Genomic DNA, 144,179 nt, shown 5'->3' with positions numbered 1-144,179 from the left:
CCCCAAGATCGGCGCCCTTGAGCACTATATCATACTATACTCAATCCTGAAACTCGAAATCCAACTATGCGATGGAAAAAAGACGACATAATTAAATCGAAGTTCCAATTCCGTATTACGTTGAACTTCCCAAAAGTGTACTATTGAATATCGGCAGGCCTCATTTCAAAGAGCAGGAACGTCTTCCAGGAATACTGAAAACAAAACCATCAAACTTTTGTGACTCCCTGTGGCACATTGTGAATTGAACCTTATAGAGTTGATATGGTCGTATATAAAGAATGAGGTTGCAAAGAAAAATAAACGTTTCGGTTCGAATATATGTGTGTGTACTTTGCAAAGATACATTTAAAAGTGTTCTCGTCACGCACGAAAAATAAAAGATCACTAATTACAGTACGCAAGAATATTTGAATGTTGTCTTGGAACCCTTCGTAATCAACATACAAGATTCGGATGAAGCTTCAAGCAGTAGCAGTGACGGTGAAATCCTGGGTTCAGATTCGGACAATAAACAAGTAAGTATTTAAAAATGTGTGCAATTCTCTTATTTACCAAAAAAAAAAAAAAAAAAGTTACATATTTTTTCTCCAGTGAAATCACCCTCGCCTTCTCTCAAGAGGCAGAATGTCCGGCAACAGAGGGACTGCAGCGTTGCCACAGCGAAGTCGGAGAGAGTTCCTCTCACATACTGATGATGCATTAACCTTCTGCGTAGGCGAATACTGTAACAACGTCGCACAAAGGGAATCAGCTGGTAGTGAGATTTTTTTTTTTTTTTCTGTGAAAGAGCTCGGAACTTTCTGATTAAATATATAATTTATTATTTGCGATATTGCAACCTTACACTAACTTCTGTTTTATAAATATAACATATTTTATCTATATCGTTTTAATATACCTGTAGCTTTATTAGGTTCGGAAATCGCATGGTATCACAATATCGGTATTTGCATGAAGATGAAAGGAGTAAAGGTGACTAAACTTGCTCATTGCAATCAGTAACAGTTATATATTGAACTGTGCGAATGGCGTTTTTAAGAGGCCCGTCGTTTCTGATATATATCATGTGAAACTGGTTAGTTTAAGAAAATAGCTAAAAATACACAGTTTTGAGTACATTTTTACTCATAACTTCTTCCTAGTTGCACGTAAAGCTCTTAAATATACACCAATTGTAGCAAATGCTTCGACGATTAAAATGAGGTATAATGTATAGAATAGTTGATAGCCATTTTAGCATAACAAAGCCTTAAACACAGGTTCTGTAACGCTGAAATCTAGAGTATGTTAATGATATAATCCCAACTTTTGTCTAGAGACCCTTAATCTAGATTTAATTCAGTCTCTCTCGTTCTAAGAGATTCATACGTCGAAGAGATTCATACGAAAGTAAGATTCATACGTCGAATCGATTCCATCTCAACAAGACGAGAGCCCCAGTAAAGCTTCCTTCACCTAAATGTAGGGAAAAAAACAAAATCAAACTACGTTTGCGCAAGGAATATGAGAAAAGCAACATGAAAATTTTAACGAATCTGGGGTAGGTTGAGAACTAGCCAGGATTCCTGGATAGTCATTTTACCATTACTCGCGCCTAACCTCACTATACGCAATAGGGATCAGTCTACTACTTACCCAATAGGGACTAGCGCTAACTCGATTTCGCTCTCATTGTCTCACTGGGACTCGCTGTCTACTTCTAGGCTTCCTGCTTATTTATTAAGCTTGAAACATTAGAGCCGGATCGTGAGCAACACATCTCTAGCTCAGCAGGAATACTAGTATAGAAAAATTGACGTGTGTAATTGTGACTTAGTTACACAGATATTCAGTTACATATACCAACTAATATTAATCCTATGTAAGGACAGAGATTATGTCATTTGTGTTCTAATGTAAACTACATCCTTGTCGTAGAGAGGCTACAATGGCTGAGTAGGCCTAGTAGAGCACTGAACTGTGGTAGCGTTTGGGCCCTGGTTCTTTCCCATCTCATGTAAGTTCGGGGAGGACATCATCATCCTGTGAATATTCTTGGGCTTCTCTCGTTTCCTTCTACACTCATTCCATTAATTCATTCACAAGGACCTTGAAAATCACAGAGGGTCAGGGAAATTGAAAAGAGGAGGATTTCGATTTCTGGGCTTTCGGCATTTATGGCCAGTTAGCCCATCACGTATAAAGAATGTCGTCCGTCGGTGAGCACACTATTCGGCGTAAAGGAAGGAAAAAAGAATTGGGGAAGGAAGGAAGCGGCCTGTGACCTATAACTTAGGTATCACCTCGGCATTTGCCTGGTGTGAATGAGGGAAACACAAGAAATCCTCATTCAGGATGACTGGCCTGAAAAAGCTTTTTTACACTTTTTCGACCGAGTGTCCCCATCGGGAATCGAGCTCGGGACCTCTCGCACCGAAGGCAAGAGCGTTAGCGACTGCGCTACGCAGGGCAACGAATTTCAAAAAAGTAAGGGAAGTTCGGAAAATGCTTTGAGAGTCAAAGAAATTTGCTATATTTCACAGAAGAGTTGGAAGATTTTTTTAGAATTTATTTATGCAATAATCAATATTTACAATGAAAATTGAATATGCAAAGTAAACTGGCTTGTACATTTAATATTACTATTAATATATTTTGTAGTTGTAATTTCATTTTATATTCATACTTTTAACACTAATGAGTGATTCACAAATAGCTCATTATTTCCACCTGTTTTAGTAAGATTGAACACACGTCTTCTATAGATCTGAATGGTGTATTTTTGTAAATGTAATTGTAGAAAATTTACATGAACATAGTCTACGTAGAGGGCAGTGGAAAATGCAATCACATTTCACGAAAGTATTCGAAAAAATACTATTATTCACAATAATTACAGTTGCCAATATAAGATACGAAGAACACTTCAAAGAATCAAGGAAGATTCAAAATGAAAATACGAAAAAGGATGAAAAAAAGTCTTTAGAAATAACGTAGCTTGAATGCTCAAAGGTGTTAAAACTTCCAACTTTGGAAGAACAACAAGATAATTACAAAATTAGATGCTGCAGAAGAAGAAAATAAGTTAATTTTGTTGGTTGTAGGTAGTCAAAGAAATACACCAAGCTATCGTGTAAATGTTTACTTGCTTATGATTGTATTCAGAATGCCGAGATATTCAAGATATCATTCGTATATAATTATTGCTTGACACCACTGTTTTCTTGTATTCTAGATACAGGAAATTTGATTTATAGTAAAGACTTAAAACTTATGTTGTATTTAAAAGTAAAAAGAAGAGCGTTGGATGGCTCGATTTGTTTGGTAAATCTAACGCGGACCAGTGAAAATTTACTTCAGTCAGGGATTCAGGGAAATCGATATCAGAATTTAAGTGTAATCATTCACTTTTATTCTTCATCTGTTTCCCTTAGCGGAAAGAGCATAATCATAGGAAGTGTAATTAAAGATTTCACCTTGTTAACATGAATTAAGGGAAAAACTGCACGAGTTCAGAAATAAATTAGAAGAGGTTTTTGTTAAATGGAAGTAATCACTGCAGAAGCTACAGATCATCATTGGCTCCTATTGTATGCTAAATGTACTGCATTCAACACCTTATCGGTATTAAATTTGTTTGCAACAGAACATCAAGAAATAAAAGAAAACATTTTTTTTTTATTCCCCAGCTTTGTGGGGTGGCTGAAAGAATAGATAGATAGGGGGAAAGCAGGCAGAGAAGAAGGCTGGTTTCGGGGCGGGTATAAGGGCACAAAGGGCATCAGGTCGGGATCAACATTTAGGATTCAGGTGTCTGGACAGATATCAAGAACCCCAGCGTCAGGTCAGACAGAAGCACAGACGCCCAGCCAAACAGACAGATAATATGTCGTGGTAAGGCTTCTTCTTTCTTCTTCGTTGAAAGAACTGAAAAAGAAATATTAACTGTTTTCGGATACGTTCGTGAGAGAAGTCACATCGGTAAAAAATTAATTTTTTTTCGCTTGAAAGTAAAAGAAAAAAACTTTCTTAATGTACTAATGTTGTATACAATAATTAATACATTAGATAACGCTTATTCTTTCAGTTTCAGCCAATAAAACTTTAATTTTTACCAGTGTGACTTTTCTTACGAGCCATCTCTGTGTATGTAATGTTTTCACATGCGATCTGCAGACATGAAAGGTAAGCACACTGAAAGAATTAAGGACTTAGTTTTCAAGATTCTGTGTCTCGTCATCAGAGTGTATTCCAGACCGAAGAAAAGTGAGAATACTAGAGAAAAGTCCAGTCGAGCGTCACTATTACCATATTGAATCTTGTGCTGGAATGTTGGTATGGAAGGACGTGTGGCGAGGTCAAAAGGCTTGAGTACAATAAGAGATGAAAAAAACATTAAAGATGAAGGCATAACACTTAAAATATCACTAGAGATTCAGGTAGATACGACAACTGTAATATGAAATACTGCAGAAAGAGAAAAGACTTGGGTGGTGGAGACAGTGTGGTCGATGATTAGGGTTATAATGATGATGATGGTCGGGGAGGAGTTATGATTAATTAGTTAAATTATTTATTTATTTATTTAACTGTTTGTTTATCTACTATAACTACTATAACTTATCTATTTAAGTAATTTATTTATTTATTTATATTTTTTTGTTAATTTGGTTCACTACACTGTCTCTACCCTTTTACCACCTCTTCATCCTAGTTTTCTTTCTCCTTTTCACTATTTTAAATTACAGCTATTGTATCTATTATTTCTTTCTAGTAATTTTGTGTATGGTACGTGGCCCCCTATTCAAGTTTTTCTCATCTCTGGATACTACTCAGACTTTGAATTGATAGCACGTTCTCCCATCACAACATTCTAGTACAATATGGAATGTGGCCAACAGTGACACTTTTTTCTTCATTTCTTCACTCTTTTCTACATTCTGATGGAGAAGTGTCCTAATGGAAGCTGAGCTGTGAAAAGGAAAGAAATAATATTGAAGAATTGAGAAGCGAGTAATTGTTATCATAATGTCTAAAAGTGTCTATCATAGTGTCTAATATTGGAACAAATGTAGATTGAAGAACCAATTATTGCCATCATAGAGAGATTATGAAGAAATAGAAACTGTAGGATACAGAGAAAAGAGAACGAAGACACATTCAATACATATTGAAGAAAGTAGAAGAACTATTGGAAGATCAGTCATTTGTGTAAAAGTCTGTAAATGCTACAATACTTACCGATCCGGATCGCAGCGCGTGGTCCCTCGCTGCATCAGTGTGTGTGGTGATGAGGAATGTAGGCGTTTGGATGTGCGTACGTGTACATGTTGTGTCTATCCGACCAAACACCCACACTCCCATCCTCCCCCCTTCCAAGGCCCCTCAATCCATCCATCTGCCCGTCTCCCCCTTTCCGGACCGTCTGCTCAGCGGCCCAAACACTCGTCCTGTCCGCCAGTCTACTCCCCTGCCTGCCCATCCAGTCACCACCAATCTTCCTAGGGATCATAGGAAGATTGGTGGTAGACATACCCCATTCATCTATTGATCCAGCCACCCCACTTAATCAAAGCTTCCCCAATTGTTTTTATTCATTTATCTTTTCTTTTTTCTTTTTTTTCTTTTTATATATATAACAAATATACATTGTTAGAGTACGTGATGGCACCATTTTTTCTTTCCCAGTCCAGAGGTGGAGACAGCCAGCCGTGCGGTTTCTGATGATTTGGTGAAAAGCAAACACGTTGTACTCTGCATGTGTGGCATTATCTCAGGTACCAAAAGTAATTTGATGCTTATCACAAGGAAGGCCCATGTTTGAATGCTTAATATGTGGTTGTGTACTTGTTTGCATGTTTTCTCTGCGAAGTTAAGTCTTATTTTGAGATATCTTCATCTGAATGACAATACAAAATCATTCCAAATGCAAATCCATAACATCTTAATGAGGAATATATTATAAAGAAGTCTTTATTTATCAACAATCACCATTGCAGCCACTCGTACTGTGTATATCCATATTCCTGTTGTTGTTGATCTTTAGCATCACGTATAGTCAGTCGCTTTGATTCCATATATTTACTATCCAAATGCAAAACACTTCACTGAACTTTGGTGATTTGTTGGAACCAAACACAAGAAATGCAAATGGGTAGATTGTAATAGTTAAACAAACAATAAGTTTTTATTTCATTGTGTGCTTCAGTCCTTATTAAAGAGCTACCAGAAGCGATTTGTTGCTTTAAAATAGGGAATTACTTTTACAGGCATGTAGTTTTAACTTTGTCAAATTCCTCAAAACTATAACTCTTGCTCTATAAGTTACAATCTGCATGGCAACACATAATCACTTGCACAATGTTAAGTGTGAATAGAAATCGTTCTGAAAGAATACATTTAACTGTCTTTGTTGAATATCATTCGTAAACACTGATCTATATTTCATGTCGTATTTAAATTTGACACTATATCGTGGGATTAGATCGGTTGTTATAGTCCACATCTGATTATTTTAGCACTTGGTTGACGTGACTGAATAAAAGATACAGTTAATGCATTTTGATTTGATGATATTGAAAGCATCTCTTAAGATTATTCCATAATATAACATTTCATCTTCAAGTAAAAAAGCTTCTTCAGTCAAAATTAAGCTAGTTCAGTAGAAGTGTTGACTGATGGTTGAAACTGATTTTCAATTAAGCCCAAACACTTACCTCGAGGAAACACCTTTGTCCAATAAATGATGACTCTAGCTTCCTGTTCAGAAAGAAAGACTTTAAAAAATTTTTAAAGTAATAATAATAATAATAATAATAATAATAATAATAATAATAATAATAATAATAATAATAATAATAATAATAATAATAATAATAATAATAACGAAAAAAGAAACTGCAGAAAGTAATTTTTTTTCAAAATATTCAATACTACAAAATTCTGTTTAAACTTTCTCCAAAAAAAAAAAAAAAAAAAAAGTCAACAACGATTGGGATGAAGGAAGGTAATTATATTTAGGTCATTACCGGGACATCATTGTAATTTTTTTCCCGAAAATCTCATAAAAATACTACGCAATGAAATTGAATGAAAGAGAGATGATTACGGGTAACAAATTAAATCAATCTCCGGCTACAGGTTATGAAGGGTTATGCTTGGCTAGATGGCGTATCATACATCAATTGGGTAATGTGCATCGATTCCGAACATCAATATTCGTGGCTTTTTAGACAGGTGTTTGCAATCTCGCAAATAAGGGGCTTTCTATTTGCATCTTCAAACTTGTTCAGCATCTAAATTATAAATTCAAACGATTAAAAAAGAAATGATTTTGAAATTCTACAGAATTCAATTTTCCAGATATTCGAGTAGGTTATAGTCTAGTATGCATAAACATATCAATAGGCATAAGCATATCAAAGTCCGACTTTCTCGTGATTTGTGGATCGTCAGCTCTTTATGGTGTGTCAGTGTTAGATTCGAACCCCTTAATTAAAATATATAGTAGGCCTACTAATCTCGGAAGAAACTACATTAATTCTTGATGTCAAACCAACCTAAGGAGAAATTTTCTTGAAATGGACTAAGGAGCTTTCATTAACATTTCATAAGTTAATGTTTCATTAATAGCTGTACAATGTGGCATAGGATGTTTCTCAAGGATAACCAGTTCCATCATTTGCTTCAGGGTTCCCAGCGACCTGGGAAAGTCAGGGAATTTTACGTACGGATTTTTAAATCTCAGAACACATTTCCTCCCCCTTTCCGTGCTATTTGGTAGGGGATATTTTATAAAAATAAATTACTTTGTTTTGCAAAATTTCTCTACCTACACAACAATGTATGCATGTACATATCAAACATCTATGGTGGGGATTTTTTTTTGTTAAACATTATATATGTAGTCCTGGAAAACCAGGAAAGGTCAGGACATTTGTGTTTGCCAAATAAGTGGGAACCCTGTGAAACTAACTAGGGATGTACTTGAACCTGAACCCACAAAGTGGGGGTGATTTATATATTTTCTAAAAGCCTGGGTCAAGGTAAGATCAAAACCGCTTACCAAAATTGGGGAGGTCTCATGCATTTTGCTTGAGGGCAGCACTTTACTCATTTTCATTAAGATCTTTAAGCCTCTCTATAAAGTCCATTGCAACCCCGAAATATCTGAAACGGTGAGTCAGATATGAAAACAGAAAAACATATCTCTCATTATTTTAAAAGTACAACGTATCAAAGTGGAATAAATCGTCCCAGGGTCCCCTGCAGGGTTCCAGAAGGGGTCCAACTCAAAATTTTTAAATGGAAAGGGGGTCAACTTGCATATCGTATGAAAGTTGGTGTTAAATGAAAGAAGATAAATCAAGTCTCGACTCTTTACGATAAGCCTGTGCAAAATAGCGGTGGGTTAAAATATCAATACAATCTTCATTGCAAAGTCTATGGCCACTCGTATGAATCTGAAACGGTAGAATAGGTGTAAAAACAAAACATGGATATGTTATTATTTCAAAAATATAATTATTCAAAGTAAAAAATAAAAATAAAATGTTTCAGGTTCCCTCGCAGGGTCCTAGACGGGGTCCAACTTAAAATGTTGAAATGGGAAAGGGTTCAAGTTGAGTATCGTATGAAAGCTGATGTTAAGAGAAAGATGAAACATGTCTCGACTCTTGATGATAAGCACGTGCAAAATGGCGGTGGATCGAAATGTCAACATAGGCGTCATTGAAAAGTCTGCCCACTACTATTAATCTAAAACTGAGAGACAGGTAAAAAAAAAAAAAAAAAAAAAAAAAAAAAAAAAAAAAAAAAAAAAAAAACCTACAATACGCTTCTGTTGACATTTTGATCCACCGCAATTTTTCATAGGACGAGACTTGATTTATCTTCTTTCATTTAACATCAACTTTCATACGATATGCAAGTTGACCCCCCTTTCCATTTAAAAATTTTGAGTTGGACTCCGTCTGGGACCCTGCGGGGAACTCTGGGAAAATTTATTTTACTTTGATACGTTGTACTTTTGAAATGATGAAAGACATGTTTTTCTGTTTTCATATCTGACTCACCGTTTCAGATTTTTCGGGGTTGCAACGGACTTTATAAACAGGTTTAAAGACCTTAATAATAATGAGTACAGTGCTGCCCCCAAGCAAAATTGAGACCTCCCCAATTTTGGTAACCGGATTTGATCTTACCTTGACCCAAGCTTTCAGGAAATATATAAATCACTTCCACTTTGTGGGTTCAGGGTCACATACATCCCGGGTAAGTTCAGTAACTGTTAACAAATCCTGTATTTCGTATTTCGCCTGGAAGGAAATTCTCCCTGCAATATTCCCAAATTTTTACCAAGACCCCGTAATTCCCTAATTTCTTTCTATTAAAATTCCATTCCCTGGATTTCCTTAGCTTAACACACTGCGCCTTTTGTACATTTCTGTTACAAATGGAGGCAGTTGAAAATATTTCTTTGAAGAAAAGTTTGTGCCATTTTCAGTAGCGGTAGGTAATGCATATATTTGAAACCAAAATTACGTATTTAATGCTACATGTGTCAGGAAATCTAGCCAACATATGTATGAGAACTATTATAGAATGACTGTGTTCTTTCGTCCGTCTGTGTATTGACAGGTATTAAAGCGGAGTCTATATGATATAGCGAAAAGCGGTTTTCTAAAAACCCATTCAGCATCCCAAGAATAGATTCTGTCTCCACCCATATCTTTCTTCTAACACCGGAAGTGGTAGAAATTCAAGACTACTTACGATATTCATCCTCAGAGCAAAACAGATAAGAGATGGTAAGAAATGGCCTTTTCATGTGGGTTCAGCGTCACAGGAATAAGTTTAATTTCGATGTTTATGCCTCTTTTCCAATCGGAAGTAAGACATAAAGATTATATTGAATTTCTTATTTTGATTGACATATTTTTATTTCCATACTTATTTTCAAATGCAACAAATAAAGGATTGTTTCAAAAACAGTTAGAATAAAAAAAGAATGGAATTGGTGACAAAATTCAGATTGAAATACAAGGTGCAATGTAAAATGAAGGCTAGTGTGAAACCTGATCCTGGCGTGATGTCACTAGCTCAACAGTGTCCGTTTGCAGCAACTATAATAAGTGAAACACTTGAGTATTTTCTAAGCGCTGCCGAGAAAATTACAAAGGTTAAGCATAATTTACTATAGTTGTGCTGCGTTTGTTTATAAGTCAATACTGGGGAAATAATTTTACTAATTAAGAGAGATTAGTTTCGTTTGGGATCCTTTGTTATTCTTTGCAGAGTTGTATATGTGTCTAAGGCTTCCACACAACAATTCTGAAAAACCTCATTACAAACCTGGAATTACAAGGTAACCAGAAAAGGTTTTTTCATTTCGTAATCGCCAGAAATAGATATACAGAGCATGATACTCAGCTTTAGGTCTCAAAGTAATCTCCACCTCTATCCAGCATCCTTTGCCAACGTTTGTGCAGGTTCGTAATGCCCTGGCGATAAATCTCGGAGGTATTTTGACACAAATAAGTTCATGAGTTTGTGCCTCAGATCTCCGCCATTGAATGATTTTACACGGAGTAATCAAGGAAATGAAACAGGTGATAATCGAATAGCGCTAGGTCCGGCGAATACGGTGAATAGCACACTGTCTCCAGCCAAGTCGCTGAACTGTATCCCTGGTCGCCCTCGTCACGTTTGATTTTTCATTGCAGACATCTGTGTGACATTGGCTCCTTCTGCTGCAATACATGCTGCAAATGCTGCGAGTACGGGTCTACGGTGATGGTTTGGCCTTGTTGTAGGAGCCCGTAACTTGCTAGTCCCATCAGACACAAAGCATGATTTTGCGTGAGTGCAGAGGTGGTCATGAGGAGTAAGGCACAGGGTCACATGGTTACAACCAATGTCTTACATGCTGAGGAATATCATACTGGACCCCCTTCGTCACTCGCAAACACTCGACTAAATATGGATCTTTTGCGGTGCCGAAACAGGAGCGACAAATAGGCTGTCACCCGATGTTTCTTGTTGGCTGTTGACAATGTGTGGGGTACTCACTTACTCAACTTATCCACTTTCCTCTGCGGTGCAGGTAAAGTATAACTGTTTACCTTGTAAACTTGGAAACGTTCGACAAATTCACTGCACGTTTAGCTGCTTTCGTTGTCTATGGCTGCTTTCAGGGCCTTATCCAATACTTGTGGTCGCCCACTTGTGGTGGAGTTCATCAGAAAGACTCCGATCTCCCGATTTGAACTTCTAGAACCAATGCTTGGCGGTACGTTCGTTCACGGGATCCTCCCAAAATACCTGACGTATTCGACGACCCGATGCAGCTGCTGATAAGATCACCCCAAAATCTTACAGCAAACAACTGTAAATAAGCTGCTTCGATACCTCCATTTCTCTGTAATATTGGACGAGTGTAATTGCTGTGTGCGTACAACGCTTAATATTTGAGGCAGGTCAATGATCACACTAATCCTCCATCGCTTTTCCGGCTCGTAAGTCACTTCGTTTCCTCTCTGTTAAGGCCTTCATCAAACCGGACGTTAGAAATGGAAATAATTTTTCTGGTTACGTTGTACTTATGGGAGTCTCTGGCAAGGGGATGTAGTGAAAGGGACTGTCGTGATAAGAAACAGATTGAGAAAACTTTCTCCATTACAATCGGAAGTAGTAGAAATTACTACCACATCCGATTTAAATATTGATCACTATAGACCGAAAACAGTAAGAGATAATAATCATGTGCTTTTTGATATGGGTTCAGCGTTAAGTTAAATGTCAGTTGTTATTTTTCTTCCAAACCCGGAAAGTAGTAAACCTTAGCACGAGTTATGAGTTTAGTATTGGTTTCTAAATATACTTATGTGTACGTACAACTTAAGAATACTATGAATTACGTAAAAACTATTGTTCAAAAGAGTAGTAAATTAATTGAGCTTATCCCAAGATAAGTTATTGACTGTTTCCCACACATGATTTGATGATTTGATCTCCTGGGGCGCTGAATGCATCTATTCACGTTGAGAATGTGGCGAGCGCTGTTTCAGCACGCCAGCAGTTGTGTTCAAGAAGTCACATACAGCCATACTGTTGAACTTATTGCTAATGCACGTATGGGAAAATGTCGCAAAGAAACCAAATTGATAACATCATTAGTGGAAGAATTGTGGCACGACTGAAGATCAGACCAAGTTTTAAGTGTTGCGTGTACTCGGTGTATGTCATGTCAAGGGTCTAGCGACGACTCCAACAAGATGAAATCGTCTCGCAGAGGTTTAACGGAGGTCTCCCAAGGAATACCATTATTCAAGATGAGCGTTTACTATGTCTAACAACCAGGGGAAACAGACAAAGTACCGGCTCAGATCTCGGTAGGAATCTTGCAACTGGTACGGCTGTTACCATTTTAAAGTTTACAGTATACAGACTGGCTGGCTGTGGTTCGCCTGTATGCCACATAACCAGCAAGGTGTGTTCCTTTGGCCTTATTTTAAAGAAGGATCTGTTTGTATTGGTGCAGAGAACATCATGCATAAATCCAGCAATAGTGGAGTCACACCCTGTTCACAAATGAATCTCGGTTTAGTGTCTTCAATGATTCTCGATATGAATTTATCTGGAGAGAGTCTGGAACCAGGGACGTAGTGTCCATTAAAGCTATAAGGCTTAGCCTATCCATTTATTTATACATCAGCCTGAAATGTTGCTTTTGGATATTGATACAATTAATTTTATTAAAATGATTTATTTTATAATACGTTGTTTAAACATCAAGCGAGTTGAAGCGAAGCTTCTGCAAGAACGCATTGAAGGCTATCGGTGGCTAGCCTTCCGCTTCTCTCATGGAATTAGGAGAATGGGGCGGCGGCAATCAGCCACCCTCTAGCTACGAATCTAATTTCAGCCTACCCATTTCAAAACTTCACGCTACGTTACTGTCTGGAACACGGTTCCCTCCACCTAACATTACTGAACTGTATTATTACAGGCGTGGAGAAATCATAGAAGCGAGGGTTGGGATCATCCTAGAGTCTTGCACGCCCCTGCATATCTTGCCATGTGATATCACAGATGTTGGAATGACACCCTAGATTAGTATGTTCGTCTACTTCGGGATGCAATATACCCTGATTTCGTTCTAATAGATAATAATGTACGTCCCCATCGAGCTGGAGTAGTGAGTATCTTGAGACTCACGACATTAGATGATTCGATTGACCTACTCGATCACCAGACCCGATTCCATTAATACCTGCGAAGGACACGCTTGGTGGGCGAATTTCACGTCTCTCCAAGATCCATTCCCGTTCCCAGGAAGGCACTAACCCAAGAATGGCAAGTCTTTCCGAGCCACATATTGATAACCTCGTCCTCTGCATGCAGTCACGTTGTGCTGCATGTTTTGCAATGCGGAAAGATCATACAACACTCTTTATGTATCTTTTTCGTTTTAGCACATGGGTATATTTTCTGATTTTCATTCCCCTGTACATTTTCATTCCTGTTGTTCATTATGTGCCTTTTCTCACACTGTTACCATTAGGAATTCTACCTTCCACCAATATATGACTGGCTCTCCGTTTTCTTTGTGTGATACATCGTACAACCATCTTCTTAACCTGTGCACATGAGTGTAGTAATAAATCCGAACAGATTCCATCTCTGACCTTATCCTTCTATTGCAACCGGAAGTTAAAGATGCATTACTTCCGGTTTCAGTATTGAATGTACGTAGTTTGGAAGTTAGCTTAGTTTTACAGCGTGGAACGAACAAACTTGTTTTCTTTAGTATGATCATACACAGGAACTGTTCTACAATGTATTTGCAAAAGTAAAACCAATTTATAAAAAAGGCGACAAATCAGAGCTTGAAAATTATAGGCCTATTTCACTTCTCTCAACTTTTTCAAAAATTTTAGAAACCATAATGAGTATCCGGCTATCATCCTTTTTACTTAAACATGATCTAATAACACACGAGCAACATGGCTTCCTAAAAGGAAAATCAACGGAAACAGCAATATATAATTTTGTAGAAATTGTACATAAAAGTTTAGATAGTAAGGAGAAATGTATAGGTGTTTTCCTTGATCTTTCCAACGCATTTGACTTAGTGTCACATAGAAATCTTCTTTCAAAGCTCCAAGATTATGGAATAAGAGGCATTGCGTCCAAATGGTTTAAATCGTATCTGGAAAATCGGCAGCAAGTAGTAGAAATTACATACAGTGACAAAGATACAAACCAAACTACATACTACACATCAGGAAAACAAGAAATATCATGTGGAGTGCCACAGGGATCCGTATTAGGTCCATTATTATTTTTGATATACATTAACGATCTACCATGTAATATTGCTCCAGCAGAACTATCCCTTTATGCAGACGATGCTAATATCATAGTAAAAGAGAACACAAATGAGGATGTTGAAGGTAATGCAAATGAAATCCTTCATAAATTATCTCGATGGATTAAAGAAAATAAGCTTAAATTAAACATTGAAAAGACACAAGCAATCAATTTTCATCATATCCGCAACAAACATACGCAGCCTGTTAATATTTCAATTGAAAATAACGGAATAGACTATGTGAACTCCACTAAGTTCTTAGGAATCTGGATAGATAAAAATCTCTCCTGGAATGTACAAATAACTAAACTTGGTAAAAAATTAAATCAAATTTATTTCGCAATTAAAGTACTCAAAAATGTTTTAAAAGAGTCTACTTTAAAAACGATTTACTTTGGATTATTCCAGTCAAATTTAACATATGGCATTCTATTTTGGGGAAATACACACAAAGCCAAGGTAATTTTTACAATACAGAAACGAATAATAAGAATGATGGCGGCTGCTAAACCAAAAGATCACTGCAAACCAATATTTAAAAAATTTCGTATACTCCCAGTACCTTGTTTGTACATTTTAAATCTACTGATATTTGTAAAGAGACATTTAGAAGGTGTTCTTACGCGGATAGAAGAAAAACATGATCATGATACAAGAAACAAACAAAACTTTTCCATTGTAGAACACAGAACCGTATTATATGAAAAAGGGTGTAAATACGCGGGTATCATGCTATACAATAAACTTCCCAAAGATATAAAGACTCAAAAATCTGTTGCTAAATTTTAAAAAGAACTACAGAAATATTTACTAAAACACTGCTTTTACTCGATAGAGGAATACATGAATTGCTAACAAAAAAAGAAAAAAGAAACCTACATTATCTACAGTAACCAGTGTCGTTGCTTGTTTTTAGCATTTGATATATGTTCAAGGATTTCTACATACACTGCAGTAATAATTACTCTTACTTTATTTTTAATAATATCATGCAAAATGTAATGGATAAGATGTGAGGTGTAATGTTTAACCTAGTGTGTGTAATTTTTATTATTATTGTTCTTTTTACTTTTGTGTTTATATATATAAATGACGTGTCCACTTCATATGCATTGCAATACAGTGCTAAATGTATGAAAAAAGGACGAAATAAATACAATACAAACTCTGCTAACTTTAAAATGAAACATTTGTGTTATTTTCTTTTGAGGCGGGGTGCACGATCTTGGACGGACTCTTTCTATAACGGACAGAATTTAAAGGAAAATGCCGAACAGCCAATCCATGGCTTATACAAGTTTGTCATATGTGTTCTGCAGCAAATTTTAAAAGAAATCTTTAGTCTACATTTTCTTGTGTTGCGGCAGGCATTTTGAATCAATGCCATCAAAAGTTGCTGGACAAACAAAAACAAACAAAAAATAAAAATAAAAGAAAGTTATGGGTAGGGGTGGACGGTTCCTGGAAATGTAAGCCGCGGTTTCGGTTTGTTACTTAAACCAGTTTGGAACGGTTAACCGAAACCGAACAGAACCTTCTCTGAATCGAACCGAACCCTTCCCAAACCGGAACCGAACCGTTTCCAAACCGAACCGAACCGAACCGTTTCCAAACCGAACCGAACCGTTCAGACTGAACCGAAACCGAACCGAACTGTAATACAAATTGTTAAATTTCTGGTAGTTTTAGTACTCATAAAATAGTATAACTGTAATATTTCCATTGTGCGACTCTTCACACTAGAACATAATTTAGTACTATTAAATTAAAGTAGTTCCCAATTTCCAAGTAATTGTCCCCTCTTCCAGGGTATCTATCCTAAATCTGCATATGCTGTAAAGTTGTCTTCCAACTGATATTAAGAGTTTTATTTCAATTTCCAAAGCATCATTAAAAGTACCCACACAGTATAAATCCTCAATTGTTTCAGTAATATCGAAATAATTTTACATCTGAATAAAGTTATACCGAAAACATAACATTACACACTTATTGTAATCTCAAGTTGGACGGTTCCTAATAACGCAAACTGCATTTCCATCGATTTCGAATATTGAACTGAAACTGAACAAAATAGTCCACAAACAGGGTCCAACAGTTCTTAAACCGAACCGAACCATTCTACAAACCGAACCGAACTGTTCCCAAACCGAACCGAACCGAACCGAACCGTTCCCAAACCGAACCGAAACGGTTTGAAGTCCAAACCGACTGATTCGGTTTAAGCTACAAACCGAACCGAAACCGGTTATCCGGTTTTTGGAACACGCCTAGTTATGGGAGCATCTCTTTTAGTCTTTCCCGACCGTGGAGCTTGAAAATTGCGCTGAAATGCGTGGGGTATGAGTGAAATAAGAAATGATTAGTTCAGTTCTAAGAGTCAGGTACTTGAGAGCTTTTGGCAACGTAGGAAAGTAGAAAAAGAAACTAAACCTTTATTTTAACGTCCCACGATTTTGTACTTTAGGCTAAAGGAGACGGATAAATAATAGAAGTGAATATTATGAAAATTGGTGGAATAAGAATGTGGGACAACTTGAGAAAACTCACGATGTTGTCCACCAGAAACTCAAACTGAATCGCTCTAAGGAGTTCTCCAACTATAGCTGAGTGCTCTGCCACTGAGCTCCCTCTTTGTAGGGAGGTAGAGTCATTGGTAATGGATTCTGGTGGCTGTGTCACATTTTTCTTTAAGTTTTTATTATTATTATTATTTATGATTTTAATTGACAAGAAGTAACTCACCAAAAGTGCTGCCGTGACATCGCACAGGACCCCGAGGGTCCCAACCAGGTTGTGGCAGACATAAGAGGAATGCATAAGATTATTCTTTATTTCTCAGACTACATCATGCTTCAGAGGATCTGCAACGAAGGGCAGAGGAATAGGTGTTGAAACATAATAATAATAATAATAATAATAATAATAATAATAATAATAATAATAATAATAATAATAATAATAATAATAATAATAATAATAATAATAATAAAGCATTTGAAGTTACATGATTAAATCGTTAGTAATATGTATGTTAAATATTGTTACGAAAGATAACCGAGTATATTAGATTCATAACAAACTGAAACAAGAAGTTTGCTTTATAGCAGCACTTTCTCCGAATTTAATTTATTAATTTATTTTGGGAAGTATTTACTTTTCTACTTGACGCGAATACGAATGTTAAAGAGCTCTTCTCGCTCCCACCTTTTGCAGATGCTTCAAAATCGAAGAGTACTTCGTAATTTCACTGAATAATTTTACTCATGCTTATAAAATGCTATAAGTGATAATAGACTGGTTTCCATGTGTTGGATATAAGTTGCAGTTTGTAGGCATGAAGATGTAACCGTTTACGGAGGGCTTTATGAATGGTTGATTTCGGTACATGCAATTCCCATAACGCATGACGGACCGATTTCTGCGATCTGCATTGAAATACAACTTGCACGTTGTCCACAGTTCTTGCTCCATACCTGGCTTCATGGCATATCCATTACTTTACCTATCTCTAAAAAAAAGAAAAAAAAAAAAAAAAAATGAGCTCCACGTAATTATGGATGCTTTTAATGGGAGATATCTTCCATACTGCCGGCAGAAGTTTTGTTGAACAGTTACTGGTGATCAGACAGCATAAGAAAACTTTGAGATATGTGTAGAACACGTTGCAAAAAATAAATAAATAAAATAAATATAATAAAATAAAATAAATAAATAAATAAATAAATAAATAAATAATACGTGTACAATATCGTTTACACGCTATGGGTCATTGTATAACGGCAGCAGGACTTTGTGGACACGGTGTATATCACTCACTGGAGCGGTTGTCACGAGGTCGCTTAAGAGCTGACATTATAACTTTTTAAAAGTAAGCATATTTTGGAAATATACTTTCATTGATGTTCAGAATTCGGTTAAAAGAAAGTCCGAATTCAACAACAACCAACAACAACCAAATAAAATTAAGATCATTGAAGTTTCCTACTTGTTAACCACTGATATTCTTCCTTCTTTTGGACAAACGCTTTTGACACTATTCCTTTGAGCATCCCTCATTTCCACTCCTGCTTTGATTTCAGGCTCTTTGGCCGTGGGGCCGTTTTTACCCAGGCCCTTTCGAACGGGTCTATTTTGATACGTAACCCTTTCGGCTCTGGTCCGTTGGACCTGGACCGTTTTGACCCGAGGCTTTCTGTCCTCGTCCTTTTGTCCGGGCCCTTCTGACATGGAATTGACTACAGCATGTGGCAAGTGACTCAACCTATACTCGAACCCCTGTAAATAAATGAGCGAATCACGGTATAGCAAGATTGCCAAATTAAGAACTGGCAGGTACACTAAGACGGTGCTGCTCTGCTATTTTGAACACTAAACTTTTTCTTTAAATGCATTGTGGCTCAATTGTTATATATCACAATATCTAGGACCGCAAAATTTAAAATTTACATCTAAAATCATCTAGAAGATAGAAAAATTTAGATATTGAATGCACACTTACCATACGTCGTCCTTTTTGTTGAACAATTCAGGCATTTATAATTGACATGGAAATTTATAAATTGAAAGTATTGTTGCCTTAATTTATTGTGGTGTGTAATTGTTGGCGTTTTTAAAGAAATTCGAGATCTTTGTTAAATTAAAAGTCTAAGCCATTCTTGCATTTTTAAATCAGAAAATTGCTTTTAGGCACTCAATGTTGAAACTTTAGGATACATACTTTAAAAATAAAGAATAAAATTATGCTTTGAAACTTTTATCACCAATTTTGCACTAATAAGATTTTCCCCCATCATTGTAGACTTTTCGTAGCTAGAATAATTCTACTTGTTGTCTGTTCATCGAATGTGTTTTTTAAATCATCTTTTATAAGGCCCTTCGCAGACTACGCGACTTCGTGTGTCGAAGACGCACAACAGGCTGTGTTATTGCGTCGCGGGAGGTGACACTTTTATTTTTAGCCATAACAAGGGGACAATGCAGTAGCCTGGAGTTGGCGGTCCCCCTTGAGTCGCGGACTAAATCCGGGGCGTAGTCAGTATATTGCTAAATCCGCCACTGATTCCATGAGGTATTACCTTCATGACTCGCGGCCTCTCCTTATAAATTTTATTATGGACTGCTAAGAGGCATCAGCGTTATGCCAAAGTGCTTATAAAACATTATTTTTCAGATTTCCGTACAGTATCCATATTAAATAGACAGAACATATATATATATATATATATATATATATATATATATATATATATATATATATATATATATATATATATATATATATATATATATATATATATATATATATATATATATAAACGAAATGTTATAAAATTACATATTGGCCTGGGGGATCGCAGTCTGTGAACGTGTAAAATATATTTGGGAATATCTGGTCATTTGTGCTACTTTTTAGAGTTTAATTTGAAATAGTAAAATGAACAATGTGATAAACAATGTAGTTTTATTTTGAAATTTCCACCAAACAGTTCATTGGCTTGGTACCGAATTTTGGAAAATGTAAGAAAGAACAAAATGGCAACATCCAGCATACTACCGATACGAATCTTCTCTTTCGATGGCGTATCCATGAATCCACTATGGAATGCACAGCACACTTTTTTTCATGCTTTCGTCTTTTCAATTCTGTTGTTACAAGAATCACTGCTGGAGTTCCGTATACTAGGTTGTGTCTGAATTTCTGCAATGAAAGCGTCTGTATCGAAAGCTTCTATTCAGCTCATCTTTCAGAAAGAGTATCTGGTTGCTGAAAAGATAAATTGTCGCGCAACTTCGACACACGAAGTCGCGTAGTATTTGAAGGTCTTAACTTGTCGCACGTGGCAGGTTTCCACGACAAGCCTGCGAAAGTGTCACACATGTTGCGTAGTGTGCGAAGGTCCCGTGCCACATACATTGTAACAAATGGAAATTCATTACCCCGTGACGAGCCTGCGACAGAAAAAAAATTGTCGCGCGTCTTCGACACACGAAGTCGCGTAGTCTGCGAAGGCCTTAAGAGTAATTTGAAGTAGATTAATAATTTGTTATTTTTTCCCATTCGGTTTTAAAAATAGTACGAGTTAAACCCTAATTTGAAAAGACGAAAATAAAAATTAATTCCAATATTTTCCTTCAAAATAATTAAACTAAAAGGAACATTCAAAAACAGTTAGTAATTATGGACTCATGTTCAGGACCTTACAAAACAAGGAAAATCTGAAATCAAATATAGTAATGTGAAAGCTATCATGCATGAATAACACTACTAACGAAAACTATAATTTTTGCTTAAATTCATCACCAGATTTCCATTTGTGCACCATTCATGTCCAAACGGTTAGCAGGCTTTTTCTTAAACAAAATTGTGTGCTGACAATGCACTTCCGTGATGTTCAGAATCATATCGCTTATTTTGTTCTTCAGTCATCCAGATTAGGTGGTTCCTGTGCATACAACTCTGTCTTTACATGTCCCCACAGTCATCACAAGATGTCAAGACTAGTGATCTTTTAAGGTAAGATGTGGGTCCTTTTCAGTCAACCTATCTCTTCCGAAATTATTCGTTAAGAAACTCCCGAATCTCGAAGACAAAACGTGGCTTTGTCCAATCTTCTTTCATGTAGACCTCATTGATAATGCCTAACCTCTCAAGTTCTGACATAAGGAATATCTGTAGCATTTTCAGATAACTGTTGCCATTTACCGTATCTTTCTTGAAGAAAGATGGGCCAATGATGTGGTTCACTGAAATCGCGCATCACCGATTGATTTTGGAACTAGTCCACATATGTTTCTTATAACGTTAACTCTGATCTCAGTTCGTCGACTGGATTTTTTGTAGCAGTTAATACATTATGTATCTTTAAAACGTTTCTTTTAGATGTTATGCACTATTTACTACATAAATGAACTAGTGATGGGCACAAAACCGGTTCGGTTTTTCACCGGATCCGGTTTCGGTTTTCCTCAAAACCGGTTCCGTTTTTTCCAAAATTTGTTCTATTTCTGACCAGAATAGTGTTTCGTTGTTCTCCGGAAACCGAATCTGTTTCCACAGAAATAGTTTTGTTTTTCAAAGGTTTTTGGATAAAACCGAAACCGGTTTCGTTGTTCTCCGGAAACCGAATCTGTTTCCACAGAAATAGTTTTGTTTTTCAAATGTTTTTGGAGAAAACTGAAACCGGTTTCGTTGTTCTCCGGAAACCGAATCCGTTTCCACAGAAATAGTTTTGTTTTTCAAAGGTTTTTGGAGAAAACCGAAATGTCGGTTTTTAGGGTTTCGGTTTTTCTAGAAACCGGTTTCCGGTTTTATAAAAACCGGTTTTGCCCATTCATAAAATGAACACACACTAAATAGAGTTGATTTAAAACTCAAGGTATATTATATATTTGCCATTTACATAGCAACTAAATAACATACGTCTTTATAGTTGGATGTTTCGATTAATTATTTTAATTATAAAGAATAAACAAATACATAGCAACTGTACCATTTCCCTAGTAATCAAAATCAATATTGAACCCTTGTTATAGCGACAAGTAAAATAACAGATGTCAACATGAAGATTAGATATAAACAACAAGCAAATCAATATTAATCAGAGCATTTTAAGTTACATTTCTTTTTCTTTCTTTTCTGGCTTATGCAACATTTGTAAGTATCTTTTTTTCCTAAAAAAATAGAATGTTATGGTTGCATAATGGCTCCCGAACTATGAGACTTGTTAAGTTGGAAAGCCCTGTACAAGTTAACAAAGAACTCAGGACCCTAGTATAATAACAATGTCATTTTACACAACGTTCGCTTACTTATTGGATGGCCCTCAAAAAATAATACATTCACATTTTGTTTTCTTCATTTTATATTACAATTATTTATTTTATATTCTTATTACCTTCATATTTAAATTACATTTCAATAATTTATTTACATGAAGGTACATCACTAAAGTATTTATAAGTTATATCTGATAATTAGGCCACAATTGTATTCTCAGTTATTCAAGAATTACAATGATTCTAAGGATTCAAACCAAACTAATATGCAACTCAAAAAAAAAGTATAATATTTATGGTAGTTCAAATTCTTGTTCGGACGCAAAGAATATATAAAAGTTGGAAAGTTTTCTTCTTTCAGTATTAGTTGGGCTTAACACAGGGATGCAAATAAGCAACACAATTTTACTCGCCCAAGAAAAAAGGTACTAGCCCACATCCCACAATAAAAATGATTTACTTACCTTCGGAATGCCCGCACCGATGAACCACTAGCCCTGGGCAAGTGCTTATTTGCATCCCTGGCTTAACACATCCGACATTTATCATGAAGTCATACAGTTCACAGATGACGAGAAGAACCCTAGCAGAAATAGTGTGACGTAGGTATGGGCTCTCCCACTTTTCACACGGGGGTTTCAAATGACACCACGGAATAGCACACATATAACTATCCGGAGTAGCAGACGACATCTAAGTATAGACCACACCTCAAAAACCGAAAATGGACTTGACCGTGTCGTTGACCTTTCCCCGCTTCCTCTGTTTTAGGGTTGTTCTCGTTATCTGTGAGCTGTACATTAATAACTATATATAATTATACTCTCTCGGATTTAATTCGTTACCGCATAAGTAAATACAAGTTTCCTGTTTTGTTAACAGTGGAATTAATTAGTTGTCACTGTACCGGAAACTCACGCGTAAAGATGTGTAAAGTGTCAGGCCCGCAACCAGAGGGGGTTGGGGGCAAGTCTCCCTAAATTTTTCGTAGCCCCTCCAGACCTCAATACAAAATGCTATTATCAAAGCAAAAATCATAATTTAGATATTTGTAAGAAAATTTTTAATGACTTGCCCCCTCTAATATATTAATGGCCCCCTCAAAACTCTGTGGCTGGTTTCGGGCCAGTAAAGTGTTTAACCTTTCCTTACTCTTGAAAATTATTTGACAAGAAAATTTTCGTAATCGGAAATGACCAGATTAGACTTAGGTAATACATTCTGAGGCACTATGTTTTTAACAATTGATAGCAATTTTGATTTGGTATGCTGGGTAGGACACCATTTCTTTAGCTTATCAAAATTGCATAGACCCAGAAGTTTTCCAGTTTTAACATCGTATAATTCAAACACTTTTGGGTTGATCGTCTTAGTACATCCAGGTCCACCATAAAGGTCACAGACTTGGAAATTCTTTGTAAAGAAGCTTCATTTTTTGAGTGCAATCTAACAAAAACAAAATCATTGATCTGTATTTGAGATTTATCAATTTATTGTTCTTTTTTTGGTTACGCAGATGGTATTTCTTAGTTCGACGAACATACACCATACTAATAAGGTGAGAATAATCAGTCATCTTTTTCATCTAGTGGCTGGAGCAACATCTAAAGTATCTAACTTTAGGTGTTTGATTTTGCAATTGAAAATTCAGCAAATATACTGTGTATCAGTGAACATGGGCAGCACAAAATGAATTTTATTACTTGGACGGGTATATTATAGCTAATTGCTATAGTAGGAAACTACTTAAAAGAAGTGGAGTAGCCATCTTTCGGCGGAATGATATAGAATAGAGGAAACAAGGTTTGAATTTCTTATGCGTAAAAATAGATTTTGAGGCTACTCCAGAGAATTATAATTGTATCACTGTACAGATAGCCAGTTGGAAATCCAGATATATATTTTTAGAAAAATTGGAAAGGTTACTTATATACCCAAATTATAAGATAAATACAAAACAATAATAGAGAGTGATATAAATTGAGATTTTGATGTAAATGTAAGTAAAAAAGTGTATAAATACAAACCAATAAGATTAATTGCATGCTTAGATAATATTTTCACTAATTTAAGTAGAAATAATATACGTAGCGAGGTAATAGCTTTTCACTATTCCGACCATCTTTCAGTTTGGATTATATTAGACAATTATGTACATAATAACTATCTCGAAAAGACTCCAAAAATTGTAATGATTAAATCCCGACCGATGACAATTGAAAAAATAAATTTAACACCATAATGTTATAGCTAAAAGAAAAAGGGAAGGGACTAAATAGATATGTGAATATAAATGAGATTGATACTTTTAACTATTTTTTCATGAATTTCATAAATGAATTTCAAGTATCATTTCCATGAATAAAAGAACCGATAAATTACACAAAGAGTGTAAATGAAGAAGAAAATAATGATTTATTATAATGTATATAAAAAGGAGAGAACAGAGTGCAATAAAAATAATTATACTACGATACGTAAAAATATAAAAAGGCTGTAATAGAAGAGAAAAAGAAATATAACCAAATGAGCGTTGAAAATTCACACACTGTTAAATGACTTGGAACAGGCACGTAGCCAAGGGGTGGGTCCGGGGGGTCCGGACCCCCCCCCCTTCGAGACCAGAAATGAAAAAAATAGGGAAGGATGAAACAAAATGAAATGAGAAAAAGAAGGATCAGTGTTAAAAATAAACTACAGGAAGCTTTTGGTTACTCTTTCTTATGAGGAAATTTGTATTACTTGCAATACATGATTGCGAGGTGAGCGAGATAACCTGGAAGAGTCAGGGAATTTGGAATTTCTAGAAAAGTTCTCAGAATTTCTGCTACTAGTCAGGGAGATTTCAAGCTTCCGAAAACATAGTGCCGTTGTGTAACATCGTGGACATTTTTTGTCATAATTTTTCGTCATCGCATCCTTGCAGTATCAAACATGATATTTCAAAACCAATTTTCTACTGCTCCTTTAACCTGTGATTTGGAACAGACAGTAGTTGACAAAATAATGAAAACAAAAATTTATGCTGATAAAAGTTGCTAACAGTTGATTGAACAGAGAAAGGAACGCGGATATTGTAAAATATTTTACAAGACATTGTTGAGTATGTACTTTTTATAATAGTTAAGGTCATAATGAAAAGAAGATTGTTATATTTGAATAAACAGAAGAAGGATGTAAATTTCTTCATAGTTTATTAAAATACTTACCAAGATATCCTCACAAACCAATATATGTTGATAGTAAAGTAGTTTAGATTGATCGAGCTCCTGGGCCTTCAGAATTTCATGTCAACCCCCCCCCCCCGTTACGAAATCCTTGCTAAACGAACCAATATATGTTCCAGTAAAATAGTTTAGAATGATCGAGCCCCTGGTGTGATGACCAATGTAACGGACCCCCCCCTTCACGAAATCCTGGCTACGTGCCTGCTTGGAAATTAATAAATAAAACAACGAAAGGTTATAAGACAAATAAAGTGAACATTGCACCTAATGAATTACATAAATATTTTATAAATTCCATTAATGTAGTGAAAAATAATACTGACAAATAGGAACTAATTGTTATGAAAATAATGATAAACTTACTAAATATCCGTACACATTTAATTTTAAACCAGTAACGCAGGATGATATACGCATAGTAAATGATTTTAAATAATCAAATAGTAAAGATATATATGATATATAAAACAAGTTTATAAAAAAGTGTAATTAACTACATTGTCAAGCTGCTTACCTTTTGTATTAACAAATGTTTGAATGAAGGGTTTTTCCCGGATGCTTTAAGAGTAAGTAATGTAGTCAAACTTTAAAAAGCGAGGCAGATTGAGTCCAGCTAATTATCGTCCAATATCGATGATTCCCATTTTTTTAAACAGTCTTAAAGGAACAGGTATATTATGTCTTAATGAACACAAAATGCTTAATCATTCAGAGTTCAGCTTTAGAGCAGGTAGCTCAACGTTAGTTGCGTTGATAATCTTGTGAAATATACGTATATACACGAAGTATTTGAAAATAATTGTTTTGCATTGGCCACGTTTTGCGAGTTAAGCGAATTTTTTGACTGTGTAGGACGTAGTATATTCTTAAGAAAATTGAGGGTATTATGGTTTACAAGGCAAGAGTCTGGACTTGATTAAAACATACCTAGAAGGTCATACTCAGATTACTAATGTCAATGGAATGACATCGGATAGTATACCAATAGAAGATGGGGTTCCTCAAAGTTCAGTACTGGGGCCGTTATTATCCATATTCATTGTGAATGATTTACCACTGATATCTCAACTAAATCCTTTCTTTATGCTGATGATACAACTTTGCTAAATATCAGTAATAATGATTGTACAGAATTAATAAAATTGAATTGGGAAAACCTTTATAGAAACTAAGAAATGGTTTAAGACCAGGCCATTGCTGACCCCCTCCGAAACATCACAGTATAAATAAAGGTACTAGTTTTCAGTAATAAATTCTAACAGTTTTATTGGTAAAGAACCCGTGAAAGGTGCAATGCGTCCTTTACATTAGACGCCCTTGTGAAACCCCATCAAAGATGAACGATTTTATTCATTCTTCCGTATACCACAGTCCTGTACAATAACTACATATAGTTACTGTTGGTAAAGAACCCGTGAAAGGTACAGTGCGCCCTATACACAAGGCACCCTACGAAACATCACATTATAGATACGAGGTTTTAGTTATCCTGTGTATTAGATTTGTATAATAAATTCAAATAGTGACTGTTAATAAAGAACCTGTGAAGGATACAAGGCGTCCTTTACATAAGATGCCTTGCGAGATATCACATTATATACTTTTTTAAAATTTTATTCTTCTGTATTTCAGTTTTGTATTATAAATTCATACAGTTGCTATTGACAGAGAACAGGTAAAGAGTATAATCACTTACAAAAATATTATAAAGTTATGTAGCTGTAAAACGAAACAATGTGATACATCAAGAATGGTTCGGATAGTCAAACGTACGATGCATTCATGAAATACTACATTGACACTAGTTTCTAATTTACGATTTTTACGCATCGAAACTTTCACAGTCTTATTACGTATCCATATATCCAAGCACATTAATTGTTCCTTTGTGTTTTAAAGCAGTATTCGGATAATCACTATCTATTGTATTTCTAAAATATAGCTATATTTATTTTTGTGAAATGTGGTCTTCCTGTCACCACGACATGGCGCGTCTTCAGGTTGTGGATCGAGGAGAAGGCCTCTAGATATAGAGGTTAGCTGCGACTATACTGAATAAGCAGTCGCGAACAGACAACAAGGGGTGATCCTCCAGCTTGGGGATGTGATGTGGGAAAAGAAACGCGATTTTTGAACGCTAAAATTAATTAACTTAAAGATAATAGTAAAAACAAAAACACTCTGGACATGTATAAATGCATCAACGAACTTAAGAAAGGATATCAATCTCGTGCTTATATATTAAAGAAAGCCAACGGAACAGTTCTCACTGATCAGAATAGCATCTGAAATAGATGGAAAGATTTCTTTGACTATTTGCTTAACACATAGCCAGAAACTAATGCTCGTGGAGAAAGTGAAATGCACACAACATAACCGTATATTCCAGAACCTAACCAGATGGAAATAGAAATCGCTATTAAAAAATTAAAGAAACACACATCTCCGGGTGTAGACGAAATTCTGTCTGACTTAATCTTAGCTGGAAGGAAAAATTGTAGAGCAAGATACACAAACTCATTCTTCTTATCTGGAACAAGAAGGAATTACCACAAAAGTGAAAAAAATCAATCATTGTTACATTTCAGAAGAAAAGCAACAAAACTGATCGTAATAATTATTGAGACATTTCTCTTCTGTCAATATGAAATAAATCATCTTAAACATTCTATTAGCAAGATTGACTCCATACGCAGATGAACTTATTGGAGATTATCAAAGCGAATTTAGGTAAAATCGATCAACTATCGACCAGATATTTACCATTCGACTAATACTTGAAAAGAAGTGGGAATTCGATATCCTGGCACATCAGTCATTGATTTAGACTCGGATAGGAGGGAAACATTTACAACATGTTTACAGAATTTGGAATACCGAAAAAGGTAAATTAATTAAGATATGTTTAAATGAATCCCGAAGTAAGATTCGAGTTTTGAAATTCTTGTTCACGATCTTCCACGTGGAGAATGGCCTGAAACAAGGAGATGTGTTGTCGCCATTATTATTTAACTTTTTTCTGGAGAACACTGTATGGAAAATTAAAGACAGCAATCAGGTCCTAAAGCTGAATTGTATTTACCAGGTTACGGCGTATGCTGATTATGTAAATTTAATAGGAGATGAGAACAATAGAGAGGAATGCAGAAATCTTAATTAACGCTTGCAGAGATATGGGCTTATAAGTAAATGCAGAGAAAACTAAATGCATGGAAATTTGTCGGGATCGTAATACTCCCTTAAATGGATGCGTTAAAATACCAAATAATATTTACTTTCGACAAAGTGGATACTTTCAAATATCTAGGATCATTATTAACAGACCAAAACCATAATGACTTCGAAATTTGATGTCAACTGAAAGCAGAGATTTCGTATTATTATTCAGTTAAAAATCTTTTGTTGTCGTGAATTCTGTTCAGGAATTTGCAGCTTAAAATATAAAACGATAATCATACCTGTTGTACTGTATGGTTATAAAATATGGTCACTGCCTCTGAGGGAAAATCGCAGACTGAAAGTACTTAAAAACAAGATTCTTGGACGAATATTCGGACTCCAAGAGGAACGAGAATGGGGAATGGCGGAAACTTCATAACGAGGAAGTGTATAATTTATGCGTTCACCAAACATTGTTAAGGTCATCAAGTCTAAGAGGCTTAGGTGGGTAGGTCATATAGCTAGAATGGAAGAAATTAGAAACGCTTTCAAAGTTCTAACTGGAAATCCAAATAGGAAAAGGACCATTAGGAAGACCGGGCTCAGATGTGAGAACAATATTAAAATGGTTCTCGAAGAGAGATTGGAATATAAAGTAGAAATTGGGTCCGGTTGGCTAAGGACAGAAATCAATGGAGAGCTTTTGTAAACGCGGTACTGAACCTCCTGTGTCCATAGACCATAGAGCTATATTAAGTTGTTGATATATTTAGCTTCTTTTTATTTGACAGAAATGTTATTAAGGAACTAAAAAGTTTGTCTCTAGTAAGGAGGATTTCGATTCGAGGTTTCCACAAATTAGGTATTTACGTTAACACTAAAACAAATTTGGTGGTAATTTTGATATGAAATGGCACTCATACTTTCTTTCAAAATATACATATATATAAAAGGGAAAACTACTAGACAAATATTTTCTTTGAATGAATGTCCGGTTCTCAGCATTATTCTAGATAGGCAATTAACATGGAAAACACATGTAATCGTTATTTTACGTTGTGGTTCGAATTAATTTCTCAGTCTCATACTTCGCCCTTTTCTCCTCTTATTTTCCAGCTACTTTACGACGACTATGATCACTACCCATGCCTACAATTGCGTTATGCGGTAGCTGGAAACGCAATAAACGAAAATGTAGACAACGTAAATAAATTTGTTAGGCTACAAATATAATAGGATTAAATATTAACTGTACAAATGATAAAATTACTTTTCGATAAAAGAAATATAATGTTACTATAAGAGCACAAATATTACATGCCTTTATATCTGCAATATATTCACCATTAACAATTTAACACTATCGATACGCTAGTGGCTTGACTTTAATGATAGACGACGTGGTGGCATAAAATGTTAATCAACTCACGTGTTTCTTCGGCTAGCCTGTCGATGTCGCTCCTCCGCTGTCCTGTATTCGAATATGTGCGTAGTTTTGAAGTTGAAGTCCTAAGGTTGACTCTTGACCGCTGCTTCCTCGGTGAGAGTTCCAAACAGATGTGATAATTGTGAGTCCTATTTCCTAAGGTAGTTATCGACCATCAGACAATTTCACTCATGTAAAATGTTATATCAGACAACTTCACTCATATAACTATTGCGTCGGACAATCTCACTCATGCGAGTATTACAGTAGGGGAGATATGTATGTTTTGCCCCACTTTGCCCCTCCACCCCCTAACTGCCCCAAAAATTTATGAAGTCACCCCTGACCATTGTACTTTAACACAGAGGGATACCCCAAAGTGAGATTGAATATGCTTTTATGACATTTAAAATCATAAAAACTTACAATGCTACACAAAATATATTTATCGCATCTTAATCTCCAGTTTATAAGCTTTCATTTGACACTTTAATCATGAAAATCCGTTAATAATTAGCTTTAAAAACTCAATGAGAAGGAATACATACAACTTCGGAACAGGTGATCTGTCACTGATCCATTTGAACGATTCCAGTTACAGCACAGGACTGTCTAATCCGATTCTCTTTCCTTGTTCTCATATCAACATACATATATACACATTAGCCACTCTTCCTTCAACAGTACTTCTTGCTAGCACTGGACAGAGGGCGCTCTTGTGACGTCATTCAATCCGTGACGTAGTCTCCTTCGGGGAGAATACATCATACATGACGTCATTGAATCCGTGACGCAGTCTCCTTCGGGGAGAAAACGTAATACATGATGAAATATCTCTCTCATTCCTCTCTTTCCTTCCCATCAGCTCTGAACGACAGAGAGATTTATGCAATAGAAACAGAGAGAATGATATACATATAGCCCAACATGATTTCCTCTCAACATCATTTCCTCAAATAAAAGAAAGAAATTCACAACTCACTAGACCTCTTTTAGAATCAGCGTTGCCAACTCAATATATTTTTTCGGAACGTTCCAGGATTTTAATTTTTCATGATATTGCTTTAAAACATATCAGGATGAATTCACCCCATTACTAATAAATATGATAATTGTTAAAAGTGAGTTGGCAACACTGACAGTCCTACCCCCAATACCCCCAAATAACGTTAAAATTCAATAACTCGGCCCCTAATTAACCGATTTTCAAAATTCAAACGACATTCGACAGAGAAATAAATTTGCCATCTTGTGAATGTATTGTGGGTTGCATACCTCTAAGGATACTATTCCGAATTTGTTATATCTCCGTTGTTTATTAACCGATTTTCAAAATTCAAACGACATTCGACAGAGAAGTAAATTTGCCATCTTCTGAATGTATTGTGGGTTGCATACCTCTAAGGATACTATTCCAAATTTGTTATATCTCCGCTGTTTATTAACCGATTTTCAAAATTCAAACGGCAATCAATAGACAAATAAATTTCCTATCTATCGAATGTCTTATAAATTGCATAACTTTAAGGATATAATTACAAAAACTCAAATAAATCTCGTATTTATGCATGTATCTTTAAAATTCGAATGACATTCAAAAGTACTGCTTCTTCTTATGCATTGTGTATGTTTAAAGATCTCAGTTTTATGGCTTTATCACCATAAAACACTTAGAACATACTTAAAATTACAAGTTCGGATACTGATAATGGAATCTTCTGTTAACCTCGTTCTCTATAGGAAACAATGACTTCTTAAACTCTGTCCACTGATCGTAATTCAAGCTGAATAGACAGCCGTTAATATCAAAAACCACTTGAACTTCAGTTTGCACATTTTTCACAATTACATTGAAATTATTAGTAAGAATGAACTTTTTCTGAGGATCCATTTCTAAACACTCCATTTTTTACTTGTGACGACATATTTTAGTTCATTTTCGTTCATTTTTGGATTTACATACAGAACTCAACAGTTGGATAGTTTTCTTTTAGACCAGTGTATTTGATTTTTATTCCATCTTTAACGATCTCATCAAACATTTTATCTGTTAAGTGTTTTGTAAATCTAGGCGGAAGAAAAATCTTGAACTCCTCACACTCGACCAAAATGCTCTTTCCAAACTTAGTTTTAATCTTTTCCATTTTCACAATCTTATATTCTGTATTCAATTCTAGTTCTCTTAATCCAATAACTTCTTTTTGCTCAAGACTTCCAAGCTTGTTTAAAAGTTCAATGTGACTCGCCATCGTATTTATTATATAGAAAATCAAAAATATTTTATTCATTTTTTGTCAATTTCGTTTATGGAAAACCTCCATAAACAACACAAACATACATTTTGGACCTCCGAATACAGAGGGGCTAAAACTCTTCTACTACTTTCTCATTCTTAGGATCATATGTAAAGTTCTTTTGTCCAATTAAAATCGCATAACATATAGTATTGGCAGCCACACCCTCTGCAAAGTCTATCACAATCTTTATGTTTGTTCTCTCATTTACCGATACCTTCTTCCTCTTACTACAATTAATCACATACATTGGCCTGTTATCTATAAACTCTTTAGGGTCATAGTACATTTCGGTGTTACCACATGTTATTCTCTTAAATGCAGTATAGTCTTCGTACATCTTAAAATAATCCTTGTTAGCAATATCTAAGTTTCTTGATTCTTTTGGAAATACCTCATTCCGCCCATTCTTAAGATAGATATTCTTTACCTTACAATGATCAAACTTACTTGCATCTGCTGTTTGTTTGCCACTTCTATCAGTTTGGAACATTACAACTACGAAATCAGGCATATCAAATTGTCTAGAATTAAATTGAGTAGTAACATCAAACTCCAAGAAAGAACCTACAACAGTCTTCTGAACACATTGATAAGTATGGAATGAAAGCATGATTTTGGGTTCTTTAAGAATATTCAACTTTAACTTGTTTTCATAATTAGATTCGTATTCAACAATAGGCATTCTTATCTCCATGCTTTTTATTGTTATTTTCCCATCATGAGGAGCTGCTCCTGATCCAGTCCATTTGTACAAGACATCGTTATTGTTGTTAGCTTTTGTAAATGTTATTCTCAATCCACCTTTCCACATAACCTCTTTATAATCACTTAAAAAGCCTGGAATTAATCTTAATGGGTACAAAACACTAAAGTCCTTTCTCAGACCAAGTTTATCATCTGTTTCAAATCCTGCTTGTTTTAGATATTCAACTTCTGGCTTGGAAATCTTTAATGTTCCGACAGCCGTAGATGTTATTCCTGGTAGTTCAATCTTATCTATAACAACACCATGCTTTCTAACCTCAATTTGAGAAAAGAAGAATGGGAAGAAGTTATCTACAAGTTTTATAGTATCATTTGCACCAAATGTTCCTCCAACTGATGCACCAACAACTTCAAAAGTCATATGACAATCTGCTTTGTGTGGATGTATGAACCCATCACCCACGTTGAAATCAAACTCAATATCTTTGTTAGCTTCATTCAAATTATTAAATGTTCTTATGTTAGCTTTAAAACTCTGTAGCTCGTAACTCTCAACCTTATCCATTTATTATAAAGAAAATCTTGAAACAACGCTTTGATGGGATATACCCATAAAAGAATCAAACATAATAACAATTAAATACTTAACATATAGGGAGCTCCGATCGGTGCTACCAAAAATATACATGTTGAAGTCTTGGACTTTCTCTCGACCTTCTTATAATCCCCATCCCAACTTAACCTTAGCATTCATAACAGTACCAACCCCAAAAGCAGCTAATCGTTCACCAATTGGCGCATCACTACTAAATGCTCTTTTCCATGCTTTAGTTTCTAGTTCCTTATCTGCAATATGTCTTGACTCTGTATCTTTATTGTCTCTGTAGTATATATCGTGTTCTTTACAAGCCTCATCTAATGGATTAACACCTTCATCACCTCTTTCTAACCTTTCTTGAAGCTTCGTAAAAGGCCCGCAAAATCTGAAGCCTGGAATATGTAACTCTGGTATCCCCTTCATGTTTAAAATCTTATTCATTAGTCCTTTTCCAAGCTTCTCGTCATTCCAGAATCGTGGTGGTAATGTATTTAAGATCTTAATCAAATAACCTATACCTTTTGGATCATTAGGAATAAACTGTGAAAGCTTATTATTAATCATACTCACTATACCTACTTTCTCATTGTAAAAGTTATGATTTCCAGCCTTTTCTTCTCCATCTATGACGATTAGCCTATCTATAAGCTTTCTCACGTCATCCATCCATACATATTCTTTAGGTATCTCTGTATATTGTTTAATTCCTTCACCAGTCCTTTTAGGTGTCGTGTTCTTTTTAGGAGTTGGGGGTAAAGTTGGTTTAATATAATTATCCCAAATAGGCTTGATAATATTAATGTACTTTGAACCTCTACTAGATGCTACCTTTTTATCTCGATTATATTTTTGGAAGGCAGCATCTGAGTCTATTATTATTTCCTTGTACTGTTCAAAATCATCATCATCATAATCTTCAATGGATTTATTAGTATTCGTCGTTAACAATTCCCATAGACCTTCTGTTCCTTTATAAGTTTTACCATTAATTATCAAATCATCGCCATTCACTTTAACTTCCAAATTTCCTATCTTGTTTATTATTTTTCCATCTTCTTCTACGGTTCTTATTCCAAACACAGTATCATTTCTTTTACTATAATATTTCGTCGCAATCTTACCAAATGATTGTGCTGTTGTTAAAGGTTCTACTCCTTCCACTTTGTCTTTAATTTGTTTTCTCATTTGTTTTATTTCTCCCGTTATAGGCGTATCACTACTACTTGGAGAACTATCATAAGTTATCTTTTTAGGTGTTTCTAGTAGACTGGGATCAATTGAAGCCGCTTATGTGCAACTGGAACAAGTTCAGTTATTAGATTTTTATTTTGTTCTGCTACTTCTTTGATCTCACTTCCCAAGTTTTGAATAGCATCAATTACAGGTTGCTCTTGTGTTTTAAATTTATCGTATTTACCTGCTCTTTCTTTCTTCCAGGATTTGAAGCCCTTTATCAAGAACTCCTTCAACTTAATATTCTTATCAATTTCTTTCTCATCCATTTATTGTATAGCAAATGAACAAACGTCAATGAACGTCAATGAACGTCAATAAACGTCAAAGAACGTCAAACGCTAAAACGTAAAACGTCAATAAACATCAAACGTTTAAGAAGTGTTTTATCTTGTTTCTATACTTACCATTGTTTACCTTCCTTGTCATATCAATTACTATAAAACCATAATCTTCTTGCCAACATTTTGAACATATCTCTTTAAACTTATCATAAGACATATCTCCTCCAACAAACTCATTATACACATGTTTGAGATTAGTATCATCTTGTCTGAATATGCATAGGAAGTTGACGTTATCTCTTATAAGCTGTTTAGGTACTTTTGAATATGTTTGTGCAAGATAGAAACAGTCTAAATGTCTATGCCTACCTCTTGTAAAGTAATTTCTAACAGTATCTTGATTCTCCAAAATGTAATCGTCAAACACAACAACAGAGTATTTTTCACATTCATCAATAGGTACAATAGAGTCATTACTGCTTAAGAACGTTGCTATTTGCTTCTTAAACTTTAGTTCTGCCTTTTCAAATCGATCTTTTAACTGCTCATACTTTGGCTGATTCATGCTTTTAGAATATGTGTAGAAGTAATTATTGTTTAACCAACCTGGCTGTAATAAGAAGTTAAATAGCAAAAAAGTTTTACCACACGCCGACGGACCCACGATAAGACAACGAACATCATCAGGTATAAGTTCCCCATTTCTTTTCTTAGCTGTTGTTTCTTTTATCATCTCTTTTACATCCCAAGTAATAGTTTTCTTACTCATTTATTATAGAGAAAATCTTTTACAGACGTCGGGAAAATCGACGGCCGTTGTGATGGTAAAGCAATTCACCTTTTATGATCTTATTTGCCTTAGAGTATTCACAACCTAGAAACGCCATCCAAGATCATGTAGACGAAGAAGATAAGAGCGGCAATTCACCGCCCCACGTTGGGGTCCACCAGCACTGGACCCCTTTCAAACAATTTGAGGATGAACTGTAGGGTGAGCGTTTTGCTCACCTTGCGTTTTGGATACTTGTAGTTTCCAGGTCTTCAAATCTACTCTGTTACTAAGCAGTGTTTGTTATATGATCTCCACCCTTGACCTCATACATAAAGCGATGACCCAAATCCGGGTCACCGTTTTTTCTCTTGTAATAACCTGCTAATTTGACTTCATATGATGCTTGTTTGAAACCCTCGGAATTCCGATGATTAATTTTCTGCTCTGCTGGATTTGTACTTAACATTTTGGACCTCCGAATACAGCGGGGCAAATTTTATGATCTTATATCTTTAAGTTGTTCTCTAATCTTAAGCAACGTATCTTTTATATATTCGCTATCCATTTCACCATTTAATGTTATTATCATCTCTAACTGTTCTTTAAATGAGTTAATACAAGTGACAATGGTTTTATACTCGTCTTTTCTTTTGCTTATGTTTAACTTCGAAGACAAACCTGTTATTATAGCACTTCCAGTTGCAAGAGACGTTGTTAATATCGAGTAAATTGTTACAGGTATAAAAATATTAATAAACCCAGTTGTTGTAGAAAGTATAACTGATAACGTGATCAAAGTGTAGTATGCATATTTAACAATTCGTAGTTTTCTCTTTTTCTTCTTTAAGCTGAATTCTAACTTTTGAATGACATCTTCTATTAACTTGATTACTTTCTCTCTTGGAATATCTCTAGGTAAATCGAACTCATTCATTTATTATATAATAAATGGCTAAGGTATTCAAGTTAACGAGTAATACTTCCATTTTAAAGAAGAAACTCCATTACGAATTAGACAACAGTAACAACTATTTAAGTATAGGACTAGTTGGGTTTTACAGTACATATCTAACTCCAAACCTTACACATAATGCGTCGTTTTACTATGGAGATGAAATTGTTATTATACCAAATGGACAATACAGCTTAAACAGTCTTAATGATTATTTAAAATCTCGCTCCATAAACATAACGTTAAAAGAGGATCATGTAACAAATAGAGTAAAAATAGAAACAGGTGATATTGATATCACAATCGGAAATTTAAGTACTGTTCTTGGATTTAGGTATTTTGAAGTTTTAGAAAAGAACAAAACACATATTGGAAGTAAGTTGCCAAAGTTTCATCCGTTTGATACTATAAATGTTCACTGTAATATAGCAGATGGCATGTTTGTTAAAGATACAGAATACACACATAGAGAAACAGGGATTATAGCGTCATTCAAAACAGATGCTGAGTTCAAACATAGTATTATTTACGAGCCTACTTATCCATTATTTTTCCCTATATCCAAAGACAAGGTTGATAATTTTGAGATAAGGATAACAGATGAGAATGATTCCTTAATTGATTTTGGTGGAGCTACAACAACTGTACTTTTACAAACCAAGATTTTCTCTTAGATAAATAGGAAGATGTGTTCCATTAAAGGTTGTATGTTTAGTGTTCCTTATAACGAACTAAAGGATCTAAATATTGATCATGTATTAACAAAGAAACAACTTAACGATAAATCTAAGAAAATTAAAGAAGGTAAAGGAATGGATTTAACTTTAACTACTGCACAAATGAAAAAGATTAAGAAAGAGCATATTGGCGGTTTTATCTTTACAATTCCAGCCATTCTAGCAGCTTTAGGAGCAGTTGGCTCATTAGCAGGTGGTGCAGCAGCGATTACTAAAACTGTACTTGATGCTAAGAAGAATAAACAAGAACTTGAAGAACAAAAAAGACACAATATGGCTATGGAAGAAAAGCAGGGCGCAGGTAAACCAAAGAAGTCAAAAAACTAAAACCATTGACCAACTTCGATATAGAGAGGTTGGCTAAAGAATTAAAGATAAAACGATTTAGAGGTGTATTTATGAGTGATGAACTTCCACAAAAACCCCATGTACATGAGTGTGGTGTAGTTAACCTCGATAAATCAGAAAACATTGGTACTCATTGGATATGCTATTGGAAAGATAACAACATAAAGTACGTGTTCGATTCTTATGGTGGTGTTCCTCCTAAACAACTGGTACAATATCTTGGTACCGAAAACTTACTTTACAATGACGAACGAATACAAGACTTTAACTCAGTTATATGTGGTCATCTTTGTGTTAAGGTTTTAAATCTTCTAAATCAAGGGTATTCTTTTAGCGACGTTATGTATATGATTAAAAATGATTAAGCGCTTTTATGGTTTGTATCCATAAAAGTTTTGTTTAAGATAAATATGGAAGCCATACACAATAGATTTTTAGATTATTTTGAGAAGCATGAGGATGAACTAGATCCACTAGTTAGTTATAATTTTTATCAGTATTTTCAGGATGTTAGCGAGATAGACTTACAAGATAAAAACAACGTATATAATGTTATTGATCTATGGAAAAGGTTAATACCAAAATTTTTGTGCACGGGAGAAGAGTTGGAAAAGTTACGCCCAATAATTACCTTAAAGTTGTTGACAAATTATAGTTCTAGACAATTACAATGCAGTTATTGTGGTAGTAAGTCATTAACAAAAGGTATAAGTAGATACATTTGTGACGATTGTTCTGTAGAGAGTGGTTGGGTTTACAGTACTTGTGAAGAAACGAAAGCTGCTTGCGTACGAAAACCATGGTATGATACTATAAAAAGGTTCAAGTTACAGTTATCTCGTTTGCAAGCTTTACAGGATAGAATTATTCCCGAAGAGGTGCTCAAGGTGTTAAATGATGAACTTAGAGATATACCAAGAGATTTAATATCAACAAAAGATGTTCTAGAAGTACTAAAGAAAAACAAATACACAAAATATTATGATGATGTTTATTTAATACGCTATCACCTTACCGATCAAAAACCATTAAAATTACAACATATGGAGGAAACACTTATAAATGAGTTCGAAAACTTACACGAGGTCTTTAGGGAGCTGTATCCGAAAAGAGTATTGTTTATTAACTTGAAATGTGTATTGTACCATCTGTTGAAAAAGCACGATGTTCATGTTGATATCGATTTTAAACACTCTCCTAGACAAATAGAGATGTTAAAGAAATGTTTTGAAAAATTAGGATGGGCATTTTCTGTATAATAAATGAGTATGGATATATTTGGTAATGTTAAAGATAGAAAAGGTGATGTTGATATTAGTGAAGAAAAATTAAAATTGTTGGAGAATTTAAATGATCTTGTTAGCGTAAGTCAGCTTAGATCGATAAAAGCCCAATTAGAGAACGATAGAAAACGATTTGAAGATGTATTAGAAACGTTACAAGACACATACATAAAGAAAGAAGATATTGAAAAGGTTAGAATGGATACTACTAGATTGATTATGCAAAAAGAAACCATGCCTCTACTATATCGATTAAGAGCTAAAAACGTTAAGGAGCCAATCTTTAGAATATTTAATCTCTCTAACGGTTACAAATTTCTTTATAATGGGAAAATAATGCACATGGAATTAAGTTTGGATAAATACTTTCTAGATATATATTTGGGTGATACTTTGATTAAAGAGATACCTTTTGACTTTAAGAAGAACGATATAATTACGATTAAACCAAATAAAAATTCTGCTATGGAAGAAGGACAATTATTGTTTGTTGTAATGTACATAGAAAGAGAGCTTTCCTAAAGACGTTTGCTATATAATAAATATGGATATCTTTGGTAATGTTAAAATGGCATCAGATAATACAGTTGTGAGAAAAGATATTGCTATGTTGAAAGAAGAGCTTAACTTCATCAAACGGAGTTATGTTATAGAGCTTCATAGTCGATTGATATCAGAAAATGTTGAAACTCCGTTCTTTTTAATACATAATCTATCTATCACATACAAATTTCTTTATAAAGGTAGGTTAATGCATATAGAATCATCTTACAATACGTATTATATAGATCTATATTTAAATGATTCTCTAGTTGAAACTTTTCCATTGCACTTTAATACAAATGATAATCTAGCAGTTAGACCATCTAAAGGTTCTGATCTGAAACATGGTAAATTACTATTGCTTCTTATGCATGTAGAAAGAGAAGACGAAGATAGTGATGATGATGAGAATGCTGATAGCGTAATATTAAACAGCGATAGTTATTGATTTTCTATATAATAAACAGGATGTATTGTGTTAAGTGTAAAAAATTGACAGATACGAAGAAAGATACCATTAGAATTGAACAAACAAAGAATGGAAGATATCTAAAGAAAGGTATTTGTTCTGTATGTGGTATTACTAAAACTCAATTCGTTAAAAAGCCTGATTGACTAGAAGAAGGTAAAGGTGTTAGAGAAGACATTATAGAAGAAATTCACAAACCATCTAGAAAAAACCTTGACAGATTAAGTGTAGTTATAAAAGGTATCGATGATCTTTGGCAAGCTGATCTTGTAGAAATGGATAGTGGAGTGTTAAAAGGTGTTTCCAAAATCAATAAAGGTTATAAATATTTGCTAACGATTATAGATGTGTTCTCGAAATATGCGTTTGCTGTTCCTGTTAAAGATAAGAGTGGGAAGAATGTTACAGAAGCATTCGAATCCATATTAAGAACGAGAAAACCTAGTAACTTACAAACAGATCAAGGTAAAGAGTTTTACAATAAAGAGTTTAAGAAGTTGATGGAGGAAAATCAGATTAATCATTACTCAACCTATAGTGGTAAGAAAGCTTCTGTTGTTGAGAGATTTAATCGAACACTTAAGCAGAACATGTGGAAAAGGTTCACGACACAAGGGAACTACAAATGGATAGAGATATTACCAACACTAGTTAAAGAGTATAATCATCAAATTCATAGAACAATTGGTTTAAAGCCTATAGAAGTTAATAAGAAGAATGAGCAAACAATATTGGAGAAAGTGTATCAGAAAGAATATAAGCGTGTTAAGCCCAAATACAAGTTAGGCGATCATGTTCGTATAAGTAAATCGAAAGGGTTATTTGAGAAGGGATATACACCTAATTGGTCAACAGAAGTATTTGTTATTAGTGAAGTTATTCCATCCAATCCGCCTACATATAGAATTAAAGATTTAGAAGAAGAGAATGTGCTAGGTAGATTTTACGAACCAGAACTATTAAAGACGAAGCATAAAGATGAATACTTGGTGGAAAAGGTGTTGAGAAAGAAAGGTGATAGAGTATATGTTAAATGGCTAGGGTTTGACGATTCGCATAATAGTTGGATAGATAAGAGTAATGTTGTAGTATAAATATAAATGTTTGTCTTTTATGGTTATTATGCCATAAAAGGCTGTTTGAATGAGATAGGGGTAACGAAACGTTACCCCCATAACATGTCGTTGGGTTGATCTAGTTTGTATGTTTGAAAGGGGGCCAGTGCTGGTGGATCCCCACGAAAATTAAGTTAAAAATCAACATTTTCTATATAATAAATATGAGTACTATGGATAGTTCTGGTTTAAACGATATTTGCTACGAACAGATTAAAGACAATTATTGGTATGGTATTTTTGGTGATTTCAAGTTGATTATAGATAAGAGTACAGGATGCTTCAATGCTACCAAGTTGTGTCAGAGTGGTGGTAAAGAGTTTAAAAATTGGTTTCAAAATAAACAATCCAAGGAATTGATAGAATACTATAATGAAAAAACCGGTAGCTGGAATCCCATCGGACGCTCTACATATCAAATAACAGGAGGAGATAAAGAAACAAATACAATTATCTCAGGAACATACGTATATAGAAAAATATTTCTTGCTATTGCTCATTGGTTGTCTAAAGATTTTTACGATAAGTGTTATGATATAATCGAAGACTACTTTACACAAGATTTTAGACAGCTTCAAGTAAACAATGAAGAACTACAATCAAGGTTAGAAGAGATAGAACAAACGATGGAGAGACTTAGAATTGAAAACGAAGAACAAGCACAAGAAATATCAAAACTTAAGACCATAGCAGCACCATATACAGAAGATCCAGGAAAGATACATAGGCTATTCATTATCAAGAAAAACCTTACTAAAGAACAACTTGAAAATATACTCTTTTACTATGACGAAGAAGAACGAGATCAAAAAGAAAGAATAGAACGATATAAGTATTGGGTTGGAAGAGTACAAACATGCAATTACGAAAGTAGGATTAAACAACTCAAACTTAAGTATCCAAGTATGAGTATTCTGCTTAACGTCGACGATCCAAACTCTGTCAACTTATACAACAGAGCTAAAGAACGCTATGATGATAGAATAACTTGGCACGGTTCGCATATGAACACAGATTTAAGTGATATAGATCTTGTTGACAGGTTTATTCAGTTAAGAGACATTTAAGTACGAGAAACTAAATATACCATTGCTTTTATGGGTTAACCCATCAAAGTACAATTTCAAGCGTTAAACAAAACCATCTGCTGCAACATCGAATGCTAAATTCAACATACTACCTAAATCGGGATGATTATGATATTTTCTTATTATGGCTCTCCAATCTACGTAATGTCTAAATATATATATATAATCTACAGAGAGGTCTTGATAAATTGAAATGTTATGCCAATGAACTCTGTCTTTGAACTCTGCAATAAATTCTTCTGTTAAATTTTGAGACATTGAAATCATTTCCCAATCAACTTTGTCAGCGTAATCTCTTATAAGGTTTTCTGATAATTGATGAGTTCCAGATAAGCACCACCAATGAACTCTATCTGCATGTTTTCGTATAAAGGCTTCAGAGAGTTTGTTTTTATAAGATATAGCATGAAAATCAACTTTATCTATAAACTCATTAATAAATTCTTCAGATAGCTTTTGGTGATACGATACTTCTTTCCAATCAACTCTATCTGCAAATTCTCTTATAAAGTCTTCTGATAAGTCTTGGCTTCCTGAAATAATCTCCCAATCAACTTTATCAGCGAATTCTCTTATAAACTCTTCCGACAAATTTTTCCATAAACATATTTCAATCAAATTAACTTTCTCCTGATATTTGCGTATGAAGTCTTCTGTAATGTGATCATAGTTATATTCCTCCTCATAATCATCATAACCTATAGATAACCATTGCTCATTAGTTAGTGAATCTAATATCTCATCGGATAAGTCCATAACGTTTGCATAGAGAATGTTTTGTATGAGAAATGAGTTCTTTTCTTTAGTGGCTTTCTTGAACAAATGATCTAACATACCTATGGACACGCTAAAATTTATTTTGTCTTTATCATTGTAACCACCAATGTCTAAATATTTACATACACAATCAAATATAGGTTTGTAAGATAATATTTCCTTAGCACTAGTCATGTTCGTTTTTATTCTTAGATTTTTAAATTTATTTCATTTTTTGTTGGTTTTCTATATAACAAATATGGAAGCGCATTTTGATTTATTACATGATAGACTTGAACTAATTCATCATGATCTTAAACTCTTAGCAACACTACTAGAGAAGCAAATACTGTTAAAGGAAAAAGAATTATTAGTAATGCAACAAAAAACAACTGATTTGAGTAGTGATGATGAATATAAATATGGTAGTGATGATTATGATGATGATGATGATGATGAGTAAGTTTACAAAAATGATTCAGTTTTAAATGTGTATATGTGACTTTGATGGGTCTTCCCATGAAAGTTCTAGACTAACACAACGAGGAAACATATGTAGGCAATGGCAGACGCGTGCAGATGTTTAAACGATGTGTTAGAAAAAATGAAAATGAACTGAAATAACCCGGTGAAGATAAAAATTGAGTAATAGCAAGATTTTCTATATAATAAATAAGATGAGTAACTATAGTGAATTTACTGTAATAGATTTAAGACGACAATGTAAAGAGAGGGGAATCAGAAGATATTCCCGATTAAGAAAAGCAGAATTGATAGACCTTCTTAAACAACATGACGATGAACAAAGCAGGAGACAGATTAGAAATATATTCCCATTTAAACAAGAAGTAATTGAAGAACCGAAGCCAGCACGTATACCCATCAAAGTTGAATTAGAAGAAACAGCACTCAAGAAGCGTTTACAAACCATTAAAGTCGAAAACACAGGCGGATATAAAGACCCAATAAAATTTTTAGATACAAGTGGAAGAGTTGCTATTAACAAAATCAAAGAGGAATTAAAATTTCACCCTGTTAAAGTTAACCTTGTTTTCATTTGTGACTATATTAAAGATAAAGAAATACAAGAGCACAATTTCAAAACATCAAACGAGAGAATATTAGAATCAACTGACTTAAGTGAATATATACATCATGCAAAACAAAAACTTCGTAGAGAAATGGAAGAGTTTGAAGGTAGAGGATCAGGTTGGACATTACACCAAATTAAATACTTACAAATCAGATTAAACAAGTATGTGCCATTAAGAGCTTCTTCCTATATTGAACTTCCAAAGCAGATTAAAGATAAGAAAGCAGTAATAAATATTCAAAATAAAGATAATAAATGTTTCTTATATTCTATTGCAAGTTATTTAAAACCTATTGATAGAACCGTTTCAAAAAATCCTCAAAGATCCTCTCATTATAAACAACTTGTTAATGAACTACAAAAGAAATATTGTGATGGTATTGAGTTTCCTGTACAGTTAAAAGATATTCCAAAATTTGAAAGAAGAAGTAATATCTCCATCAATGTTTACGGCTATGACAAGAACTATAATGTATATCCACTTCAAATCACAAAAAATAAGCAGGAAACTCATATCAATTTATTATATGTAAAAGATAAAAAGAACAGTCATTTTTGTTGGATAAAAGACTTATCACGATTAATAAGAAGTCAAGTGACAAAACATACTGAGAAGTTATACTTTTGTGATAGATGTTTAACAAGACACTTTCGAAATGAGAAGCAATTGCAAAACCATGAGCTGTATTGTAAAGAGCATGAGGCTGTTAGAATAGAACTTCCAAAACCATACGACAATCAAATAAAGTTTCAAAACTATAATCGATCATTAAGAGTTCCATTTACGATAATTGCTGACTTTGAATGCATCTTATGTAAGTTAAAAATAGAGCATAATTGTAGTAAAACAGTAAAATATCAAAAGCATAAGCCAATGAGTTTTTGTTACTATGTCAAGTATTCAAATGGGGACTACAAAGCCCCTGTTAGTTATATAGGCCCAGATGCTGCGAAAGTATTTATTGAAATGTTACAAAAAGAAGCAATAGAAATTATGAAAATATATAACAGAGTAGTTAATATGACCCCGCTTAGTGAGGAGGAAATAGAAGTTTATAACAGTTCGGATACTTGTCATATATGTGAGAAAAACTTGAATGACTTACCACCAGCAGTTGAGAAAAAAATAAATATACTGAAGAAGAAAATACAGTTCTACAAGGATAAAGATGATATGAGTGAAAAAGTAGAAGAATGGAAGCATGAGTTAAGAAAATGTCTATATAAGATAACTAAAAACAAAGCTAAGGTGAGAGATCATGATCATTTAACTGGAAAGTTTAGAGGTGCAGCTCACAGTTATTGCAATTTAAACTATAAAAATCCCAACTTTGTTCCTGTATTTCTTCACAACTTAACTGGCTATGATACGCATTTGTTTATTAAGGAGTTAGCTTATGATACACAGAAAATTAAACTGATCGCTAATAATGAGGAAAGGTACATAACATATGAAAAATATGTAAAAGCAGGACCAGAAAAAGATGGAATAAATTTAAGATTTGTTGATTCATTTAGATTTATGTCAAAGAGTTTAGCAGAGCTAACAAAGAATTTAAAACCAGAACAATTTCGAGAAACATTAAAGTTTTTTCCAATTGATAAGCTTGATCTAGTTACTACAAAAGGCGATTATCCATTTGATTATGTTGATTCATTTGAAAAATTGAAAGAACCTGTTCCATTATCTCCAGACAAATTTACAAACAGATTAACAGGAGAAAAAATGAGTCCTGAACGTCATAAGCTCCATGTGCGAGTTTGTAAAGAATTCAATCTAGAGTTATTGGAGGACTTAACTGAACATTATAACAAAACAGATGTCCTTCAATTAACAGATATATTTGAAAACTTTAGAGATGTGTGTTTAAAGGCATATGGATTAGATCCTGCTTGGTATTATACAGCACCAGGTCTATCGTGGGATGCAATGTTAAAGATGACTAAAATTAACTTAGAAATGTTGACTGATTATGATAAAATACTAATGCTAGAAAAGGGCATACGAGGAGGAATCTCACAATGCAGTAAAAGATATGTAAAAGCTAACAACAAATATATGCAAGATTATAATAAGGATGAGTGTTCAACATACCTAGCATATCTAGACGCAAACAACTTATATGGATGGGCTATGAGTCAATACATGCCTTATAAAGATTTTAAGTGGGTTAAACCTTACATAGATATAAAGAACATTCCAGATGACTCAGAAACTGGCTACATATTAGAAGTAGATTTAGAATATCCAAAGCATTTACATAACAAGCATTCTGATTTACCATTAGCTCCAGAGAACATGTGTCCACCCGGCTCAAAACAATCGAAATTATTAACAACGCTTTACAATAAGGAAAGATATGTAATTCACTATAGAAACTTAAAACTTTATATGTCACTTGGAATGAGGTTGAAGAAAGTGCATAGGGTATTAGAGTTTAAACAATCAAACTGGCTAAAGAAATACATTGATTTAAATACAGAGATGAGGACGCAAGCTAAAAATGAGTTTGAAAAAGATTTTTATAAGCTCATGAATAACTCGGTATTCGGAAAAACAATGGAAAATATTAGAAAGAGGCAGTCCATACAATTAGAATGTGATCCTAAGAGGGTAGAAGCATTAATTGCTAAACCTAACTTTGATTACAGAACAATATTTAGTGAGAACTTGTGTGCTATACATATGAAAAAAGAGCGATTAACGTTTAATAAGCCAATATATGTTGGTATGAGTGTGTTAGAACTATCGAAGCTATTAATGTATGATTTTCACTATAACACGATGAAGCCGAAATATGGAAACAATATAGATTTATGTTATATGGATACCGATAGCTTTATATATGAGATTGAGACTGAAGACTTTTACAAAGATATAGCAGAAATAATTGACCAGTTTGACACGAGTGAATACAGGGAAAATAACATATATGGACTACCACTAATAAACAAAAAAGTAATAGGTAAGATGAAAGATGAGAATAAAGGTAAGATAATGACAGAGTTTATTGGATTGAGATCAAAGATGTATGCTTATAGAGTAGAAAATAAAGAAAAGAAAAAAGCTAAAGGAGTAACTAAATGCGTAGTTGCCAAGGAGTTGCAATTTGATGATTATAAAGAAAGCTTATTTAAAAATGTTAAAACGTATAAGGATATAAACCTCATTAGAAGTTATAAGCACGATATATATAGCATAACCGTTCATAAGCTGGCACTAGATTCCTCGGACGATAAAAGATATATAGCGCGAGATGGTGTAAATACGTTAGCTTGGGGGCATTATAAGATACAAGAGGAGTAGATATAATTATATGTAGTGTAGTTTTAGTTATAAGTTTTAGATGTAAGTTTTTATGATTTTTAATGTCATAAAAGCATATTCAATCTCACTTTGGGGTATCCTTCTGTGTTAAAGTACAATGGTCAGGGGTGACTTCATAAATTTTTGGGGCAGTTAGGCGGTGGAGGGGCAAAGTGGGGCAAAACATACATATCTCCCCTACTTATTACTGTACGAAAATACGAACTATCACTGTCATATTCAGAAAACTTCGTTTAGTCTGGCTTGACACTGAGCGCGTCGACAAAATATTTATACGTACACAACCTTTTAGTAATATGATAATTGTAGGCAGCTGAAGCGCTGCTCTTAGAAAAAAGAAGGCGCGCTGTGCGCGAGTAAGTGTCGACGAGTCTTTCGTCGATCGTACGCCGAGCAACTGCGTCTTTGTCCAGTCAGCTATTGTGTATAAGTTCTGGGTGCTAGAGCGCCCCGATGATGACGTACACTACCAAGTTCACACTCTTTGGCTGAAGAAGTGCGGACATTTTAAATAATCAAATCAGCGTTTAGCAATGACAAGAAGCAAAATGTTTTTGCGACTTTCCCGTTCCTTTCGGGACTGAAAGCGTTCACAAAGGAAATCACTGTCTCTGCAACGTATGTCCATATAAGGTTACGAAATCTAACGGAAGTCTACTAACACAGACGAACAGACATTCCAAAGCGATGACAAAGAGTTTCTAGAACATTTGGGTTTATACGAGGGTTGGTTAGTAAAGTTCAAATAAACCTATCCTTTTTCAATATTTCTTTTAAATCACAAAAATGAGCTGTAGGGCGGTGACACACATGTGTGTAAAACTTTCGAGAACAATAAGCTTAATACGATATTTAAGAGACATAGTTCCGAACAACTATATAAGATTAGCATATTTCGCGTTTCTCCAAAGTGCGATAGGTTACGGAATATTATAGGTTAAGAAATTTATTGTATAACTTCTTCTGCATGAAATATATTCTTCGGATGCTTCATTGATTGCAAGAATCCGATCCTCGCTATCTGTTACCGTTTTGACTGTATAGCGATGAACTTTAAAACCTGAAGTGGTTGAATTCTATCACTTTCGGTTTGAACACTACCTGCATCAAGGAACTCGATTCCTAACTTTGAACCCGACCCTCTATATTCAGGCCAAATTGATTATAATTCATCAAGTAGTTCTTGAGTTTTTGTCACCCGGACGGACGGAGACACGGACATAATGATTCTAGTAGCAGAGACAACTTGCAAACCGCTTGCCGTAAGCTTGTATAGGAAGTCGGCAAGCTTGCATCCGGCTTGATTCAAAAGCGCGCAAGCATGCAGCAAGCTGAATTCCAGTAACGAAGTTACATGGGGGCAACCTTGCATTCAGTGTTCCATTCAAGCTTGACGCAAGCGTTTTACGCTGGCACCAAGTCAATAGCCAATGAAAGGCTAGTAATGATATTACTCTCTGCGAAGGATCTAAAGTATCGCTTGCAAATACAACAAAGGGAAGATGAACGTATGCGTTGAAAGGATAAGCGTAAAAAGCCAAAAGCCAAATTTGCGCCAACTGTTCGAAAGCTTTCATGCTACTTGGAAAATATATAAAGGAGTTTTGGTAAACCAAACTCCTTAGAAATCAATGTAAACGATAACTGAGTCCCTTTCTTTAAACTTTTTTTTTTCATTTCTAATACCACGCGATTGATGCTTAAGAAATCCACTAACTCTTGAAAGTACGTCAACTGTATTCACAGCAATGTGCGCCGACTACGTGGATGCTCCGGGCTCCAGCACGCACAAGATTTTTAGTTTGATAAAACAAAATAAAATAAATATTTCTCACTTGCCATTATCAAAATTAATAAGCAATTAAAACATTGAGATGGAACTTAAAATTTCTAACCTTCAAAACATATAATTGTTTGTTTGAAATGTGTTTGTGCAAAGGCAACCTAGCAACACACTCCCCCTTCTTTGCCTGTCTTAGCCTATTCAAAGGCAGTTCCCATAATAACAAATGGAATTATATTGTGAATATAATCGCATATTTTTGGCTTGATTTGATGTTTCTTTACAAGTGATACACTACAATACGACTTACCCTTATCGTACGGGTATATTTTACTTTATCACAACACAGCCCTTTATGACAGTGTTCATAAAAGGTTTTAACAAAAAGGAAATCAATCAAAAAATATCGAGACTCCCCTGAAAAAAAATAACTCGTCCCGCTATTTATATGCACCCACATAAATTTTGGAAAATCGGCGCCGTTGTTCGCAACCCATATGCAAATGGCTTACAACATCCGTGATTTCAGTACACATTGTACTGGATTCGATTCTATTGCAGGTAGTAAATCTAAGATAAAATTGAGTTTGATTCGGATACAATACTGTAAGCAATAGATCCCGTCTTCTGTAGCCTCGATGCTGAAAATAGACTTCAAACGCGGTGGATGAGTCTCAACATATTTGGAACAGCTTGGTATTTCAATTAAATCACGTTGTTACTCTTAATTATCTATATAGTGCTTCTAATATATAATTGCAAGATTGAAAAGGAAAAATGTATCAACCAGAATAATTCTTAAGAATTAATTACGAGTCTAAACTTACTACTCACTCTTCTGTACGTCAGATTTCTGTAACATTCGTTGATATAGATATCAAACAATTTAATTTATTATTTATTTTCAATTGTTGAAACCCGAATAAACTACCAGACGTCGCTAAATGTTGTTTCAGTCTTTTTGACGTTTTAAACTGATAAGAACAAGTTAAATCTGACTTCTAGTGTTTTTCCGAGGAAATTTTGTACTAGAAGCGGGGGTAAGAGACTTACGCACATAATAAGTAGATCTATAAACAATTAATATGCCTATAACTTTTCCCCAAAAGTGCGTATATTAAAACTTACTTCACCATTGTTTTCCTGATTAAATTCTAGCCCGAAATTATGTATCATATTACCCTATTTCCATTTTTAAAAACTTGACCTTAACTCAAAGGGGTTGCCATATTACTCGATTTTCAGGTTTTATATTCGTCCCCCGCTTAATCATCTCTTACTCACGAAAAACTATCCGCTTTTTTGAACTGGAGAAAAATCTAAGACGACTTTGTTGATATAATTTATATTCAACGTATGAAATATATTTTTATATATTCAGAAATTACTGTATTACAAATTGAATTACGATATCCTTAGCATTTTGTTTAGATTAGATTCATTTTTTTTCTTTCAAAATATTTATGCTGTATTTCATATACAAGGTGCTATCCAGAATTTTCGGGACTGATACTACAATCTGGAAAGTAGTAGTAGTAGAGCTTTGAACCAATAGGTGGCAAGATTAGCATATCTGATGAGAGAGTGCACAGTTTCATGTAGTTGGGTTGATGTGTTGAGTTTCCACAGTGCATTTCATGATACTCTGAGTGTGGTGTGTGGCGATTTCACGATGGATCTTGAGCGTAGACGTGATGCGGCATGGTATCGTCAAAGGATCCTAACCTGCTCTATCCAAATTTGCAGTTTTCAGATTTGTGCAGTGGCGGCGCAAGGGATTCCCCAAAGGACATTAGGGATTCCCGGACATTTTATAACGTAAATTGAGTGGACAAGAACATGTAAAAGACATTTCATTGCCTAGAAATAATACTACGTGGCAGATCAGTACTCATACACGCAGATTAAAAGATAACGGATGAGGTAAAAACACTGTGCGTGGTTGCATACCTTCTCAAAAAGTACTAGTAAAAACGTTATACAAGAATTCACTGGAAACATCACGTCAGTACAATGTAAAAAATACGTACAACACAAGCCGATAGGTAACAGGAAATAAAGAAATTCCGATGTTTGATCTGCTCATATTAATGATATAGCAACGCTTTTGAGAACGCTTCCAATTTTGCTACTACAGGAATTGAACAAGAACTACTATTAAAAGACAACTAAAGAATACGTAATAATAATAATAATAATAATAATAATAATAATAATAATAATAATAATAATAATAATAATAATAATAATAATACACATACATGTTTGAGCACATTCATTTTGATCAGTATATCATATAAATGCGACTACCATACGTACTTTTTTTTTCAACCAATGTTCTAAGCTGACGGACGTGAAACAAAACATTTGCTGCACTTGCGATATTTGTTGTAACAGAGGCTGATGCTTCTGGTCCCAAATCGTATAACGGGACTGCATACCGAAGAGAGTTGTAGGGACCAAGGTACAGAAAAGAGTTTTTGTTGATATTAAAAGAGGATAATTGTCAGAACTAGTAGCTCGCGATCGACGGTTTGGTGATGATCACTGCTGTCTAGACTATAACTAACAAGGGACATCACCCAAATATCCGGCTCCGATTTCCATGATTTTTTTGTTTCTGATGGAGGGCATGTATGCGTTATTTGTGATGACAGAAAATTTTGCCATGGTGCATGTTTTCTTTTCTTTCTTTCTTTCTTTCTTTCTTTCTTTTCTTTTCTTTTCTTTTTTTTTTGTAATTTTTAAGTGTTGTGATGTGCTAATTAGAGATTACTGCAGAAGTCCCTTACTACCCTTTGTAAACAGAGTGTTAATGGAAAAAAGTGAAAAATAACCATGTGGATACGTATAAGGCCTAGGGGGGAAATCGTATGGTAGGTATGACCTTGACGACAGCCATCTTGAAATCCGTCATTTTGAATTAAGGTCAAGTTTTTAAAAATGAGGATAGGGTAATATGATACATAATTTCGGGCTAGAATTTAATCAGGAAAACAATGGTGAAGTTAGTTTTAAGATACGCACTTTTGGGGAAAAGTTACAGGCATATTGATTGTTTATACTTGCTACATGCGTAAGTCACTTACCTCCGCTTCTAAAGTGCATATTGATGATAATAAATGGATAAAAGTTTCGGTAATACATATTAGGCCTAGAAGGAAGTAGTACGGTAAGGATAACTTTGACGGCATCCATCTTAAAATCCGCCATTTTGAATGAAAGTGAAGTTTTGAAAAATGAAAAGCATAGCATGTGACACCTTATTTTAATAGCAAAGTTTCCTCGCAACTCTTAAGAAAATGTAATAAATTCAGAAAACATGAAGCATGGCAACAATTGCAAAGTGCCAGTTAGAATCTTAAAACATGCGGTGAAAATGAAGAGGTTGCCAATTTGAAAGATCGAAAAATGGACGTTTGGTGCACATTAGAAGCAGTCTTAAATTCATACTGGTTAACTATAGAACAAAAATAAGCATATCTTTGGATTTTTGAGAAGATTTGCTATTAAAATGAGTTGTCAGATGCTATGCTTTTCATTTTTCAAAACTTCAATTTAATTCAAAATGGCGGATTTCATGATGGCTGTTGACATGGCTACCCTTACCGTACCACTTCCCTCTAGGCCTAATATGTGTTACCAAAGTTTTTATCCACTTATTATCATTAATACGCACTTTAGAAGCGGAGGTAAGGGACTTAAGCACGGAGTAAGAGTAAACAATTAATATGCCTGTAACTTTTCCCCAAATGTGTATATCTTAAAACTAACTTCACCATTGTTTTCCTGATTAAGTTCTAGCCCGAAATTATGCATCATATTACCTTATTCCCATTTAAAAAACTTAACCTTAATTCAAAATGGTTGGATTTCAAAATGGCTGTCGTCAAGGTCATACCTACCATACAACTTTCCCCTAGACTTTATATGTATCCACATAGTTGTTCTTCACTTTTTTTCCATTAACACTTTGTTTACAAAGGGTAGTAAGGGACTTCTGTAATAATCTCTAAAAACCACATCACAACTCTTAAAAAATATTTAAAAAAATAGAAAACATGCACCATGGTAAAAATTTCTGTCATCACAAACAATGCATACATGCACTCTGTCAAAAAAAAAAAAAAATCATTGAAATCAGAGCCGGACACTTGGGTGATGTCCCTTGTAAGGTTCAATAGCAACACACATACAGTACCTAGTTCACATAATGTTCTTCAGAATACTGATCATGCTATCAAAATGTTCTACCAACCACTACTAAATTAATGAATAAACTTTGCGAAAAAATCTAGGGGATGTTTTCACTTAATCCTATTCCTAATAATAAATAAAAACAATTAATTTAATACATTAAAATGGGAACTGAGAAAAGGCTCCTCTGCAGAGAAAGTTCAGAGGTGGAGTTCCAACAGATTTTTTTCCAGTGGCTTTCAATTCAGTCGAACTTCAGCGACGGTGAAATTTGTTGGGATTATTTCGTTGTGGGAGGTCAATCTTTCCTGAAAATTTCTGGTCGGTTCAAAGCCTTTATAATTTAATTACCGTGCGAAAACGGAATGAAAAAAAGGAGGCACGAGAACGTGCCAATAAGCAAGAGACAGAAAGGCCCAAATATTTCTAGTGCGTGAATACAATTAACTGAATTCAAGAAGAAACAAAGATTCACAACTCTTTCTGTAGAAATTTGTGGTGGACAAACACCGTGTGCGTGGGTTTTCTCGGGGTTCTCCCGTTTCCTTCCACTTTCTTCATTCCACCATTTCATTCATTACTCATCATCACCGTCTCCTTTAGCCTAACCGGCATAACCGTGGGACGTAAAACTAAAAGATTTCATTTCATTTCATTTTCATTTTTTCTTTCTGTAGAAAGAGAGAGAGAGAGAGAGAGAGAGAGGGAGAGAGAAAACGCTAAAAAAATCTAATTTTCAACAATCAACTAATGCGTATAATTTATATCCCTTTATATCTTTTTACTCCTGGAATTTGTATTCTTTTTCCCTCGAAGAAATGTTCTAGATAGGGAACACTTATTACAACTGTTCCACTTTATCATTAGAAATAATCTGGAAGTTCTATCAGTGATATACGAACTCTCTACTTGGTTGACCATTTAATGTTTTCCACTTGATGTGCAACAAGTAAAGGGTAACCCCCTACGGGACAGGTCTAATGGGCTTACAGGCTGTATGAAGGCAAAGGCTCTCACTTTCTTAAGTTCAGTACATAGTGGAGATGGTGTAGTCAGAACCAGGCCCGTATCTAAATTTTTACTACCCCCCCCCCTAAAATTTTCATGGTAGGCTTAGCTATGCTACATGAACTATAATTGGTTGATCGGGCCCCTAGCTTCTACCGGTCCCCCGTACACTTTTGGGCTGTCTACGAACCTATTCAGAACTATGCTTTGCCCTCCTTTACTTAACCAAGCTGTCTTTGATAGCTATTCCACAAAGGATAGGCAAACTTTAGAGCTGCATTGGACATAATTAGGATGAGAAAATTTTGCCGTTCCCACTGAGAATCGAAATTGGGATGCTTTACTGACTAAGCGACCCTTCTCTTGACATATATATATTTCTGAGGGCAGTGGTGCCCACCCCCCCTTATGTCCATGACGCACCCCCCCCCAATTGTCTATCCGTAGGTGTTCTTCCATGAAAAAATCTTCTTTTCGATTAATTTTACCCCCCCCCCATCAAACATATTTATATAGATTTTTAACCCCCCCCTAATATTTCAATGACGCAGTTTGCGTCATAGCCCCCCCTTGTGGGCACCCCTGCTGAGGGAGACGAAAACAATATGTCTATATTTGAATTTAACACAATACTGCAACTCGAAAGTCTAACATTAATCTTATATTCCAATATACCTCTTATCAGTAATTTTTTGAGTATGTATCAGCATAAGTAATAGTTTTCCTATTACCGCTGCATTGACGCAATCTAATGAGTGGATAATGAAGTAGACACACATGCCATAGATCACCTCATTCTGCACCAGATTGCTTTCGAGTTGTTGCTTGTGTTTGATCGTGGCAGCTTCGGAGGACAACATACAGTATGTCATGCTGTATGAATTTCACCACGAACATTCACCCAGCGCAGCGGCACTAAGCATCAATATCATACATGATTAGGGTGCTATGAATGTGCGAAAGTGCGAGTGGTTTTGATCTGGGAACAGCAGCCTCAGCGATAAGCCACGAGAAGAAATACCTATGCAGCTGGACAACGAGCAGCGGTGGGAGCAGCGGTGGAAGCAAATTGTATTCAAACTGTTGAAGAACTGGTCAGATAAATCCATATCATCCATTCGAACGTTTGCCATCATCTGCAGGAGCTTAGATATATGTTAAAACTCGGTAAATGAGCACCCCATGCGTTAACACTTCATCAGAAGCAGCAGCAAACGAACATCTCTAGTTTCCTGTCACCCGTCACAGAGTGAGCCACATCTGGACAGAATGGTGTAGGAGCTAAAAGGTAAGTTCTCTACCATAAATTACATGCAAATATCAGTGGGTATCTGTAGGAGTGGCACGAGAACTGTGGCAAAACAGAATCTCCACCCCCTGCAAAGTAATGTTGAGTGTTTGGTGGGATATCCGTGGGATAATTCCTTTTGAGCTCTTCAATGTAACTTGAACGCCTATGAAGTGCATTGTTGGATAAACTTCTTGCTCTGGTTCATCGCAAAGGTGTCCTCATTCACGATACTAACACGTACCTACACACGGTAAGAAGGGCTTGTACCAAGATCGAGGAATGTAGCTGGGCGTTTTCACCAGAACTTACAGCAACAGTCATTGTCTTTTTCGGAGCCTGCAAAACCACCTTTCCTGGGAAATATTGTAAGATGAGGGTGGCGTGCGACATAGAGTGACCCAGTTCTTTGCCTCCAAAACCGATGACTTTTTTCAACGGGAGATTCGACAACTGTTTGACAGGTAGCAGAGTGTTATGGAATCTTATGGAGACTATTTTCCTGACTAACAGTAGTGTTCCAGGTAAGTTATCGTTTTTTAACTTGTGTTCAAAGGAAATGCGACTCACTAATATGATGTCCCGATAGATACAAAAATAATTTCTCAGAAATTGTTCCTCAAAACTAAAGCAATGAAATTTTGTATGTTACTATTTTATTATTTTTAAAATAATCATTAAAAAATAAGTATTTCTAACCTAGTATGAAAAGACTCGTTCAAACAGTATTTCAAGCAAAAATAATGAAATTATTAGTACATACGTCTTATACATCTGAATGCATGCATACGTCTTATACTGCAAAATTATCATGTTTCGTACCATCCACCCGGAACCACGGTGTGGATCACCAGTAGTCCACGCACTAGTTTTTGAAGGTAAATTTGAAAATTGTGTAACCTACTACGATGTTACTGCTTATTCCTTAACCATCAAGAAAATTTTTAAAACAATAGTTACGATTAATAATAATAATAATAGTTGTTACATTTGTGAACATCCTTTTTCCATTTCTTCAGCAACCTCTGCAATCTCCTCCTTCGAACTTACCATACTCATTGACATGATAAGTTAAATAATGTCACTTGATGTTACACTCCTTTGGGTAACCCCTTAGTGTTTTTTCGACACTATTTCCGTCTTCTACGCAAAATCTAAGATCCTTCCAAGAGAGGACTTTTGATTGGTGACTTGAGGTTTACTGCTTGTTTCGTACGCTTTACTCTGTGTTATGCGCCCAGTCGAATAAACTACTGTTTATCTGTTTACGCAATGCACTTGACTCGAACTATTCGATATGGTGTCACAAATATAGAAGTTGGAACATTGACTTTACTTTGCTGGCTTGCTCATAACTAGGAGGTTCATGAAATGTCATCTTTTCTTTCTAGTATCGCGAACACAATTTCCATCAAATACACATAATACTACATTTTGTTATGAAAAACATTGTAATTTTAAAGTTTTTTTTTTTTTTTTGCATATTTTGTAAATTTTCAGCTTTCAGATCATTTTTGTTTTCGATTTTAGGACATTTTTTGTCATTTTCCCTCAGCTTTGCTGAACTTTTCATCATTTTTGATATGTTTCGATATTTTTTTAAAAAAAGATTTTGGTCATTCTTTTGATTTTGGCATTATACCCGAGACTTTCCACCGAAGTAAACACATTTTCTCATAAGATGACAATTTAAAAGCAAGAAAAAAAAGAGGACCTGAACTACAGACATTAATCTTTGCTTTCTGAACTACAGACATTAATCTTTGCTTCTATGTTGTGAACACAACGGTTGTGTGATGCAACTATACGTAAGGCAAGTGAAAATAACTTTTAGGTTTCATTTTCATGAATTATTTCCAAAATTAAGTTGTGTGTGTATGATACTTTTAAAATCACTTCTGATATTTAAATTTGTTACTTTCTTGACAGTTAGTATCTTGGCGGAGGCAGCATGTGTAGGAAGCCCACTCTCCCTCGAATTTGTCGCTGATTTTTACTTCCCGCTTTTTTCATATACAATTTGTTAATTCTAAACAATAATTACACAATTTACACGAAGGTATTATTTCTTTAGCTTTACAATAACGCGCAGGACACGGAAACACCTAAAATCGGTTTCCATGTCCGATAAACATGCTACATAGTATGCCGATTTTCGGGAAAAAGTGCATTTTGCGCTGAATAATTTGCAGTATTTGTCTTTATCATTAAATGTCCAAATTTATATTTGGTTATTTTCGTTTAAAATTTAACTTACAAACTTCAACTGAAGAAGTTTCCTTATTTTTTCAGGTTTCGCGGACACTATGCCCATTATTTGACATGTTTCTTGTATTCTTTTAAGAGATGTTTAATCGTCAGTTTCAAAATTTTTAGGTCATTTTCTATGTTTTTAGGGCGTTGTATAGGTCATATATCTATATTCTTTTAGGTCATGAGTTTCCGTCCCTACTCATAACCTTCTCTGGATGGTTGACTGAGCAAATCGACTCAGCGATCTTTTAGGGCGAGCGAGCAAATTCTGAAAGAGCATGTTCTAAATGGTTGCTTGGCGAAGGTTTGATCTGTACCTATGTCATGCAAATAGTGTTGGCATCATAGTAATTAGTAATTAGTAGTGTTAGTGCCATAGCATAGCTTTTGTTTGTTTTGCCAGTAAAAGTTAAAATGATGGCTTGGCTCAGGCAGTTAGGCTTAATTCTCGTCATATTTCTTCGCCTTGTCTTTGACTCTCACGTCAGAGTTCTTTCAGGTAGTCATTGTAATCAAAGAAATAGTGCGGAATGTAATTATTTCTGTTTTCTCATCAAAGTTCTTCTGGTGAGAACGTACCTAATAACATACATGATATGGTAAACTGTTCAACGTGTAATATCTATTTGTACCTCCAATATCTATTTGTTTTACTTCGGCTGTTGTTAAATATTTGTGTGTGTGTGTGTGTGTGTGTGTGTGTGTGTGGAATAATGAAATGTAATGAATATGTGCCAGGAATTAACCACTTGCTCATTTAATTAAACGTTTTCGACCGTCACTGATATTTAAAGGTTTCCTAAGAAAGAGTTACCTAATTTAATAGTGTTGCCAAGAGACGAGACGAGATTATAGACTATTGCATGTGTCTCGTGCAAACGCCGTCTTGTCTCGAAAGTTTTGTCTGTCTAGTCTCGAAGTCTCCATTCGTTGTCGATATGATACACGAGATGCCTTGTCTCGTAGTATCACTATTGTTACTACGAGACAAGACAGCGTAAAATCTCGACTAGTAGAAATGCTTGTCTCGTCTTGAAAATTATATGACTGTCTCGCCTCCAAGTATCACTACTAAATTAAATGCATTAGAGAATTTTCACCCCAATAAATGTTTACAGAGAATATTAAACATTTAATACTGAAGTCTGTTATGAAATATGTAGATAGAGAAAATTCTATAATCCGTTTAATTAAATAGTGATGCCACGAGACGAGACAATCATATAATTTTCGAGACGATACGTAATGTGAAAATTGATTATAAAATTCCATATATTACTGCTGTTCAGAAATAGAATTTACCAGAAAGCATTCTTTGTGCAACAATGAGCATACAAACAATATTTACGAAACCTTGGCAATTAAAAATGAAGAAAGCAATGCAGATACAAGAATGACATTTTTCTTTCTTTGATATCGTGATGGGTTTTAACATATGTAGTAGTTTGTTAGTCACATACAAAAAACAACAAAATAAACAATTATAATAGTAAAAAAATCTGTGTACGGGGGGGGGGCTCGAACCACCTTCAGTAACATTTATCGATTGATTTTACACTCTCGTGCTAATCAACTACGCTACCGATTTCTTACACGCTATATTTGTTCTACTACAAGACATGATTTTCATTATGATCATGTTCCAATTTATCCCTTTCGATAAGTTCCACTGTTTGCTTTATTTATATGGAGTCTTCAGATATAAGAAATGTTAGAAATATTTGATTAAATATTTGTTTATGGATATTGTTCTACATTGTTCTTACTGTCGCTGACGTAGAGATCTCAGTTCTGCGTTTGAACTGCAGAATTCCCTCCCGATCTAGAAAAATACCCTTTTCAACAGAGTTGGTAATTTTCGTAATTTCGGGCAAATTAAGTTTTTGTTTGCTTATAATTTCCTTATTTTAAAATAATATTGAACACAAACATTACAAACATGTTTATCATTAATGTTTCATGCTGTGGAAATCTTCCAAAATTTTGAACATATAAAGAAAAAAAAGAGATATTTTTCAAAAACGTCAGATTAAAGAGACGTGTCAATAATCTTACTCATACCTGCACAAATATTGTGTAATATGTACATTGCTATTAATTTAAAACTATTACATCTTTTTGCCATGTAATATTTTATTTCAGAATTTGTGTATCATTCAGGGATAGAGGAAATAAAGAAAATCTCCAATCAATACCACAAGGCTTTTTAACAAAGGAAAAATAAGCTTGGTGGTAATCTTTGGTTTAAGAAACTAACTTCGTACTTTGGTTTTGAACTCCTTGGCGCAAGAGACTCGAATTCGATGTTTGATAGTGAATGTACAGTTCGTATATTTCTATCTTAAAGTGTAGACCTTTGTTTCATATCCTTTTATTACCGGAAAAGAAGTTAAACTTCCATCAACCAACATAATAGTTTGGTTTTGTATGTATCCTGAAAATCACTTGCAAATGTTGCTTCAGACGTGTGTTTGAATAGTATGAGTGCATATCAGGGGTAAAACTGGGTCTGAAAAGGTATGGGGATGCATGACGTCACGCCGTCCACTGTGCCTATCTTTGTCCATTGTAATTTTAGGAAGTGGAGGAACGCCATAGATGTTGTTGGAAGTAGGGGATAGACGTCCACCGCGTTCCCCCTCAAGGAGCCCATACACGCAGACACATGCATGAGGACACCTTCCAACATGCATGAAAAATGATAGAACCACGGGCAAGTTGATCGTATATGGCCTCGATCAAATATGTTGAAAGCTTTCAAAAATTTCTGTAAACATGCATGATGGTTTAGCCGTTCTTCGTGCATGTTTACCGTGTATGTGTTCGTTCATTCAAGCTGGTTGTTTTATATTAGGTCCGCCAATCACGACAGCGGAAGAAATCACGCGACTGGTGACTCTTTCCTCCGATTCATTCTTCTAGTAGGTTGGACAGCAAGTTGGTACGTGTGTGGGCAAAAAATTCTTCCAACATACATGATGAAACAAATGTTTTATGTATGTTGGTCATGCGAGTATGTGTGTCTATGCCCTCCATAACTTTTACCTCTAGTGCACATTAATTCGAAGAAGGTATGCAAAATTACAAAATACATATTGTAGTTTATAGCAATTTATTCAGAAAATTGTCATTTATATTATATTTGCTCTATACATACTAAATGCATCAAAATAATTAACATTGATTTGTAACTTGAACAACTAACGAACGGCAAAACCACAAAACAACAATTCATGGTTTAAAATGAAACCATATTCACTAGGTATACATTGCATATCGTGGTCACTGGATACATTAAACTAAAATCACTTATATTCTTTCACATGTCTCTTTAAGACTCTGCAATACTACACTTACATCAAGGGCTAATATATTTTCACATAATACATTAATAGTGTGTACATACTAATATTTGCAAGGCAGCTGGCCAAAGGGAGCAAGCAGTCTTTTGTTTCTGCCTCAAGTCTAGCTGCAAATTCCATAAATTGTACAGGTTGCTATTTACCTATATGTAATTCCTACATAATAATATGTAGTAAAATAAATGTGAAAGAAGTTATATTATAAACTTAGTGTTTGCCATTTCTTCCAAACCTGAAAAAAATATCCAGGTAGGTAAATATATTGGATGTTTGGATTCCGAAACCACATAAGTAAATATTAGATGTTTTTGCATGAAAGCTTATAACAACAGGTTTATTTACTTCTGTGGAAATATGTGCAACATGTTTTTCTTTTATTTAATTTTTCGACCATCTTTCTACAAATGTGCTGCCTTATAACCCAATAGAAGAATGAATGAAACAGCTTCCAAAATATAATATCAGACTGCAATGTTAATGTTTTTCTGCTGTACCAAATTTCAAAATACATACGATGGAATAAAGGTCCGTAAAGCACTTACTGGAAGTTAAGTACAAGATTACAAATGGGAAATTCATGATGATTAAGTGATTTTTAAAGAAATAAGTAACTTCATATATTTTTAAATATATGAAAATGAAGGTACATATAAAAATATGAAAAAAAAATAATACAGGTAGTCGACAACTTACACCTGACCGGTTCCGAACACCTGGTCTTCAATCGGTCAGGTGGTAGGCTCTACTATGAAGTACAGTATAAAATACCATTTTAGTCAATCGGCCGACAATTTAGGCTGCGGTTACACGGTATCAGAAATCGCTGATTTCACATATAAAATTGTTTATATTTCTGTATAGTAACAGTAGTTTTCCTATATTAGTGGTATATGTTATTATTTTATTATTGTTATTATTTCTCTCATTGTTATTATTATAAGTTCTTGATAATAATAATAACCACAACCGGTGGTAAGTGCGAATGATTGGAAGTCGACGACTAACTGTACATGCATTTTTCATACCTATTGTTCACGAAGCCTGTAACAATGTTCCATCAAACTTTCGGATTCCAAGGGAATCCTTTCTCAAGGTAATTTCTTAATCTTTCCTTAATTACCTTGGCAAAAAAAAAAAAAAAAAAATGCGTTTGAATTCGAAAGTTTAGAGGAAGAATATTGTTACAGGATTTCGTGTGCAAATAAATGTTATTCTATTATGCCTTTACCGAATATGTAATTTGTAAACACATGAAGATCCGTGTTATTTCAGAACACGTTAGTAGCCCAGGGATCGACATGGATCGAATCGAATTTTATTCATCCTTAGTGTTACATTTTACTTATTTACAATAACGAAATTATTTGGAATGTTGCAGAATTAAATATAAAATTGCTGAAAGTGGTCAAGTGCACGATTTTAGACAATTTTATTTTTTCTTAACTTAAATAACTATCACAAATGTAAACGAAATATATTAATTAAAACACTCCTCAACATGAAAACACTTTATAAATATAATTTCGTCATTCAGCGCCAGACATTATCAATATTATAATAGTTAAGAACAAACCGAAACTATCATCCCTGATTTCATGTTCTTCATGATGAGCAACTTAGGATCTACAATATTGTGTTACTCGTGAGACTAAACATTTTTATTATCTAAATTAATTTGTATGGCATTCTACACATCTCAGAGATGGAATAGATATAGAATATAGTTACAGAGCAGGCTGAAAGAACTATGAGAAACATTTGTACAGGAGGACAACTGATTTTGTTTGATCATTTCTAAAGAATACATTCCAGACTGTATTTACACTTTTTCTAGACAATTTTTGCTTGTCATTTACAAGAATTGCAGAGCTTACAGAAGCATATATATGTATATATACATACGTATATATAGATGCATTTTCTTAAATATACAAAAATCTATTCTATTTATCATAAATGCGTAAAGGTACTGTAGGACTTATATTAAAACAGCATTTATCTTTCACTACACACATACATTCTCGATCACAAACAGACTAGATACGTACAAACTTAACAATAGTTTTATATAAATACATGCGAAAACTTATGTCCATTCGGAATTAGCCATTTTATTTTTCATAAAGTGCGAATGGCGTTTTCGAGTGAAAGAAATCGTTCAATAATCGTTCGAGGGGAATTTTGCGATGTAAAATACATAAATATGCATACATCAGAGTATATTGTAGCACGAACAGCTTGATTGATATTAACTTGATAAGTCAAATAACATCCATACAGAGGAAGATTCGGTTATCGCAGGATTATATTTTTCAACAATACATTCCGAACTGTATTTACACTTCTTCTGTAAATACAAAGTCGACAATCTGTTTCTTTCTTTTCTTGAACTATCAAGATTGTGTTTATTTCCCCTTACAGATATAACTAATTCGAGACGTAATAAGTGACTTTTTTTTCATCTACAATCGTTCCGCAAATTAGATTGGCATTGCCAGATTGAACTGAAGGCAAAGAGGAGAGCAGTGGTATTCAGGTAACTGAGGACAACTTGGAAACTGAAGGTTTCTGCATGTAGTTACCACCGTTACTTCTATCATGTATAACCACTATTACTAGCATTACCATTATTATTAATCAAATGTATGCTGTACTGAACCAAGTTAAAGTAACACATAACATTAATGATTTAGACGACCGCCTTATTAGTAATATTTTTGGAGCTCCTCGCTGCTGAAAAAGTCCTGCTTTCCAGAACCGTTTTCTGTAAGAGTTTACAGATCATTTTTCATGTTCATCTCGAACACAAATTTCGTCCATCAAAAGTTCTGTTGACATTCTATTTCTATCATCTGATCGTAATGCTTTCATTACAGTAAAAACTCATTCGTTGTGCATTACTGACTGATACAGCGAGGATATACTGCCTTATTTTGAATAGTTTTGATTCATCTGCTTTCTCGAATATCATACTCCATAATTTACAATTATTATTATTATTATTATTATTATTATTATTATTATTATTATTATTATTATTATTATTATTATTATTCGTTTCAATAGGTAATACTATAGACTTCACAGAGCATTTATTGTACAGTTCATTTCCATCGAAACTTTTTCTTAAAATTGTATTTCTACCTATGTTAAATCGTTAAATGAAAATATTGCGCTTGCGAGATAATAAACCCACAACAATAAAAATAATTTAAACATACCTTTTCTTACAATTAAAATATAATCCTTATAAATTAACTAACAACAACAAGGTACAAACTGTGTTATAAGGCATAAATGGCTTACATAATTAATTATACATAATTAATCCCGTACATGTATCCCGTTGACTAGTAGAATGTATTTCGAACCCAGATACTGCGGGAGGCGCCCAAAGATCTAACAAGCCTAGATTAGATTAAATTAAATTTTTGAAAAGCTTTTATTCTTTCTTACATTACCTGGTGAAATCAAAATTTTGTATGTACCTATTTAGACCTGCTACTTGTATTAACTTTTTATTCATAACAAAATGCATCTTTCGCAAATAAGTTGATGCGACGATTACGGGAACTCATTTCCCCACAAAACATTTTTTAAAGTTTATTTTACTTCTTGTTTTCGAAAATGAATGGCAGATTGCACATTCATATTCCCTACTTGACTTACCATAATTTTGTGTAAGGGAAATTAAGTATGTATGGTATTAAGTACATACCATTAATAAAGCTTTAATAATTTTTTGTGGAGGGCACAAGTTTCTAACGTTAAGTTACATTTTCAGATTTTTTTCTACATTGAATGTAAAACATGATTTTTCAAAAAAATATATAATAATAATAATAATAATAATAATAAATTTGATTTTTCAACATATTGATGTGACTGATATATATATATATATATATATATATATATATATATATATATATATATATATATATTTGCAATCAACGATTCAATATTAAGTACTTTGAAAATCACTCTCTGTCAAGCTGTATTTTATTATGTTTCACTAAATACCCCTTTTCCAAAAGTTCAGTTGCTTTTCTTTCTCTTAGTACATCAGAATGATCCAAATTTCGATATAAAGGATGCATAAACATTAAAACAATTCGATGACTACATATAATAGAAATAACACGAATAAGCAGAAATAACACTTTTTAAAGGTAATGATACATAGTTTGGATAAAAATAATGACAACACCTTTCTCATGTCAAAGGGGTGTGTCTCAGCACTACAAGAGTTCCGTAACTGATAAGGGAATGTGAGACAATGAAGTGTGATGAGTGCTAATGACTGTGTGTCGTTCAGTCAAAAGCACGAGTGTCGTTAAGTAGAGTAAAGAAGTGGCAGCGCGTCAATAATATGTTTCGGAAGGACGAAAAAAAGTACGTGAATCAAAATTTGAAATGGCACGTAGGTGCAGTGCATAATAATGCCTCTAAGGACTTTGTGACGGCATTTTCACCAAAATGAAGGAACCACTTGGTGGGAAGCACTACGTCCCACAAGAAGCCATCATCCGCACCATATATCGGTCCCTGTGGGACACCGTCCAAAAATTGACGCGCAGACGGTGTACAATGCTTTCCACACGTGTGGCAGGTGATCGAAATGGGAGGCGATTACATTTAAGGACTGTAACAGCTATTTAATTATTCTGTGCATAAAGGCATGTTATAAGAATGTTGTCATTTCTTTTTATCCAGCCTTGCACTCTGGTAATAAGGCTTGTTACCACCAGAATATAAATACGTTCAAAATATTATTTTTATTTCTTCACGCAATTTTAAATTTATATTATCTAAACATATCAGTACATTATACATTTCCCCAGTCATTTACCTAGCTCTAGTCTTGAGCATCGTTGAACAGTCTATTTATATGGAATTTTAGTTTTCGTTATACACTCCCAAACTTTACATTTTAAAATTTAATAACAAGAAGCCAGTGGGTTATTCCTGTATATGTCCGTCAGGAAGAGACCGTAGGAAACATGTTTGAGACCTTTAAATACCCTGCTTAAAATATTTATTTTTGCGCCAATCACAACTTCATATCTATTATAAATCGCACGACTTATGTCTTCAGAAAAAAAAATACTAATTTCTCTTAACATTAAATATAAATCACAAACACACTATACATCAGTGAAATTCACAAAAACACCAATTTACAACAAAAATATTATATATCTAATTTCAATACTTTTATTCTTATTATTATTAAATATTGCACCTTGTTGGCCTGTTCAACATTTAAAATATGAAACCTAACCAAAAATATTCAATTCCGCAATTCTAACTTGACATTTACAAAAATCAATACAAACACACGCACACACATACAAAGACACACAAAAATGACAAAGAAAATTCTCCCGTACTTCATTGTAGTATCTTACAATAATATGGCACGGAGGGAAGATATCCACGGCTTGACTAGACTTATACGCAGAAAAATAGAGTTTATAATTATAGTTCTATGCTCTGCAATAAAAATGCAACAGATTGATATTGTGTCAGTCCTATTACTTTATGCTGAATCTTTTTTTACAAAAATACAGAAGTCAAACTCCCATTCCTACACATGACTATCTCATTTTCCATCCCTCAAGTTCTACAAATATTCGTCAATGAAATCAATAGACTGTTGCACATTTATTCAAAGCGTTTTTCGACTATCATTAATAATACTTCTGCACGTCATTCATCACTGAATAGCAATGCATAATACATCTGTTTTATAATCTACATTTTAGGGAATAAAATACATAGGGGATATCTTATGCTTACTCATTATAACAAAAATAAATACTACACTCACTGACTAGAATATACAGTACTGTTGTCATATATAAATCTTCATTCATGAATTAGATACAATGCACATTGCACTAAGTAACAAACTCATGGAGGAACTCACTTGTGCATGGAGACTTAGATAGTAATAAAATCTTGTTTTCTGTATCTGCAGTGTTAAGTGCAAGGAGATACTAAGTAAAACTTGTTTGTTTTCCACATGCAATTTATCTTCATTTCGAAGCAACAAACGATACGCACATTGCTGGAAATCGCACATAGTTCCTTTTAATAGTTGTTCAAATAGAGTTGTAAGCTATTATTATAATAACATAATCACATTGCCTGATTTAGTGGTGGGACTTCGCCAAACCGATATCAAATACCCAAACAGAAAACGTTTTAATGTTGTAACAAATTGATTGCATTTCCTGAGCAACTGGAAGTGGAACAAAGATTCTGAACAGAATACGTACTAATCAGCAATATCATAGCAACCAATCTACAAAATTCAAATGAACATGTCTATCTAAATTATTATCTGAATGCTACAATCTACTTTAAATACGTATTTGTATATACAAAACAACTATTTTCCATAGACAGTGAAACAATGAGAGTGTGAGAACCAGTTATTTTTCATGCCTGTCCCTGTCAGAAAGTTGAAAGAACAAGGTAAATAAGAATCGAACATCATACCCAACGAGAGTTAAATGCTTAAATCAAAAGGTTAACAGAGTAATTCCGTGCTCAAGATGTTGTGCAGCTCGAAAGACCATTACAAACAGTTGATTGTATAAACAATATCCAATTATTCATATCCGCTCTGTGTTCGAACTGCTATCAAAGGTAAAGATACTTCTTGGCGACGTCAGTTTCTGTTGAACTGTCAACAAGCAAACTATGATACGTTCTAAAATTGTTGAAGGAAATGACATTTGGCTCAATTTTGATAGGTATATTTTGACGGACTGTTTTGTTAATGTTCCATGTTCAGAATCTTCATTTCGCTTCCTATTCTTCGGAAAAGCAACAAGTTTTTCGTAACTTGAAAGACAAAAATTTTCCGAAACTCTATTCCGAAAGTTTTTCTTCTCTTTTTGGATATTTCACTTAACTTAATTGGGTGTATTGAATGTACTAATTATTTTCGCTATATTTCGTTCAATTCTCGTGACCCTACCATGTTAATTGCTTGAACCATTGTTAGTTATGCTTTACTTCAATATATCACACACCCAGCTGTTACAAATAACAGTATGCATATGAATTTAACAATTTGTACTTAATTATTTAATTATGTTACTGTATGTTTGCCACTACCGAGATTGGTCTCATTGCCTTAGGTAAACACTGAAAGATAAAATCATACAAAAGTAGGTCTGATAAATTCATAGAACTTCATAATCACAGCAATAACGTACAATATTGTTAATTGTAATTACGAGAAGTGTTAAATCTCATTTTTTTCTGATATTAGAAGTTCGTAATTAGAAAAGAAATATAAGTAATACTGAATTTAGAATGGATGTACTTAGATTGTACATTCAAATTAGGTAACTTCATGCCCACTTCATTAGGGAACTTGTCCCAAATTCATTTTTTAATTATTATTCAATGGATGTTGGAAACACAAATACAAGTTTTAGATAAAGAACATTATAATACATATAAACTAAAACTATTAAGTTTAGTTGATTTAGAAAATTGTTCACTATAGTGACAATAATTTAACTTTGTAATTATCGCAATTAAGCTGCAAATTAGCTAACATTTCAAATTTACCTTTGTTTCTGTTTGATATCTAATACTTCTCTGATACATTGATAGACCATAGAACATTCTTGCTTGAGCTTTGGTTTTAGCTATTAAAAAGATATACTTATATCAATATTAAGACTTTCATACAATGTGCTGAAATCATTAATTTGTTCAGAAAGGAAGATAAGGTAGAAACGTTTTTTTTATTCTTTTGACAAAAAATATTTTAGTTGCTTAATGTTTCTACTGTATATGCATACTACATAAGCTCTTGGTTGTTACTACGATACTACGCATTTTTGTATGTTTCTTTAGCGATTTTACTCCAATAGAGAAAAATCATGTTTGAGACTTTATGTATTCTACTTACGTTTCTGGAATGTGGTGTATTTTCTTACATTTTTCAATTCCCAATTTCCACGGGAATTAGTTTAATTTGTATAATTTATTTCAATAAAAAAAAAAGAAGTGAAAGTGCATACACTAATAATTAGAGTACTGGTTTAAGTTTTTTCTTCTCCTTCATTTTAAACAGAAATAAGAGAAATAGAAATAATCATATATGATGAAGGTTCCAAGTGATCTAGTGATCTACATCCTCTGGACTTCGCTCAGGTAGAAGTTAAACACTAGAAAGACTTAGGTCGTTTGAAGCTTCATCCCATTTTCTGCATTGAAGATAACTGTGGCTGGCGCAGCTATGTGGACTCGCATTGAGTGTGCTCATAAATATTTAGACAGACAATTGTAACATTGCGAGGACCTGGCGATGATAATGAATGATTGGACATTTTTCATGCTGGAGCCGCTTGTCATACATAATGGACATATTTATTAACGGGAAGAAACGGCTGGGAATAACGCTCTTGGCCATCTTGCAAAGCCTCTCTGAGGTATGCTTTCATCCGATTAGGAAGATTTAGCTTTTCTAAGTCGTTTTCGCTGCGAATTCGTTTCAGTATAACAGCTCGACAACGATCTTGCAGGTTCACAAAGTCCCTTTTCATCACACCAAGTGCCATTTCAGTCTTTGCAGCTGTCGAACAGACAATAGGGTAAAGCGGTTCCTTAATATCACTAAGACCACTGAATGCAACCCCCAAACACTTATCGTCTTTGTAGTAAGTAATTGTCCCTGCAACACCATCGAAAAGTATTCCCACTTTAGTTGCCTTATTCTCTCGGAAAGGTTTTGTGTAATAAAACCATTTACCTCCATGCCAAAGTAGACCTTTGTGTGACAACCCCCAACTATGTTCATCCTCACCTAGTAAATTAACGAAAGCATCTACATGCAGACGGGCTCGTTTCGTTCCGACACCGAACATCATACTCGTTCCGAAGATTCGTTGAGATACCTGTACTTCCCAGTAATAACGTCCATTATTTAGAACGCGAGTTCCACGCACTCCTGCGGTTCCGCTGCTCCAATTTGGATGGAAGTGAGCAATTCGCAATCGCGGGCCGTAGAGACGTACCTCGTGACTCTTGTCTCTCCGGTTCCACGTCCAGTGGTCTTCACAGCCGTGTTTAAGTGGTGCTTCCATGGTAGGAGTTGTATACTAATCTACTGTTGTGATGTCTGCCAAGATGGTGGTGGACGCTGAGCCGAGACCACATGGAACAGTGATGAAATCCTAAGAATGTTAAGAAAAGTAATATTAAAATCAAATAAAAATACAAGATCTTTATAAATCTACTACAGCTGAAGTAGAAACAAAAAAAAAAAAAAAAAAAAAATCATCAAATGAGATGCAAAATGCGATGCATTTTTGATCATAATTCAGGGGCGTCATTTCAGACCGCATGAGGGGGCAAGAGCACCACCGACATAAGACTTTCACGTTTTGTACTAGCATATTAGTAGTCAATCGGTTAGATTATATGTATTCCTCAAACTCTTGGAGGAGGTCAATTGCTCTCTCCTGCCCTCCCTAAATGACGCCCCTGTCATAATTTATTAGCGAATTGACCTGTTCTTGTGACAAAAAGCAGCATATCATTATCTTTTCCTCAAGACTAAACGGTTTTTCGATCTTATACACATATCTAAGAACACACAGTATAGGGATTCATCGATCTGGTCCAAATGTGATAGACAAAAAGGTTATGGTAGTCATACATACTCTTAATGCATGGCGCCCCTGCAAATCACTTCGCCCCAGAACACCCAATGACCCTACCAAAATTCATCAAAATGTATACAAAAATGTTGAAACAGAGGTATGCATAAAATAAGTTTATTATTATTATTATTATGGTCATGTAAGTGGCCCTTATAAGATGTAATGTTAGTACCTACGTACGTAGGTTATATGCACCTTCCCTTTTTCAACACCGAGGCTATATGTAACGTGCACTTATAGTTTAATGTGAGATTTGAACCTCATGAGATCCCAACAAGAATCGAACTCGGATCTTCCGTATTATCATATAACTACAAGAAGGTCTCTATTGAGCTACATTCGGGAAAATCACTATTTTCTATTTTCACACTACAGTAAACTACTTTCTTTATTGAGGTAGAGAGTCCTTCACGTTAGTCTAGTGGCTAGGGCGTACACACTCACACCACAATATCCGGCAACAGACCAATGTGGCGATGTAAAATTCAGGCGTCGTCCGGCCTAATGCCACCGTAACACAATATATAAATGCTGTTACCATGATGCTACAGACAGAAGCGGAATTCGTTTGGAATAAGGATGGCCTGCCAATCGTCTCTTCATGCGCTACGTTCGCTACACCATTATAGTCTCTCATATCAATGCTGTGCAGTTTGCGGAAGCCATGACACCATGCAAATATCCCTCGCTCTGCCAGACGACGTAGAACTGTTTGTGGGGACACTGGACGCTGTGCAACAGTCTCCAGTGCTTGCGCCAGTGTACGGGATGTGGCTGTCCGATCTGCCAGTCATATGCACAAGCTGTCTGTTCTCACAGCCCGTGGTATGTCGCGGTTGGTAGGATTTGGCGTGTCTTTTTATAGTGTCTTCTGGAACAACCGAGTCTATATTTATGCACTGCACTGTAGTTGCATTATGGACACCAATGTTGCGGAAGGATAAACCACATTCGAGATACGCCACTATTCGTTTGCGATTAAAAGCTGAAACCTACTGGAAGAATTACAGCATTCGACGACGAGGCACCTTTCGACTGTATGCAAACCACGTCACACGTTCGTTTACCACTGACTGGGATCCTTTGCTGCCACTAGATGGCATACCCGGTGCCTCTGCTGCTTCACGGCGCTGTCGTGCTAATCAATTGTTTATCCTTCTATGCTCTACATATTCTGGAAATTTAAGCTTCCTAGGATGTATCCATCTTGATAATGCATTTTTAATAGCGAGCAGTGCATATGCTTAAATACAAAACATTATCAACAACAAATTCTGAGATTGAAAACAGAGGTTTTCTGTTCTTTTGCCAATTAGATTTTACTGGTCGTGAGTACGTACAAATTAAAATAAGATAGTTTTGTGTGACGAATGAAATGTTAGATAGAACCTAAGAGTATATGATATGATAATTGCAACGACATATTGTTTAACAATTGATGACAACTATCTTCTCTGATGGACCAAATATTTTGAAAGAATTACGTAGCACATTACAAGTTTCCGATGTCGGTAACAATGTGCTAAACTGTATCATGGTTTCTATTTGGAAACTGAATTCTGTAAACTGCGAATAATTTTAATGGACTTGTAGTATTATGACGAAATTTTACTAACTTTTTAAAAAAGGTAAAAGTATTTGGTATTAAGATTCGTGTTAAGATTCTGTACTCACAACTCAAACATCCTTTAAAATGCTTGAAGATTCTGAAATAGTTTTAGTAACAACCCTGTTTAATGTGAAGTTATCCACTTTTATTGAAGGTGTTAAAAATCCTGAAAACTAGTTTATCTGTCTACTTTGGTAACATCACTACCCATTTGCTTTTTCTCTTCACAAAATTTGATCGCGTCATCGTGAGTGACTGAAAAGTATCACCGTGAGTAAGCAGTAGCGCTCGGTCGACAATTTGAATATTATTGCTTCAAGTAGAAAATAAATATTATCCAGGCTGTATTTAAAATATGAAACAGGATTGTTAGAGAGATTTCAAAATTACTCAAAATGTATTTTTCTTTTCTTTCTTTTTCTTTTTTAGTGTAAATTTGAAGTTTCCGGAGGAAAGATTATTTACTTTTATTACTTCCGTAAACATGAGCTTAAGTAAACATTGAGCTCAATAGAATCCTGTTTTTATATACGGAATTACACACAGTAGCAATGTGCAATCCAATAGTATTACGCAGGGCATGATTTTCGTGCAAGCTCCAGTTTCATCTAAGTTAATAAGGCCAATATTTCTTTCTGTCGTTAACTCCAAAACCTTCATAAGTTATTAACCAATTCGTTCTCCTAGATTAATTCATGGTATATATAACTACCTACTTATCACCAATGGCTCTTACTACTGAGACCACGTGAAATCAATTTCAATTGATTTTCCATTATCTCCCTTTCTCCGCTGCTGCTAGCGTAACCAATGGATTCTCCCGCAGTGAAAGGGGATGTCAACTGCCTAACATCTCACATGATCAATGACAAACACACTTCACGGGAAGGGATGACAAAGCAGGACCTTTGGGAGATACCGAAGCTCTTGACCTCTTCTTTACTAATACATTAGATGACAGTTACCATATAGCATTCAAACAACGTACGATATAGCATTCTAAAACGATAAATTGCGTGTTCTCTATAAGGGAGTCATCCACTCTGAAGTAAATAGAGACAACTGTTCTTTTTTTCTTTTTTACCCGACTACGGCGAACTCAAAAGGAGGATATTGTGGCAGGCATATCCTTATGTGGGTATGTATATATTCTAATGTGGAGCTCAAACACCTGAACCTATTTCAGGAAATAAGGTGTATATATAATGGTTCAACCATTGAAAAGTTAAATTCTACCTCTTACATAAAGGTATTTCCCTTCCGAAAAATTCTCCCACAGATCCGCCACTGTTATTGACCAAGAGTGTCAAACTTTTTTTTTTTTTTTTTTTTGCCGTATTAAGATTTGTGAATGGGGGACACAACTCTCCATTCACTTTGTATGTGTTTCTTTTAAAGACACTGTAAAATTCTCATAAAATACATAGCTACATTATGCCGGGGTGTACGGTGGCTTAGTGGTGGAGTGTTCACCTCTGCTGCGAGTGGTCCCTAGTTCGATCTCAAACTATATGAGATTGTGGTGAACAACATCGTGTCCGTGAGTTTTTCGGGGTTTTCATTTTCCTCCAACATTCTCATGCCGCCAATTCTTTCATAATCAATCACTTTTTAAAATCATTCGTCTCGTTTATTCTAAAGGGGATAATCGTGAAATGTAGAACTAAAAGAGAGAGTTTAATTTCTTGGGTACAGGGTGCTATCATGCTATTTCAACATATAACTTTTTTTTTCCTTTTTTGTAATAAAACAGGGCTTTAATTCGATTTAGAGATATACAACTGTGGGATATGGCTAAGTGTATTTTTGCTACATGCTCCGAAGTATTAACCTCACATGGTGCAGAAGTTCAGTTGCAGAATGCACTTGGCGCGCGGACTGCAGGTTGGGCATCCTTGGTATCATGGGCGCCCGAAGGGGAGGGCAGGGTGGGCCCGATCTCCCCTCTGGCTCACGAAAATGTATTAAATTTCTTAAGATTTTCTTAATACAAGTGAAAAATACCAAACGTAATATAGCAACCTGGGATTTGAGCCCCCCCCCCCCCCTAGAAAATTTTCTTCGAGCGCCCATGCTTGGTATAGATGCACAGCTACACTATCTCCAGGGTTAAATGACCACTAGTCAATCGTCTGAATTAAATGGATAAAATCAGTTATTTTCTAAGGCAGGCAGACTTGTTTAAAAATCAATTTAAATGAAAAAGTATGATGTAAAACTAATGAGAACTAGATATTGAAGAACCAGAAAAATACAACGAAACTTGCATATTGAAATACAATTAAAATTGAAAGCTGATAAGATACCTGAGCATGGTGTGATTTCACTAGTGCGGCAAAGTCCGGTTAAATCTTCGTGACTCACATTATCAAGTCATTCAAAATACATAATAGTTTTTTTTAACAACTGTCCTATTTTTAAAAAAAAAACAAAATTAGAAATCACTTTATTTTTTTATCATATGACCCAAAATTAAGGGAATAATGAAGTTTTAAAATTTTCAAACGGCCTCTATTTTGAAACAGTATGACGGATCGGATTCGATATTTGTAATATGGATGAAGTGACCAAATTTGCTTTTAATCCATTCGCTTTTAGGAAAGTTACTGTATCCACTATATACAAGAAATGGATTCTACTATTATAGAAATAGATGGATATCGGGAGATCTCCGCAATAGGTATATTAAAAATCCCACACACGTTTATTAAAAGCCAGAAATTATAAGAGGGTCGCTGGCAAGAGGATGTGATAAAATGGGTGTCGTGATAGGAATTAGGTTGAGTACCACTGAAATACCACCACGTAAGCTCCCATCGCGAATCGAACTTGAATTTCCAGCAGTTGAGCAGACAGACCTCGTCCGTTAAAGAAAAAAAAAAAAAAAAAAATTGAGGCGAGACCACTTTCACGACACATTTTGAAGTTTAGACAAGATCACCTCTTGTATTGTGTGCATTTCGTTTCCCGCGCTGAACACAGTTCGCTAACTATATATTGTCAGAAATTTTTGTCCGGAACGGTAAAATCAAAATGTGAGGGGGCTAAACTGGTACGCTATTTACTAAAGGACATGTCCTGCACGAAAATAAAATGTCATCGCGATTTTAACATTTGTCTTAAACTCTGGAATGGAAGGATCGAAAACTCATAAGAATTTACATATGAACCAACAAGTAAGTGTTAGAATAGAATAGGAAATCATACAGGAGAGTGCAATAGACACGGTTGTTAAATAGAAATACTGTCTCTCGACGATGTTATTTAATATCTACTCACAAGAGATAGTAAAAATAAATATATAAATAAATAAATAAAAAATAAGCCTACACAATGAACACAGTATTTCGGTAGGAGGTAGAATGATTATGCGTATACGGTTTGAACTTATAGTTGTTGCACAATCTGGAAAGAAAATCAATAAGATGTTGGAAAACTTGAGAAAAAGTTGTGAAAAAAGTGGAATGAAAATAAATGTTAGAAAGACAAAAGCCATGGTGATTTGAACTAAGTAGCTGTTCAAATATAGAAGTAGAATAGGAGAAAAAAGAACAACTGGCTAGTTTTTAAAACCTGGGTGGTATTATTAGCGATGGTATAAAGTATTAATGTGAAATAAAATCAAGGATAGGAGTGGCGGAAGAAGCATTTAGGAGGAAGAAAAATCTATTTTGTGGGGTCTTGAATGAAGAATTGAGAAAACGACTTATAAAATGCTCCATGTAGAATGTTGTACTGTGTGAAATAGAAACATAGATATTACGTAAAACGATCAAAGGAGATTAGAAACTTTTGAAATGTGCGTGGAAGAGAATATAGAGAATTAGCTGGGTCAAGCGGGAAACATATATGAAGTTAGAAATGGTGGTTGAAAGAACATTTTTTTATGTAATTGAAGAGAGGAAGAGAAACTGGTTGGGGCATTGACTGAGAAGGAACTGTATCATGAGAGATGTGCTAGAGCAATGGTGTCCAATTATAATGAGCCCGAGGGCCATAACCGTCTTTACTCGTCAAGTGGAGGGCCGCAGATAATAATAATAATAATAATAATAATAATAATAATAATAATAATAATAATAATAATAATTATTATTATTATTATTATTATTATTATTATTATTATTATTATTATTATTATTATTATTACGCTAGAAAAGAAAAATATAAAATTGAATTTGAAATATTGTATACCTATTCAATGTGACAAATGAGGATGACTAGCAGCGTTTACAAGGGCTGGGATATCTACAGTTATTCCTGTTGTTGTGAGCCGCAGAAGATGTAAAAGAGAAGAGTCTCCAAGGCAGGTTCTGAAGCGATTCTTCGCAATTTTCATGGTGGAAAATGCACTTTCACACAAATAAGTATTAGGAAACACTGACACTCTTTTCCGACCAAACTCCAAGATTTAGGGAAAGATGTTGCCGTGGATTCCCGCGCCTTTTTGTTGTACAGAATCGCTAAATGGATGTCTTATTTCGAAAGAAGAGTGAAAGCATTAAAAGAATGAATAAATATAAATGCAAATAGTATCAGTAATAACAATCATAAATTGTGAGAGTTTGTGGGCCATAGAAAATGGTTTGGCCGGCTACATGCGGCCCGCGGGCTGCCATTTGGACAGCACTGTGCTAGAGGGTATGGTGGAAGAAAAAGAGAGAAGGCGAACAATATCAAAACAGAAAAAAATGATATGTAAGGACGAAGAGATTAGCTGAAGACCATAAAGTATGGAAACTTCTCAGTTGTTGCAAATGACCTGGCAATAATGGTAGAATACCTATGATCAGGGCCTAAAATTGAGTGGAGTACTCCACACTTTGTGGAACTGTAGGAAAGGAGTGTGGAACTATAATTCTTAAAGTGTGGAGTGGTATTAATATGAATACCTTACTTTTCTCGGATTATGCATTTAAACGCGTTTAGTGTGTCAAACTGTCTTACTGATTTAATACATTCATTATGCAATGGGGGTTACTCAATTCCATATAACTGCCAGTATATGACATTAAGCCAGAGTTAATAGGTATAGGTGTCTCCTAGATGACAGGGAAAACCATTGCCAATTTTGAGGTGAAGGCACTTTTTAACTATGTTTAGTTTTCAAACGTTTAGGGTTGCACTCATATAGTTGTAAAATATGCAACTAACTGCACGTTTATCTGTTGTTTCAATAGGACATTACACTTTTCCGATATAATGAAATGTGTTGTTTTGTAGATAAAAATTACACGATCCTTACAACCCGTTATAGAAATATGTAATACCAGAGATAACATACATCAATAATCGCCAAAAATTTAGCCGAAGCAAGCATTACGAAAATCAGTAGAAAGAGTAATGCTTCCCAGAGTGATGAATAGAGGAGAGCACAAAGGAATGTGGAAATTGTTAACTGATGAGAGTTGCTTCAGGTGAAACTTTGCCTCTGTTGAAAATTTGGTGTGCTGCCCATCGCATTAATTTAGCATGGAAAGATGTCACCAAGAATGCCCAAGAAGTTTTATCTCTCATACAAGCAGCATCTGGACTGTCACTCTTCAGGGCAGCGAACGAAAGGTTTAACGATGGTAGCTTCAGAAAATAACTTAGAAGTTTTGTACTACCCAGAATATTTTGACGTCACGTAGACAGAATTTTCATTCAGTGTGCTCACTACTCTCCTAAAAAAAAATTTATCCAAGCTGCCTTTACTCGTAAACGGAAAGCCATGTATGTAATGAAGCCAATAGTCATCTGCGTAAATGAATAGAAGTAGATCGCCTTCATTTTCTGTGTCTTGTGACACACGCTCTATATGTTTTCAAGAACTGCAAACAGAAGTTTGAGAGTGATGAAATGTTTCTTTTGGACATAAAAACAAATGAAAATAGAACTATACCACAACTGGAAACCTCTGTTAGGCGGGTGGGAAAAAAACGTTTTTAAACGAACGTGTGCAAGAGAACGTAAACGGAGAAATACAGTACTCATTACATGGTATTCAACTTCATCGTAGCACACGTCGCAATAAATCCCATAACAAATATGTCAGTGAGAAAAGAGATTTTACTGTAGTACGCTACGAAGTCCTGGATTCCATAATTAACTTTGTTAGTCAGCGTTTGCTGTATGAAGACAGTATTGTTGCTTTGGACCCTTTGCGTGTTTTGCAAGAGGATGTAACTGATGATACCCTAAGAGAATGCCACAAAGTTATTTCTCTTGATACATATCTTCTGCAGTTCGCAATGCAATATAGAGAGACATCATCGTGCAGTATGTTGAAAGGTCTGGACGCTAAAAGTCTTCTCATAAAAATCTGTGGAAATCAGTCATTTCATGCTCTGTCAACAAGTCTAGCCCGAGTTGTTGCTTCGAAACCATCTTCTTCCGATGTTGAAAGACTTATAAGTGACTACAACATATTGAAAACAGATAACAGACTGTCTTTAGCTTCCACTACTGTGAAAAATTACCTTCACGTTAATATAAATATGGGTCCGTTGGGAGATTTTAGCCCAACCCCTGCTGTCATGAAATGGCTGGCCAGAAAGGAAAGGCGTTTTGAAGTTGGTAGGAGGTCAAAGGAACAGCCCTGGTATAACAGTGTATTTGCCTTGGCAGAAAACAGACTGAGACAGCGTGATGATCACGGAAAAATGACAGTGAAATTCTTATGTAACAAAAAGTGACTTTTTTCTTCCAGTGTGACTGTTTTCCTTACTGGTTTGTTTCCTGTATTTTATTGTTTAATACAACATAATTAAATATGTATCCTAATGTGCCTTTAATTTTGTTTGCTCTGGATGACAAAATTTTCCTAAATAATAATAATAATAATAATAATAATAATAATAATAATAATAATAATAATAATAATAATAATAATTATTATTATTATTATTATTATTATTATTATTATTATTATTATTATTATTATTATTATATTTTGGCTCGCAGGTAAACATGATGTACTGGACAGAACACTGATTATATGTCTAAACAAATGCTGACTAAACTAGTTTTTTTATACTATATACAATTTTTACCAGTGTGGAACTGTGATTTCGTTGAATTTTAGGCCCTGCCTATGATGATGATGAACTCTGAGGGGCGAGGTGGTCTAACACCTTCGAGGAGCTTTGCCTCCCCGAAAGTATGTCTGGAAGAAACGAGGAAGCTCAATAAGATTTCTGTTGCGCTCCCACTGAATATTCTGATTTTGTTGTTGTTATTATTAACGCAATAATAACGGAAGCATAATTTCTAAAAAGAACGCTAAGTAATTATAAAATGATATTAAATAAACTTATTCTCCGTTACGTCTTTCATATAGTACAGAAATTTGGGAGCCCGGAGAGGATGACGTCATAATCACCCCTCCGGATTTCAGGATCGTGAGAAATGACTTCAATTGTGAAGACATTTATTTGTTCTTATTACTGAGGATTTCTTAGATGATATCAAACGAACGTACAGTTGATTATTAAATACTTGTGAGGAGCAAGTGCCATTAAAGCAAAACGAAAAGAAGAAGAATTTTCCATCTTTTATAGTAGATCTAAATCATATTTTTGAATGATACATGGCTTTACGTTAGTTACTAATCCACACTTGACTGAAAAGACGAAATGTTAGCTGTGGTGATTCGAGTTCCTTCCTCCTCATGAGTGTTGAACACGTAAGCGCAAATTCTTCATTGGTCCCTAAACCCAAATCACGCAACATGAGTGGAAAATGGATCGATAGATGCAATGACTTTTACAGTGCAATGACTCAGAAAGCTATCGCTAGTTAGGGATGAAACACAGCAGTAATGAAGGAAGGGGGAAAAATTCAAGAGCTGAGGGGAAGTTGTTTGTATACAATATCGCAGGGGGATCCAAATTATTCTTTCCGTGCATTAGAAAAAAAAAAGGGGCGAAAGAAAGAAACTATCGTCAGCGTATGTTCACCATGAATCATTCGCGTGAATAAACATCTCGTGACTTATGGAACAGAGATGCACATTTCTAATTTCCTGTTGTTTCTGTTTGCCCTACTAATATATGTTATTATCTATAACACGTAGTACTATTAGCGTCTTTCCCAGTGGCGTCGCTAGAATATTTTGCAAGGTCGTGTGACGAGTACTCGAAGTAAGTACAGTACTTTCAGGAACGGATAAGCCTCACTCAAACATGAATGTAATCAAGAAGGTGTGTCTCTTCTTCTTCTCCTCCTCCTTCTTCTTCTTCTTTTTCTTGGTGTTTCGGCGCTTTTTCACTTTATTTTGGACTCTTAGACTCTTGAGTGTCCTCTCAGTTTTATATTGTAGTTCAGTGTTATTGATTTTTTTTATATATATATATAAACTATCCGTTTCCTTTTTACTGAATTATTACAGTAACAATTTAATTTGTTAAAATTCTCGCTCATTACGTGTCATTTGCTGGTCTCTCTTCTGTCGCTGTTATATAAAAATCTTTACTGTGTCCTTTAATATAAAAGCATACTGGATATATTGCGTTGTTTCGCTTGCCGTGCACAATCTTTGTTGATTCTGATTTAATTAGCTTTTGTAACGGTACAAACTACAAAGTTAGTTATTTATTCTGAATGATATCGTGAACGTGGGGTAATCAGTGGTGTTATTCAGTCGGTTCGGTTAAAATATTTCGAGTTCGTTGAACATTTACACAGTTCTACCCAGGACAACAAATTTTAGTTTAACTATCTTTACTTTTATAAATTCTTACAGCTACAGGGTTACACACATAATCTCTCAGAATAAGGTATCTATATATCACAATGCTAAGTTTATATTGTTTGTGGTCAAGAAAAGATTTATATGTTTGTGTTAAATTTTTTTGACAACGATATCTCGGAAACTACAAGCTCTAGAAAGATGCCGTTTTCACTGATCGATTTCAAATTTTGTGTAGATTGTTCAGTTCTAATTGAATATTTAAAAAATGCCGCAATTTCTTTGTTACATTTTTAAGGGTACACTGGAAGTATTGAAATTTTAAAAAGTGGAGCATCATATCCTATGAGTTATACATTCCAACACCATGCATTTGTATACGGGATTAGTATATTTCTCCGGCGTTTGTTTCATGGCCAAATAATAATGAAAAATAAAGGATAACCATTTCTCCAGTCTAAGATGAATCTTTATTGTTTGGAGTGTTTCCCCAATGAGCACCATATATCACTGACATTATAATTAATTGTGTGTGTGTAATATATTTGCTTATTTGCTTATTACATACTGCGTGCAAGAAGAAAGAAAACACTGGTCATACATGAATTAGAAACTCTAACCGGAAATAGGTTCAAATCTTGCAAACGGTGTAAGATATTGAAAAAAATAATCGAAAAAATCCCCCGTTTATGATCCCTTGCCGATTTTTATCAAGACATCCTTCACTTGTGTCTGTAAAGGGACATGTGCAGATGTTGTGAGGAATGACAAGGAGATTCATGCTCAGATGTGAATAACGCGCTGCACTGTGTAGAGATCGCAGGTTCAGCTAGTAAACGTTTATTTTGTTAATCTTAAATGCTCATATATTTAGAATGAGAACGGAATTCACATAAGTGTACTGGTGAGGGTCATTTATATTTGAAACGCACACAGATCATTATCAACAAATGTCGATCCATTGGTGGATTAACGTGTTTCCAATACTTTTTGACAACCATCTATCTTAAATAATTCGTTTCCAAGATTTTTGCAGTGCTACCTAATTTTGACACATTACCTTGTATTGGGATGCTATGTAGGTCTACTTGTCACTTTTAGTATCCAGTAAAAAAAAAAAAATGTCTGCAGAGTCGATTATTAAAAAATTAGAATAACACCATTGGGGGTAGTGTAAACTCTGGCTTGTGAGTCTAAAAAGAAAAGAGCTGATAAAGCAAAGGCACAATTATCTAATCAATAACACACATAGACCCCTACGCTCTTTTATTTTCTCTGGCCATGCAAATTTTGAATTGAATGTTGCATGGGTTTTTGTTGTTGATAAGAACTGTTTTCTGTGCTCAGATCTTTGCTTTTGTGTGCCTGAAATAGGCTATTTCATGGCCAACCAACATATGAAAACAGAGATAACCAAGAATAAACGTAAACTTAAAAAAAAAAAAATTTTTAAAAATACAATCAGCTATCAAATAGCGCCTCCCCCACATCTTTTATAACAAAAGACATTCTGAAGCGTTCGCCCTTTTCAAGCTATCGCATATCGTTCTTACATCCTTTGGGACTAAGGCTGTGATTATACAAGTAATATCATGTTGTGGGAATTTTACGAGAATTCAACTATAGAGAGATATGCCATATTCCTGCATACATAGGCCTATTCCCCACTTCCAGCACTATTTCTCAATCATTTATACTGTATATTTCATGTGACCATTTCCAACCAAGACTGAGAGCGTAACATTGGAGCTGAGAAGAGGAATATTATTTTTATTTGTTAATACTACATATTTACATATGGTAATTTGATTTTTTTTTAAATGTTGAACAAAAGACGACTGCCCTTTCAGGCTCTATCCATAGCAAGAGAATTTTGCAAGTGTTTGAACTAAGTTAAATATAATGCAGGAAACTACAAGTATATACATGCAGAAAAAACTTACAATGTATAGTACAAGTGTTAGTAAATAACATAAATTTGTAGGATGATTGGTTATACGAAACGAGATGAAAAGGATCTAATAAATTTGGATTAAAGAGAGAAAATCTTCATCAAAATCTTGACAGTGATCCTTTTAAAAGCTCTAATTTCGAAAAGAATGGATGAGTAACGGCGGTTAAAGGCAAAATAAAATTGCATCCGTCAAATTAATGTAGCTCAAAAATTTGATTAAAAAACACTACTTTAGTGATTTCTAAACCTTAATGTTTTCATCAGTCAAAGATCCTTCATCGTCTGTAAAAAATAGCATCATTGAAAAAACAAATATTTAGGAGATACTAGAAAGAGAATGACAGTAACCGAATTAATTCTTTCCAAATATGTACAGTGTTTATAATCCAGTAGTAACGTATTAAATCTAAAGGCATGAATTAATCTTTCGCATGCTGTGCTTTATTTAACTGTCGGTTGATTATGACCCTACGTAAATCTGTGCTGATAAAGTCGAGCTTCAAGACAACCAATGAAACCATCGTACTCAGTTATCGCCAATGTCTTACTGGATTGGCTTTTTAGACGTTAGATCTCTTCGAGAATTGGGTTGCTTATGTGACTCATTGAAGATATTTTCGTCGGTATGCCAACGAAGTCTCTTGGTTTGTAGAGCTATCTTATTCGGTAGAATTAACAATAGACCCTATACTCATTTAAATCAATTACCAAAGTGGGTTCAGCATTACCTAGTTATGAGCTCCCTTGTGGCTAAGCGGTTAACCTTTTGCGTGGGCGACCCGCGTTCGATCCCCAGCGAGAGCTCATATGGTTCTGATTCGTTAACGTGTATGTCCTCGTCTCATATGACCTCGCTGCTGAAAAGAACACTGAACTCAAATCATTACTTAGTTGTTTATTTATCTTATACACAATTTAATGAATACAAGAAGCCCTTTATATATATATATATATATATATATATATATATATATATATATATATATATATAGTGAAAAGCCAAATATTATGACCGTCCGCTATTTTGTGAACGAAGTTGTTGGACTGACCTAAGAGATACTGGACACAGTAGATCCGCTCGACAGATGATGACAGGTATCTCACTCGATCGAACCTTAATCCTCCGAAGCAAACTCTGAAATGGCATTAGTGTTTCAGACTGAAGAATCTGAGATTTCATTTTCACTTTAGTGTTCTTTTCAGCAGAGAGGCTATATGGGACGTGAATCTAAAGGTTAACGAGGAATCCGAATCACATGAGCTCCAGCCGGGAATCGAACCCGGGTCTCCCACGCAAAAGACGCGTACGCTAACCGCTGATTTTTTTTAAATAAAAAGAGATAATGATTTATAAGAAGTTTAATTTACAATACAACCTTTGCATGAGTCTTTCTGATCTGATGTTGAGTGAATGTCTACAACAACGTTTACCGCGAAGGGTAAACTAATTTCATGTTATTTCTCTCTCATAATAACTTTCAACATATAATAATATACAAATTTACATTTTATGCAAACATCAGTGTCGTTAAGAATACGTTTTCGTTCGCCTTCTTTCCGCAAAAATCCACGTTACTAGACCCATCGATTGTGGTTTATTGAGGTTTGCTGTATTTTTGTCACTTTATCAAACAGAATTTAGGTGGAGTATCACTATTGATTTATGGTGGTCATAAAAATAACTTTCTCCGGTTGTTCTTGAAGTGACAGAATTGTATTTGTCTGTGTATTGCAAACATGAACCACAAACACTGGATAAAATAATTTTATGGCTCTCAGAACTTAATGGAACGGAGCCATTCACAATCATGGGCGGCAGTAGCCTGGACAGCGCATATGAAAACTTCAGTTAATTCGACTATTTAAAGAAGCTAGCTATAGCACAGAATCTAATAATTATTTCTGTCGTTCAGTTTACTGACATTTATTTGCTAGCTAAAATGTCCGTTCTTCGCACGGGGAGAATAAGTTTATGGAAAATATTTGAATCCCGTTTCTCCGTAGAACATTTATTTCAATGAAAGTGTAATGATAAAAATACAGAGGTACTTTTGATATAAATATTAAAACACCCTACTCTCACAGAATACGTCTTTGATCAAATTGATATGATTGAAAAACCCAACATGAAGTGCGGGGCCGCGGTGGCTCAGTGGTAGAGCGTTCACCTCTGATGGTCGAACCAAGTGAAGTTTGTGGTGAACAAACACGGTGTGCGTGAGTTTCCTCGGGTTCTCCCGTTTCTTCCCACTTTCTTCATTCCACCATTTCATTCATTTCTCTTTAGGGCCGCGGTGGCTCAGTGGTAGAGTGTTCACCTCTGGTGCATGGGATTCCGTGTTCAAACCCTGCTCCTGCCAAGTGAACTTTGTGATGGACAAACACTGTGTGCGTGGGTTTCCTCGGGGTTCTCCCGTTTCTCCCCACTTTCTTCCTTCCACCATTTCATTCATTGTTCATCATCACCATCTCCTTTAGCTTACCCTGCATAACCGTGGGACGTAAAACTCAAAGATTTCATTTCATTTTCCCAACATGAAGTGGGTACAAATGACCAAAAGTCATTTCAAATGGGTCAAACGTTTTCCCGACCCGGAAAACTGTGAATTCGACAGAAATCTCAGTCATTTTTGACATTTTGGTTTTCACCTCCCCCATCCCACCCTCTTCAAATGTGAATAAACTTGGACTTAAACGGCATTCGGAGCTTCACTATTTATTTCAGCGGCCCCGAAAACTATGGACTCAACACTAATATCGGTCATTTTCAATTATTTTTACATGTCACAATTTCACCCCAGGGTGCTAATGGGGTGAGCTTGATTTTAAATGACATCTGGAGTATCATTCTTTATATAACAGATTCCGAAAGCTATGAATTCGACATTAATTTCGGTCGTTTCTTATTAATTTTATGTCTGCCCCCTTCCACTCCCCTTAGAAATGTTCAGGGGTCTTGCTCCCACTGAGGCTGAAGTCGGACTTAAGCGATATCAGGACTGCCACCAATTTGCTTAGTGGCGTTGAAAACTAATACTAAGGAGGGCTGAATTTGGATTTAAACAGCATCAGAAGTATCACTGTTAATCTCAGCAATCCCAAAAACTACGAATTCGACATTCATATCGGTCGTTTTCGATCATATTTAAATGTCACACCTCGTATTCCCTGGGTGTGCTAGAGAGTCTTATTCCCAAGGGGGGCTAAACTTGGACTTAAAGGGAATCTGAACTATCACCAATCAGCTCATGGATACCGAAAATTATGGATTCGTCACTAATATCGATCATTTTCTGTAATTTTTATAGATCTCCGCTTCTCCTTCTCGCTAGGTGTGCTAAGGAGTCTTACCCCAATAGTATTATTTCCCGCCCGTAAAGTAATATGTGTACCAAGTTTGGTTCAAATTCCTCCAGGCGTTCCAGAGTTATGCTGGAACATGTACACATACACACATACATTCATTTTTGTGTATATAATGATAACATCCTTTTGCGTTTTCTCCACAAATACCTTTAGAATTTCATCTGAAAACAACTACTGGATTTGCATTGAAGACAAACACACACTAACAAACTCAAAATGTAAATCTCCAGTACTCAACATGATATAAAATTTTCCATAATACAATCTCAAGAAAATCTTCAGCAAGTACTTTACTAGTACTTCCAATTCAGCTCTTTGTAGGAACTCAACTTGGAAGGATAAAATTGAGAAAACGTAATGTAGTTCTCGTGAACAGAACCCTGTTCGCAGATCATATCATAGTAAAAGATCGCGTCTCAAAACTGCGAATGAGTGAAGAAGAAAATTAATAATTCCAAGGGAAATAAAAATATACATTTCTTGTAAGGGTATGGAATGTGACACATGCAAAGGTTGGTTTCATGAATCTTGTAACCATAATCTGTCTTTTACTGAGCACCTTTACTTTTGTTCGTAGCTTAATAATCTTACTTTCTTTGAAATTATTAAGGCTACACTACTGAAAATATGTAATATTCATATTATTTCCCTCTTGATTTGTGAATTATTTGATGGAATAAAAAAGTAGCGTTATTGTATCCATTTACCCTAGCTACTACAGCTTTTGATAATGCTATTAAAAAAAAAAAAAAGTGACTTCTTTCGCCGCTATTACTCTCGGCTTGGCCCAATCCACTTGTTTACCCTCGCTGACCTGGAAGCACGTGGAGCTAATGCTGTGTTGCAATCTCTGAACTATCTCAATCAGTTACGGTTGTACGGGTTTTGGTTATTGACAGCATTCAGTGCTTTCAAGTACGATAAGTCATCAGCAGCCAACGACAACGCGTTGTCTTCTGTTTTAAACGGTAGTGCTACGTGGTTGGAGGACAGTTCATACAGTGAAATAACTATAATTAATGCTAATAGTTTATTAGTCTGCGAAGAATAATTTATACTGAATCTACTATGTGTTGTCAGTTCATGTACTTGTATTTCAGAGAAGCTTCAGAGCAAAAGCAAAATTTTTTTGTTCTTTTTTTTGCCATAGAAAGGTGACTTGAAACGATGAAACTTGAAAAGTATGAAACTAAAGAAAGAACTTACGAACGATACATTATCTTAATGAAAAACATTCTCCAGTTGTCCGCCATCAACCCACTTCCTCAAACATTTCATTGTTTTTCTTTGAATTATGTTTAACACGTGAGGATTCTGTCCTGGAGGTGATCTAGGTCCAAAATGTTTACGTATATTTAAAGTAATGCAAAGGCCAGTTTATCTCTCCAAAAAATGACATATGTAATTATATACTGCGTCGTATACGCTATTATTCTTGTTGATTTTTGCACACAATATCTTGCAGAGAATGGAGAACGCTGAATATGAGCTTGAATTTATCGCATACGTTTAACAAGATCATATAACCTCATACATGAGTGCAATGAAATCAGATCGTTACTTTCAGATCCATTAGAGTATTAAAAGTTCGGTGACCATATTTTTACAAATGAGATATGACCACATTTCCGCAGTTATTCTTTTCGCTAGAGATACATAGTGAAGCAATAAAATATTTAACTACATTTTGTGATGTACTTAGAACAGTGAATTTTGCTATAGAATACTGACTTTATTCCCAAGCCCTTGAGGCTAAATAACAACTTTTAGTATCAAGATTAATATTTGCATAATAGTACTCGAAAAAAATGAAATCGGGGAGAAATTTAACGTCCCACGATTATGCCTTTTAGTCTAAGGGAGACGGCCGAGCAAGTGAATGATGATGGAATAATTGGTGGAATGAAGCTGTGGGAGGAAATGGGGTATCCTGGGAAAACCCACGGACACGATGTTGTCCACCACAAACTACTTCGCCAGGAATCGAACCAGGGACCCACGCACCAGATATAAGAATCTACCATTGACCCACCGTGCCTCCAAGATGGTATTCCAAAAATAGGAATGATCCTTCATTATACACACATAATGTGCTATGATTCTGCCTCTTAATACTTAATAGGATCATCTGCATGTTATTAATTTCTGTATTGACAATTAACAGGCAGCAGAGTGCAAGTATTTAATACTTGTCAAAACTCATTGCATCTTGACAATTCTGCATTAAATAATAATAATAATAATAATAATAATAATAATAATAATAATAATAATAATAATAATAAACTAGTACGTCAAATTATTTGTCTTTATACGTATCTGTTTTCTTTCTTATTAAGATATCTACAATATCTTCATATATATATATATATATATATATATATATATATATATATATATATATATATATATATATATTCAATTTACATATAAGATATGATATGAAAGAGTTGCCAGTACAGTCTGTTGGTTTGATTTATCAGATAATAATAATGTTATTAGGCCCTACTGCTATTCATTGCTTTGCTATAGCAACAAATTTTGTTAGAAATATTTAATGTGAGAAAATGGAGAGAATAAAATATTAGCTAGAAAATTCACACATTAATAGAATTCCAATTTAAATATAATATATACGTTAACTAAATAATCTATTTTTATCCCTAAACAAGAGCTAAAGAAAAGTTTTTTTTTTTTTTTTAAAAAATAAGAGTGACGTACATTGGAATAAACAATTAAAGGAAAAAAAAACTTGATCCCCACATCACGTGTTGTCGTTGTAAAACATGTGCTCAGCTACAACAGTCTTGGACAAGAAGACTATGTATAATGCAGTGAAGGGGCGTGGCGACATTTGTGATATGTGGCTGTTGTAACAGTTAAAAGATATGCAGCGTACTATGAGAGAGGAAAAGTACACAGCTGTCATATGTGAACTACAAACGTAAACTTATGCTGCTACAAATTTCCATTCAAAACTGTTATTTAATATTATTAAAAGGTTAGTTTGTTGCTAAAATGAGAACCCCAATTAAAAATTTCAGTCTTAATGTCGAGAAAATGTGGAAATTTAATATTGTTTAGTAAAATATGAATAGAGAAACTATTTTTAAGTTGCGTCAAAGATATGTCTTTTTTGAGTACTTACATGGTTGTCTGAATGAATCGCCATTTGAATGTGCATTCATTTCTAACTCCGTTCTTCGCCTGCAGTGGTGGCGGGTTGTAAACCGTCCAAGAACTCACTATCATCTGGCTTGATGCACTGGGTGGGTGAACAACCTTACTTTGCACTTGATCGCAAGTGAACCCAGGTCGATACTATCCGCCATCTCTCTGCTTCTGCTCCTGCTCTGCTGCGACACGAATGAGTCAGGCCGCGGATGAGGCATGGGAAGGGAAGGGAGACTCACTAGAGAAAGGAGACGAATGAACGCCCATGCTTCCTACACCTCCCCCCTCCCTTTCGCCCGCTTCATTCAATATTGCGATCAATTTCGGCTTTCGAGACTTCCCACATCTCCCCCGGAGAGAGGAATTTTCCAAGAAATGTGGTTAATTTGACGTGAAACCCACATATATTACATCCTCATATATATAAATAATAACAAAACACGATGATATTGTTTAAGATGAGTCATACAAAATACAGCAACAAATTTAAACATAGAATTATTATATTCACAATTTTCAAGTTTACTTTATATTAGAGGTATACTTTACAAAATTAGAAATAAAACATTAATAATAATAATAATAATAATAATAATAATAATAATAATAATAATAATAATAATAATAATAATAATAGTTTTAAATCGGCAAATTCCCTGCAGAATTTAACATTTGAATAAAATGGAAAACATACACTTATTTTTGGAACCAAAGTTATAATAAATGTTTTTTACAAATTCAAAATCATAAGCATGAAACAAAATAGCTGAGTAAACAAACTATAACACGTAGTCTAGTTGTCGCAAGTAGGAAACCAATAGCTCAAGTAGCGACATCTATTAGCGTGACCGTTCATTATTAGCATTAGCGTAACGCACAGAATAAAGGACTTCGACGATTTATTATTATTATTATTATTATTATTATTATTATTATTATTATTATTATTATTATTTATGGTTTATACTTTCGTGCTTTAGCAAGTTTCGCCCATTAGGATTAGGATTAGACTTATATTTCTGGCTTTCGGCATCTATGATTATGTTAGTCTGTCACATATGAGGGATAATGTTATTCGATGATCACACTACCCAGGGAATTGGGAAGGAAGAAAGGAAGGAGCCTGAGACCATTACGTGAGGTACACTCATGTCCAAAATTATTGTCGCATGTCTATAAATATGTTGTTGTAAGAATATAATTTGATAACGAATTCGCCCGGTATTTCTTATAATGTTAGTATGTGTATAATCGGCAAAGGCATGTATGTGGCAAATTTCATGTCAAAAGAGCAGTAAATAAGAACAATAAAACGAAAATAAAACTTTCTTGTCCATTTAGTAACATTTTATTTTACTCATTATAAGTTTCGTATTTATAATTAGGGATGGTACCGAGACCGAGACTAGTCTCGGTCTCGTCTCGGTCTCGTCTCGAATTATCGAGACGAGACCGAGACCGAGACGGGCTTTTATATACCGAGACGAGACCGAGACCGAGACGGATTTTATATAACCGAGACGAGACCGAGACCGAGACAGGCCTCTATAAATCGAGACGAGACCGAGACGAGACTTAGGTCAGTCTCGAAAGTCTCGGTCTCGTCTCGAATATTGATAAAAATTAAAATTGTCTTCACTCAAAATTTCTTTCGTCGCAGTGTTAGATAATATGGGAACGGTTGACTGATGTACAGTCCTGTATTTAGGGGGTGCCTATCAGGCTCAAGCCCCTCCCGAAATAAATTTGTGACTATTTTTCGCACTGCACGTACAGCACAAATGTTTCTTACCCGTTTCTCAAACCTCTCCCGAAACAAAATCCACTGCTGATGTAGCCTTCTCTGTCTGTCTCTCTCTCTCTCTCTATCTATATCTATCTATCTATCTACCTACCTACCTATATATATATATATATATATATATATATATATATATATATATATATATATATATATATATCAACAACGTTTGGGAGGTGATTCCTGACACCAAGATAAGACAAAAAGTATAGACCAACCTGGGTGCACAAATGCTTCCTTTTGGAATTATAGGCTGCCGGAAACATGAAAAAATGAACTTTAATGGTCCCTAGCTCCAATACTATAGGATCTACGGTAGTCGGATCAAGACTTTACTTAGGAACAATTATGTGACCTATCCAAAAATACATGTTTCAGAATCCTGCGGTACTCACACAACAATTTTCATAGAAGGAGTTTGTCTAAGGGCATATAATTTTAAGTACTCACCAACTACCTCTGTAAAAGCAGTTGCAGAAGTACCGCAAGATACTGATACATGGATATTTGGATAGGGAACATACTAGTTCTTAGTTGAAGTCTTGACCCGACTACGGTAGATCCCATAGTATTGGAGCTATGCAGTAGCATAGCTAGAATGTTTTCCAAGGGGGCCAGTGAAGGAACCACGAAAATTTTGAGGGGAGCATCTTCAATGAATGGGAAAACTTGATTCATATACTCACGAAACTTGTAAGGTTCAATCACAAGCTAAAACGTACTGAATAATTTAAAAATCATTGAATATGCATATCTTATTCTATCCATTAGGCCTATCCTATCCAAAAGCACTATTTAAAAAAAAAAGCAGAAATACGATAACTACTTATTTTTTAGTAGTCGTTAAGAAAATCGAAGCGAACTAGGAAACAAGTCTGTTTATCATATTTATACAGTGGAACATTACTTCTGAAAGTTGAATGGAAACTGTAAACAACAAGCTGTTCGCAGAACATGCCGCGACATCCTTTGTGAGTAAACCTAGTGCTCGTGATTGCTGCCGAACATGAGCAAGGGTTAGGTGACTACTCCACTTAGACGTGACGGCGGAGGTTGACTGCTATAATAGAATTGGACAGGCGAAGCTCAAGGTTATAGGCAGTAGTCATCTCAAATTTTACCAGTTCGAAACATTCCTTCTTGCACACATGGGACCAGTTTGCCTGATGGAATGATGGAAGTGAATAAATATCACAAGTTCCAGATTTGTTTTAATACCGCATAATAATATTAATAGTTATTTATATTATTATGTAGATAAACTGTAATAATAATAATAATAATAATAATAATAATAATAATAATAATAATAATAATAACAATTATTATTATTATTATTATTATTAGTAGTAGTAGTAGTAGTAGTAGTAGTAGTAGTAGTAGTAGTAGTAGTAGTAGTAGTACCAAATTATTTAATGATTACTATGCATTTGTTCTATGTCACCATAGTCAATGAGAATTAACAACTTACTGTACGAATTGTAATAGGTAATGTACGAACACTTCTTTCGTCCAACAGAAGTGTAATGGTTTACTAAAGTGTATGCTATTTGTAAGTAAGTGTCTCATATTTTAGTATAAATTTCAGCATTGAAGCGAATGAGAATGCCGACTGATTTTGCTTTTCTTTCTGGCTCTTTGTCGAAAACAAAAGAGATAACTACGTCAATAAGATACAGGGGTTAAAAGGTAGTTCAGGTGGTGAGATCAATGCATGCATCCCACAAATTTCGGTGAATTAGATCTTGCTGTACTACGAACATAAACTAGTAGAGCGTCCACCTTTGGTCCGATCACAGCACGCGTCAAGTGAACTTTGTGGTGGACAACCACCGCGTGCGTGGGTTTTCTTGGGGTTCTCCCGTTTCCTCTCACTTTTTCATTCCACCATTTCATTCATCTCTCGTCTTCACCGTCACCATTAGCCTAGTTGGCATATCCATGGGACGTAAATCTTGATTTCATTTCATTTCGGAACGCAGACTATTGCAACATACGGTATTCTGCAGTTGATAACTCTGTTGTGGAGAGATGTTTTGGTAGAAGTTTCACTTGTGGCTACGACTCACTTAGCGTTTGTAAACCTATAGCTATATTACTGTGTGGGGGGCACTAGGGGGCCAAGATTTTGAGCAAGGGGGCCTGGCCTCCCTGACTTTCCCTTGGCTCCGCCACTGGAGCTGTGGAACATTAACATTCATTTTATTTCATGTTTTTGGCAGCGTGTAACTCCGAAAGGAAGCATTTTGTCTTATCTTGGTGTTAGGAATCACCTCCCAATCGTCGATTTTGTTTTATATATATACAGGCGTCATTTGTAATACTGGGTGCAACACGCTTATTTCATGTGGCTACGTACGTCAGTAAGTGAGAGCATCAATTACTCCTGTGAGAACAGTAAGCATCGCTCTCACTTACTGACTATGTCGCCATAGAAATGAGGGTGTTTCACCCAGTATTAAGACTGACACCACTGTCTTGTCATAGTGTTCCCAACAAAAAGCATATTATCCTCGTTTTATCCCAAAATCTGGACTTGGGTTTTTTCTTCAGTGTATATGCAATTATTCAAAGACTTACAGTTAGTAATACGCATTGTGTTGATTTTTGGGTTAACTTGTTTTAGTTTAACGTCCCACGGTTATGCTAGGGCGGCTAAAGGAGACGTGGAGCTACTGATTATAGTTGAACCACTTTGGTCGTTCAACTGTACCCACACCGGGAATCGAACTTGGAACCACGCGAATTGTAGTTAAGCGTGCTGCTTACGGCTCTGCTGTAGTCTGCTTACGTCTCTGCGTGACATCATTGAAATGAGAGCAAAACATAAATTAAATTAAATAAAAATAAATAAATATACTTCACATAAACTACTGCGAAGAGTAGTACGAAGAGTAAAACAAGATATTTGAAAAAGGAAACAAATTATTGCTTTGTCCTACTTAGATGAGTAACAATAACTCTATGGACCCCCAAAGCTGATTTCGTCGCCACCGAGGGTCGACATTTTCCCTAGCGTACAAAGAGATAGATCTGCAGTATTCATGACAATTTATTTAAATTATAGCACTAAATTCTTCAATTTCTTACGTATTATCCTTTCCATATTTCTCAGAGTAGAAATTTTGTAAGCCTGACTGGGTTTTTCGACGCTCTTATAGGTGAGGACCCCGGGACACTGTCTCAGTTGCTCCTGCCTAGTTACGGCTATGCATAGTAATGCATTACGACTTTACGATCTCGTATAAGAAACAGAATGTACTTAAATTGAGACGCGAACTATGCGAAATATCGGACTTTGAATCTAACTTCTTTGTTGATTTCAACCCAAGACCACACATAACAAAGGTGGGTGTCTTAGCTCCCACCACAAGGTTCAGGAAGTCCGTGTTACAAAGTGTAAATTAAATACGTATATATGAAACGCTAATAAAGCATTTGATCAATTAGAAACAAAATATATTGTAGTAATAATTTACCCTATTTGTTAAGATCATGAAAGTTATATTCTGTTTTTAAAATGACAGTCAAAGCAGAATGTATTGGACAATAAATGAGGTATTGTAAAATTTCAATTTCGGTCCGATTTAATACTTTCGAGCTGCTATGTGTTGTGTTATCCGTTAGGAGGTATTGATCAATTCTGATTCAAAGGAAGAAAATAAACTACTGTATAGTACTGGAGTTAATTTAATAGAGTTTAATTGTATAGGCAGTAGTGAGGCTATTTGAGACTAAGTCTATTGCTAGAAAGTGATATATGGGTTACTACTATTGGGTTTTATCCCAGATATGATATACCAACAGACATGGGCGGCGATTAGGGGGGCAAAGGGGGGCAGTTGCCCCCCACTTTTTTGAAATTACCCATTAATGTATATAGTTTCATTTGGAAATATAAAGTTTTGTATGTATTATTGGTTCATAGAATAAAAATGGTGCCATAAAATATTTGTCGTTCCATAAGTACGTATTGGTTGTCTTCCCGTGGAGTTAAGAAAGCTACAGGAATTGCGTTTGAACTGCTACTAAAAATGGACCAAAAATTAACCTATTGGAGCGCCACAATTAGAGCGTACAGTAGAGCGTCGATTATCCGAAGTAATTGGGGGACATGGGTGTTCGGAAAACTGGTTTGTTCGGATAATCGAACTGTACTGTACTGTACTGCACTGTACTGGACTGTACTTCTACAGCCAGTGTCAAACCGACAGAAGTGTGCTGATTGTTGAAACACAGCGACTGGCGGCTTGGCCGGTCAGCAGCGCCTTATGAAGGTCCCATTAGAAGCAATGTTCCGCCAGCGGTGGTTCAGTGCGGCGACTACTGTGGGAAACTTGGTTTGGAAGTGAGGGGGATGATGGACGGTAGGGTGGGAGAGTAACAGGTGCGAGCGAGTACACAGTTCGGTTAAGCGGTCGTTCGGTTGACCGACGTTCGGATAATCGACGCTCTACTGTACTTTAATTTCTTCTTGCAAGTGCTCGATATGTAAGTCAGCTGCTCTGGAACTAATTGAGATAACATTTCGCAAGAAAAGAAGTCCTTCACAAGTTATTCTTTAATTGCACAAAAATCGACAGTTCCTAAAATGTATTTTGTTCTTTCTAATAATAAGGAATATTTTGATTTAATTTTTTTTAGTTTAACATCCTGTTCAGCAGCGAAGTTATGTGAAACTTAATTATCAACGTGGAGTCCGAACCACGTGAGCTCCCCGGGGAATCGAGCCCCGGTCTCCCACGTCAAAGGCGTTTACGCTAACCGCTTAGCCACGAAGGAGCTCAGTAAGGAATTTTGCAGTATAATATAGGAGTTTAGGGGTGTACATATACAGTTTTGTATATACAATTCAATTTATTAAATTTAGCATAATTCTAGATTTTAGAATTATTTTGTATAACTGAAATGTGGAGTCACTAAGTATTGCTGAATTTTGATATATTCCAAGAAAGTGAAAACTGTACTTAATGGCAACGAACATGTTTCGGGAAGGTGCAAAAGTATTTCTTTAAATGTCGTAGCATATGCTTGTAGTATTCACTGTCATTCTAAGAGTAATAACATATATAATAGCATGCGTGGAATTAAAAATAAGTTGTTCATTAATTTCCAGTTTCAATATAACTTTTGCAAAACAAGCCCCATTATTCCTTACTATGATTATTTGATTAATATTATCCTTTCTGTTTATTTGTTTTGCAAATTTATTAACCCTTTTAAGTTTTTTCGGTCGTTTTCGACCGATATTGTAGTGTCTTAAAGATTCGATTAAAAGAGTACCAAGAATGCTATTTAGTTCCGTTTTTTTTTTTTTTTAATTTTCCAAGAGAGGAGGCATTCAAGAAAGCCTTGGAAGGGTCTATATGTTTCCGAGCGTCAGAACATAGGGGGGTATGACGTCATCAATTTACAAATTCCCTTTTTTTTAGGGAGGTATAACTTCAACATTTTTTGGTGAACTTCTCTTTAATCCTAGAATCCTAATATTTTCCATAAACAATCAGTGGACCCATTAGTTTTTATGAGAATTTTTTCGGATCTCTTCGTCAACATATAAGGGGGATTCAGAGGAACAAAATGGTAAAAAAGGGATATTTTTGACCAAAAATCCCACTTTTGCGATTCTTGCTCCACTCGTCTACATGATAGGGACATTTGAGTGGTACTTTCTGAAAGCCTACTCGATTCTGAAGAGAACGACGTATTTATCATCATCCTACGATAATTAGGGACGTGTCAGGAAATTTTTGAAGTTTGTATAGTATCCTTGGGAAATTTCGGAAATATTCGCAGAAGAGGAAAATATTTTTCCCGCCCTTAGTATTGAAGATAGGAGATTGGTATTTGGCACACGTAATTAGTACCATAAGTAACATTTTGAAGTGATTTCCAGATCTCTATGTTAACCCAGGGCCGCGCCAGAGGGTTCCAAAACGGGGGAAAAGGGCTTTTTCTCCAAAAATCCCTATTTTCCTCACTTGTAACCTCATTAGGAACGTCCTAGGGACATGCTGGTGATACCATCTAAAAGCCTACTCTATTCTAAAGAGAACTACGTATGTATCATCATCCTACGATAATTAGGGACGTGTCAGGAAATTTTTGAAGTTTGTATAGTATCCTTGGGAAATTTCGGAAATATTCGCAGAAGAGGAAAATAACCTGAATTTTTCCCGTCCTTAGTATTGAAGATAGGAAATTGGTATTTAGCACAAGTAATTAGTATACTACGTAGTATTTTTGAAAGTAATTTCCATATCTCTATGTTTACCCAGTGCCGCACCAGAGGGCCCCAAAACGGGAAAAAAGGGATTTTTAAGCAACAATCCCTATTTTACTCAATTTTTCCCTCCTTAGGGACGTCCGAGGGACATGAGGGTAATTTAATCTGGAAGCCTACTCTATTCTGAAGAGAATGGCGTATGAACCGTGATCCTACGATAATTAGGGACGTGTCAAGAAATTTTTGAAATTTATATAGGGTATTCTGGGACATTCTGGGAATATTCGCAGAAGAGGAAAATATTTTTCCCGTCCTTAGTGTTGAAGATCGGAGATTAGTATTTGGCATAAGCAATTAGTACACTACGTAGTATTTTTGAAAGTGATTTTTGGATCTCTATATTTACCCAGGGCCGCGCCAAAGGGCTCCAAACCGGGGAAAAAGGAATTTTTTCAACAAAAATCCCTATTTTCCTCAATTTTTCCCTCCTTAGGGATGTCCGAGGGACATCGGGTAATACCATATGAAAGGATACTCTATTCTGAGAAAAACGAGGTATGAACCATGATCCTAGGGTAAATAGGGATAACACTGTCGCTGCTTATCTGAGACTCACGAAAAACACCGAAAAAGGCAAGAATTTAAAAGGGTTAAATATGCCTCTAATCTGATCACACAATTTTCCACACAGATATTCATGAGCAAGGAATCAAATCGCTTCTTACACCTTCGTTGTTTAAGAGTACAAAGGGCTAGTGTCTACTTGCGTTTCTCTTGTCAATTTTTGGGGGGCGCGGTGGCTCAGTGGTAGAGCGTTCACCTCTGGTGCTTGGGGTCCCGGGTTCGATCCCAGCCCCCGCCAAGTGAACCTTGTGGTGGACAAACACCGTGCTCGTGGGTTTTCTCGGGGTTCTCCCGTTTCCTCCCACTTTCTTCATTCCACCATTTCACTCATCTCTCATCATCACCGTCTCCTTTAGCCTAACCGGCATAACCATGGGACGTAAAACTCACAGATTTCATTTCATTTCATTTTCTCTTGTCAATTTACTTAATAAAATATGAAATACGATATACGGTATTTTAACTGAAAAAGAGAGTATCCTATTAGTTATACAACCTTTCGTCAAACAAAGTGTTACAAGTAACCAGGAAAACTAACATTGATATCAAATATTCAGATCATGTCTTTCCCCCCACACACACTTTTAACGTCCAACCTCCGCCACTGCCCACAGATGATTGAACCTGGAACACACGCATGGAAAGCATTAGCGCTAGCAAATTAGCTATGAAGAGGTACAGCATACCATAATAGTCAAGAATGAAAGCAAAAAATAAGAAGCGGAAACGACAGACTGTACGATAATAATACTTTCACAATTTTAATTTCACACTATTTATTTCGAGACTTTCGAGACTTTCGAGACGAGACCGAGATTTGGTCCTCGAGACCGAGACCGAGATCGAGACAAGCATCTATTGACCGAGACGAGACCGAGACCGAGACGACGATTTTTGACTCGAGACGAGACCGAGACCGAGACCGCAATTTATCAACCGAGACGAGACCGAGACTGTACAAAGTCTCGTCTCGTCTCGTCTCGATACCATCCCTATTTATAATTATTTTCTTATGGAATTTACCACAAATATACTTTTCCCTATTATACACATAGTAACAGTATTAAAAGTACCCTGCAAACTCATTATCAAATTATATTCTTACAAGAAGACAATTATCGATATGCAACAATAATTTTGGACATGAGTGTACCTCCCAGCATTTGGATGATGTAAATGAGGAAAACCTTTGGAAACCTGACTTGGGATGGCTGACCTGAAAAGCTTTTACACTTTTTCAACCGAATATCCCCACCGGAAATCGAACCTGGGACCGGTTGCACGAAAGAAATTTCGCTCGTGTTGAAAGATGTGATTCAGGTTCAAAACAGAAGTTTGTTTTAGAAAGAGCAAAGTTGGATGAATTAATATTGAAATGACTTTGTCTTTAATTTTGAGTAAAGATATATTAATATTATGCATAATACACGTCTTAGTATTAATAATATTTTGACTAGTTAATATGTATTGTGAGTATATTGTACATTATAACACCCAATCTGTACCAATCTAATTTCACAAAAATTAACAGAAATCTTTGCAACTAAAGCAAATAACGAAAAATGAGCAAATTATACTGAAATACTTGGAGGAAAGACACAATGGAAAGACTTAGAGAAAACCTAGGTGCATGAATATTTGTCCCAAGTTAAATTCGTCGTGACGCCTCTGTCTCATATATTTAGCAAAAACATTTCAGGAGATGTAAGCATTCTTATTCAAAAAGAAGAAACAAAAGAAAAGAAAAGAAAGAAAGAAAGAAAGAAAGAAAGAAAAATATATAATGGTAGCTTGAGCAGAGTAAAATGATAAAGAAGTTTAATGGTAAAGAAGTAAGAAGCAGCATAATGGTAGCTTGAGATAACTATTCGAAATGATACTCCATAAAGAAAAGTAAATGCACCTATAAATTTAACGTCACATCATCATATCTTAATAGGACAGATGATAAATACGAATTAATTATGATGAAATAGCTATTAGATGAAGTGTACTAAAGGGAAGATATACATGAGTGGTTCTTAGCTCCCGGCAAAACGAAACGGAATCTTATAGTTTCACTCCAAGTGTATGTGGTGTGTGATACATTATTTCTCGGAAATACTATCCGGATCTGAACCAAATTTGGTAGGTAAGTAGCTATCATGTAAAACATTGTTTCCCAATAAGTGGTTTACAGACACTGTGAGCGAGAGAAATTGAAAATGAGTCTATTGAACATTTTATTTTCACTAAATTTTATCTTATATTACTCAGACTAGGATATTTGTAATAAAAATTAATTAGATTTCAACCAATTCAGAAGAATAGAATACCCAAAGATAAAATACAAATTAACAAAAGTTTCAAACTAGGCAGAAAAATCTTCACCATCACATTGGGTGAATATTCAATTCATAATATCAGGCCCAACTGATATAATCTTATATTTTCGAATATCTCAATTTTAACAGTATTGCTCTTCTTATTAGTAACACATTTAGTGTTGAAAATTGTAATTTATAATTTCATTTTTAAGATAGATAAAATATACTTTTTTTTAAAAAAAATCATTGTTGATTTAATGGAGAATTAACAATCGTTACAAAGAGTCTGCGAGATCAGAAACGTTGGTGTAAAGAATGAAGATCGCTGTATTTGGTGGTCTATCTCACTGAGAGGCTCTGCCTGGCTTGGCTGTCAGAGCTTTTTGTCCATATCCTTGCAGTTATGAAACCCACAAATCAATTAGTAAATGCGGGTTGCAGATGTTCTGGAACTACGTAAAACATGGTAATAGATTGAAAGATACAGGGTGCTGCACGTAAAACCGGCCCGTAAAGTGAACACATAAAATGAAATGTAATGTATTGAATATGATTAACTACAACACATAAATGAAATGTAATGTATTGAATATGACTACTCACCTTCACAGCAGGTGCTGAAAGTGTCCTCCGCCCACTTCAACAAACATGTGAGCACGATTGAGGAGATTCATATATATCCTTGTCAGTTCTTGTGTTGTAATGCTATTGGTCACATCCTGGATCCTGGTCTTGAGTTCTTCAATTGTGTGTGGATTTGTTTCGTATACTCTTCCCTTTAACAGTCCCCATAAGTAAAAGTCACACGTGGACAAGTCTGGTGACCGAGGAGGCCACAAGCCTTTGCTGATTGTCCTCTCTGGTGTAAACATCTCATGCGCAAGGGACAATGATGCAGCTGATGTGTGGCATGTTGCACCGTCCTGCTGAAAGTAACATAACTGACGTTCCTCTTCGGTCAAGTGTGTATAAAACTCCTCCAGGATTCACATATACACGTCACTGTTCACTGTCGTCTCAAAGAATATGGGCCCAATAACGCGTGTGGCGGAAGGCACACCAAACACCAATCTTCAGATCATGCAAGGGTACCTGGTGGATTGCGTGTGGATTTTCTGTTGTTTTGGGAATTTACGTACCCAGACAGGTGGAACCATGCCTCGTCACTCATGATGAGCATTATTGGATCCAAGAAACCACTGGCAACATTGCTCAACAGCCATGAACACAAATGCACCCTCTTCTGCAGGTCAGGCTCCTTCAGTTCTTGCACAACACTTATCCGGTACGGTTTTAACTTCAGTCCCCTTAAAACACGTCTGCAACTTCTCTCACTCGCGTGAACCTGTTGACTCAATCTCCTGGTTGACTTTCGAGGACTTCTTGTCATTATCTCCTCCACCTGCATCTTTAATTCAGGTGTGCAGACAGATGGTCGTATGTTCCTGGGAGCATTTTGAACCGATCCTGTACGCCGCCATTTTTCAATCAATTCCTGAATGGTGCTTTTTGCTGGCACAGAACGTCCTGGAAATTTCTCCCGAAACAAATTCTTTGTTTTCACAAAAGATCCAGTGAAAATGAACCCTTCAACAATGGCAACACGCTCGGGTATCGAATACGGCATTATCACACACTGACACTCACCCGGCTTAACACAACGAGGCCTTTTTCTCAACTGGTTTCGACAAGTTTCACTGGCTGCGGCTGCACGTGACTGCTGCAGGTCACGTAAGTCGACCCAACCTCGACACGCCATCTCTTGGTAGGAAGGTAGATTATTTAAGTGTTGCCAAAAACACAATATACCAGAATATTACGATGGGCCGGTTTTACGTGCCGCACCCTGTATTAGAAGGAATTAGTTTTTGCAATCAACCTCAATAAGATGAAAAATAATTGGTGGTGTAGTTTTGCCACTGCTAGAACGCTTAATTATGTCGCACACGATCTCGTTTTGAACCCATGACTCGCTTATGCTTAATCCCTTTTTGCTTCAATTACTGGTTTTGTCATTAACGGCTTCCTCTGTAAACGGCTGCAAAATGCGTTCAAGAAAGAAACTTACAAATCTTACTAAAAGAAAACAAGAAACGATCCGCAAATGGTCCAAGACTGATCTTGAGCCAAGATTTGATATCCATCCAAAGATAGGACTACCATTGTTCAGTGGCATGTGGAAACTTGAAACGCTGAACGCCAAGAAAGCGGCGGAAGAGAAAGTCACAATATCAAAGCGTGATAGGAATGAAACATTGTAAAACTTAACAAGCTTTTACGTACGTTGGACAGTAATCATGAGCTATTTGTAGGATTCTCCCTTATTTTCTTAGATTGAAATCGATAATGCGCTATCTTCTACTCACCTTGCTGCCCTAAACCTCACAAAGGAACCTCAAGGTGAAAAATACAATGAAGAAACAAATGAGATATGGGAAACAATTTAAGCAACTCACTGGAAAAGTGGAAGAAACAGAAATAAAACAAGTTACTGTCTTCGAAATTATCACTGAGGTTGTTTGAAAAAACATGACTATTTTCGTTTTAACTTAGGCCAGTAGGATATAAACAGAAATGTTATGACAAGAATTTCAAATGTAAACCACACATCTATCTTACACGTGGAATATACAGATGCTTATCAAAATAATGTAAGCAATCAAGGAAATGCTTAATAAGGAGTTAGATCGCTGTTAGTCTCCAGAATTGGACTAACAGCGTCTGATTCGTCGTAGATTGGAAGCATGTAAGTTATAACAATGCATCAGGCACCAGTTCTGTCTGTAATGATGGAGGAGGATATTTGTCTCGGAGTCTGAGCTCCAAAACTAACCACAGTTGTTCAATAATATTGAGGTCTGGAGATGGGATAGGTCAGGGGAGGTGTAGATTATTCCGATGTTCATAAAACTACGCTCTCAACAGCTTCAAGAGTGTGAATTTTCTCATTCTCGTATTCTCGTCTTTGAAAATTGTGTTATTGACCTGAAATATCAGGACCATAGAATGCTTGTGGTCATCCCAAATGTTTGTTTAATCACTTGTAGTAATGAATTCTGTAAGCGTGATCATAGAACTAACTGAACACAAGAAAATGACCATCTACAACATCACAGAGCTGCCTACATGTATCACGATAGAGAGAGAACAGTTCAGAGCACAAGCGTTTTCGGGTGTCAACCATGGATAAGCATAAATAATGTGAAAGAGGACTAACCGGACTACATTACGTTTTCCAATCATCAACGATCCACTTTGCATGTTCTCGACATTTGTTTTTCACGCTAAGGTGTTGTTGTGTGGTGATCATCAGTTCGGAAATCGCAACAAGGCCTAATATGATCAGTTGTGTGCGTCGGACTTGTCAAAATAGGCTGTTCCAGCTACTGATTGACTTCCGCATTATTTTTTCTGGATTTGCTCTACCGTCCTTGTTGATAATCATCTTCAATGATGATCGGCGAATCTGTCATAGATGCTTATCTTTCGTCCATTATTACTCTTTTCCACTGTTGGTTTACCAGGAGTTATGTAGGCTGTAATCACTTTGAATATAGTTCCTCCCAACGCACCTACCACACTGGCCACCTTACATACACCTGCACCAACTACCTGAGCACCCAAAATGTGGTCTTTCTGTGGGGTCTCCCATTTTGCATCACCTTCGTCCGCCCATTTCAACACGTGCCTCCATCCTACTTCGCCTGACATACTAAAGATGATCACGTAACTCGTCACTAAATTGAGCATGCGCTGTTCACGAATCCTCAGTGTTATCATCTCCTTACGTGTTGCAAAGTGTAGGTGTGTTGTGTTGTTTTGATAAAAAGCGAAAATGCACAGATATGTTTTTTTTAACATAAAATTAGAGCTAATTTCATTTGGCTCCAGCCTTTCTTAAAATAGCATATCATGCAGTCATTTGTTTCAGCTCAACGATAATAATAATAATAACAATAATAATAATAATAATAATAATAATAATAATAATAATAATAATAATAATAATAATAATAATAATAATAATAATAATAATAACTTTATTAAATGCTTTTACTGTATAAAAATGAAAGTCACTATGTTAGTGACTTAATAACTCTTGAACCACCCGACCAATCTCGTTCAAATTTTCAACATAGATGACATTCGGGACTGGCAGTGATGTTATCATTTCACCTTGATGGTACAACGTAGCGGAGGGGAAGGGGAAGATATATAAAAGAAATTAAACTTAATACGGACCACAAGGCCGATCTCGATCAAATTTGCCACATAGATGAGGTTCGGGCCTGGGATGGGTTTTATCACTTTGACGGTGCAACTTAGAGGAGAGGAGGGGGAAGATATTTAAATATGATCGAAAATGATCGATATTAGTGTCGAATAAATAGTTTTCGGGGTTTCTGATACGAACAGGGACATTTCCGATGCCGTTTAAATCCAAATTCAGCCCCCATTAGCACTTTACGTCCAAAATTAAACGTATTCTTCCCGTGTGAAGAACGAGTATTTCGATAGGTGTTTCTATTTATGCAAAACTCTCGTGTTCGTGAGAAAAGGAGCCATAACAGTTGGTAGCTTCTCTATATCCAGAAATGTTAGGAGATTTTTACGCGTGGATCAGTGGATGATGATAAGATAATGTAGTAAAGAATATGGAAATGATAGTAAGATAATAAATTACCAAAGAAAGACGCACACTAAACTAAAAAGAAAACCTTCTGGTTATTGCCATAAAGTGAGCTACAATAAGAAGTTTCTTTACAAAATTAGCTTTTCGCGTTAGAAGCACTGACAATCACTCATTAATATAGGATAAATATAAATTTTCTGTTAAAAGTGATTGATTGTCCATCTCATGAGTCATTTATTATTCAAATGAAAACAATCTCTGGAATCTACAGAATAAAAAAGTCATTTGGAACGCCAACGTTCTCTAGCGATAGAAAAGAGAAATATTTTCTTCTTTCTACGTGAACTCTTAAATAGAAACTCATATTTATTCATATTTTAACGTATATTTAGCAAAGGTAAAAATAAATCAATTGTCACGCAACGTTAAAAGGAAGGAAGAAAGAAATAAGAGAAGAGAAGAGAAGAAACTGTATGAAAGTAATGTTTAGTGAAAAAAAATATTTATCTATCGCTGGCAATGGAGGCAAAGACCTACTTTGAATAAAAGGCAAAGAAACCAGTTCACTTGCCCTAAGTATATAAAAATACGGTAGTGGTTTTTAAAAAATTATTATACCTAGGTATTAATGTTACGTGTTCGGATAAGATTTAGAAACAATGTGAACTAAAACAAGTCAATCGATTAATACAGATGTTTCAATCGGATAGGTGCTGACCAGGGTTGCCACACTCGAGACTCGCGATGATGCCAAACACGGATCTGAATTATGCTAGATATTTGTAAATTATGCCAGATTTTCAAATTATCTTTCCTAACTAATTTTAAAGACACGCCCCTACTTATCTTCATTATTTTAATGAAGTATATTAACTGTATTCATGTACAAATTTAATATGACGATGTTAGGAATGATGATAAATGGCACGTTATAAGGAAGGATGGTCGAATTTATATTTTATGAATGGATAACATTTTAAGAAATATATATACAACATGCCGCTTCCGACACAGCCCTGAAGCATTTCTTTTAGTGTATTACTAGTTGTCCCCTGACTCTCAAATTGTAAATTGAAAGGAACAGTAACATCCCAGATAATCACACATTAAGGTGTCAGTTGGCAGTAATAAAACTATGGGTAAGTAAATATGTTTTGCAGTCACGTTTGCTATTTTTGAACATTCGTGTTTGCTCTGAATTCAACAAAAAATTACAACCGCAGAAATACTGACTGGTTTCATTGCTCCAACCATCGCTTCAATTAAAAAGAATAATTCCCGACGGTCTTTAAACCATCTAAATTTTCGTTCTTTTTCTTTTCAACAAAGGGTAAAATGAAATTATGCTAGATTTGGCCAGGATGCTAAAGTCAAGATGCTAGATGCTAAATGCTTGTGGATTATGCTAGATCTAGCACCAAGATGCTAGATATGGCTTCACTGGTGCTGACTGCCACAACCAATTATTGGTGCTGACTGCCACGACTGTCGCTGATTGCAAATATAAAGGTGCTGACTGCCACGACGGCGTGCTGACTGCCACGAGCCTGGGAGAAACTGTATTTGGAAAGAGAGGAATTAATCCCTCATACTAAATTTATGATTATTAATTAATTTAGTAGGGATTAATTTAGTAATCATTACAGCAAACCTATGTGGCATCCTATAAGTTACAAAGTTGCTCACTAAGTGGAACGACATACACTTGAATGTTTATAAAGGGATTGTCTTTTCTGTAATATGTACAATTTGCACATTTCATTGTTTATATTAATTGTCTTATTGTATTATTTAATGGATATGATGGTCTGAAGCCAGCTGACAAGGGAAGTTTGGGAGAAGCACTCGCCTGCAGAGAAATAAGCATGTCATTTGAAGGACCAATTCATGCTGATTACAACAGGTAATAAAACACCTCGAACAGATTTTCAGCTTGGAAATTTATACGAGAAAATGAGTGGATGCACGTTTCAATGCGTTAAGTATTCTCACCCATGACGAATCCTGATGGTTTGAACTTCCTATTGCTTGATCACTGGGGTCCATTCACAGACAATTTGTCTATTACAAGTTGCATGACGGATGGCAAAGACCTAATGGTTGAGAAGATACCAAAGAATTGCACACGATTTGTGCAACCATTTGATGTGTTTTGATTCCGATCAATCAAAGATTATGGCAGGAGATGTGTACATAGTATGAATCTTCTTCATCTGGACGTTATAATTTACCAACGAAACAATCAAATAAAGTTCGTGTCCATACGAATCACTTCCGATCACCGCGATACATTGGATTGTTTCAGTTTGCGTTCTGCAAGACAGGTTACGAACAAATTATAGGCCTATAACTTTTGAATCACTTGTCGAATTTGCTTTTTGCTTTGGTCCTGCGAACTGTTCTCTTGACGGATGCAACACAATTGCACATATAAAATGTTCATGGTGCAAGGGAGTATTTTGCCTGCGTCATTTCTTCATAAAACAGAAGAACAACAGTGATCAATTTTGATCTCTAACCTATGATTACTGTGAACAATGTAATGACTAATTGTATCTAACAAACCTGTTAGTTATTGCGAAACACTTTTTTTTCTGTTACTTCCGATAGCTTTCAATTCGTATGTCAATATTCGTTACTAATTACGTCGTACTTAACTCGTATAAATGCCTATATCCTCATTTTCTCATATAAACTTCCAAGTTGAATATCTCGAACCATTCTCAACCGTACAGGAATTTTATTAGCTTGTTATAATCAGCATGAATTGGGACTTCAAATGGCATGCTTAGTTTTTCTGCAGGCGAGTGCTTTCTCCTGAACTTCCCTTGTGAGGTACAGCCAGCAGTGCTTTTTTGATGGAACTTTCAAGAGCTGCTCGAAACAATTTGCACAGCTGTACACAGTTCATGCTGACATAGGGAGTTCAAGTGAGAATACATAAATCGTACCAATTTTATACGCACCGCTCCCTGACAAAACTGAAAGTACACTCATGTCCAAAATTATTGTCGCATATCTATAACTATCTTCTTGTAAGAATATAATTTGATAATTTTGCAGAGTACTTTTAATACTTATATTATGTATATAATAAGGAAATTTATATTTGTGATAAATTTCATAGGAAAAGAATTATAAATACGAAAATCATAATGAGTAAAATAAAATGTAACTAAATGTACAAGAAAATTTTATTTTTGTTTTATTGTTCTTATTTACTGCTCTTTTGACATGAAATTTACCACATACTTGTCTTTGCCGATTATACACATACTAACATTATAAGAAATACCGGGCGAATTCGTTATCAAATTATATTACTAGAACAACATATTTATAATCATGTGACAATAATTTTGGACATGAGTGTACATATAGAGACCTGTTTACCTTTGTTAGGTGTTGGTCTGAAGAACACGATCCTAAGGATCATCTAGTTTCTTTCATCCTTCTTGGCGTCCGGTAATGTTACGTCTAGCAACTTTCTCTCAGGCTCGTGGCAGTCAGCACGCCATCGTGGCAGTCAGCACCTTGATATTGGTAATCAGAGTCAGTCGTGGCAATCAGCACCATTAATTGGCTGTGGCAGTCAGCACCCCACCTTTCAATCTAGTCTTTACCTATTTTTGGAATAAACTATACAAAAATGACTTCGTCTTTTGTACTTATGCAAAGAGTTGAGTTGATTTTGAATTTAACGTCCCTTTCAGCAGCGAGGCTATATGAGACGGGACCTACTGATTAACGTGGAATCCAAATCACATGATCTCCCTCCGGGAATCGAAACAGTTTCTCCCACACCAAGGACAAGTACTACTTATGCAAAGAGTGCTAAATATACAAGTATATATTGTTCATACTACTATTTAGAGCTAAATGGAAATAGAAATTAAAATATAAAGAAATTAAAGAAACAAATATTCGAGTGTAGACGAAATTTAGCTGCAAGTGAGGTTGTGGAATGATATACACAAACTCATTCTTCTTATCTGGAACAAGGAGGAATTGCCACAAGGGTAGAAAGAATCAATCATTATTCGAATTCACAAGAAACGCGTTAAAACCTACTGTAATAACTATCGAGATATCTCTCTTCTGTCAATATTCTATAAAATCCTCTAAAATATTCTATTAGTAAGATTGACCCTACACACGGATGAAATTATTGGATATTATCATACGGATTTAGGCAAAAACGATCAACTATCTACCAGATTGTTCCCATTCATCAAATACTCGAAAAGGAGTGGGAATACAATACCCCAGTACATAAATTATTTATTGATTTTAGAATGACCTACAACCTGGTTGAGAGGGAAACATTGTACAACTGTCTTACCGAATTTGGTATACCGGAAAAGCTGGTTAGATTAATTAAGATGTGTTTAAATGAATCCCAAAGTTAAGTTAAAGTAGGAAAATACTTGTCCACGAGAATAAAATTCTGAGATGAATATTCGAACCCAACAGGAACAAGAGTGAGAAATGGAGGAAACTCCATACCGAGGAATTGCAGACGCTGTTAGTAGTCAAGTTTAGGAGGGTCAGGTGGGAAGATCATGAAGGCAGCATGGAAGAAAGTAAAAACACTCTCAAAATTTTAATTGGAAACTCAATCCGAAAAAGACCATTAGGAAAACCTAGACCTAGATGGGAGGATAATTTTAACATGAATTTCGCGAAAATAGAAAAAAGAAAGTAAAAACTGGATCCAGATGGCTAATGACAGAAATTAATGGAGATATTTTGTGAATGTTACATCAAGCCTCTGGGTTCCATAGGCCATAGTGTGTCTTTTTTTAAGTTGTATGTTGCTCATATTATTATATTTGCTTTCGTAAATCGGAGTAGACATACAGGTTATCAATTTATTGGAAACATTTGGAACTGGAAACTCGTCAGATGTCTGGGTTGGCAACGGTCAGGCGGCGATTGAAGAACAGGATTGCTGTTGATGTGGTAAGGAAAAATTCCGTACTACATGAGTGCGTAGTGAACTCAGCAAATCCTGATAATGTAAATTGAGTAATTTCTTTTATTTCCTCAGAGAACGCTCGGTTATGTACTGCGAGCGTAATGAAAGTGACAAGTGTGTTGAGTGTCGCGAGAGACGGTGTTAAAAGTGATGACAACCTACAAACTCACAGCAAAACCACATCGGCAAAGAACAAATGGTCGAAAGAAAAAAAAAATATTAGTAACAAGTCCCACCGACCATTAAAGAGGAGTGTCACTTCAAACCATCGTGCGACTGCGGTGAAAGTGATGGAGGAACACAAGCAACATCTCACATAGTCTGTATCGTCAATCACAGTCCGCTGCGAGTTACATGACATGGACATACAGGGTGGGATATCACGGACGATACTGCTGATATGGAACCATAACACTTTAGCACTACGCCAATGGTGCCGCGCAGATTTCCGCCTCTATCTTTGCACGGAACTGAATGATGCACTGCACACACAATGTGTAATAGTCCACGTAATTCACGATCTCCGACTTCATTCACGTCGCATCAGAACTGATTTGAGGGCGAATGGTGGTCCAATGTCATATTAATCTGGTTTCCGTTACATTGATCAGTATTTGTATATGACGCTTTTTTATTTTATTATTATTATTATTATTATTATTATTATTATTATTATTATTATTATTATTATTATTATTATTATTATTATTATTATTATTATTATTATTATTATTATTATTACTAATTTCCATGCGTAATATACTTTTCTAATCGTTCGGGAAGCCTCCCTTTAAAAAACGTAGCTTCAATGCAAAGGCACAAATACATAAATGCACTTGCACTGTGTCCAACTACATAGATGCTTTAACTTGAGTTTATTATATTCAACCAACTGTCTTGGCCTTCTTTCCACCCACTTGTACAATTTTCTTTCTTTCATACACCTTGTACTGGGTTTACTTGGACTATTGCACTGGGTTTACCAAGTTGAAATATGCATATTTAGTGTTTGAGTTGGCGTGTTTCTGTCCTCACGCTAACATGAACTTTCTCACTAGAATGGGTTAATGAACGGTGTAGATAAGGCAAAGATGTTTGGATTTTTTTTTTTTTACAGAAAAAAATATGTTATTTCATGAACAATGCTTTTTTTGTTCAAGTTTTCGTAAGTGGTCGTAATAAATAAGGAAATTGTTGAAATACTATGATTGCTTTTCTTTAAGATTTTAAACACAACGCATCTTAATATTATATACAAGTGTTTGTTTATTATATAATATGAATGCGTCATGGCATTTTATCCAGGGTTATCACAAATCATCTTTTCAGTTACAAACTCATAACTCTGTGACACTCAGACACTGTGACATAATAACATTTAGATACATAAAATTGATTGGTTGATTTGGAGTTTAGCGTCCTGTTTAGCATCTAGACTATATGAGACGTAGACTTGCAGCTTAACGTGGAATCCGAACGACATAAGCTCCTACTTGTAATCTAACCCAGATCCACTGTCAATCCATGCAATGGTACTAACCGTATAGTCACGAGGGAGTTCAGATGTACAAAATGATATGGAAAAAAAGGAAAAACTCAAAATATTTTCAATGAGTGGAAAAACTGCCGCATTATTAAGGAGTTAACCTTTAGGAGTGATATGAGATAAAATGGCTACCAGTGAATGGGAGAGTATTTTGTGTACTTGATATCCACTACCTCAAGCACAGAGGTGGACTTGGAAGGTAAATACTGGGGGGGCAATCAGAACCCAGACTATGATAGATATATCATGAGTTTACTAAAACTTCGAAAAATATATAAATAAAAACTTAAATTATTTTCGTTACTCAGAAAACTGGAGATCTTAGGCCCCCTGTCCCGACCTAGATCCGTCACTGCTCAAGCAGTCTGTTGTTAGTGTGTAACGTAATTTGCGAAGAAATTTTAGTGAAGATTCATCCAGCGCACAGAATTAGTAAGTAGTGTTTTTGAATAGAGCGAAAGTAATCCGGCCGTCTACCAGTTAATGTTCAAACAGAGATGTGTGCCCGTACAATTTCATACGAAGATCACATAAATTTATCGTGAAAGCTAACAATAAATTGGCAATCCCACAGTCGGCTGTCAAAAATTCTGCGCGAAATTTGTCAGTATTATCCACACCGATTGCAATTGTGATAGACGCTGAGAGGTATGGAAAATCTAATGGAAAGCGATGGTTTTACAGAATTATTAGTGTTTAGTGGTAAGGCCTGAAGCTACTTTTATATTTTCAAGTAGAATGAGCAAATGTAACGTTATGTTAGAATCTCGGAGACGAAAACTCCACATACCTATCAGAAAACATGCTCAACTGCTCTAACTTGAATGTGTTTTGCGTAATATTGCATAAAAATGTATACGGATCCTTTTTCATTAAGGAGACATCACATGAATTTCGTACTTGGACGTATTACAGACATGGCTTCTGCTGCAGGAACAAGAAATCGCAGATCTTCGAACATTAGGATGGAAATCTCTTCTCATTTTCACAAAAATGTCAGAAGTGAACTCAATAGGTGACTATCAAACATATGGATTAGAACTTCCGATACGACTTCTTTGGCCTCGTCGTTCCTAGGACTAGACGCCCTGTACTTTTTCTCTTCTGTGAATGTGTTAGAATCTACAAAAGGTCATCCCTATAACCAATATGCACAATCTACGAACATGCATAAGGAAGCCATTGCAGAAGTCGATCGTGATATGCTACAACGTATATGGTAGAAGTTTGACTACATGCTCAATGTGTATCGAGTAAGAAATTACATCTTTGATGTGCAACAAATGTTTGATGTTACGTGAGGCAAAAGTTCTTGAGTTTCTTTCAATTAATATCAGTTCTGTGTAAGTGTAATTTAAATTAAGTTTGTGTGATTCTAATTGGAAATATCACTTATAATAAACCTGTTTTAGACATTATTTTGCCACAAGCTAGAAAAAGTTATAAAACTTCTGCCTTAAGAGGTGAATATTAGCCAACCACTTCATAGGAAAATACTTCATCTCAAAAACTAAACAAAACGGCGTAAGTACATAGATTGAATAACAAGAAATGGCAACACTGTTCTCGCGTCAGAAGGTTATGTTTCAGAGCTACAAGAGTTCTCTGTGTTATTCAGTCAAAAGTAGCAGCACTGCCGTAAAGAAGTGGATGAAAGTGGAAGCGCCATAATAATATGTTTCGGAAAGACGCACAACGTGTGTGCATCACGTGCACACAGTGCACAACAACGTTTTCAGGGACTTCGTGACGATCTTTTCGCCAAAATAAAGGAGTCACTTCGCAGGAAGCACTATGACACAAGAGGAGCCATCGTCCATGTCATTTAGCGATCCCTGCGGAACATCGGCGAAGATTGACGTCCTGATGATGTACGACGCTTTCCACACGTATGGCAAGTGGTAGAGACAGGAGGCGACTATTAAAGGAATGTAACAGATGCTTTTCTGTGTATGCCAGGTGCGAATTGTAACAATGTTGCTATTACTTTTTATCCAGCCCTTGTATGGCACAGTCGGTTACACCACTGTTGCATTGATCAACACAACTATATAAATTTTAGTAACTTCCGTTGATATTATAAATTGCTTTGTATTAGGACTATAAATATGAACTTTCACAGTAAGCTTTAACAGCATGGAAATTGCTGCTAGTATTTAAAATTATAGCATCATTTAATGCATTATACATATATTAAAACAACACTGCAAGCATATTGTAATGTCATGATAGTATTGTGCTCAACAACGTAGACCCATGTCTCATACAAGTACGTCATTTGGAGTTTCTGGGACGGGAATTACCCTCCTTGTGAGTTTTAGATAATGTACACATTTTAATCAATAGTATAATAATATATTAATGAAAAAAGTGAAACTTTACTAATATCGGAGGATATTGTACCTCTTCCCTATGCAAAAGTATAACATAAATTTTCAAGAAATAATTTCAACATCGTCGTAGGTATTCTGCCATTATAGACAGATCACTTGTTGTAACTGAGAAGCTTTCATACTCTACGGTCTTCCGCTAACCTCTTTGTCTTCACATACGATTTCTCTGTTTTGATATCTTCCATTCATTGTAGTTTTCTTTGCTTCCTCCCTTTCTTTCCTGCTCCATACCCTCTAGCACGTTCCTCACAATACAGTTCCTTCTTAGCCAACGTCCCAACCAGTTTCTCTTTTTCTTCTTAATAATATATAAAATTGTTCTTTTCTCCCCTACTATTTCTAACACTCTTTAATTCGTTTTCCGTTCGACCCAGCTAATTCATTCCATTCTTCGACACACCCACATTCCCAAAGCTTCCAGTCGTTTCTCACCATTTTTGGGTAATGTCCATGTTTCTGACCTATACACAACATTTTATGAATCTGTTTCTCCAGTAGTCAAGTTGGCTGAAATCATAGTGATTGGTACGGCAACTTGAACATTAGTTCCAGGCGTGGTCAGAGTGACTTTAACGGCTGGGATACTGCGGGGTGGAAGGCAACGGTAAACAACCACTGTATTAATATGATCTTGAAGCTTTGCTGGCGTCTACTATTAATCCAATGTTCTCGGGATTCCTGCCAGAGTGAGTGTTGCTGTGCTGAGCTTTCGTTACCATACAGCGGTAACATCTTCAGAGCTATATCTGAGCTTCAGAGAGCAACATCATATAGCTCTGAAGATGTTGCCGCTGTATGGTAACGAAAGCTCAGCACAGCAACACTCACTCTGGCAGGAATCCCGAGAACATTGGATTAACCACTGTATTAGTTTGTTGACAGCAGAAAGTAATATATAACAAGTGATAATGAAATTTGTTTCTTTTTTATTTGTAGGTTTTTAAAGAATATTAAAATAAATAATATATTTTAATACTGAATATTACGGCACATAGTATTCAAAGTTATAGTAAATTCTTATCTACTTTTCGCTGCATTAAGTAATTTCTTAAGTGTAGCTTTTAAAAACATATTACGCAGTAATTGTGGGCATGCTTATAGCAATCGAAGTGCCATTTATTTTATAGCTACAGTTAATAACAATAAGATGTGTATTATCTGCACAACACCAGGACATCATACACTGAACTCCCTAAGTAAAGATATATAAAATGATTCCTCTGGTTTTCCACATTTCCCCCACTCAACCCCAGAAGTCACTACCTTCCTTGTTGCACTAGTAATTAGCGACCGTGCCTTTCACGCACGAGGTCCCGGGTTCGATTTTCGGCAGGAGAACATTGAGTGCATTAGAGTGATTTAGATTCCACCTTGAGCTATAGCCTTGTATCCTCGCTGCTGACAAAGAACTTAAATAGAAATCAATCAATCAATGAATCTAAAAGTCTCAAATTCGCTTATATTTTCGGTGATGAGCGCTAGTTTTCTTTTCTTTTTTTTTTTTTTTTTTTTATTTCTATCTTAAAAATCAAAGTGAAAGAAATTGCACATGTTATGTTTCGAGCCCCGCATCCTATCCATATATTCTTTTCTGTGACTAAAGATTAATATATATATATATATATATATATATATATATATATATATATATATATATATATATATATATATATATATATATATATATATATATATATTTACTTCAAAGAGTTTGAGCTCCTTGCTTTTCCTTCCTCAGTTATTCGTGCAAGCAATGAGACCTACAATCGCTCCTTTGGGACTTATTGCTACCGGCTCAAGGAATTTGGAACAGAAGTATCCACATTTCAAATGGATACAATGGTATGTCTCTCGGAAGTGCCACATATTTTGATTAGGCTTGTGTCACACAGGCTGGATCAACCCGAAAAAAAGGAGCATAATTATGTTTCCTAAAAAGGTAGCCTTTGGGTGACTCACCCTCTCCATCCTAGCCGTGAATTTGTCATTGAGTAAACCAAAATCAAATAAGGAATTTCTTGAATGCTTTGTCTGTTTTAGGTCATGGTATTTTTCAAGCACTAAAATTTGATGTTGTAGTATCTTTGGATATTAAGTATCAGTGGGGAGTGCAAGTAATTTGGATACTAACCAAGATAATGAAGAATGTTTATCATTCCTCAGAATTCTTTTAGATGATGGATTAGAATTGAACAGGGGCGGACTGGCAACCATAGGGCCCACCCTGCTAAACTGAAATGTGGGCCCACTGTATAAAAATGTAAAAAATGACTTGGCGTTTTCATATGTATTACATATAAAAGTCCATCTTCGAACCCATAAATTGAGGCAATTTTTATTGCATTTTCATATAAAATAACATATCTGAAACTTATTTTTTAAGTAACCAAACCTGCAACCACTCTACTTAACAAAGATCCGTATTTTGTCATAGCTGATCTGGGGCTCCCCTCCATCTTGATACGTAAAAAATACCACTTACTTCAGTCGGGAGTCTGCTCGCGAATGTGCCGCAATCTCTCTCTGTACCTGTCTTTTTGGCGAGAAGAAAATGTAACCCACATACACAAACTCGTCTAAATATTGCTGTATAATCTCGAGGAAGTACGCTCCGCTCTTAGCAGACAACTCCCCCCTCAAGCGTGTCAGGTGAGACAACAGACATGGCATCAGTGTTGGAAACTTGAAAAAGCTGTAACTTTGTGGCCTCAATGCAACACAAAGAATGCGATTGGAGGTAAATTTGCGATAGATTTCGAAACGCAAGATTTTCCTTGACATAAGTAAGTCATAATATCATATCTGCATGTCGCAGAAAGATTAGATATCGTCTATCGTTTAGTGTAGTCCGCCCATTCCTCGGCTGGACCCAACTTCTCTTTTCATATGAATACCTACTTTGCACATCACAAATAATATTTACATTTTATTATAAATTTACTTTAAATAACTAAAGGGAAGTTAACATTTACACGATATACATACTGATTTGACTGACAGCATAAGTGTTCAGCACTTTTAGTAGTTACACCAACGCTTACTGAGCCCAGTGCCGGCAGCTAGTGCTCTCAAACGGGTCAGGTCAGGCTTCATCGGGTCAGGGCTCGAGTCGAACCTCCTTGGGTCACAAGTCGGGTCAGGGCTGCTCTAGCCACGGGTCGGCTCGGGTCAACTTTCTTATGCGTCGTTTCGGCTAAAACCTATTCGGATCATGAGTCGAGTCGGGTCGACGTTCAACTCGACCCGAGAAGGATTTAGCCGAAACGGCGCATAAGAAAGTTGACCCGAGCCGGCCCATGGCTAGAGCAGCCCTGACCCTACAGTCGGCGAGAACCATCTTGGCAGTGACGTCAACGCTCTCAGTTGCAAGGCTACCAACTTACGCTATTCACAAATAGTGCTTAGATGACACACTGAATGCTTTGCACGTCACGTCGTAACTACAGTTTAAAGTAATGCTGGTAGCGAACTAGAGAGAATTTAGATAACAATGTATTTGAATAATACTAGCATATATATGTGTGCATTGTTACGACAAAGGAAAAAAATAAGATTAGACCCTATATTTATGTCGTCAAACGACAATATCTTTCCTTTCAAAAAGCAGTTTTCTATTTCCAATAGATTTTTTTTTAAACCTAAATCCCAACATGCGCAGTATTTGTTGTAATGCCCACTCAGAACCTTTGAAGTCAATGGTTTTCTTAAGTTCGCACAATAATTTATTTAAGGTGGCGACAATGCTTTCAGCATAGAGATTATGAATTGTTCTACGAACTACTACTTCATCGGAAGAATCTAAATTTGTTTGTCTTTTCTGTGTATTTGGCCTTGCTTTACAGGGTGTTACGACGGGTTGTCCAGACTTTACACCTTCTCTTTCACAATTCGCCACACGGATCTCTCACTGCCACATGTTTCTCGGGAGGTTTCATGAACACTGTCAAATTTATTATTGTTTGCTGCAAGAAAAGTTGTAAACATTAAAAACAATGTCTCCTGCATCACAATGCAACGGCTTGCCTTTCTTTAAGGTACTATCACCCATTCTTATACAAAATTTCGAGAACGAGAATAAAACAAAGAATTGACAACTTTCACCAGTCAGCATAGACCAGCGTTTCCCAACCGGTGTGCCGCGGCACACTGGTGTGCCGCGAATGGACCGCTGGTGTGCCGCGAGGAAATCGAAACAAAATTATTAGTTCTGTAGCAACCAAATTGCAAGACATAGGAAAAATGTATATTTTTGTATTTGACAATACTATGAATTTCTACTATAGAAAAATTCCTGTAATTGTAATATATTATTCTACATCTATTACTGTGTACCAGACAGTATTTCGGTTCGTACACATTTCCACAGTTAGCTGCTATGTTACGCTTCAATTGAGAGTCATACTACCGAGAATTGGAAGCACTTGTACGATAGGCGTCAAGTGAACGTTCGTAGAACACTCATTCGCACGTGAATGATAGAACAACATTTTGTTCAACAGGTGTGTTTTGACTTCGACGCATCGCAAACTGTGTGATTGCAACAATATACACCGGTTTTGGTTAAAACAGCAAAGTTAAAAGTACAAGACATTTGTTTGTACGTTCGTTATTTAGTGATCTTCGTTCTTAGTGAAAGGTTGGATACAGTTTTCGAAAAAGAAAGCGTATTTTTAAAAATCTGAGTCCTATATTTCATTGCAATTGCTTTTTTATTTTAAAATTAGAACAAAAAAATAAAGTTAATGAATTAGCATAGGGGAAAACCAGTAATCGAGCATTCATCTCTGTGAGAAGGATATCGGTAATCACAAAAAAAAAAAAAAAAAAAAAAAAAAATACCATGGTATTTTATATTTGCAAATAAAATAATAATAATATCTATGAGTGTGCCGCGAGAATTCAAGTTACACCCGTAGTGTGCCGCAAGTTGAAAAAGGTTGGGAAACGCTGGCATAGACTGTACAGCCCTACACAAAGAAAATACGCGCTTTTCAGTTTAATTCATTTCTCTTTTGTTTTTAAATTTGTTTGTGTGTTTTTCCTGGAAGTGATGTTCTTATGTCCTATTGGTAAATGTTATACTTTTCGAAGCTACATTCACTAACCCCCACGCTCTGTTTCCGCGACCAGGAAACACGTTCACATATCATCATCTAACTCAAGAACCGTGATAGGTAAAGACATGGGAGTTTCTTTAAAATAAACTTTAGACTTCCCTTCCAGTTTCGTCCACAGCATGTTTGTGTCTATCTTCAATAGAACGAAAGTTTGTAGCATGTTGAAATCTGAGTGTTGTTAGAACAGAATACACATAAATGGCTATCATTTAAAATTATTTTCCACATACTTATAATATAAAATTCAAATATAAAATAACCATGTTCTTCATGAAAGTTATATAAATATAATAGCAAAAAATGTAGCACTTATGTCTCCTCAAACTCCAGTTATCGTTATACAAAGATGATAAGTATATTTATCAAAAACGAATCTCCCATTTCGGTTCATTTCCTTTAGCTTTCCTGTTGTAGAGAACGGAGAGTGCTTTTAAGTTGGTATTTGTGTTCGCGCATTTTCTTTTTCCTGGGATTGGACGTTAAATTGAACGAAGCGTCTGCTTTAACCAGTGGGATAGCATTTGAGCAAGAGCGAAGTCTACGTCACTGCCAGGATAATTCTCGGGCACTGTAGCGTAGGTGACCTGACCCGACCCGTGTCTCAAGCAGGCTTGACTCGACCCCTGACCCATGAAAGCCTGATCTGACCCGTTTGAAAGCACTACGCGTCAGCAAGCAGTTCAGTTAATTTTGTGTTCGCCTGTTAAAGTTGTGTAATTTCAAGTAAAAATAGCCATAAAAGATAAGCTACAATTGACTGAAATCATCCAAAGACGTGGTGTATATATTATAATTTATAAACACCTTAGACAGAAAAACAAAAAAAAAAAAAAAAAAAATACCTGGCAACTGTCCTGCAGTACTCGAATGAGTCACATCACGCTCATTTGTTTCTTGGGGCTTCACAGATTCAAATAGCCTACGTTGTTTTGGGTCAGATGCAGCTCTTTGTAAATCACATCTTCGTTTGTGTTCTCGCTTTTTAGCACCATTTTATATTTTTTCTTTAGAGTAATCTTACAATCACTCCTACCATCCATACTGACACAATCACATCTGTCTTCCACGACAAACGACACGTAACTGGTGTTCCAATAATTGAATTGCTGCTATCGGGTTTGCTCTTCGATGTAATATACAAATAAAACACGAGCCGAGGGCAGCAACTTCATAGTAATTGTTTGGGGTTTGTATAAAACAATCGTTGATAGTGGCGACTAATTTCTTTTCGCTTTACCGCACTGAAAAAAAAAAAAAAAAAAAAAAAACAACGAAGCCTGATCCGATTTCTTTCTTCGAAGCTTGGTCTGAGGACAATGCAGTTCAAAAGCGTTCCGGCTCCACCTCCACTTTCTACAATAACAATATCTACGAAATTATTGTTTCTTTAAAACATCGCCACTGGGCGGCTTGTAAAAGGACCAGAGTAGGCAATGGTATCCAAATCCAATAACAGCCTGAAATCTACTGTGTTTCTTATATTTAAAAAAGGTAGTAGTTAACGTGCTCGTTTTTAACAGCTGCTGTATCACAACCCCCACAATGTTTTAGGGCCTGATTGTCTCATAGACGGAACCTTTTCAAGACGATAAACGTGAAGAATAAGGTATGTAAATGAAAGTTTAACTTTACGTCTTTTTATGCAAAACACAAATTTGCGGGAGTTACCCTGCCATATTTTTGATGCTGGTAGGTTTAATTGAGCACATCTTTTTAAAATTGGTGGAGGGGGCCCACCTGTTTGGGAGGCCCACCTGTTTGGGAGGCCCACCCTGCATTTGCAGGGTAGCAGGGTGGGCCAGTCCGCCCCTGGAATTGAAGTAATCTTAGTAGTGGCGGTTATAATTACTCATATTTAGTGGAGCGGTCGACTAACGGAGGTCATATAATGTTATATAATAGGTATGGGCGGTGTAACATTATTATTATTATTATTATGGTTAATGCATACAAATAAAAGGTGATAGTTTAAATACATGCTTATGTTGGCTTCTTGTAGTAACTTGATAATTTAAGCTAACTTTGGACGATATTAAAGTGATTAGTCTTATCAATATTGTTTGGTCTACACGGAACTTGTGCATATATGCTTCGATGGAATTCTCAGCTACTATATATATTAAAGATAAGAATAGTACGAACACGATTACGGCTAGGATGGAAATTTGTAATTCACTTTAATTTACACTACTACTAAAAGCAAGTAATATTGTTACCTGATTTCTTGCAAAATTCTGAAAATGTTTGTGAAGTATGCTATAGAGCTCGGTGAACACTCTAAGGCTTGATTTTCTTCACATACATTAAATGCCAATTACGAGACAGATGGAAAATACCAGTTTTAATTAATTTATTGTCAAGCAGATGGGAGACTGCCTGGTGGAAACGTGCAGCAGCGCGGTGCTGGTAAGATAATAATCTTTGGCCAGGTGATACTAGTTATAAAAAAAAGAATACTTTTCAATATAATTTATACGTACTACACTACCCGTACCTTTTTTTTAACGCACCAATTTTCTCACCTGATGTTGTGTTTGTATATTGCTTGTCTATTTGGAGAATTTTATTTGAGATTCATATGATCATACATTTTTTTGTTATCAAATATTTGTAGTCAATTTTTATTTGTTATTTTATAAGGAAACGGTTAGCATGAAAGCTATATAAGACATAGATTGGCTTATTGGCAGTTTTCGCCTCTGGTGCGAAAGATCTCTGTGCATTTTCCTCTGTTTTCTTCTACTATCTTCTTTCCTTCAATTCTTCCATCGTCATTCGCTTTCTTATATCATCTGGTCCTTCAGCCTATAAACTACCAAGCGTGGCTATGGGACGCTAAACTGTCAATATTATTTTACTTAATTTCCTTTCATGATATAGTTTAGGAGAGATAAATACGCCCGTAGCTAGAACACTCTGACAGGAGTAGCCGAGATCATTTGAAGAGGGTGACTTGAGTTCATCTTACGTGTGACTAAAGCTTGATTAACAAATTATCTCTTAATACGCGCAATCTGTTTTAAGTAAAGTACTTAAATGTTACATCATTTTTTGCCTCGGCAACACGTAGCAACGGGCCGCGGCAAGTTCATACGTAAAATCTGCAACAGTGTCGTCCTTACCTCGACCTAAATGTTCATTTTGCTCTTGCAGCGTAAATCAGTTTCTTTTCTTTCGTTTTTCTCAATACAATCATGAAAGGAAGAGTTGTAAACCATTTAATTGGGGGGGACTTAACTTCTGCCAATTTATGTAGCTGACAGCCTATGTTAATGAATAAAATACACTCACTTCATAAATATGGAGATATGTAGTCATGTTTTTCAAACTGTGGCTCTCGAGCCACAAGTGGTCCTTGAAATCTGTCTAACAGTTTTCTTAAATTGAACATTATCCCTTTCCTTAAAAAAAAAAAAAAAAAAAAAAAAAAGACAAAGAAAAATAAAATTGAAGTAAATAAAATACCAAACAGTATAGATTATAGAATTTAGTAAGGTAAAGATCATACAAATTCTAGTAGCTTATATACATGTATTATAAAATTATATTATTTTTATTTATTATGAAATAAAGGAAATTTGGATTAATACTATTTTAAAAGTACATTATTGCCCACAGCATCCGAACACTCTAGAACTCGAACAACTTAGAATCAGAACGTAAAGTACAAGCAAATTTCGCACCGGAATTCAAACACTGCTTTGGAGCAGAAACAGCCGATACATTGTTTGTGTGTGTTTGTTCCTACGTTTCCCCAGCGCCCTAGCGAGCCATCCACACGCTTTGTTGTTCAGCTCATTTTTGGAAACTATGGTAAAAGCATCTCGTCTGGTGCCTGTTTCGTTTACATTTTTATTCAAATATTATTATAATTTGTTAATTCAGTATTTTACCTTAAAATCCATTCTATTCACCGTGAAAATAATTTTGAAAATTCAAGTTTGTGGAACCTAGGAAAGGATTCATCCAGTTTCTATTATTTTAAAGGGAAAAAAATTGTCTTGGAACTCGAACAGGGTTCTGGAACGGGTTACAAATGAAATCTTTCAGTTTGCTCAACAATTATGCTCTTTAGGCTAAGGTGGATGATGATTAGGGCAAGTGAAAGATGGTAGGATTGGCGGAATAAGAATGTGGGAGGAAACGGGAGTACCCGAGAAAACCCAAGGACCCTATGTTGTCCACCACAAACCTAGTTGGCCGGGAATCGAACTAGGAACCACGCACAAGAGGCAAGCACTCTACCATTGAGCCACCATAACCCATATTGGAACGGATTAAATTTTGATTCCAAGGTATGACTGTATAAGTACACTGATAAAACATTTACTTTTAAAAAAATGCTTTCGAAGGGGACAAAAGTAGGATGATCTGCAGAACATTCTGACTAATAAAAATGGTCCTTACCTGAAGAAAGTTTGAGAAACGCTGTTGCAGAGAATTATCAAAGTCATTACGCAGAGGTGTTTGTTAATAGAATCTGAAATATAGGCCTATCTATTCTAAGGGCTAATGTCGATTGGTCTTTCTACATTATGTTAAATCGCCGATTTATCTGTAATAACATGTATGCAACGCACATATATGTATATAAGATAATGAGTATCTATTTGAACACAAACCATCTGTCAATCGATGCGTGAGCACTTTATCTTTTGTATTGTCTGTCTCAAACATAAGCTGGGCGCCTTCTACACTTTCATATTGATTTGAGTTCACTTACACTTGCGCACCCCCTGATACAGCCACAGGAGGGAAGAGTAATAATCGTTTGGCCAATAGCGTTGTTGTTGTAAAGACAAATTAGAATGACGAACCACGCAAATAATAATAATAATAATAATAATAATAATAATAATAATAATAAATAAATAAATAAATAAATAAATAAAATGTGATCCAGTGGTAGAGGTTAGTGTTAAATTTTCATTTTCAAATTTTCAGAGAACAGTACAATAAAAATATTCGAAAGAGATATGATTATATTTAAAAGTGGGCTTTTTCTTTTTTAGTTTGGTCGTAAAATTGAGGGGACTCTCATTTCACGTTTTATCTTGACTTGAAATTATTTAATCGTATTAAATAAATTCCTTTAGCTGGAGGCTTTCTCGATATTATTATTATGACTAAATATATATTATGTAATCATTTTCATAACGATGATTCACCATTTACTGTAGGTTAATCAAAGTTTTCAGAACAAGAATTTTAGGAAAACTAAAAATGGATCAAAAAGATCCGATGTTGGCCAATAATGAGTTTTTCGACAAAGTGCCACAAAATTTTTGAACGGCCCCTAGATCGAGTTTACGTATTTTCTACGGGATAAGCACATCATACTGAGTTAACGGATACTTTGGGTTTGTCTACACTTATGTAGTTCTCCAGATATAAGGCCTACAAGAAATTTTTTGATTGAAATATATTGGATATTTTGATCCAAGAAAAGAGGATTTTTAAATGTTATTCATATACTTTTCACATAATAAAACATGTCTCCCCCAAAAAAAGGAGTAACGTAAGATCTGGCAATTGTAATTGATCTCAGGAAATCTATAAAATCTTCAGTGGCGGATCTAGAAAGTAAAAACTGGAGGGCCTGCAAGAATCCAGACTATGATAAGTATATCATAAGTAAACTTTCAAAAATTTATAAATAATAGCTTAAATTACTTTTGTCGCTCAAAAAATGGGGGGCCTAAGCACCTCCGGCCCCGGGCTAGATCCGCCGATGAAAATCGATTAAGCATAGGCCGAGTCGCCGTGGTCTTACGTAGTAGCATACAATTCTTACGTTGCAGCGACAGCATCATAAGTGATAGCACATTCCCACTATCTACGCATTTTTATGCAACTTTCGAAACAGCAACAAAGACGTTTAGAGCAGAATTGCACTGTATGATGTCACTATTATCGATTGCCACATTCTGTAATTGTTACCATTGTTGTTGTAATCTAATACTAATAAAGTTTTGTGTTCGTATTTAAATTATTGCGTAAGTTGAACGAAGAAATGATTGACAATAATAAATTACCTTTACAAAAACTTTATTTTAAAGTTTCCTGTTGTAATTAAGTTACCGGTAGAATTGGGACATATTTGAAGTGTAGAACTTGTAAATATCATTGTCGCTGTAGAATATAAATATTAATAGACAGCGAAAGCGGTTTTCTGCAATCAATTAAGAGTCCGAAGAATGCAATCCACCTTCACACTAATCTCTATACTGAAACTGGAAGTTGTATAAATCTGCTACCAGTTCCGCTTTCAATACTGAGAAAATATCATGCCATAGAAACCAACTTCTTTCACGTGGTGTACACGTGACACTGGTACTTGTTAGTTTGACAGATTACGGAGTTTTCCGTCTTGCCTCTTTACTTGATTTGATGTTTATGTTTTGGGAACAAAAATAATTAAGAATGAGATTCTGACATTAATTCATTTTAGAGAAGAGCCATGTTGCCCATTGGTTAATGCGCAAGGCTTTCATCTGCACAATCCCGAATGCATAAAAATAAATAAATAATTAAATAAATAATGCTGAATTTTAATCACTAATTAATCACGCTATGTGACGTACTTTTATATTATAATATCATGAGCAGACATAAACGAATATTCAACCGGAATAATCGCTTCATATGAGCTGTTGCTCTCTTGGTTGTTTGAATCAGGTGCATTACATTATAACAGGGATGTAAATAACCGCTCGCCCACTCGCCCGAGGCGAGTGCTTTACGGTGTGGGCGAGTATTTAATATCATACCGAAGATAACTAACTGATTTCTATTGTGGGATGTGGGCTAGTAGCTTTGTTTTTTCTTGAGCTAGTAAAATTTTGTTGCTTTAAGAGCTAAGTTCACTACCAGAAGGACGGAATTCGTGTAACTGAAGTAGTACGTAGATAAAGGTCCTGGGAGAAGGGAACAATGCTTCCAGAAATTAGTACGCAAACTAAGCTTTGTCAACAGCTGGACCATTGTGGTGCTGAAAGTAACGGGCATTCATTTCATTAATTTATCTAGATTGCCTCTAGTGGAAAAAGGAAAAATATGAGGCCTTCCGGGTAATAAGTAGTAAGAGCGAACTCAGCAGTAGCTTGTTTCCTGAAAATGCACTCTGAACAATTAAAATCATTGTCCATTTGTTTTGAAAATGTTTTCTAAGGGAAAGAGAAAGTATTGAACGAGAATACAAAAACAGAACTGTAACTGTTCGTGCAAATAAGGGTAGAAGATTCAGAATATATGGTACAGTCAAGCAAGAAAGAATTTTGCCTTTGAATTCATATAAAAGATGGAAATATTCCCAACACATCTCAATATGTGTTGAAGGCTCTTGTTTGCTGTGTGTCGTTTTGCCTTCAGACAAACTAACTAGGGCTGGTGAGTGGTGGTCACGAGGGTTTTTACTTACTTTCATCTTGAAGAGATAACGAGGGGAAATGTATGGCACTTACTTAACGCAGAGAATAAAATAAAATATTATTTAATTGTTCCTTGGCATTTAGCGTTAAAGCTCGAACAATGTTTCGGAAGATATACTTTTTAATTCCCAGGAAAGAATAAATAAAATTGTGTAAAACTTCTTTCACAAAGATAAAATATTTTACTGCATCTTGCCAGTTGTATATCCTTAGATTTTTTTCTATGCCGGAACACTTCGTATCTTCATGCTAGTACTAGTCTCGAACAAAACACCTTTTAAATTTAAAAGAATTTTAAAAAATATATAATTTTTAGACAGCGTATCAATACTTCATAAGTATCGTTCCCTGGTACCTTGTATATGTTATCTTATTGTATGCAAAAATTATTGTTGTTTTCAGGTACATTTCGGGAGTGTTTTCAGGTACCCTCCTGGAGATAGCCTACCGCCCCCTACCATGGAAGCTAATGCAGCTGAAGTTACGATTAGATGTCACTCTTTGCATCCCCCTCACATTTTGATTTTTCTTGTGAACAAAATTTTCTTAAAGAAAGCCTGGTTTTCTTTCCAAAATAACTTTTCACTCCTTGCGAACTAATATTTAGTTATGGGTAGAACAGGGGTGAACACATGTGAGTTTTAGGACTTTGGATGCACTCATGAGATTTTTTGTGGCGTGGAAGGTATAAGTTTTCATTGAAAATGGCACAATCGAACTTCAATAGTACCATAATGATTCATTTAAAAACGCTAATCGTTAAGAAGAACTTAGCGTGAATAACAATTTAATAAAAGTGAATCTCTTTTCACTGATGTGAAGCCACGGTATATTTCCTAACTATGGAAATTCAATTTTGAAACAATTTACCAACAATATTGAACCTTTTGGCTGCAATAAAGGAATAATGTGAGATCGAACCTGTCAACATGACGTTGTCGACAGTTACTTGAGATGCCTTACAATTATTACCAATACACGAGTATTGATGAATACCAAACAGAAAGATTCCGGTTGAACACAAATCTATCCTTTGGATACTGACTTCAGATAGAATATAGTTTATAGCTTCCCATTACCGTTTTCGCTCTATGAAATAATTATTGAAACCGGAAGTAGTAGTAAATTTCTAGCACTTCCGGTTACATTAGAGAAATAAAGTCGAAGATCGAAGCTATTCGAAAATAAGATCGAAGCTATTCCTACGGTTATTAACTCTATATTGAAAAACCGCTTCTTTCTATGTACAGTATTATCATCTTGCACTATTATCGTCAATATTGAAACCAAAAATCGTAGCTCTTCCACCACTTCTGGTTGATAGACAGGGACAGATCCGAAGCCAGCCACAGAGGTTTGGGGGGTATGAATATGTTAGAGGGGGGGGGGCAAGTCATTAAAAATTCTCTTACAAATATCTAAATTATGATTTTTGCATTAATAATAGTATTTTGTATTGAGGTCTGGAGGGACCACTGAAAGTTTAGATGGTATCCCCCTCTGGTTGCGGGCCTGGACAGGGATGATGGTCGAATTGAAAGATTTTCTTCGGACACTCAATAGATCGTGAAAGACTACTCATCTCTCTTATCGCTTTTGCTCTAAGGGATCAATATTTAACCGAGAAGTAGTAGGTTTTTACCACTTCCGGTCTTAATAGAGAGATACAAGAGAAAATAGAATAAGACAACGAAAATATCCCCTTCCCCCCAAAAAAATGTTGCTTTCTATTACCATTTTTGTTTCATGGCAATAAACAATCAAACTAGGAATAGTTGATTTCTACCACTTCCGGGCTGATTCTAGCTCCTGTCAACTGGAATTTGTGGAGGACAAATACCATGTGGGTCGGTCTTTCGCGGTTTTCCCATTCCCTTCCATTTTATTCATGCCACCGTTTCATTCATTAACATCATCTCCGTTTCCTTTAGCCTCGGTGCACAATAGTAGAAGGTTAAATTTTAAAAAAAGATAGAAAAAACTCTTTTGATCGAAATGACAACATTGTGGCGGGAGGCGTAAGCAAACATGGACTGATTTTGTTTTAAAAGGAGAGAAAGGCTACCACTGAAATAATTTCCTATGTATATTTTTTTTTCGCGGGAAGATGGTAAATTTTGGCTGATTGCGTCCATGTACCGTACTTGGGAAGATGGGTAATGCTGAAGTAGAACATCAATATTATCATATGTGAATTTAATATGACAAGCAATAAGACAATTATAAGTCGTGTAGCGTATGAATTATTGTGCTTGCTTTCTTGTTTTCCTGAAGAATAAATTCAAGAACTGTTTTTTCTCTCTTTATCAGAAAGCACTAAGCTTAGTGTCGGAATCAAGATTGGTTTTAAACAAACACTGGGTTTGCTTCAAACTGTTTCAGCCAGGACACAGTAAGGAGAAGACATCAACATGCCGGGTTCAACTGGTGTATGGAGCATTGAAATTTCACGTGGATGATTGATTGCATATCGTGGTCGGACGAGTCTAATTTCAAGAAATATTCATTTGATGAATTCCAGATTTTTAAAACACGACATAATATGGGAACAAGTGAAGTCATTGTTAATTATCCCTTTTTACTTTAATGATTTTAGTTATAATTTCAGATGTTTGGTACTGCGGGTGTCACCTACGTCAGAGTGGAAAATGAATATAAACCAAAATGTGTGATACTAATCGTAAAACATAGAGGAGGAAATATAATAGCGTGGAGTTGGATGCCAGTACATGGAATCAACAAAAGCGTGGTGTGTGAGAGCCAAATGAATTTTAAAAATATCCAGGTACTGGAATCTGCGCTGGAATAAAATGTTCGATGACATCAACATGGATAGAGTCCAGCCCCAGCAAAACAATGTGCCGTGCCACAAGTTGCGAGTGACAATGAAGTGGTTCTCCGGTGGTTGGACTTTTAAATTGGTCTCCTAGTCACTGGACCTCAGCTCCACCGAACATCTTTAGTCGATACTGAAGGCAAGATAAGGGAGCACATCAAAGGAAACACAAAGAATATTTTTGATTCAGGAATGGCAGGCTATTATTACACAAGAATGTCACTGGGGGCCGCGGTGGCTCAGTGGTAGAGCGTTCACCTCTGGTGCTTGGGGTCCCGGGTTCAATCCCAGCCCCCGCCAAGTGAACTTTGTGGTGGACAAACACCGTGTGCGTGGGTTTTCTCGGGGTTCTCCCGTTTCCTCCCACTTTCTTCAAGATTTCATTTCATTTTCACAAGAATGTCACCGCTTAGTGTCGACTTTACCAAAAAGAGTAACTACTGTTGTTAAACCAGAAGGTTTCTGTACAAAATATTAATTTACTTTAATAAATAATGAATAATAACCAGAATCTAAAATAATTTAAAGTTATTAAGGTTTCACATAGGTGGCAAATAATTTTGGCCAAGGCTGTGTTCACATCGTCCGCTGTATACGGGACGAAAGAAGTAAAAGACAATGGAAATACACATAGTCGTAAAAGTTCGTCCCACATTTGATTTTTCAACTATCCAAAATTGATATTTAATTGCTGTTTTTTTTTTTTTAAAAAAAAAGAAACTACTTATTTTTTCCTGCCCTAGACTAACCTTTAATTTCTATTTAAACAGTATTTAATACATTTTAATAATTGCTAAACTAACATCATACCTAAAATACTGGTATACTTTTATAGCTTTAATTTTGCAAACTGAACTCTTTGAAGCTCGGGATAAAATATTTCCCGAATACAAAACAAGACATAAACAAGGCAAGATTTTTTTCTTTAAAAAAATATATATGTTTCTTGATTTATGGTAATTTTTTCCTGCCTATTAGATTGCATTTAGACAACCACCAAAGCATATATATGAAGGTATATAATTTTCAGGAACTAGGTAAGATGAATAGGCAACCAAAACAACATTTGGCATATGGTGGTTTCATAACGTGCACTTGCTGGAAACAACTTCAATACCAGTTTGAAAACCAATCAAGGCAGCCAGCTCTGGATTGAACATAGGACTCACAGGCACTTGGTGTTGTAAACGTACTTTCTTAAATGTACAATCTACAAAATGGGAAACAAGAAGTTAGACGCTGAAAAGATCCAATATGGGAAGTTGGAAAATAGATTGATTCATCAATTCAAAAAGAAGTACTTAAACTTAGGGAAATCAGCTCAGGGATTAATGAGCGATAGTGAGAGCAGCTCAAACTTTAAGTACACCAAGATACAAGAGCCGTATAGTATCGGGAAAGGAGCAATGAGTTACTGAAGCAATGTTTAAAAAATGAAGAAAAAGAACGGTATTGAAAGGTACCAATGAAGGAAAAGAAATACATAGGAAGCTGAATAATGAATTACGAAGGGAAAATGTCTTACGAAGCTAGAAAATCATTTTACAGAAGTAAATGCGAAAAAACAGCAGCATTACAAGGAATAAGTAAAAAAGGAGTGAATGAACAAATGTCGAGAAGTGAAATCAATGGAAGATCGTATGTAGAAAAATGGGAGAAATACGACAGTTGGAAATAAGAATGTAGGGAAAAACTTCTGGCAGATGGAAGGAATATAAACCGACCGGTATATTGCTAGGCTAGAACAGTATAGCAGGTGTTGATGTCTTGTTTTCCATCCAAGTTAGATGAAAAAGAGTTTTACAATAGCATACTGTGGGAAGAATTCGAACAAATACTTTGCATGTGAAATTTGAAAACAACTGGAGAAGAACTAAGTTTATTAAGAATTTCGGAGAAGGAAGAGATGAGTGTTTTATATATGCTATGAAATACGCATGTATGAAATGGAAAAATTACTAGATGAATTTTTGCAGATCATAATGATTACATAGTAAAAACAATATTACTTAATAATCTAGAGATATAAGATAATTTAAATGCTTTATATAAAGCTATTGGAATAGGGTTTTATTGTATAGCAAAATAATACAAAATGCAATATTTGATAAGAGAAGAGTCTTAAATCGCCCTTGAGAGCATTCTAATTGTCTTTTCGTATATGAAGTTCTAGTTACTCTCTGTTACACTTTAAAATAATACATTAATACAATAGATCAGGGGCGGATTCAGGGGGAGGGCGATCGGGGCGATCGGTCCCCCCCAAAAAGAGGAAACTTTCTTATTTTATATATATAAATAAAACCCATCCCAGAGTTTGGAGCTCTTAAAAGTAGTTCTACGTAGCAGTATTACAACCCACCGCTCCTCCCCCAGAAGTCCATCCTGGATCCGCCCCTGTAATAGATAATATTGAGGGGGAAACAATACTCCTTCATTAAAAAAGTAAATAAATAAAAGTAATCTCATAACATATTCGTTACTCTTCCGCTTATGAACTTTAAATTCCGTTGACACGATGAATAGGTTTCTAAGTGGCACATTCAGTGTGCATGGGAATCAAGTTCACTTTTTGACCATTTTGGAATGTTCCATCTTTAAGATCTCTATCAGAGCTAAAAGATTCATGTGCAAATAGCTCTTACAATGTAAGGAACAGTATTAACTTTTCCATGTATTCAAGTATACCGTATCAATTTCATCCTCTTCGGTCCCCGCGTCTCCTGTAGGAGACATGCTTGACTCACTGAGTCCCAATGTCGCCTACAGGAGACGTAGACCCCCGACACTGGCAATACTGTGACACATTTCTTTCCACCACATGCATGCGCGCCAAGGCTATAGATGGAAACAAATACAGAAATTATGCTTACAAATACAGGACTGAAGAGGATAAGTCTCATTTTCAAGCTTGCTAACTGAAATTGATTCCCTTGTGCTCTAAACACCTCAACTTAAATAAACAATTTGGATCATGATTGTGTCAAATGATGAATAGAGTGTAGAAAATTTTCAATCATTTTCAGAGATACTGCGATGTCATCCCGTCATTGCTAGAATGTAAAATGAGAGAGAACTATAATTGATCCGTTAATATTAAAATAAAAAGAATCGAATAATCAATACTCATTATTTAATATAAATTGTATCTTTATGTTGCGCTTGCATGTAATTAAAAGACAACAATTATTCTATAGCAACTTATTTGTCGGTGACTTGTTGCAATTTTATTGTGTGAAATTTTACAATATATGTACCGTAATTAAAATGTGTCAAACGATTCCATTAGATGCATTGTATTATTATTGTTTGATACAGTAGAACTGTTTGAGTTTGTTGATAATTCACTTGTATGTTCTATTTTGTTTTCTTTGATTCTGTGTGCAATAATTTAATGATAAAATAGAGAAAAATAATAAAATCACTATGTTCACATTGATAAAAATTCACTATCTTACTTACATTTTTAAATAATAAATTGTCATTTAATATTATCTTGGCAATACGTAAAAATGTATCGGTTAGTAAAATAATGTATGTATGATCTATTTTTTTTTAAAAAAAAATAAAAGTCTGTTGTATAAAATAAAACGCATATTTTGTGCTCTAGGACTGCAAGTGGTTTCCAGATTTGCAAAAAAATAGTAAAATCTAACATCGATTACAATTGTGGGCGGGGTCGTGAATGTTGTATATGTATTGTTGTTGTACCACAAGAAAAATCAATATCTCCAGTATTGACTGTAACATCGCTTGAATGCGCCAATGAACAGATAAGAAAATTAACACATTGTAAAAGGTACAAATAAAAAGATTTTTAGAACAATCTTAGGAAAACATTTCGAATTTCACCTGAAACCACCTCTTGTTGCTGTGTATAACATTACAAGTTAAGAACAAACAGGTGAACAAATCATAATCGAAATACACTGGTTTTATATTGTTAACAAAAGAGAAATTAACATATTTGAAATTAGGTTTCTAGTACTTACGTGCGCGCGATGTGGTCGGCGCATAGTCTTGCGACCGCCATCTTGTGGTGTGTGAGCTTTGTTAATATTGACTTGAACCAAAACACGACGTCTATCGATCTGTCTATCCACAAAAACATATGCATACAGGCTGATCACAGGAGAGGCTGGGAAATTTTGTGGGGAGGAGAAATCACAAGAAGGTGAATGACTAACAGAGAAGCCTGTTAATAACACGTGTACTAGAAGTAAGTCAATAAACACATTTTAAATAATGGAACGTTGTATAGTAACTATACATGCATAATCATTTTCGTCAATTGAAATTGATATACAAAAATACCTTTCGTAAGACAGTTTAAACAATAAGGATTTTCCTCTATCATTTTTTAAAATACTGTTATTATATACAGTTACGAATTGACAATAAGTTTGTTGAAAGTAAAAAATGAAATGAAATCTTTAAGTTTTACGTCCCACGGTTATGCCGGTTAGGCAAAGGGGACGGTGATGATGAGAAATGAATGAAATGGTGGAATGAAGAAAGTGAAGTGAAACGGGAGAACCCCGAGAAAACCCACGAGCACGGTGCTCGTCCACCACAAAATCCACACGGCGCGAGCTGGGATCGAACCAGGGACCCCAAGCATTGGAGGTGAACGCTCTACCATTTTTTTTTATTTTTAAAAAACTTCCTGACTTATTTTCTACTGCAACCACTTTTCAGGACTACTAGACACGACAGGGACACGAACACAGAAACATCGAGGACAGTTAAAATTCCACCCTTGCTACTACAGAGGGACTCGAACCCCCAATGGGCTTCACCTCGCGATCATCAGCCTAACGCCTCAGACCGCTCGGCTGCACCCACCGGCTAGCCATTGAGCCACCGCGCCTCCTTGTTAAAAGTAGCCATAATAATCACATTAAAGAGCATGTATGCATGTGTAGATGAAAATTATGTATATGTCGAGTCGAATATTTGGCTGTAATATGATGGAATTAAGATAACTATAATTGAAGAATGGGAACGCGGTAGTGTAGTAGTAAGTAGAGCGCTCACCTTTGGTGCTTAGGGTTCCCTGGTTCTATCGCAGGTCATGTGAATTTGTGGTGGACAACTCCATGTCAGTGTATTTTCTCAAGGTTGTACCGTTTTCTCATTCTATCAATTCCCCTCATAATCATTCATTTTCATTTATCATCCATCTCCTTTAGCAGTGTTTGTTTCAGGGGAAATGTTACCTCCTAGATTTCGAGATTTACCCCCTCCAGACAATCTATCATTCGTTTAGTAAAATAAGACAAGAAAGAAAGATATTTGGAAATACTTCTTAAATTTTTGTCTAAAGTGTGTGAATGAGAGTATATCAATATTAAAATATACTCTAAGTTCAACTCTAGGTTATGGTGGAGTAAAAAGCGCATATGTGAAAATATTAACTGTGCTTATGTCACCAACCATCGTTGAAAGGCCTTTTAGCACAATTAATAGAATAATGATATCACTAAGAAATTGACTCGGATACTCGTCATTGGATCACTGTATGATGATTTTTATTGAAGGAGATGATATTCCAAATGAAAATTTTTTAAATCAGGTTCTTGAGCGATGTGCATCCAAAAGACAAAAAGTTCCGTTTGGTTTAAATAAGGAATGCTTTTGCAAGAATTAATACATGATTTAATAATGTTTATTATAAATATAATAATAAGTAGTATCTTTGCTACATTTAATTCCCTCGTATATAAACCGTCTGATATTAAATTTAATAAATTAGATATTTACAACAAAATGTAGATAACCATACAAGTTCTATATGAAATGAGTTGCAAACGGTTTTGCGATTGATTAATTTTAATTACTGTAAGGAATCGTTAATTTGAAAGGCTTTACATATTAGATTTAGTTCAAACTACAATTTGTCTTTGTTTCCTATTGTTCTTTGTCTCTTATTTATTTAGAGAAATCCAAAGCATTTTTTTTAAAGTGCAGTTTTAAAATCATGGTAAATAAATGCTTGGTTTAGGTGATTTTTTGAATAAGATTTACTACTAACTACTTACAAATATATTTAGTAATTACTTGAACACATGCGCATGTTCTTCATACTTCTTCTAAAAATAAATAAATGAGAAACTAAACAGTAAAAATGTAAATTTTTTTGAAACGTATTATTTTATGAAATATCCGTAGAATAAAACTCTCTGGTCAACTTCATTCTAAAATAGTAACACCAAACTAACTAACTAACTAACTAACTAACTCTATGGCCTATGAAAACCAGAGATTCAATGCCGCGTTCAGAAAAGCTCTCCACTGACTTCTATCCTTAGCCAACTGGATACAGTTTTTACTTTGCATTCCTATTTCTGCGAGATCCATTCAACGGCGCCGACTTTCCAAACTTTATGTGGGTTCATATGCGGGATGTGTTATATGTTTTCAGGGGAATCTCGATATTGTTTGATTGCTTTCCTTTTAGTTAAAATCTTTTATGAATAGAATCGAAAAGGGCTGTGTTCGATTCTATTCATAATATATTGTGGAAATTGCCTTTGACTAGGCCAGAGACAGGCCAGGCACGTAGCCAAGGGGGTCCGGGGGGTCCGGACCCCCCTTCGAGACAGAAATGAAGAAAATTAGGGAAGGATGAAACAAAATGAAACGAGAAAAAAAAAAGAAGGATCAGCGTTAAAAATAAACTACAGAAGTTTTTGGTTACTCTTTCTTATGAGGAAATTTGTATTACTTGCATTACATGGTTGCGAGGTAAGCGATATATCCTGGAAGAGTCAGGGAATTTGAAATTTCTATAAAAGTTGCGGAATTCTCAGAATTTCTGCTACTAGTCAGGGAGATTTCAAGCTTCCGAAAGCATAGTACCGTTGTGTAACAGCGTGGACATTTTTTTATCATAATTTTTCGTCATCGCTTCCTTGCAATATCAAACATGCTATTTCAAAAACAATTTTCTACTGCTCCTTTAACCTGTCATTTGAAACAGACAGTAGTTGACGGAATAATAAAAACAAAAATATATGTGGAAAGAAAGTTCTGTTAACATTTGGTTCAACAGAAAAAGAAACGCAGATATTGCAAAATATTTTACAAGACATTATTGAGTATGTACTTTTTATAATAGTGAATATGTACTTTTTAGAATAGTTGAGGTCATAATGAAAGGAAAATCGTTATATTTGAATAAACAGAGGAAGGACTAAATATTGCAAAATCTTCTTCAATGCTTCTTTTTTATTATTATTTTACTCGAGAGTTCTTCATAGTTTATTATAATACTTACCAACATATCCTCACAAACTAATATATATCGATAGTAAAGTAGTTTAGATTGATCAAGCTCCTGGGCCTTCAGAATTTTTTCATCCCCCCCCGTCGTTACGAAATCCTGGCTAAACGAACCAATATATGTTCCAGTACAATTGTTTAGAATCATCGAGCCCCTGGTGTGATGACCACAGTATTCCATGTCACGGACCCACCCCCGCTTCACGAAATCCTGGCTACGTGCCTGGACAGGCAAGAAGTGGGGAGTATGTTGCTTGGTTGTCTTTGCACAAACCCATTTGAAACAGACAATTATCTTTTAGAGGTTAGAAATTTTAACTTCCATCTCAATGTTTTGATTGCTTAATTTTTGACAATGACAACTGATAAATATTTATTTTAATTTGTTTCTATCAAACTAAAAGTCCTGTGGGTGCGACGCACCCACAAGATTATTTGTGTGAGTGCTTGAGCCGCGGAGCACCCACATAGTCGGTGCCCATAGATCCATCTTAATATTGTCCTCCCATCTGCGCCTAGGTCTTCCTAATGGTTGTTTTCCGATTGGTTTTACAGTTAAAACTTTGAAAGTGTTCCTACTTTCTTTCATTTTGGCTACAGAACCTGCCCACCAAATCCCCCTAGATTTGATGATTCTAACAGTGTTTGGTAGACGATATAAATTACATAGTTCCCCGTTATGAAGTTTCCGACATTCACCATTCCCGTTCCTCTTGGGTACGAATATTCGTCTCAGGATCTTGTTCTCAAATACTTTCAGTCTATGTTCCTTCCTCAGAGTAAGCGACCATGTTTCGCAACTATAGAGAACAACAAGCATCACTATCGTTTTATGTATTTTAAGTTTCAAATTCCTCGACAGAATTCGCGACGACAAAAGATTTTGAACTACCTTATAACACGAATTGCCTGCTTTTAGTTGACATTTAATTACTTCGTGAATATGGTTTTCGTCTGTTAATATTGATCCTAGATATTTGAAAGTATCCACTTCATCGAAAGTATTATATGATATTTTATTGCATCCATAATTTGCAGTATTGCGATCTCGAAGCACTTCCATGTATTTACCTTTCTCTGTATTTACTTCTAAACCCAAGCCCGTTCCAAGCGTATAATAAGACTGCATTTTTTCTATTGTTCTCCTATCATCCCCTATTAAATTTACCAAAATCTGGTAAATACTATTCAGCTCTATTGTAGGCAGGGTTGCTATCTTTGATTTTCCTTATAGCATATTCCAGGACAAAGTTGAATAATAATTGAGACAACATATTTAATTGTTTCAAACCATTCTTGACGTGAAAGCTCGTGGACAGTAATTTTTCCGCCCGGACTTTATTTTGGAATTCATTTAAACATACCTTAATTAATCTATCTAGGTTTTCCGATAGACCCTATTCCAAATTCTGTAAGAATGTTGTATATACAATGTTTCTGTCCTAACTGAATCGTAAGCCTTTCTAAAATCAATAAATAGTGCAACAAATTTAAACTTTTTTCTGTCCTTCAAATGAAATTATTGATTTTAACTAAATGACAGGTGCTGAATTCATTTGTGGAAACTAAAATGTTCCATCACGTCACATTTTTGTTGGGCAGACCACAACACATTATAATTATGATATGTACACTCGTGTCCAAATTTATTGTCGCGTGTCTTTAAATATGTTGTTTTAGGAATATAATTTGATAACGAATTCGCCCGGTATTTCTTATAATGTTAGTTTGTGTATAATCGACAAAGACATGTATGTAGCAAATTTCATGTCAAAATAGCAGTAAATAAGAACAATAAAACGAAAATAAAATTTTCTTGTTCATTTAGCAACATTTTATTTTACTCATTCTAATTTTCGTATTTATAATTCTTTCCCTATGAAATTTACCACAAATATACGTTTCCCGATTATACACATAATATCAATATTGAAAGTACCCTGCAAAATCATTATCAAATTATATTCTTACAAGAAGACAGTTATAGATATGCGACAATAATTTTGGACATGATTGTACTTATTTGCACATATTTAGAATCTAATTTAGGCTAGTAAAGCGTATTATACTAACATTAAATTTTGTTAATTTACCCTTTAAAATATTGTATTTGCTCGTTTACGCTTGTAGACATCTTCTTGAGTCTCTCTGCTCATAGATCAACATACTTTCAGCATACTTTCAGTTCATTTTCCACTGTAACGCTTTCCAAATGTGGCAATGTCCTGATGAAATCGTTCTCCGTGTTCGTCACTGCGCCGAGATTTTGAGGGAAAAAATCACAATGCGAGTGCACACACACACACACACAAAGTAATTTTAATTTTGTTACATCCCATGAGTTGAAAACTAAGCACCATGTCACTAACAATAGCTTCATAATCTTCAGTCTTGACGTATCCAAGAAAACCTGAACATACCGATTTAAATTACAACCAAGCTAAGTTCTCTATCATAGAGAGTTTAGTTTCAAAGTCTTCATCCTGCATGACTGTTTTAATCTGTGCACCAACAAATGCTCCTTCTTTAATATTTGCCTCACTTAAGTTTGGGAATTTTTCCTTAAGATGCGTGAAAGCAATACCTTCTCTATTTAGTGCTTTAACAAAAATCCTCATTAACCCAAGTTTGATATGTAATGGTGGAAAAAATATATCTTGAAGGTTCATAATTGGTTTACGAGAAATGTTCTTGGTGCCAGAAGTGAAATCTTGTCTTCGAGGCCAGTATTTACGGAAGTAGTTGTTTGTTTTGTCACGGCTATCCCACTCGCGTAAGAAACAACAATACTTGGTGTACCTTTTTGCATTCCTGTGAAAATACCAATAATTTCAAGTTCTCACACACATGCCATTTGATTTTTTTTTAAATATTCAATCAAATCTAATATCACACTCATAACTTCATATGTCTCCTTTGTATGAGCCGCATATGCTACAGTAGAAAATGGATGAATGTTTCCAACATGGTGAAGCACTGCCTTCAGAATTAGTTTCGAGCTGTCAATAAACAAGTGCCAATCGGTGGGATTAAATTCATGTTCCAAAGATTGAAATAAGCCATCTACATCTTTGCAATAAACAATGCCTCCATTTTTAACTAAATAGTCCTCAAAATGGCTTTGTCGTTTTCTAAACAAACTTATTTTAACATCTAGAGCTAAGAGATTCCAACCTTGAAGCCTAGAGCCTAACAATTCCGCTTTTCTTTTAGGAAGATTTAGGTCTCGTACAAGATCGTTAAGCTCTTTTTGTGTGATCAAGTGAGGCGACGTTGACTGGGATGTAGATGGTTGAAAGTCTACATCTTCCCTGTTATTTGGAACGTCTGAGATATCTTCTGAATCAGTAGTGTAATGTTCTGGAGCTTTAGGTACTGGAAAATCTTCACTGTTGGGAACTGGTCGAGTAGCTTACTTTAAATTAGAGTACTCAATCTGATGTTTAGAAGAAAAGCCCTTTACATCTGTCAAGCAAAAGTGACAGTCAGTTACATGATCTATTTATACGCGCCAAATCATAGGAACAGCAAATTTCATAGAGCTTCGTTTTCCTTGTAGCCAGTTTCTCAAATTCTTAAAACACGTAGTGCGCGTGTTAGGTGTAGGGCCTAAGTCTTATCCTGATCTCCAACCCTACAGCGAAAGTACAATTCATAAGCCTTTTAACTAAAGGTGTAAGGCAACTTTTTTGAGTTTTAAATGTAAGTTCACCACACACATAACAAAATAAGTCAAAATTATTTTTAAGCGCAAGGGACATTACACTCCACTGCATGTAGCTAAACGTTTATCCAGCACTTTCCTGAAACCCAGCTGCACAGTATACACTACCACAAAAAGAGACAACGCGTCAAATCCGACCACTTCTAACGAAATACCTCTCGGGAAGTAACAATACAATCGAAACAAAAATTACTCAAATGATAGAACATAAATGGCACCAGATGTAGGCAACACAAATCTGAACTCGCTTATCACTAGATGTTAATGGGCTACAACCTGAAATGAAGATAAAGAGTGGTTCCCTATCACAACGCAGCAAAACTCTTACACAGTAGGAGAAAATTGGAGGAATGAGGAGAACTTCTCTTTAAACATCTTATTCCTTTTTTTTTAGAGAAGAAAAATTGTCGCTTGGATGATGTTTAAATGAGTGTATATTGTAAGGTATATTACATATGCAACAATTTTTATTTTAAGCACATTTCTGCCCTTCTTACTGGTCTAGTGGGCAGCACGCACGCCTTCAGTGCACGGGATCTCGAGATCGATTCCCGGTAAAACATAGAACGACACAGTGGCTCGGATTCCACGTCTTATATAGCCTCACTGCTGAAAAGGTACGCTAAATTTCAATAACCAAACCAAACCAAACATTAATCATACACGTGTATTTCATCATCACTCGTAAAAATACAGTATTTCACAGTACAAAATTTCGAACTTTTCAATTTTTCAGAAAATCGGTACGTGACACACAAAAAGTAATTGCGGAGTTGATTTTCTCGTGCAAAAATACATAAGAAAGGCATATTTCCATGTAAAGGACAAATTTCGTGTTGCACAGTGTAATTGATGTACCGGGGTATAGTATTCCCATTTTTTTCGAGTGTTTGTCGAATAGTACATATATTTGGTCGATAGTTGATCAATTTCGCATAATACATTACTTTCTTCATCAAGATGGGATCTCTTTCCCAAACTTATACGAACCCGAAGCGAGAGATTCTGAGAAAATACATGCTACATTTCATGAAAGTCTGATAGTTGTAAGCTACGAAGAAGGATCAGAAACCAAGGTTATAAGGCTTATATTTCTGGAGTTTCGTCTGTTATAGAAAAATGAAGGGTGTACGGTAATTTTAATACATGGAGTTGGCAACTGTGCAGAGTTTCAGCCACCCGCCACTTATGGCGCTAGTTGTATGTAAACACAAATGGCTGCAAGCTTGAAAACTAGTCTTGCGAAGAAGTCCGCTCAGTTATTCGATTTCTGTGGGCGAAACATGTAAACGGGGCTGAAATTCACTGGTAGTAGAGGTATATGTCTCGTCAGCATATTGCAGAATGGTGTCGAAAGTTTGCGGCGCGCAGTGACCGACCCAACACAGCGTCAACAGATTTGAACACAGCTCGCACGGAGAAACTGATTTAGAGCAACAGGAGGATCACGTTACGGTATCCGATGGCAGTTGGTCACATTGTACACAATATTCTCCAGTACCGGAAAGTTTGTACCCTATGGATTCCACTCAATCTGTGCGATCGACAGAAGAAGAAGCGCAAGGGACAGGTCTGCAACTTTTGGATGCTTCTGCACGAAAGGAAATGTTTTCTTCACCGCATTGTTACGGAAACATGGACCTACAATTACACCTCAGAAGTAAGCGGTCATCAAAGAGTGGAAACACCCCTCCTCTCCAGACAAAAGAGGTTTCAGGTGACGTCATCTGCCAGGAAAGTGATAGTCACAGTGTTTTGGGACAGCGCCAATGTTATACTCGTGGAATATTTGGAAAGAAATCGCAGAGTGGCCGCTGACCGATACTGTGAGACGATTGAACAAAGCATTCAAAAAGAAACGCCAGGACTTCTCACAGAGAGCGTCACTTTCCTTCACGACAACGAGCGTCCGCCTACAGACCAGGAGTCTACCACAATGTTAAAGCAGTTTCACTGGGACAACATCGACCACCTTCCCTACAGCCCGGACCTCGCTCCAAGCGACTTTCACCTGTTTCCGCACTTAAAGAAGTACCTAGGAGGTCGTCGCTTCGCTTCAGACGAGGAGGTGGAACACTTCGTGACAATGTGGCTGAATACGCAAGGACAGGATTTTTACCAGGAGGGAATCTTCACTCATCCCAAAGTGCCTCAACCAATATGTAGACTATATATATATATAAAAAAACCTTATGTATGTCCTATCTGTTGGCTGTATTGGTTGTATGAAATAGTTTAATACATATTTCACTGCACGCTTTGTAACTTTACTTTCTGATCACTCCTCGTATTAGTAGGTAAGCATGTGTTTTCTTTTAAGGAAGGTAAATTTACACAATTTCGAAACACATATTATGTTTTGTATATTTTAGAGGTGTTTTAGAATATTTATCTTGTATGCCTTGATCATAAATAGACGGTAAATCCACTCCTCACGTTTGAACGCTTTCAACCACATCCAACGGTTGAATTGCCACCCATGGTCCTGCCTAATACCCATCCCAAGCAGTAATCTAGATTGGGAAGCCTTGAACAAAGTACATGCCTTGCTTAATTGCAATGTGATAATTTCTAGAACAGATATAACTAAGTTTTTATCTAAAATTGAGTGAATTCACTTTTTGGCCTCTGGCCAATTTCAACCGCAATGAACAGAAATAAATCGTTAATTTCAAATAGATCACACGCTATATTCCACAAAATAGGAGAATAGTTTTACGAAATTTACCGTGGAATATATTTTTAAAAGTTGAGCGTTCGAGACCGATTTTAACCTCAAACAATGGCAATGATTGAAAAATTTCAAAGAAAAAAATTTCCATATTGCATCATTTTTTTACACATCATACAGTTACATTATCATAGGAGTCTTTTCTTATCATAATTATGTGTTTGAGGAAATATCAAAGTTATTCCCTAATTCTTAACTATTTCAACCGTAAGCAATGGGAATGTTCGGAAAGACCTAACCACAACCAAGCATTCTTCTTATTTTTTAAAAATCAAAGTTATGAATAAAAATTCTCTTATTCACGTTATGTATATCTACAAGGTTAGACCACTGAAATTTCTTTTATCCCATATTCGTGAAGGATTTTGACATCAAAAACTTTAGGCCAATTTTATAACACTGGAGGAAGGCAAATACCAAGTTTCATTAAAATCATATAAATTTGACTTAAATATGGTGGAACAGAGAAAAATGGATAGACAGACAGATGCAAATGTCAGTCGAGTTGAATTCTAGAAGCTCGATTACTTTTGCTTCATATCCATGCATGGTTTGGGTACAAAACCTCGCGGCCAGAACCTCGCGGACCAAAACCTCGCCTGGCCAAAACCTCGCCGCCCAAAACCTCGCGGGACAAAATCT

At 35.4% G+C, this 144,179-nt stretch overlaps 1 protein-coding gene across 2 annotated transcripts; it reads right to left on the bottom strand.

Moving 5' to 3' along the window:
• Nucleotides 1–61,172: 61,172 nt before the first annotated feature.
• On the bottom strand, nt 61,173–133,897 carry SP555 (SPRY domain-containing SOCS box protein SP555). 2 transcript variants are annotated; one of them, XM_081757439.1, is made up of 2 exons: nt 133,791–133,897; nt 61,173–70,645 (listed from the first exon to the last, which is right to left on the bottom strand). In XM_081757439.1, the coding sequence occupies exon 2, from the start codon at nt 70,553–70,555 to the stop codon at nt 69,821–69,823; it is 735 nt and encodes a 244-aa protein (XP_081613565.1). In that variant the 5' UTR covers nt 70,556–70,645; nt 133,791–133,897; the 3' UTR covers nt 61,173–69,820. The 2 variants fall into 2 exon arrangements, with proteins under 2 accessions (XP_081613565.1, XP_081613563.1); XM_081757437.1 differs by lacking the exon at nt 133,791–133,897 and adding an exon at nt 89,883–90,110.
• Nucleotides 133,898–144,179: the final 10,282 nt, after the last annotated feature.

The sequence above is a fragment of the Thermobia domestica genome, chromosome 1 (assembly GCF_964235325.1).
Source record: "Thermobia domestica chromosome 1, izTheDome1.hap1.1, whole genome shotgun sequence".
NCBI lineage: Eukaryota > Metazoa > Arthropoda > Insecta > Zygentoma > Lepismatidae > Thermobia > Thermobia domestica.
This window is presented reverse-complemented; position numbering and strand designations above follow the sequence as displayed.

Bases quoted from the DNA above. Each gene is read 5' to 3' on its own strand.
- SP555 (XM_081757439.1), bottom strand. From the start codon at position 70,555: ATGGAAGCACCACTTAAACACGGCTGTGAAGACCACTGGACGTGGAAC.